A 129,074-nucleotide genomic window follows, 5' to 3' on the forward strand; every position below is an offset into this window, starting at 1 on the left:
GAGGAAAAGATGGAGTTATGAGAGAATGAGGGAAGGGAATAACGAATGTAAGGGGGGGGGGAAGAGTTGGTCAGCTGATTTATCTTAAAGATTGGTGAGATTTCTAACCTGTAGAGCCTTTTCTGTTTTATCAGCACAAGGAAGACACAATTGTAATAAAATTGATTTTATTAACAAAAGATAAACAGAACAATTAACACAACTACTAAATGAATACAATGAATGATAAAGGAATAAAGTGTGTAAAATGCATAAAATACATGTGAGTAAGTTAAGTGTGGCTATACAAGAGTTACGTTATCTTATGGAAAGATAAACTGTTATTTCTCTGAAATTAAGGTGAAGAACCTTATTATGTATCGAACAAATAAACGAAATATTATTTGTCATTAACTAGCATCAGTTATATTACTTGTAATGTAAATTATAAAATCATATACTGATAATATACAACAATGCCAAGGTCTCCAGAAAGAGGTTTGGTTAAGTGATATTTACGTTCCACGTGGTTGAGTAAGCAGTCCGATGGTGATGACTTCTTCCACTGGTTTTGCTGGGAGACAGTGTAGTGAAGAAAGGAGCTGGAATCTGTTTCAACAGCCTTGAACACGAAGAGCACCAAAGGGTCCTAAGGGGCACCAAAGGGTCCTAAAATCTGGAACATGCAGATGAGGTCCTGAAGTAGGTGCAGAAGGTCCTTAATCTGGAACACGCAGATGAGGCCCTGAAGTAGGTGCAGAAGGTCCTTAATCTGGAACACGCAGACGAAGGAACCTTGAAGTGAAGATTTGCTCTCCTGAGCTTAACCTTGTTGCAAATGTCTCTGTGTGTCTTCTGCCTCTTTGGACCAGACACTCTGAAGTTGGTCAATCTGCTCTGATCTCTTTAGCATGGAGACTTGGGACGTGCTGTAGTCGTCTCGCTGGACTGAAACTCTGAACGTAGTGTTGGTTAATGTATCTTTCCTCACAGGCTGGAGGCTCAGAACGTTGTCGTATCTGTTGCTGCCTCACAAGCTGTAGATTCAGATCCTCGGATCTTGTGTTGTCTCTCTGATTAAACCAGAGGCTCAGAAATTGGTTTCTCTGTCACAGTCTAATCCTAGGAGGATATAGGAGGAGGAGAATGAATAGGAGGAGATTGCAATTTGGTGCTTCTCCATTCCAGTGTTGCTATTGGCTGCTGGCCTCAGAGAGGGCACACAGTGTAGCCCACCCTTCTTTCCCCTGTGGAACTCATTTGCATACTGTACACAGTTAGAAGTCTTTAAAGTGTCTTTAAATTTTATCAATGCATTTCTCCCTTTCCAAACCACCATCAGAATACCCTTGGCAATATACTAAACAAATAGATACCAAACATGATAGAAAAATATTGAACTGTTATGCGTTCATTCATTTGTTCATTAACAGCTGAGTTTGTCTAAGATGTTGCATTACAAATAGCTGTCACTGAGAATACTTATTTCTCTGAATAAGTATGAGATGGATATGTGTAGTTTACATCAGTCCTAAGGTTTCCAAACATAGTTATGAATGGATTTGGATGGATCAGTTTTGGTCTTTCTTTGTTTCACCCACTACTGCTGAGGTCCTGAGGAATGTTTATGGCCGTCACAAACCAGGACATTAGGGATCAGTCTCTAGGTGGGTGAAGGGCAGAAACTGCACATGGACCAATGAGAAGTCCTGTCCTTCCTGGGCTTGGCACTAGAGGTCTTCTTCTTGCCCTCAAAGAGGTGTCTGGCTGTTTATCTGATGGCGTTGGACATCTTGTTTGTGCTAGTCCAACAAGATTCAATCAAAATTTAGCAAACCTTTGTCCACTGTTACGGGCAAAGAGGGCCCCAGCCATAAACTGGGACCTGGAATGTGCTGTCCACTACATACTGAATAAATTGATAACCAGTTAGCTTAACCTTTTTCAAGGTTAGAGTTTTGTATTAAACAACTGAAGAGAAGATTGGCAATGTAATTGTGAATATAACGTGATTACACTTATATTTAATTGTAGTAATTTGTGAGTTTGTCATAAATTAAATATGAGTCAGTATTCCTTTGATAGAGACAGGGAGGATAAGGGAGAGAGAGATCGAAAGATTCACAAAATGTTAAAGTTAAGATGTGAAAGGGTTAAATTGCTCCAACACTGCTTTAAACACGCTGCATTTAGCTTCACGTTGTGACAAAAGCTATTGCTATCTGCTAACCTATGAGACTAAAGGCTTTACCATAGACTTTCTCTGCTAGCTTAGCTACACCCGAGTTGTTTACCATATGGTTCACATGCGCACTTCAAGGTTAACTCAGAAATCCTTTATGACTTCCGTTTCCACGGCGGTTACTGTGGCGAAACGCAACAAAACACAGTTCAACCTACATGCGGGTTGTCGCATTCAGATGAGGTTTTATACACATTGCCTGAAATGGCGGCGCATTTCAAACTTTTACAAACAATAGGCGCTCCTGGATGGTTTTGCAACGTGCCACTTACAACCTCAGCTCGTTGTGAGCGAGGGGAACATTGAACGGCAGATTCACTGCAGTAAAAAAAAAAACATTTTTGCGATCTCTGCGGATCTAATTTGTGTCAGTTTTGCTGGGCATAACATTGCACCATTGACTGCACACATTTATTTGATCAAGGATTACTCCCTTTAAAATCTACTTGGACACTCACAGTGTCACACAAGGAATAGTATCTGATTTCACCAAGTGATTAGATACGAGTGGGCGCATTAGTTAGCTATCATAATATCGGCCTAGGGAGACTTAGTTTAGTCGATAACATTGGAACACACAATATTAAATCACACTAGCTAAAACGTCGACCTTGGGAAGCTTGTGGTCTTAACCTTGGAACACGCAATAGTTAGACACTTTAGCTATATCATCGATGCAAGCAGCTGTTGTCTTAAAAATTGGAACAGGCACTATTTAATCAATCTAGCTGTACTGAGGCCAATAGGAGGAAGCAAGGAACACGCTTACTTCTATCCTGTGCGCTGTAAGACAACTTTTTGTCATAACAGGCAATGGAGATGACAGGCATAACAGGCAAAGGAGATGACACTGCTGCGGCAGTGAAAGATTGGGGTGGGCTCCTGCAGGAGTGATTTAGGAGATGCTGCTGCGGTAGTGAATATATGATTAATTCCCGTAGTGGATTGGTGATGTTGAATTGAAGCAGATTCGGTGATCCTGTAGGTTTGGGTGTATGGAAAAAATATTAGCTTATGAGGGTCTGTTGGGCTTTTGTTTTTTTTTTGCATGTGGGAGCGATTGAAAAGGGCTCTTGAAAGCCTCTGACGACCAGCCAGCAAGTGTCTGCCTTTCTGGGCAGCTATGTTTGCTGCACCTATGCGAAATGAATGGCTAGAAAAGTTGTCTGCTGGGATGTTGGATTGAATCAATATGGACTTGAGGTGTTCTTGGAACCAGAAGCGTGTGACAAGGCGGTTGGAATCGTCTGTGAAGAGTGGGTCAGAAGGGAGTTTAATCCACAAGCTTCTGAAATGAAGGGATTGGTACTGCTGGATTGTGATGGGAGGTAGAAAATGTAAATTAAATGGCCTTTTTTCAGTTGATCCATTTTACTTTGTTTGTTGACGTAAGAGATTGTTTGTCATCTAGCCCTGATAGGTCTGAAAGTGTAGGATGAAGCTTTGGGTTGGAGGTGGACATGATGGTGAGTTTTGAGCTTCTGAGGAAGCCGAAGAAAGCCAATATGAACATTGCATCCAGACTGTGGGCATTATTGGTGGAGTGGTAGCCTCACGAAGGGTGGAGATACATTTGGTGAGTATGTCTAGAGTAATTGGTTGTCTGGCATCTGGGTGGGTGGATTGGAGGGTTATGGGGGAAACGGCTTGAAGAAGGAATCTAGAGAGGTGTCAAGGAGGGGTTTCAATGGGTGGTTTATGGGTATATTTGCTCTGAATAGTAAGGTTCTGGGGTTGGGAATGGGTCCACCTCTGGCACCAACAGCGTGAATTTCTATCTGTGTTCTGATGTTGCTGGTGACAGGGAGTGGTTCCAAGGATGTAGCATTCGGCGGGATGGTCATCGGTGTTGCAGAAAACAGAGGAGGAACGGGAAAGAAGGAAAGTTGGGGAGGACAAAAAGGCAGCTGGGCCTGCGCCGCTAGTGGAGACAGCCTTGCGCTTGAGTTTGATGGTGAAGCTGTAGACCAAGGGAAAAGGTTAGAGAAAGTGGCAGGAAAAGCTGTGATAGCTGGGCCAGTACTGCAAGCGGAGGCATACTCACACTAAAACAGGCGGCCTGTGTCAATGGAAGCTGACATTATGATGTGGGGCTCAGCGCTGGAGAAAGCTGTGGCCTGTAGAGAAGAGATGGGCCTGGTGGCGGTGGCAGCAGTGGAATCTAGGGCGTGGCTCAGAATTGCTGAAAGCCTGCTACTGTGGCCTGATGCTCGCTGAAGGACCGTTCCGTGATGTTGAGGAGCCATTGGTTTGAAATAATGCTGATGGAAGCGGCCGAAAGGGCTTTAGGTAGCTTAAGAATTTGTAAGGAAAGTTTTTAGCATTGTAGCATAGTTTCATGCAGCGTGTGGAGTAGGGCTGGGACAACGCATCGACGTCATCGATGACGTCGATGCAAAAGATACGTTGACGCAAAATATGCGCGTTGATTCGTCAAACCCAAAACAAAGATGGCGGCGCCGGAGAGTAGTAGCAACTATAGACATACATAATAAAGTATATTATTTAATTAATATATAAGTATATTATTTATTATGTATATCTATGGTAGCAACACGAGTGGCTCCTCAGACTTTCAGAAGTGCAAGGCTTGCGGATTGGCGCCTGGCGCGACTAGTGCTCTTAACACAGGCACGCATGCACACGTTTCGTTGTCACGGCTACATAAACAAATTTCTGCACACAGGAAGACAGATGTTTTGGTAATATTTTATGTATTTATAATCACAAAAACAAACGTTTGCATCAAGTGAAAGCATCGGACACATTGGCTACCTACATAATAAGCTGTTTTAAATTAAAAATGTTCAATGTCTTATCATGCTGATGTGACCGAGGGTATCCATCCTCTAAGTGAGCACAGTTTCATCCCAGGACTATTCCGGTTTTAAGCTGAATATTGGCGCCCGTAATGCACTCTACATGTAAGGCCAGAGACACACTGCAAGTGTGGTGTTAGCGTGGCGTTTTCTCGTTCTTTGCACACCAGAAGCGTGTCTGACACGGCGCTTCTGCTGCTATTGATGAAGAAAACGTCGGCAGTAGCCTATTGACCATACAAATCTATGCGGGGACACACTGCAAGCGTGCTGTGAGCGTCTCGGCTGCATGGCGTGTCCGTTTTTATTTCGGCTCCCATGTTAACCGGTTAGACCTTGCACACTGCCTGCATGATACGCGCGGCTCGAAAACACGTGCATGCTTCAAATAGAAGAGACGCCTATTTTTCACGCGACACGCAAGCGTGTTGGAAGTGTTTCCTGGCAAAATAGAATAGGAAAAGATGTTTATATGTCATTTTGACACGGATACATATTAATAAATGACATTTTCATGTTTGAACGTCTGTAGGTTAACATAAATGCAGCTATAGGCCTAATTTTAATAATAAGAAACAACATAATTATCGATTTTGAAATATTAAACCTGTCAATATAGAACAAAATATTCTGTAGCCTATTTTGCCATCAATACCATAGATCTGTATGGTCAATAGGCTACTGCCGATGTTTTCTTTGCTGTATCAATAGGCAATATATTTATATTTAACATGAAGTATTTATTTGTGTGTGTGTGTGTGTGTGTGTGTGTGTGTGTGTGTGTGTGTGTGTGTACTTTGTTGTCAAGATTTTATTTAATGCATTGCTCTTGTATAGTATTTTACTTTGGAATTTTAAGAGCAATAAACATATTGCAATGTTAAGGAATTTTTTTCATTTAGATAATTAAATCAACATGTATAAATTGCTATTAGGCAATTAATAAATAACAAAATCAAATCAGACAGGAAAAGTTGTAGTGTGGAGCCATGCTGACATCGTGAGTAGACAGGGCGACCTGCCAGAATGCTGCAAACTTTGTCAAGGAACATTGGTGAGTTGACTGGGTATTTATGTGATCCTCCACTTGAGCTGATTGGTAGACATGTTGATTACTGATTGTTGACAGCTGGTTGGAATGACATCATGATTGGGTCGATCATTTGAACGTGCTCCTCCCGAACTTAGTTTTTAAAGAAAATAATTTGTTAAATTTTTTACTCTCCACTTCAACATAGATTTCCTGATCATTTTCAAAATACATGATTTAAATTTCCCACTTTAGAACTTTAGTTAAGGCAACATTGGCTGTGTCCGAAAACCTAGGCAGCTGACTTGTTGCCTCACTACCTTATTAGACAAAGGCAGCATTTTTATGGTGTAAGATCACTTTCAAAAAGATGTATGAACAACTTTAAAGGTGCCCTGGAATGATTTGAAACAATATTTTAAATTTATCTCTGATGTCTAAATAGAAGGTATGTGGCTTATTTAAGGTCAAACATTGTCCAGATACGGTTTTACAGGTCCATTTAAAACCCGATTTTAAAAATACGATTTTACTATATTAATAGCACTTTATAATAATATTAATTTCTGCAACTCCTAGACATTATTGCTTTTGCTTGTAAACTAACGGCATTTACTCACTGTTAACTACTAGACGACGTTAGCGTTGATGAAGTGCTTTTTGTGAAAGTAACGTTATAGTAAGTGATGTTAGAACTAAACTGCTCTGTTTTCATATGTTTAGTAATGTCGATCAAATCAGTAATGCTAAAGGTGCACTATGTAATTTTTGAAGTAAAATATCCAAAAACTACTAGGCCAGTGTTATATATTTTATTTAAAGTTCCTCACAGACTTTTCTCAGAGATACACTACTCAGTTTGATGTACATTATGAGATGTTGCAACTGTAATTCTTTACCATCAGTATTAACAAGAGTATGACCATCAACAAACTCATATATTTTTATAATTTACTGAGGTGCACATGCGAGAACTGCATCATTACATGTATCAATAACAGTGAATACGTTAGCCGAGCATTAATGTAAATGACTGATGAAACCTTAAAGTTTGTAAAACAAATCTTGCTCAATCCTTTATCTTTATTCAAAGTCAAAAGAACAACAATCTGCATTAATGGACACAATTTTAGGTAAAAGTGACCCACAGTGTTCAACTATTTGAGTAAGTAATGACAGTAATAACATGTATTAGTTGGTTAGCCAACTTACACAATATAAAAACACAAAACTATGTATTTTGAACACTCAGTAATATATATATATATATATATATATATATATATATATATATATATATATATATATATATATATATATATATATATATATATATATATATATATATATGTATATATATATACATATATATATATATATATATATATAATTAGTAATTAATAATACTTAAAGGTTATGATTCTGAGGAGCAAATTGGTCCAAATAAAGTGGTTCCTGACCCACCTTTAAAGGGGGGGTGAAATGCTGTTTCATGCATACTGATCTTTTTACACTGTTAAAGACATGGAATCCCATACTAAACATGGACAAAGTTTCAAAAGTTAAGGTGGACGTTTGATGGGAGTATTTCTTTGTCAAAAATACTACTTCCGGTTAGTCATAAGTTTCGGCAAGTTTTTTGCGATCATGCGTCCCCATTGACGTTAGTGGGGGCGGAATTTCCTTGTATGGGCCTTACGGACAATTCTACCGGAAGCGTGTGAGAGAGAGAGAGGGAGAGAGAGAGAGGGAGAGAGCGAAAGCAACAGGCTATGCCCATCAAAGCGCTCGTAGGCTGCGCTGCACAGGTAATGTGCACAATTAACAATGACATCAAAAAGTGCGTTTTTGGTTGCCAGACCAAGACAGTCCTGCACAGATTCCCCCAAAACCCCGCGGTAAGGCAACAGTGGATGTAATTTGCTTTTCCGGATCAGCAACTGAGTTGCGCGAATGTTTATATCTGTTCGCTGCATTTCGGTGCCGACTGTTTCATAAACAAGGCCCAGCATGATGCCGGATTTTCCAATAGTCTAATGCTGAAGGATGGAGCAGTCCCAACGTTAGAACCGCGGGCGGTGAGTTAGACTGCTTCAAATGTCTGTGTCTATGCTCATCAAGTAGCCCAAACATGATCACGTATAGTTACTATATATATTACTATATATAGAAATTGATCAATGGAGCATGCGATGTGTAGTGCGTGTACATTTGTTTAGCTGGCCACTATATGTGTAACTTTATGTTTGTGTATTGTAAAAGCACTCAACAATACACAAAGAGGGGGGAAATATGTTGAACTAAATAAGCACGCTTCTTCATTCAAATGCGCTACTATTCCGTGTCTATCTATGTAAACACTAACTTAACCTGTCTACACAAACCACGCATAAACACACAAACACACGTGCACAACTGCACTTCCCACATGTACACCTTCAAAGACAAAAATACGACGATATAATTCAAGTATAAATATGTAAATAACACAAGCCGCTAAGCATATTATATAGTTAGTGTATAACTTGTACCACATAGAGACGTCCTGCTCTAGTCGTTTTTGCTGCTGCTCCTGTTCAACTTCAGCCTCTGGGTCTGATTCCGGATCATAGATGTATGGCTGTATCTGATTAAAAGCCATATTTTTATTTTGAATAAAGTTTTTTCCCCGCTGTTAGGGATGACAGCTTTACGACGCACTCGACGCACTCAACACAATAGCAGCAGCGAGCACACGTCATTATTTAGCTCCGCTCACACGATACGCCCCCACCCGCTCGGCTTTTTTCGGAAAGACTCGGAACAGCGCATCTTTCTTATATAATTATAAAAAAAATAAAGACTTTTCGGAGATATGCAGGATGCAATGCTACTCTATAGGTACTCAAGATTGACATGACACTGACTGAAACTGAGTGTTTCACCCCCCCTTTAATGGATAAGCATTTTATTCCATTTACACTTCACAGAGTTTTTGAAAAGCAACCGTCAAAACGTTGTACTGCTGTTGTGTCGCTGTGGTAATTTTCATCATGGACTCTTCACATCCACACCCTTTGGAAGCGATTACAAAAATAAAATGCTTTTGCAGAGCAGAAAACAACATGTGTTCACAACATGAACCAGCTACAGTGTTTGAGGGCAGATCGAAGTAGACATTGTCCGCGGGCAGCCAATGAAGACCACAGGTGGGCATTATGCGTGTTACGTCTGCGACGTATTTTGGTGGTTTTCCTTCTCTTTCTCTCCCCCCCTTTTATTGTTCTCAGCTGTCATTTATTCTTAGGTTCGTGATTGGTTGGTTTGCCCATCAATCATCATTTGTCCAAGAGAGATCTCTCCCAAGGAACCAATCAGAACTCATCTCACCTGTATAAAGACCTGGAAACAACTGGAGGAAGAGAGAGTTTTCTTTCGTTTGTTTTGACAATTTGTATCTACTTTCCCCGATTGATAGTTTGGTTTTGAAACTTTGTTTTGAAAGACATTGTTTTGGTTACAACTTTACGTTTTAACCTTTAACTTGTTTGTGGCTTGTTTACACTGCTCATTTCGGACCCTGAGCGATGGGATAGTTTCAGTATGTCACGTGACCTACATAATACAACTAGTGATGGCCAAATGAAGCGTTTCAAAGCATTATTGCTTTCTGAGACAATTGTGTCGAAAATGGTTCGTTACTCGAAGCTTCATTCAGATAGAAATTGCAGCACCATCTCCTGGTGAAGTAAATGTAATGCAACAAAGCTGACAACCATAAAATGCAAGTAGGCTTATGTTCACGCCCCGTTTATTACGGGTTTACCGAGGCGATCGAAGCTGAAACAGTTTTAGTGCTGTGAAGCTCATTTATGTAGGTACATTTTACAGGCTACTGAGGAATTTCATGTGTTCACCTTGATAATAAAACATTAATGATGTGTGCGTGTGTAATTATTTCTTTAGACAAGGACAGAAGATCAGACCAGCTTTTAAAAGCTGGAAACCATCACAGAAATTCTATTGGTTTCTATTAAAATACCAATAGGAACCGTTGGCTTTTACAATTTAAACCACTACAGATATTTTTTTTTCTTTGTGTGTGGGACATATTCCATTAGGATCTGATGCCCCCACCAATAGAACCCAACACCTATCAGAAGAGAGCCACAGAGACCACTATAATTCCCATTACAACCAATAAAATTCCCATGAAAACCATTAAATGCAATAGAATTTCAGTAAAAGTGTTTTTTATTTATTTATTTTTTGTTTTATTTATTTATATATTTTTTTAGCATGGCAGTATCATGTGTGAAAGCACATAAGAAATACAGCCGGCAGGTTTCAAACTTGTCAACACTGATTGGGCTGTCAAAGCAGTCAGGTGGTTCACTACAGGAGTGAAGCAGTTTGTTTGCTTCAGAAGGCATTTTCACGTGACTAGTGACGTAATGATACAAGCTCCGAAGCAGTGGTTCATTTCAAGGACCGTTCGAGTTTGAAGCAAGCTTCGGAGCATCGGTGTCAGACGTAACATCACTAAATACAACACGTAGTATTTGAAATTGTTTATACACACCAGGTAAGGAGCGGTTGCCACCTTCTGTATTTATGTGTGTTAGTCAGTGTAGCTTAGTTGGTTTAGGTGTTTATTTATGTCTTTATTTTTAAGATAGTTAAGTAGCCTACTTCAATTGGCTGGTTTTTGTTTTGTTGATTTCTTTGCTTTAGCACCGCTCATAGTCCCACGCTTTTTGTTCTATCTTTTTGTTTTACTATTTTGTGTATATATATATATATATATATATATATATATATATATATATATATATATATATATATATATATATATATATATATATTCTCTAAATATTATTTTCTATGATCACTATATTACTTTGTAAATCAATCGGGTGTTTGTTGGTTTATTTATGATTTTTGAAATTACTAAAAGAGCCAAAAGTTTAAATCTGCCTCTGCCTGATTCATATTGTCATACATTTATCAGTAACTGAACCCATTCTATTCTTTCATTTTATTTTACTTTAATACATGTTACCAACCCTATTACTCCTAGACATATCTTTTTTTTAGGGAGACGTAACATAATTGGGGGCTCGTCATTTGTTACTGTAAATAAAACTGTGTGATTATTTGATTAATGGCAGAGACTCAATATAGTTGGCTGAGGTTAACTCTTATTGCATTTGTCCACTAGAGCATAACGCGATTTGTGGTAATATTAAGCTTCCTGATGGCATTTAATTTGAAGTGTTTCATTGATAATCCCACATTAGAGTTGCTTGAAACTTGTAGAAAGGATGAGTTGTTAACAATAGCTGACCACTTTCAGATTTCTATTTCGAAACAATCACTAAAACGGCAAATTAAAGCTGAAGTGATAGATCGGCTGTACGAATTGGAAATTTTGACTAGGCCTGAATTGGATGGAAAGACCGATCCTTTTGGCGAGGGGCAAGATGTGCATGAAGTAGGTAAAGAGGAGGTAGAGACAGTTGCGATGGAGGCGGAGGCCACTGTCGGGGCTGCTGGTTTACCACCCTTTGAGCCTTTTTCACCAGGTACCCCCAGTACAAGAGGGGATTTACAGACGAAGGTGCGAATAGCACGTATCGAGGTGGAAGCACGAGCACAAGCCCGACAAGCAGAGCTGGATCTGCGTCTACAAATCCGCAGGCTTGAAATTGAAGCCGACAAAGAGGTAAAGCTTCGTAAATTGGAGATTGAAGCGGCTCAGGTTACTCCAGTCTCCTCTGTGCGGCAGAACTTCTCGTCGGTGAGTGAAAATTCGGCTTATTCTGGTTCTACCACATTTGATGTGGGCAGGCATATTGCTTTAGTTCCGAATTTTTTAGAGAATCTGAAGTGAATAGTTATTTTAACGCTTTTGAGAGAATCGCAACTTCCTTGGGTTGGCCGAAGGATGTTTGGTCATTACTTTTACAATGCAAGTTAGTTGGTAAAGCATTGGAGGTATACTCTACCCTGTCATTGGAAGATGGTCTTAAGTATGATGTAGTTAAATCGACCATACTTAGATCATATGAATTAGTACCAGAGGCTTACAGGCAACATTTTCGAAATCGCAAGAAAACCGCTACTCAAACTTTTGTTGAATTTGCACGAGAGAAAGGAATTCTCTTTGATAAATGGTGCATTTCTAGTAAGGCTGATGATTTTAATTCACTTAGAGAACTTTTGTTACTGGAGGAGTTTAAGCAATGTCTTCCTGAGCGGATGGTGCTGTATCTTAATGAACAGAAGGCGACGACTCTTTCGCAGGCTGCTGTGTTGGCAGATGAGTTTGTGCTCACGCATAAAAACGTTTTTCATGTAGCAAACACTGAAAGGGGTTATCTGACGAAGTCTTCAGTCAATAGTCAAATGCCTAAGCAGACTAGTGAGAAGTCTAAAGAGACTCGTGACTGTTTTTACTGTCATATGACAGGCCATGTGATCGCCGACTGTTTATCGCTGAAGCGTAAACAGAACTTTCCAAAGAAAGAGGTTGCTTTCGTAAACTCTGTTAATTCTTGCTTGCTTTCTGAACAGGGAGCTGAAATGCCAGATCCTACATATTTACCTTTCCTTATAAAAGGGTTTGTTTCGTTAACAGGTAAAAAGGAGGACCAAGTGGAGGTTCAGATGCTGCGTGACACGGGAGCTGCGCAGTCTTTTGTATGTGCTGACGTGTTACCTTTTTCAGGTCTGTCGTCAGTAGGTTCTAGCAGACTAGTGCAGAGTTTCAGTATGGAGATTATGAAGGTACCTGTACATCGTATCCATCTCCAGTCTGACTTGGTAACTGATTTTGTGGAGGTAGGAGTACGTCCAGCATTGCCTGTGAAGGGGGTGTCTTTCATTTTAGGCAACGATTTAGCTGGAGGGAGGGTGATACCTTCACTGGAGGTGATGGATGATCCATTGGTTCAGATTAAGACAGATGAGCTATCGCAGAAATATCCGAGTGCTTTTCCTGCATGCGTTGTCACACGTGCCCAATCTAAGAAGGACAATGATCTAGGTTTATCTGACTCTTTCTTCTGTGCAGATTTGGACACTAAGGAGGTTGTGGAAACCGAGTTTCGTGGCAGTGACCAGGTGACGGATGTTGTAGTGAGTGATTCTTTGTCATCTACTCGTGAAGAGCTCATCGAGGCTCAGAAAAATGATTCCTCATTAGAGAAGTGCTTCAGATTGACAGACAATGAGAACTTGGTAAAAGATGGTTTACTTATGCGAAAGTGGCGTAAAAGTAATACCTTAGAAGACGAGTGGAATGTAGTCTATCAGGTAGTAGTTCCCACTGTTTTTCGTCAACAAGTTTTGTCGTTGGCACATGATCATTTGTTGTCAGGTCATTTAGGTGTTACCAAGACCTATAACCGTGTCCTGCAACATTTTTTTTGGTATGGGCTTAAACGTGATGTGATTCAGTATTGTAAGACCTGTCATGTGTGTCAGTACGCAGGAAAACCTAACCAGGTGATACCACCAGCTCCGTTAATTCCAATCCCTGTGTTGGGGGAACCTTTTGAACACGTGATAGTGGACTGTGTAGGGCCATTACCAAAGTCAAAATCCGGTAATCAATTTCTGCTTACAATCATGTGTACTGCTACTAGGTATCCAGAGGCTATTCCTCTAAGTAAGATTACAGCCAAGGTAGTTGTTAAAGCTTTAACTACGTTTTTCTCAACTTTCGGGTTGCCAAGGATTGTACAAACTGACCAAGGCACTAATTTTTTATCCAAGTTGTGCTCACAAGTTTTTAAGTCACTAGGCATCACACACCGTACATCTAGTGCATATCATCCCCAAAGCCAGGGAATGTTGGAACGGTTTCACCAGACCCTAAAAGCGACGTTAAGGAAGTATTGCTTAGAGACAAGAAATGAGTGGGATGAAGGAGTTCCATTGCTTTTATTTTCAATTCGAGAAACTGTACAGGAATCTCTCAAGTTCAGTCCATCAGAATTGGTTTTCGGTCATACGGTGAGGGGACCTTTGAAGGCTCTGAAAGAGAGACTGTTAGGTATTGAGAATAATGAGAAAACAAATGTGCTAGATTACGTAAGCAAGTTCCGTGAGCGATTACAGAAAGCGAGTACTCTAGCTCGAGAATCCTTGTCTAAAGTTCAGGAGGAAATGAAAGTTCGTTATGACAAACATGCTGTGTCTAGATCTTTTTTAGTGGGAGATAAGGTGTTGGTCTTGCTTCCCATCCCTGGATCTGCATTGTCGGCACGATTTTCTGGACCTTACGAAATCCTAGAAAAAAAGGGTGAAACTGATTATGTGGTGAGAACTCCTGACCGGAAACGTCAGAAACGAATATGTCATGTTAATATGCTAAAAGCCTATTATACTAGAGGTGACTCTGATATAAAATGTCTTACCACACAGGATGGAAGTCCTGTTGTCTCTCCAGTAGGTGTTGCGTGCGAGGCGAATCCAGTGGTTGAGCGTTCTGATGTTGATCTGGATGGAGTATTAGAGGCTGGTACACCGTTATTATCAGCTAGGCTACCAAACTCTGAAACTCTTGCAGCTTTACCGAAATTTTTAGCACATGAAAGGCACATGAAAGGCAGGATGTAATTGAGCTCCTTGACAAATTTAACTCTATTTTGGGTGACGTGCCTACACTTACACATGTGCTGCAACACGACATTCAGTTAAGTAAGACACAACCAATTAAACAACACCCTTATAGGGTTAATGCTGCTAAAAGGGCTATTATGAAACAGGAGACCCAGTACTTGTTAGAGAAAGGATTGGCCAGGCCTAGCATTAGTCCCTGGAGTTCTCCCTGTCTCTTGGTACAGAAGTCTGATGGAACTAAGCGTTTTTGTACCGATTATCGTCGGGTGAATGATATAACTATTCCAGACTGTTTTCCATTGCCCAGGATGGAGGATTGCGTGGATAGCATAGGATCGGCAAGGTTTGTGAGCAAACTTGATTTACTTAAAGGATATTGGCAGGTTCCATTGACACCAAGAGCTTCAGAGATCTCCGCTTTCGTAACACCAGATTGCTTTCTGCAATACAACGTTATGGCATTTGGGTTGCGAAACGCCGCTGCTACATTTCAAAGGTTGGTAAATATAGTACTTGCCGATGTTCCTAACTGTCACGCATATCTCGATGATGTGATCGTCTTTTCACAAAGCTGGTCTGAGCACATAATGCTGTTAGAAACTGTGTTTAAGCGTTTAGAGAAGACATCTTTAACACTTAATCTAGCCAAGTGTGAGATCGGAAAGGCTACAGTGACCTACTTAGGTAAACAGGTAGGGGAGGGCGAAGTGCGTCCTTTGTCAGCTAAAGTTTCGGCTATTAGTGAATTTCCTGTGCCAAATACCAGACGTGAGTTGCGTCGGTTTTTAGGTATGGCCGGATATTATCGGTGTTTTTGCCGGAATTTTTCTTCAGTGGCTACTCCCTTAACTGCTCTACTTAGTCCTTCTACAGCATTTGTGTGGTCACCGGAGTGTCAGAACGCTTTTAACAACATCAAAGCTTTGTTATGTAGTGAACCCGTGTTGTCTGCCCCAGATTTTTCCACACCGTTCAAGCTGGAAGTGGATGCCAGCGAGGTGGGAGCAGGTGCAGTGTTGTTGCAGGAGGGTATCGATGGAATCAATCATCCTGTTTGCTACTTCTCGAAGAAGTTTAATAAACATCAACGTAACTATTCTACTATTGAGAAAGAGGCTCTAGCATTATTGTTAGCACTTCAACACTTTGACGTGTACGTTGGTTCTACTGTTCTTCCTGTAACCGTGTATACTGACCATAACCCGCTGACTTTTCTTCTACGCATGTACAACCAGAACCAGAGGTTAATGAGGTGGTCTCATTGTTCAAAATTATAACCTGGAAATAAAGTATAAGAGAGGTGTGGATAATGTGGTGGCAGATGCTTTATCCCGAGTTTAAACGAGTGTTAGCTCTTTTGTAAGCGTTTGTTCTTTTGTCAAATTCTATTCGTATAGAAGTTTGTTCTTAAGGTGGTGGGTGTTACGTCTGCGACGTATTTTGGTGGTTTTCCTTCTCTTTCTCTCCCCCCCTTTTATTGTTCTCAGCTGTCATTTATTCTTAGGTTCGTGATTGGTTGGTTTGCCCATCAATCATCATTTGTCCAAGAGCGATCTCTCCCAAGGAACCAATCAGAACTCATCTCACCTGTATAAAGACCTGGAAACAACTGGAGGAAGAGAGAGGCGTGTTTTCTTTCGTTTGTTTTGACAATTTGTATCTACTTTCCCCGATTGATAGTTTGGTTTTGAAACTTTGTTTTGAAAGACATTGTTTTGGTTACAACTTTACGTTTTAACCTTTAACTTGTTTGTGGCTTGTTCACACTGCTCATTTCGGACCCTGAGCGATGGGATAGTTTCAGTATGTCACGTGACCTACATAATACAACACGTAGTATTTGAAATTGTTTATACACACCAGGTAAGGAGCGGTTGCCACCTTCTGTATTTATGTTTGTTAGTCAGTGTAGCTTAGTTGGTTTAGGTGTTTATTTATGTCTTTATTTTTAAGATAGTTAAGTAGCCTACTTCAATTGATAAGTTAGCTGGTTTTTGTTTTGTTGATTTCTTTGCTTTAGCACCGCTCATAGTCCCACGCTTTTTGTTCTATCTTTTTGTTTTACTATTTTGTGTATATATATATATATATATATATATATATATATATATATATATATATATATATATATATATATATATATATATATATATATATTCTGTAAATATTCTTTTCTATGATCACTATATTACTTTGTAAATCAATCGGGTGTTTGTTGGTTTATTTATGATTTTTGAAATTACTAAAAGAGTCAAAAGTTTAAATCTGCCTCTGCCTGATTCATATTGTCATACATTTATCAGTAACTGAACCCATTCTATTCTTTCATTTTATTTTACTTTAATACATGTTACCAACCCTATTACTCCTAGACATATCTTTTTTTTAGGGAGACGTAACAATGCGAATGTGTTACCATGTTACAGAAGTTAGACTGGAATTCCGAGTGACTTATTTAGGTGGTTCAGAGTCGATTCTTTCTTTTGGGAGACAGCTTTATTCTTTGTGCACTTTTGACTTTACAACTTTGCAGACCGTTGCAGAACATTCACAGACTGATATTACACACGGCACACTACAGTGATAGACATCACAATAAACATTAACGTTTTAAAGTTGTTTTATTTATAGCAAGTATAGTAAGAAAAGACTGACAAAAGTATTTATTATTATAAAAAGTTTAACATTTTAATAATGTATTTTAATTGTCTGTATAATATTTGTTATGTATTAATCTTTTAATGTAACTACAAATCTCTTTTGTAAATTTTTACGATCATTCCTGCACTCAGTAAATAATGTTAGAGGATCATTACAACACATGTAAATCAAACACACATGAGTTTCTGACATTGGCAATCTTATAGAAAGAATCAGATAAAGAAAGAAGACAATGGAAAAGAGTATCTTTGGAAAAACATGCCATGTCCATATTCTATAAAGCATGACATGTCAAGTATCTCTCGGGCCTTATCGGATCAGGTGCAAGAAGATACTGAGAAGGCAAATTGCAGCTGTAAGTCATAAGAAAGGAGAGAGTTACTTGAACTGTATGCATTGAGAAAAGAACAAATATTATTGTTGAATAAATTGTGATTTATTTCTTTGGAAAACTTTTGAGAAATGTATTTACCATGACTCAATAGGCTGGTGAGTGGGATGCTTGCATTTGACTTAGCTGTGGTCCTAGCTGTGGTGCTAGCTGTGGTGCCAGCTGTGGCGTTAACTGTGGCGCTAGCTGTGGCGTTAGCTGTGGCGCTAGCTGTGGTGCTAGCTGTGGGGCTAGCTGTGGCGTTAGCTGTGGCGCTAGCTGTGGCATTTGCTGTGGCATTTGCTGTGGCGTTTGCTGTGGCGCTAGCTGTGGCGCTAGCTGTGGTGCCAGCTTTGGTGCTAGCTGTGGTGCTAGCTGTGGTGCTAGCTGTGGAGCTAGCTGTGGAGCTAGCTGTGGTGCTTACAACATTAGTAGAATTGACATCAGCTAGATTGACCTGAGCAGAGGACTCTAGTACACTTGTTGGTGGTCCCAGTTCAGTTCCTTTAAAACAAATTGCAAAATGGCAGTGTTTAGTTTATGCATTGGGACTAAAGGCTGATTTATACTTCTGTGTCGACCCTAAGCCGTACCCTCTACACCGTAAGTCATGCGTCGATTTTCATTTATACTTCTGTGTTGTTGTCCACGTGAGTGTGGAATTATTTGGTAGTGTCCACAGGAACACATATGGATAAGTTTCGCTAAAAACGTGTGATTCTTATATGTTCCAACCGAATACTGTAAGGATCATATATGCTGCAAAAACCACATATACAAATTGCACAATATTAATGTATTTTCAATCGTAAATGTCCTACAACTAACATATATATATATATATATATATATATATATATATATATATATATATATATATATATATATAGATATATATATATAGATAGATATATGCTGGATTCTGTTAAATACAACCCCTGCAAATCAGTTATTTTACTTTAGTAAATTAGTTAGCAAGTAAAACAAATAAAAATGGGTAACCCTAACACAAAGAAAATATATTTCCTTATCTAAATGATAAATATATTAAATTATTTAACAGTATATTAAAAATATACATGATAAATATATTACAATAGTTCCTAATACATGAGGAATTGCTGCTTTTCATATATTGAAAAATATGTTACAATATATTTACTTATATATATATATATATATATATATATATATATATATATATATATATATATATATATATATATATATATATATATATATATATATATATATATTGTGTTTGTCATGTCATTCCAATGCAAATGTGACCAGTCACGGAAAGTAGGGACACAAGTCGGTTCTGGGGCATTTTCACAGATCCAGAATCACAGATTCTGAAAGTGTAGTCTCCAAAGCTTTCCAACGATGTGTAACACATGGAAATCTGATAATATCTGGAGAAGTTGTGGCCATCTGAATGTAGACATTTAGAAAAGTTTAAACGAGAGAAAACAGCCTCTAAAGTTTTGCAGTTCTCACCTGTTCTCACCTGCTGAGAGTGACAATAGGGCTCATTTACATCTCATTTAGATAAGCCACACCCCCTGTAAAGCTGCATGGTTGCTAGTAACGACAGACGCAACGGGAAAAATCGGACCGCATACTATTAATAATAAAGGGTAGCAAATGCTAACATTACCATCTAAAAGCCCATTATAGTAATGGGGGGTTTTGGCAAGTGATGCGATGCTAACGATTACAATTAAAACAACAGTTAAGACCAATAGGTAGGTATGGGAAGGTCTAAACATGAGATAATGTGTACGTGTTCTTAGAATGAACATAAAACGACAAACTTTGGTGTTTATGGAAACACACCCCATACAGAAAAGTATTATTGCAAATCTCATTGCCTCCAATGAAATAAGTCGTTCAGGCACACTTTCTGTTTGCCAGGGTCTTCTTAATGGATGTACTGTGAGTCTGTTCGAAGGGGATAAAGACAGAGAAATGGGTAAAGTTCATAACCATGGCTTATAGTGTAGGGGTAAGGTGCATGTCATGAAGTTTTGACGCAAAACGATCAGAGGTTCGAATCCGCCTTTTGCCACACTCTCTAACCGAGAAACACTTATTAATAAACACATGTTAATACACACTTTATTTCCACTTTTCTAATATTTAATTCTTTTTGAAAATAAATGCCTTTCCGATCTGATATGTGATGGGAAAGGGGAGTAGAGAGAGTGTGGCAAAAGGCAGATTCGAACCTCTGATCATTTTGCGTCAAAACTTGATGACATCCGCCTTACCCCTACACTCTAGCCACGGTTACTGATTTGACCCATTTCTCTGTCTTTATCCCGTCAAATGTTACTATCGATATAGCCTCTGATTTCTTACGGTCCAACTTGTCTGACGCGAGTCTGATACATTCTTCCTCTTCTTCATCTTCGCTCAGTTGTAGATAAGGGTATTATTCAGTCTTATTATGCCGCTTTCATCATCGCTCAGATCATCTCTACAGCCGGCCAGAGCGCTGCATAAATAATTAGCCACGCGTCCCTTGGAGGGCGGGGGAATAACAAAAGCCAGTATGGAAATACACACAGACAAAACGATTTCAACCTCAAAATGTACACTTTTAAATATACCATTAATGCCATCTCAAACACGGAGAGGCTTCTTCGTGATTTCAACTAACAAATTCTGGAAAAAAGCGAAAATCACAAGATTTGAAAAAAACACTTCTTTCTCATTTTGTTTGAAAGTAGAGCTGCCGACTTGTGTCCCTGGTTTCCGTGACGGGTCACAAATGTTAGGTAACATTTAACTATCAGCACTAGGTAACTTTGCTCTTGGGGTCCCCCTACAGTTGGGAAAAATATTGTCCTCTACTACTGTCGTAAACTCTGTCATCCTACAACAGGGGATGTGCGCGTGCATTTGTTGACATGACAATCATGATAGCCCTGAACTAGTGATAAGCAGGTCGTCTCATAACCCACGTACCCCGTATGTCTATTTAATGGGGCGGGTTGTAAAAATATATACAGTGGTGCGGGGTGGGCCAAATAATTTCATAAAAGCGGGACCCGCGGGTTGGAAAAAAAGCCGACCCGTGCATCACTAACAGTTTTACCCTGAACACTGCATGAGGAGTTCACATGCAGTTGTTCTGCTTGCGTCGCGTGTGAAATGTCTTCATCCCAGGTACAGTGGCATATGTTTCAGCATGCCATATGCATGTTTTATTTTTTTCAAATGACAAATGATCGCTATGCTCATGTTTACAAGCCAGCGTCATTATAGTAGCCTATAGTCTATTGGTTACCGTTTTACAGAATCTATGATACTTCAATTCAATGTTTGAGTGCTAGGTAATAACCATAGCAAGCATGACAGCCAAGTCTGCATCGGTCGGGCACACCTCCTCCTCCTTCATCTCATGCCAACGAGCAAACGCTGGCCCAATGTTGATCCTCGTCCTGCCTTTAATCTGATCACTTTTTCGTTTCCTCTTATTGCTTTCCTCCAACAAAACCTTTACTTTCTCATTTTTCTGTGCTGCTTCGGACATGACTATAACATCTGGCAAACAAACGATAGTTGGGCTCCCACGTCCGAATGTAAGGAAGTGGTGGTGGAAGTGACATATTTGCCATAAAGCAGTCACATTTTGTAGTTCTTTTTGTTCTCTGGTTACTACCCGAAACCCGAAGTATAAAAGTACGATTAAAAACAACACAGACCCCATCAGGCTAGGGCAGACGACGTGTCATTCAACCTAATGTATCATGTATTTCGATGTATCATCACAAGAGTCTTGAAAATATATTATGAAAGTTGAAAAGTTACCTAGTGCTGTTTTAAACAACTAACGTTACAATTATTTCATGTGCAAAAACATTGTTAACAACAAGCGAACAGCGAATATATTTGTATAAGTTATTAAACTATATGATTGCTCTCCTCATTTGTTAATCCCTTTGAACAAAAGAGTCTGCTTAATTATCAAATGTTAAAAAAAAAACATGACTATTCTTGTTGTTTAACTATGTAATTTGGTATTAAGTAAACCCTATATACAATTTGCTGTGTGACACTGACAAAAAGCAAAATTAGAGTAAATGTAATGTTATTTGTTTACCGGTATTTTGTGCCAATTCACTTTTAATGAGTTAATGTTTTTGTGAACTTGAGTTTGCAGATTGCTCAAGTGTAGTTAATTCCTAAAATATATGTTGAACTTTAAAGGTGCCCTAGAATGAAAAATTGTATTAACCTTGCCATAGTGAAATAATAAGAGTTCAGTACATGGACATCACAAATTGTGAGTCTCAAACACCATTGCCTCCTACTTCTTACGTAAATTTCGTAAATCAAAAACAGGGTTAGACATGCGAAACACTATTGGATAATTCTTATAACTGACATTTCTCTGGGCCAATCGGAATCTTAGCTCACTCGCGTCAGAATCTTGAAGCGCACAGCGTCAACTGAGCTCGCCATTGAATGAGATGTCTGGCTACCGAGATACCACGCGAGTCTGACGGATGGAAGTAAGCAAGCTTAGTGTTCAATTCAAGCATGGGCGTAGATTACGAGACGTGTCCCCTGCACTTTTAATAAAGTATACTTATTAAAGTATACTTATAAAGTATACCAGGCATTACCTGCGTAAGGGCGGGCAAGTTAACAGGGACGCTAAAGAGAGCTTTCTCTACCTCGATTGCGCGCTTCTTGAGGTCACGGGCAAGTGTATTTATACATAGAAACCAGTGTGAATACATCAAGATTTAAATTCAGAGACAAAAAATTATCTATGCATGACCTGTCATTATTTCGTATCTAAATATGAGGAGGGCGCTCTCACAGTAAGTCCAAAAGCAGATTCGGAAATATACTGTCAGGCTGAGCTGCAGCTGAAGGAAAACAATAATTATGAGCTGAAACGTGACGACGGCAATCAGACGAGTTCGACAATATATGCTTTATGTGTGTATTTTCAACCCATCTCAATGTAGGCTATTTATTGACTATAAAGTAGGCCTATATCATATGAATAATGCAGTGCTAACTGACAGCTTTTTAAATGTTTATCTTCTGCGCACCAAAGCTGCATTTATTTAATCAAAAATACAGTTAAAACAGTAATATTGTGAAATGCCATTACAAATGAAAGCAGCCTTTTTCTATGTGAATATAGTAAAGTGTGATTTATTCCTGTGATCAAAGCTGAATTTATCGTCATTACTCCAGTCTTCAGATGAAACAAAAATGAAGCAGCATCATGAACAACAAAACTTTTTTCAACACTGATAATAATCATAAATGTTTGTTGAGCATCAAATCCTAATATGAGAATGATTAGTGACACTGAAGACTGGAGAAATGATGATAAAATCAGCTTTGATCACAGAAATAAATGACACTTTACTATATATTCATTTAGCGAACAGATGATGTACATCAGAATATTATTTCATTGTATTACGTTTTTTACTGCATTATTAATTAAATAAATGCAATATATATATATATATATATATATATATATATATATATATATATATATATATATATATATATATATATATATATATATATATATATATATATATATATATATATACAGTCCCTGACATAAGTCTTGTTGCTTATGTACAAATTGACCTAAAGTGCCGCTGAAATATATTTCTAATCAAGATTTTTGTACAAGAAATGGCTCATTTTAATCCCACCAGCTTTTGTGATAATGTTTCAGTGAAAAATTAAACTTTCAAAAAGTATTCTAATATTCACAGCTTGGTAAAGCCCATTGAGTCAATTTTTGCAAAGACAAAAGTGTTGTCACCTTATCATATGAGCTTCACCTGTGACTAATAATGGATCAATTAGGTCTCAAGTGTGTATAAAAAGAACCCCAGTACACTAGACCTTCACATCAACTGCAACTAGACCTCTGCAAACATGCCTAAGATTCACCCTGAGACTAAAGTTTTGATTATCATGAGGCTGAAGACCAGATCCACTGCTGATGTGGCAGACACCTTCAATGTGTCTCAGCGTCAAGTACAGAGGATTAAAAAAAAAGATTTGAAGAGACTGGAGACGTTTTTGACAAGCCCAGGTCAGGCACACCCCGCAAGACAACTGCTCGAGAGGACCGTTTGTTGGCTCGAAAATCCAAGGCCAGCCCATTTTCCACTGCAGCAGAGCTCCACGAGACCTGGTCACCTGAAGTCCCTCTGTCAACCAGAACAGTTTGTCGGATTCTGTCTCGAAATGGCCTCCGTGGTCGAATCAGTGGCCAGAAGCCACCACTAAACAAAAGAAAATTGAAAAACCGTGTGGCATTTGCCAAGGCCCACAGCCAGCTAAAAGGATGGATGCAGGAAAAGTGGCAGAAGGTGGATTTTTCAGATGAATCTTCTGTTGAATTACACCACAGTTGCCGCAAATATTGCAGGAAACCTACTGGTGCCCGAATGGATCCGAGATTCACCCAGAAAACAGTGAAGTTTGGTGGCGGAAAAATCATGGTCTGGGGTTACATCCAGTATGGGGGTGTGCGAGAGATCTGCAGGGTGGAAGGCAACATCAATAGTCTAAGATACCAAGAAATCTTAGCTACCTCTTATATTCCCAACCATAAAAGAGGCCAAATTCTGCAGCAGGACGGTGCTCCATCGCATACTTCCATCTCCACATCAAAGTACCTCAAGGCGAAGAAGATCAAGATGCTCCAGGATTGGCCAGTCCAGTCACCAGACATGAACATCATTGAGCATATGTGGGGTAGGATGAAAGAGGACGCATGGAAGACGAAACCAAAGAATATTGATGAACTCTGGGAGGCATGCAAGACTGCTTTCTTAGCTATTCCTGATGACTTCATCAATAAATTGTATGAATCCTTGCAAAACCGCATGGATGCAGTCCTTCAAGCTCATGGAAGTCATACAAGATATTAAATTTGGATCTCACAGCACCACAACTTAATTTGCTGACATATTTTTGTATTTGCAGTAAATTTGTTCAATTTCTGGATAGGCGACAAAACTGACCTTGACCTTTCTGTCTTGATTAAATGATAAATATTTTTTTCTGTGAAAATTATTTATTTCAGTGCATTAAACATCATTTGGGAGTGTTTTAGCTTTTCATATGAGCTATTTCTAACACCAATGAATTAATTAAAAATCAGGTTAATATCAGGTATTTCTAGAAAATAGATAAGCGACAAGACTTTTGTCAGGGACTGTATATATATATATATATATATTAGGGGGTAGCACCTTTTCTGGTGCTACCCCCGGGCACTGTCACCTTTTTTACTCTGAGGAGTTTGCAGGTCTGTGGTAAGCAAGACACTCGAAGATAGCAAAAACGGCTCGCATGACACATGGTTGAGGTTTATTATATTCGGATACCACAACAAATTGTTTGTTTGTTCGGCCCATTTCAAGCAAGCTTCGCTCAGCATCTTAAACTGAGGAAAGGGGCAATTACAACTAAATTCCTGTAAGCAGAAAGTAATTTATCCACTTATTGACTAGGTGTTTAAACAATTTCTGATTAAACTGAAAGTTTCTTAGAGACAGCATTGTCTAGATGACACAAGATGCAAGTACAGTAACAATAGAAAACTCCAAGTACCATAAAAAACTAAATAGGGTGTCTAATGACAAAGGTTAATATTATTTTGTATTACAAAATACAACCGTAGATACCGTTCACTTGATCCTTCTAGCAAACGTCACCTTTTCCACCATATAAGTTAAAACAATAGTCAATGGAGATTGCTGAAATGCAGCTTTACTTGTGTATTGGTGTTTTTAGATCATCCGTGCTCGAGAAAGAGCTTGCATATGGTTGCCAGATTGGACAAGTTTAGGTAAAACACTGGATAGTATACAGATGTTTTTTTTTCAAAGAAAAGCTCTGTTTGGGGGATTTATTTACTGAAATCTGGCAACCGCATGAACGCAAGCTCTTTCTTGCGTGCGGATGATCTGAAAACACCACTAAACAGTAAGCTGCAATTTATCAATCTCCATTTGAGATGTTTTTGCTTAAAGTTTCATTCAGTTGGTCTGTGTTCTGTCAGGACGGTCAGGACTCACGAGCTGAACAGCTGAACTGCTATGAGCTGTGAGCTGCTGAAATAAGCCAATCAGAGCAGAGCTCAACATTAATAATAATAATAATAAGTTTTATTTATATAGCGCCTTTCCAGAGCTCAAGGACACTTTACAATAAACAAACAACAATAAAGCCAAGTGACAAACAGAGTAGACAGAACAACAGTAGGCAATTGATAGTGCAAGTATAATAATACAGAAATCGGAGTGAGAAAAAAAAAAAAAAAAAAAAAAAAAAAAACAAATTCATCTTTAAGACCTATAACATTCAGAAAAGAGGTGTGTTTTGAGCATGGATTTGAATTCAGAGATAGTGGCAACAAAACGGAGTGGTCGGGGTAGAGAGTTCCATAATTTGGGTGCTATTACACTGAATGATCTGCCCCCCATTGAAGCAAGGCGATGGCGAGGGACAACGAGAAAGTTGGAATCAGCAGATCGTAGAGAGCGAGTAGGGTTGAAGGGGAGAAGCAAGTTACAGAGGTAAGGCGGGAGCAAGGCCGTGCAGAGACTTAAAAGTGAGAAGAAGAATTTTGAATTTAATACGGTAAGACACAGGAAGCCAGTGAAGATCATGCAGAATTGGGGAAATATGAGCAGAACGTTTGGTGTGTGTGAGTAGTCTGGCAGCAGAGTTTTGAATATATTGTAATTTTGAAATGGAGCTAGCTGGTAGGCCAATGAAAAGTGCATTGCAGTAATCAAGACGTGATGTGACAAATGCATGGATGAGTGTTTCAGCATCAGAGATACTGATAAAGGGACAGAGTTGAGCGATGCGACGTAGATGAAAGAATGCTAATTTGGTGACGGAATTAATGTGAGAGTGGAAAGATAAAGAGGAGTCAAAAATTACACCAAGATTTTTAACAGTAGTAGATGGTTTGATAAGAGTGCCAGCAGTCTCACAGGTGAAGTTGGTGGGAATTTTATTAGTGAGTGATGAAGGTCCAGTGAAAATAATCTCAGTTTTGTCCATGTTGAGTTTTAGAAAATTTGAATGAAGCCAATGTTTTATTTCATGTACACAAGCAGAGATTTTGTCGGTTGTGAATGATAAAGTGGATGTACAGGTAGTGTATAATTGAATGTCGTCAGCGTAAAAATGATATTTAAAACCATGACGGCGTAGGATCTCACCAAGAGGTATGATATAGATTATAAATAATAGTGGCCCAAGAACGGATCCCTGAGGGACACCTTGCTTCAGGGGGACAGTGGGTGAGCGGAAATTCTGAAGAGAAACGTAGAACAGTCTGTCAGAGAGATAGGAGGAGAACCAGGAAAGAGCAGCACCAGAAATACCCACATCCGAAAGGCGAAGAATGAGTAGTTGATGGGAGATGGTATCGAAGGCTGAGCTGAGGTCAAGCAGCAAAAGAATGGATAGAGAACCAGAATCACCAGAGAGAAGCAAATCATTAAGTACCTTAACTAGAGCAGTTTCAGTACTATGCAAAGGGCGGAAACCAGATTGAAAAGGATCTAAAAGATTGTTTTCAACTAGAAAAGACTGAAGCTGGGTGGCAACAGTACTTTCCAGTAATTTGGCTATGAAGGGGAGATTTGAAATGGGACGATAATTAGATAAAACTGTGGGATCAAGGTTGGGTTTCTTGAGAACGGGGGTAACAGCTGCAGTTTTGAGTGATAGAGGTAATGAAGGTAAGAGATGCGTTGATGAAATGAGAGATAGGTGCAGAAATGACTGAATGGCAACGTTTTAGCAGAGTAGTGGGAGCAGGGTCGAGATGACAAGATGTAGGGTTAGATTTCAAAATTAACTCGGAGACAGAAGAGGGAGTAGACAGAGAAAAAAGCAGCAGGGATTGACCAGGTTGATTCGGCAGATAACTAGTGTTAGTGGCATCATTAAAGAGACACTGGTTTACGGCATCTGTCTTTTCAAGCATGTGAGCTAAAAATGAAGTACAGAGTTCATCAGAAGCCAGAGCAGCATGAGACGGAGGTTTGATAAGTTTATTTATTGAGTTGAATAATGCTTTTGGCCTGTTGCTTGATTTATTAATTGTAGCCGATACAAAACTGGAACGAGCCAGATTCAGTGCAGATTTATAATTTTTCATATGATCTTTGAATGCCGAATGGTGAACAGTCAGGCCAGTTTTCCTGTAGTAACGCTCAAGCCGTCTACCAGTGGCCTTTAAGATACGGAGCTCAGAAGTGTACCAAGGAGATGAATGTGTGGAAGGGACACTTCTGGTCTTGAATGGAGCATGCTCATCTAAGATATCCGAAATTATGGAGTTATAGTTGGATAGTATCAGTGAGGGTGGGGAGATATCAGAGACATCAGAGAGATTCGAAGAGGAAATAGAGGTACAAAATAATGAAATATCAACAGCTTTGAGATTGCGGTAAGATATGACAGTTGTAGAACAGTTTTTAGGGATAGGCAGGCTGAAACTAAAATCAAGAAATGTATGATCAGAAATACCAGTGTCAGTTGACGTGATAGAAGAAATATCAGCCCTTGATGTACAAATCAAATCTAGAGTATGACCACGAGTATGAGTTGGAAAATTAACATGCTGAGTTAGATTAAAACATTCAAGAATAGAAAGTAACTGGTTAGTGTTAGAGCAAACAGTATCAACATGAATATTAAAGTCACCAAGCAGTAGAATGGGAAATGACAATGAGCAGGCAATGGTCAACAGTTCACTGAGTTCAGAAAAGAAGTTAGACAGGATCTTAGGAGGTCGATAGAGCAGAATTATTATGAGAGAGTCAGCCTTCAAAACCATGTATTCAAATGTATTGGTGTCATGAAAGTCGAGTTGCTTGATACGGAGGTTGTCGCGATGAATGATGGCGAGACCACCCCCTTTACCATGGGGTCTTGGTCGGGACAGATATTTATATCCATCTGGCGTAAGCAGATTTAACTGCAAAAAATCTCCAGGAACTTGCCAGGTTTCAGTGAGAACATTAATATTCATGACTCTTCCAAATAGGACAAAAACAGGGCTGCATTTCCCGAAACCTTCTTAACTCTACGTCATTCTTAAGTTACACCTTAAGGTATCCCTTAACGTTAATATGTGTTTCCCGAAACTAACTTAGTTAAGAATACCTTCTTTAAGTCATACTTTTGTAAGGTTGGTCTAGACCACTCTTAGCTATACCTTATCACTATTAAAAAATCATTCCACTAGTGGCCACCACTGTGAAAAAAGCTTCTTTATAAGTCAGTCTATCCGAATAAAATTCTGAAGTTGTAATATACACCCAGTGTTCAATTAGGCTAGTTGAATTGTTTTTTTGTTTTTAATGCAAGGATTAAAATTGTCACAAAAAATTTAATTACAAACACTAATGGTTGTTAGCTTTTTAATGATATTATCCAAAGGTACATCAGCTGGCAAACCATTAGACAGGAAAGGCTTAAGAGTCTATTTAAAGGGAATGATTGTGGAGGGGAGTTTAGTCAAACTTTGACAGCGATGCAGCGAATAGAATTGTGCTAAATCAAAGACGGCGCCATCTGCGGAGCCATTTAGTCGTGAAAACTTTAGTCCCCTGGCTACCATGTCAGAATGTGTTTTGCGTGTTGTGTTTTTATTGACTAGGTCATCTAATAATATAAATGAGTCATTTACACAATAATGTGAAGCAGCTGCTGCATGGGCAATCATCCCTGGTTTTGGAATAAATCAAGACACTCTATGGAAAATATATTGTCATAATTTAAATGACGCGTGATGCTCATGATGCGGTTGAGCATGAGATTGCTGGTTCATGCACTCATTACAGAATTATGTAAAATGTAGGTGCAATTTTGAATGATAAATGAAAGTTCAACTATTTCTGAAGTGCTTCTTTTATAAAGAACATACTTTTTTTCACATAACGCAGTGAAACAGCCCCTGCATAGAGTAAATAATCGATTATTGAGCCATCAATATAAGCCAATTCAGCACCGCGGCCACGGACAGCACCCACTAACGTCGCACTTAAAGGGGGGGGTGAAATGCTGTTTCATGCATACTGATCTTTTTACACTGTTAAAGACTTGGAATCCCATACTAAACATGGACAAAGTTTCAAAAGTTAAGGTGGACGTTTGATGGGGGTATTTCTTTGTCAAAAATACTACTTCCGGTTAGTCATAAGTTTCGGCAAGTTTTTTGAGATCATGCGTCCCCATTGACGTTAGTGGGGGCGGAATTTCCTTGTATGGGCCTTACGGACAATTCTACCGGAAGAGCGTGAGAGAGAGAGAGGGAGAGAGCGAAAGTAACAGGCTACACAACTCTTTCCTTCCAAGATTTGGAGACAGTTATCCATGCATTTATTACATCACGGCTGGACTATTGTAACTCTTTATACCATGGTCTTCCTCAATCTTCATTGGCACGTTTACAAAGGGTTCAGAATGCAGCAGCCAGACTGTTAACTTGTACAAAAAAACGTGAGCATATCACTCCAATCTTGGCCTCTCTTCACTGGCTTCCTGTTTATTTTAGAATTCAATTCAAAATTTTGCTGATTGTTTTTAAAGCTCTTAATGGACAAGCCCCGTCTTACATCTCTGATCTTGTTCATTTAAATTTAACGCCTAAGTCCCTCAGATCTGCCAATAGAAGTCTCTTATATGTCCCACGGTCACGGCTAAAAATGAAAGGAGACAGAGCCTTTGCAGTTGCTGTTCCAAGATTGTGGAATCAGTTGCCACCTAACATTAAGTGTGCTCCTTCTGTCTCCGTTTTTAAATCTAGACTAAAGACACATCTTTACGTTTTAGCATTTCCTGCTTATTGATTTTTGGATTAGTAACTGTTTTCTAATTCTATTTTTTAATTATTATTTTGTTCTTTTTATTTTCATTTTAATGTATTTTTATTATTGTTTTGTACAGCACTTTGGTCAGTGCAAGCTGAATTTAAATGTGCTTTATAAATAAAATTTACTTACTTACTTACTTACTTACTTACTTACACCCATCAAAGCGCTGGCTTGTAGGATGCGCTGCACAGGTGATGTGCACAATTAACAATGTCACCAAAAAAGTGTGTTTTTGGTTGCCAGACCAAGACAGTCCTGCACAGATTCCCCAAAAACCCTGCGGTAAGGCAACAGTGGATGGAATTTGCTTTTCCAGATCAGCAACTGAGTTGCGCGAATGTTTATATCTGTTCGCTGCATTTCGGTGCCGACTGTTTTATAAACAAGGCCCAGTTCGACGCCGGATTTTCCAATCGCCTATTGCTAAAGGATGGAGCAGTCCCAACGATAAAGGTCCCAACGTTAGAACCGCAGGCGGTGAGTAAGACTGCTTCAAATGTCTGTGTTTTTGCCTATGCTCATCAAGTAGCCCAAACATGATCACGTATAGTTAATTGATCAATGGAGCATGCGATGTGTAGTGCGTGTACATTTGTTTAGCTGGCCACTATATGTGTAACTTTATGTTTGTGTATTGTAAAAGCACTCCAAACAACAATACACAAAGGGGGGAAATATGTTGAACTAAATAAGCGCGTTTCTTCATTCAAATGCGCTACTATTCCGTGTCTTTCTATGTAAACACTAACTTAGCCTGCCGTGCAAAACCAGTCCGCTTACTAACGTTACAATTGTCTACACAAACCACGCGTAAACACACACAAACACACGTGCACAACTGCACTTCCCACATGTACACCTTCAAAGACAAAAATACGACGATATAATTCAAGTATAAATATCTAAATAACACAAGTCGCTAAGCATATTATATAGTTAGTGTATAACTTGTACCACATAGAGACGTCCTGCTCTAGTCGTTTTTGCTGCTGCTCCTGTTCAACTGCAGCCTCTGGGTCTGATTCCGGATCATAGATGTATGGCTGTATCTGATTAAAAGCCATATTTTTATTTTGAATAAAGTTTTTCCCGCTGTTAGGGATGACACAGCTTTTGACGCACTCAACACAATAGCAGCGGCGCGCACACGTCATTTTTTAGCTCCGCTCACACGATACGCCCCCACCCGCTCGGCTTTTTTCGGAAAGACTCGGAACAGCGCATCTTTCTTATATAATTATTTAAAAAAATAAAGACTTTTCGGAGATATGCAGGATGCAATGCTACTCTATAGGTACTCAAGATTGACATGACACTGACTGAAACTGAGTGTTTCACCCCCCCTTTAAGAAGGTATACCTTAAGCGACCTACTAAGGTATAGTTCGGGGAACACACCTAGAAATGGTATACCGTCAGTTAAGTTATACCTTTAGAGTCTTCGTAGCACGCTAAGAGACAACGTTATCGGGAAATGCAGCCCAGAGCATTACATCCTAGGGACAATTTATAGGGTTGTAAATGGACCTGTAAAACTGTATTTGGACAATTTTTGCCCTTAAATAAGCCACATACCCTATATGTAGATATCAGAGAACAATTTAACATATTGTTTCAAATCATTCTAGGGCACCTTTAAGGAGAATCTAAACTTCTATAGTTCATGAAGATCCTTTACTGTAATTTCTTTCTATAATTGTATGTTGCATTCATGTAAATGCCACATCTGAATCTAAATGATGTACAATATTAATATTTAGTAATAGAAAGTATGGTAATGCTTTAGATTACGGCCCGGAAAGTACTGCATAATTAATGTAAATTTATAGCATAACTTTCGGTAATTATAATGTAACTATAAAGTAAGTATGTGTAGGTATATGGGAAAAATATGTAATATTGGGGGAATAAAGGGGTAACTATCAGGACAATTAACAATTTATTTATACTGTATGTATTTTTTAATTAAGCGGTAATTATCCGTGTAGTTACGGGGTAAGTATGAATGTGCGGGCTGTAAATTAAAGCGGCTCTTGTTCCCCTCTTGTTTCATGTAATTACAGGGTAAGTACAATAAAAACACAAATACAATATAATATCACTTATTTATTTAAAAAATGAAAAAAAAAAAAAAAAACGCATTTAGAACACATTTATTTCTCTTGCTTGGCTTCATTCTCCTCTTGTTCCTCCTCTTTTTCTTCCTTGCCACGGATGAATCTTAAGGAATCCCACATTTCTCTAGCTAGTAGCCTTTTCTACAACTGTTACACTGAAAATACAGTACATGCTGAAATGTCCACACCGTTTACTCGTCTTTTACCTTCCTCATACCATCTGAGATGTATACGACTTTATTTCCTCAGATGAACACAGATAAATAAACTATCTCGGCTAATTAAAACTCATTTGGGTTTCTAAGAGTTAAGGCATCAAACAGCACATACAGCAATAACTACAGTAACCCATACAATCCCAATGGATGAATCAATGTCTTCAGAAGTTAAACGAGTGTTTGTAAGAAAAATAACAAAATATCGCATCCGACCAGCCGTCATCTGCGTTTGCATGCAAGGGTTGATTTCACGCTTCTTGACGTAACTTGAAGCGTGACGTGCGCGTGCCGAAAAACTCTGGTCATGTGGATGACTGATGCAGTTTTTTTTTTTTTTTTTAATGCTCACAACAGTGTACAAACAATAACATAATATATGATAATAGCACTTAATATATACAGGAATAAAATACAAGAGACGGCTGTTCTCGCGTGTTTTTCAGATGAAACATGCATGTCATGAAAGCTTGAAGCGTCTCATGCACGCGCTGGTAACAGCTGATCGGATATGAAACGATTACTAAATTATGACAGCATTTCTTGGTGTACTACTTTTTCTTTTAATAAATAATAATAAAAAATGTAAAAATCATGGGATTCCTCCTAACATCCATCAATGAAAATAACGAAAATGAAGAAGAGGAACAATAAAAGAAAAGAAAGAGAAAGGTACAAAACGTGTCTCTTTCTGTCAGGACGTTATCATTTGAAATGAAAACTTTATTTAAAAATAAAAATAAAATAAGTGTTATTAATCTGTTTTGAATTCAGTTGTTTTTCAAATAAATATTTATGAGTGATATCAGATTGTGTATGTGTTTTTATTGTACTTACCCTATAACTACATGAAACAAGAGCGGAACAAGAGCCACTTTAATTTACAGCCCGCATTAAAATTCATGAAAGTCAGTGTTTTGTTTTCCTATTCTCTGCGTATCCGCGTTCATCAATACATCATGCGTCGGGTCTGTCTGGTCACTCTTTTGGCTAGATATTTTAGTCTATCAAAAATGGTCAAAAATATGTATATTTTTCTTTCAAAAACTGCATAGCTTCTCTTCAAAAGGCCTTTATAAGATTAGTTCCCCCAAAATTAAAATTTCCTGATCATTTACTCACCCCCATGTCATCCAAGATGTTCCTCTTCTTTCTTCAGTCAAAAAGAAATTAAGTTTTTTAAAGAAAACATTTCAGGATTTTTCATCATATAATGCTTTTCAGTTGCAACCACAATACTGAAGGTCCAAATCAATGCAGTTCCGCCTCTGTGTTTACAAAGCGCTCATGTGAAGACTAATACAAATGCCCTTTAGCACAAAAAAAGGTAAAACAACGTTATTGGATGATTTTGAAGTTGAAAATTGAGTGTTTTTGCTAAAGGGCGTTTGTATTAGTCTACACGACTGCTTTGTAAACACGAGGGCGGGACTTCTGCCTACATCTATGTGACCATTTACACGTGATTATGTCATCCTTGGCACCTCGCAGAGCTGAGCAAGTTGAACAATTAAGGTTGAAAAGTATATTCATTTTTTTTAAATGACTGATCGTTTGACTGGATAAGACCCTATTCCTTATGTGGGATCACGCAGAGGCTTTGAAGTCCTTTGAAACGGTGTTGATTTGGACTTTCAACATTTTGATTGCAACTGAAAAGCATTATATGATGAGCAATCCTGGAATGTTTTCTTCAAGAAACTTCATTTCTTTTCCACTGAAGAAATAAAGACATGAACATCTTGGATGAGATGGGGGTGAGTAAATTATCAGTCAATTTTCATTTTGGGGTGAACTAATCTGTTAATTATCTTTGATTGAAGGCCATGATGACACTGTGTACAATGTATTTTGTTGTTGTTTTCTGTTTTTTTTTTTTTTTTTTTTTCTGAGCAAAGTTCAGTTTGCTATCAAGTTGGAATTATAAATTACTCATGTGGAGTATAATTTGAGTGTTTAATTTTGTGTTGAAATAAAAGTGTTTCCATTACAAATTTGTGTATGTCATTGACTGAAATCATATATGGTTAGTATATGCAGAGATGCTGTAATATTGACTGAAATCATGTATGATAAATATATGTAGTTTATATGTATATTATATAAACTTGAAGAGCTAACACACAATTTCTCTATTAAAAAAAATAAATCTGTATGAAATGCATATAAACATAATGATACAAAATGTAAATAAATCCTATATGACTTTAATTTGACTAGCATATGATTCAGTAGAAGAATTTTATGATTTGAATATAAATTTCAGGAGTTTCCTACTAATACCAAACACCATTGCATTCTGTTTACATGTAAAACTCATATAAGATTTTTACAGTATTCATACATGACCCAAAAATCCCTGCAAGTTTTATGTGTGCTTATTAGTATGAAATGGGCCATAAACGGTCTGATTTTGTGTATTACATATATTAGACTTACATGAAACACATAAGATAATTCTGGCTGTATATATATATATATATATATATATATATATATATATATATATATATATATATATATATATATATATATATATATATATATATATTATATTACACAATACACTGCGAATGTGTACAAGGGTTATTTAGGTAAAGTTTTAAGTTTAAGTATGGGTTTTCAAGTCTTTTAAGTAAAATAAAGAAAGAGTATTGCAATAAAAACATTCTCCTTAAACTTTTTCTGTTCTTGTCGCCTAAGAATAGAATAGCAAAAAAAACGAAATAAAATGAAAAACTGTGGTTAAAAACCGAGGTAGGCCCTATGTATCGAACCGTGGACTAACTGTATTGTTGCATCCCTAATATATATAATTCCAGATGCATTACACCAGACTAAATATGTATTTAAGCACAATACGTTTTTATTTACAGATAAGGAAAAAATAAACAAAGTTTAGAAGGCTGGTGGATGCTTTTTCCAAGCCCCTGTCTGAAGTCTACCTCCTGTTCTTTCAAGCATCTATGTTCACTTACTGTTTGTCCGTCTAGTTTTGAGTAAAAGTTCTGATTGCCAGGAGCATTTCTAGGATTTCCGTTTTAGAGGGGCTTAGCCCCCATTGAGGGTAGCTTATGGAAGAAAAGAAAAAAAATCACACTTTAGTTTGGGGTCCAAATTGCGCTACAACTAGTTGCTTACTATACTATAGTTATATACTATACTACAGTTATTATACTATAGTATAATAACTAGTAGCTTATTATACTAATTATTACGTATAAAGCTAATATCAATACCTTATTGCATGGCCATATTATAGCCTACATGCATTAATCATACCCAATAATGTTGGAAGGTTTATAATCACCAAGATCCCAAATGTTAGGGGGGTTCGGGGGCATTTTCCCCCAAGAAAATTTTGAAAATTAATATAATCATGTTATTTGTCACAAAATTGCAGATGGCAGGTTTTAATACAGTTTACAGTTTAAATTATGACACTATTAAATCACATGTTTAATTAAAAGTCAGAGTACTTCTTATTTATTTTAAGGAACCTGTTTGATTTAGTTTACCCATACATGTTAATTAATGCATTAATTACCAAACATGTACTAACATGTTGCTGTATTCATGCATGAATTATCATGACTCATGTCTTAGTTCATATCTTAACTGATCATGAGTTCATGTTGAATTAACTATTAATAAATGCATTAATACATGATTATTCATGTCCTGTTATTTTAAAGTGTTACCAATATTTCTCCAAATATACACACTTTTGAACTAAGAACCCTAGCAAATGCTGTTCGGTGCAGCTGTGTGGACGCAACTGAACCGCAGGAGACGAGAGATTCATATCCGTGTATTCATTTCAGAATATCGTTCATTATAGATTGATTATTTTGCACTCTTGACATATTAAGAAATTAATGTCACTGCAACCCTGCTTTATCATAAACAGTGGTTAAATATTAAAGCTGGAGGCTTTCATCTTATTAATTATACCAAGTTATCCATATAAAATAAGTGGATGATGTTTTAACATGCAGTGAATGTTGAAAAACTGTAATCTGGGGCCGTTGGCGATCCTTGACAGTAAAGGGGTTAAACAATGTGGCCCAGAACGTGAAAATAAAATTTTAGAAATTTTACTTTATAAAGTTTTAAATATGGATATTTTCCTTACACAAATACATCCCTTCACTTCAGAAGGACTTTATTAACCCCCGGTGCCACGTGGAGCAGTTATATGATGGAAATAGATGCACTTTTATGGACAAAGCTAAATTCACTGCGATTATAAAGCTTGGATGAGCCAGAACATGTTTAATATAACTCTGATTTTATTTCTCCGAAAGTAGAATGTTATATACAGCTAGAATGGCTTGAGGGTGAGTAAATAATGGACTAATACATTTTTTTGGATGAACTATCCCTTTAAGCTGACATATTTAGCAAAACCAAATGATGTATCCAAAAACAACACTAACAAAAAATACTGTTTGCAAAAGTCAGAGATATTTTAAGATTGGTAATGGTTCTCAACTGGTAGAATCTATTTTTAAGGATAAAACAGATTTGATAATCAAGCCAGAGATCTGAATCAAATATAACACACAGATTTTTTGCATTTGCCATAGCATATTGCCTAACTTTCTAGCGAGACAGCTAGCATTTTCAGTGTCTTAGACCCCAATTTATTGGTCACAGATCTTATTTATGAAATCTTTCATCCTTAGTTACATATCCTATAACAACCTGTGATGTGTTTGAAATATGAACAAACTCACCAATGGTTGAACCCTTCAAGATGTCAAGGAATACAGGAATATGGGAATTAACTGTGTTGCTGCTGTTGAAATGTGTGCCGCTGACATTGCTTAGGAACCATTTGACAGTTTCATCAATGGCGAAACTGAAAATACACTGAATCAAGCTTCGTTGAATCAAACCCTGGATGCTGGTTGAATTAATCTGAAAAAAAGGATATTGATTCATGTATCTACATCTTAGTATTATATAATTTTTTGATAAAGTCAATATTTCAAACAATCTGCTAACAAACATTATACTTACTTTATTTGTGATCCCCAGTGTAGTATTATAGAGTGTTGTAGTTCTGTAGAAAAATGCGTCATTATTATTGCCACAGACAAAGACTAAATTATCCTGCAAAAAAAAAAAAAGAGAGAGGGAGGGGGGTTACTATGAGAAGGAGACCATGGACGAAGCACCAAACAAACTGCCTCAGTAATGTGAAAGTAGGATTAGGTGATTGGTTTCCAGCTTGTCAGAACTCTTCCCCTTATAGAACACGTTGTTATATGTATTCAGTCTAGTTATATGTACTAGTCAGTTCTAGAGTTAGCACCTCCATTATTGTTAGCTTTGAATTTGTTTAATTTCAGTTTTTTTTTTTTAGATTTTTTTTTTGTCTAGTCAAGTCTTTTTTTTTTGCTCTAGTTATCTCCAGGCTTTATTTCTAGTCTTGCCAGTTTTTATTTGTTTTGTTTTCTTTCGTTGCCTAGAGTGTTGTCTCGTGTAAATTCCTGCCTCCTCCCTGGGATTCCCTGCCTGCTGGTTTCTTCAGCCTGGTAGCTAGACTGGTTCTTAGTCTGTGAGCAGCAAGTAACTTCATTGTGTTGTGCCCTGTACCTCGACCATCTACCTGGCATAGTCAGTCCTCTGTGGTTCTTTGACCTGCTGTTTCCTGGAGCTGGTTCCAGCAGTCACCCATATCTGTGCTGTTGTTGCTCCCCGTTGGCCCTGCTGTTTGGACTACCCTCCACCACCCTCTTGTGCCTTGCTGAACTGTCCTGTCAATAAATTGTCTTTGTTCACTCTACATTTCCGTATACCTGACACCGATCAAATTATGTCCACCTTCCTAATATTGTTTTGGTCCTCTTTTTGCTGCCAAAACAACCCTGACCTGATTCAGTTTGAGCTATCTCTGTCTGAGCATAAACTTTACTAAACATAACCAGTAGGCTACTTTTAATAGCTGTGCACTTTTTCTATATTTCTTTCAATATATCTGTGTGAAAGTAGGTTTTATCTTTTATTTTATTTTAAAAGGCAGACATAGGGAATTAGATGGAACCAAGATAATCTTGTTTCTGTTTGAAATCTTGCTTCATTTTTCTGTCCCAAACAGAAACAAGATCATTTTTCTTACCCCATTGGCGGATAATTTAGCATGTTTAGTAATATATATAAAACAGAAAAGGAACCGGCCAACAGGTGTGCCCACAACATCAAATCTGGTCCCCTATTTGTTGAAAAGTTTTTTCTGCATAATGTCTTTGTGGAAACCAGTAAATCTAGGATACGTAAGTTCCCTTGATAATAATGAATGTGTCTTGAGCACCAAATCGGCGATCAATTTTATGACTTTTGGTCAAAAGAAGTTATCATTTTTGTTTTACAGTAGTATGGTCCACAGAGGCATTGAAGTTTGTGTGTTGTTAAATGTGCTTTGTATACCTGAGACACATTAGATGTCAATCCAGCTGCTAAAGCGATGTAACCAGAAGAGTTTCCGCTGAGCTCAACCGCGATGCTGATGTTGGATAAGGCAACTGAGGTGAAGTAACACTGAGAGCTTCCTGAAGGATCACATCCTTTAGGCAAGTCCACACATAGTTTGGTTTTTCCACAATCATTGCGGGTGATTTTGGACTATGAATAAGGAGGGAGGGTTAGTTTCCTTTGTCAACAATAACAGCCTAAACTGCTTTCATAAAAATAACATTTAGATTCACAAATGTCCATGATTGTTTAAAAGGAAAATAGTTATTTGAACCAAATATTTGTTAAAAGGAGTAAATTCTTACAGTCAAATTTGTAGGTGTTGATTCAGCCTTAATGCAAGACACTGCACAGCATATCACGCAAACCACCAAAAATATCAGCTTACTCTCCATATCTGAGGAATTATACAGTATATATATTTAAAAAAATAAAAAAATGTATTAATCTAAATGTTGTCTATAAAAAATACTACTATGCAAACAATGTAGGTGGCCTTAAGTTCAATGTAGTAACATTTGAATTAATAATTTGATACAATGCACTTATGTACATACATGTTTTTACATTGTACTTACATTTAAAACATACCTGCATGTAATTACATCTGTAATTAATTTCTGTAGTTACATTTATAATTACAAATTTGACACTTCCCTTACCCCTAACCCTACCCTTAAACTGACCCACACCGCCACAACTGTCCCTAACTCTACTCGTATCCACATCAATATCAGCAAAAGTGTTTTGCAATACAATTTGAACACAGTGTGTACATTGTACTTATTTTTTGATGTAAGTATATAGTACTTAAGGCAACCTAATATAAAGTGGGGCCATTTAATTAACTTTTTTTCAGAACCCTTAATACTTTAATGTAAAATAGTTCTGTCAAACGATTAATCGCATCCAAAAATAAAAGTTTGTGTTTATATAATACGTGTGCGTGCGTATTGAGTATAATTTTTATGCATATTTAGATACACACATATGCATGTATATATTGAAAAAAAAAAATATATATATATATATATATATATATATATTCAAATACATATACCTAATTATACACAGCTCACATACACTCACCTAAATGATTATTAGGAACACCTGTTCAATTTCTCATTTATGCAATTATCTAATCAACCAATCACATGGTAGTTGCTTCAATGGATTTAGGGAAAGAATGGGAAAGAAAGGGGATTTAAGCAATTTTAAGTGTGGCATGGTTGTTGGTGCCAGACAGGCCGGTCTGAGTATTTCACTATCTGCTCAGTTACTGGGAGTTTCATGCACAACCATTTCTAGGGTTTATAAAGAATGGTGTGAAAAGGGAAAAACATCCAGTATGCAGAAGTCCTGTGGTCGAAAATACCTTGTTGATGCTAGAGGTCAGAGGAGAATGGGCCTACTGATTCAAGCTGATAGAAGAGCGACTTTGACTGATATATCCACTCGGTACAACCGAGGTATGCAGCAAAAGCATTTGTGAAGCCACTACATATAGGAGAAAGAGGCTAAAATTTGCACAAGCTCACCAAAATTGGCTAGTTGAAGACTAGAAAAATGTTGCCTGGTCTGATGAGTCTCGATTTCTGTTGAGACATTCGGATGGTAGAGTCAGAATTTGGCATAAACAGAATGAGAACATGGATCCATCATGCCAGAGATGCTCTATTGGGTTGAGTATCTCTGGGATGTGGTGGAACGGGAGCTTCATGCCCTGGATGGGCATCCCACAAATCTCCATCAACTGCAAGATGCTATCCTATCAATATGGGCCAACATTTCTAAAAAATGCTTTCAGCACCGTGTTGAATCAATGCCACGTAGAATTAAGGCAGTTTTGAAGGCGAAAGGGGGTCAAACACAGTATTAGTATGGTGTTCCTAATAATCCTTTAGGTAAATGGTAAATGGACTGCATTTATATAGCGCTTTTAACAGACCCTATAGCCATCCAAAGCGCTTTAAATCTTGCCTCACATTCACCCATCTGCGACACATGGCAGTGTCTGCCATGTAAGGTGCCATCCAGCTCGTCGGGAGTAGTTAGGTGACTGTATATTATCTAAACACAAACTTTTATTTTGGATGCAATGAATTGTTTGACAGCCTTAAAAAAATAAACAAATAACAAAATGTTAAAGGTTGTGCACTCGTTCTTGGTAACTAATCTCTTCCTTCAACTGACGTACAATATCTTGCACAAACCTGTTGTATTCATGCCAAAATCTCTGTAGTTGTAATCTTGTACACTTTCAGTTCACTACCTCTAATATTTTTTCTGACGATTAAATTTGTTATGAAAAATAACAATCATATATAATCATATACTTCTCAGACAGGGCCCTGACATTTTAAGATATATCAGTGCAAGTTATTTTCAGTTAAATAGCTCAAAAAGGCTTTTGACGAAATAAAAAAGCTCATGCAAAAAAAAAAAAAGAAACAGGGAAAAGAAACGGTTTCCCGATAACGCTCACTCTTAGCCCGCTAAGAAGACTCGAAAAGATATATCTTACCACAGTTGTTTATGTTCCTAAGTATGTTCCCCGAAGTGTCTCTTAGGAAGCTTTTTAACACGCCACTAAGAATGACTTAACAAAGACGCTGTCCCAAGTGAAGGTGCTGAATCGATTGCTCAGAGATCGATTTTCCACTTCACGCAAAGGTGCATTACGGCTTTAAGAAAGACAACACGTTCTATGCAAATGAAACATTCCTCAAATTATTACAGTAACATTTATTTCAACATAGTTTAAGTTATCCGTAAAATATAGAATATTAAAGCTATAAAATTGTCAGTAATATGTTCACACGATATGTTGTGAAGGGTAGACGGGTATCCCTTGCTAATCATCCACCCTCCTTTTCCCGTTGTTCTTGACATGGGTTTAAAGACTTCTAAAAATGATGTAATACACTTTTTTAGTAATGGTACACTCTAAAAAATGATGAGTTAATTTTAACACGCATGTGTCATTTTAACACATTGTGTGTTATTTTGCGTTGATTTTGAGTTCAAATAAATGAAATGGACAACACACTTGGGAGGCATTTTTTTTATATATATATATAGCCATGTCAGGCAAAATGTCAAAAGGGCTTAAGTTTTGTTGAATAAAGACAATGACATGGACTAAATGTCTCCGTGGCCGGCATCGTCTTTGATTTAATAGAAGGATACGTTGTATCACTGCCATAGTTGGTTGCTTACTGGACACCACCATGCTTACCCATTTATAGTTCTTAGCCATTTAGAGCCAAATTGTTTGCCAGATATTGATTATCTAAAGTGATTGCCAATTTAAACACTTTAATGACAATACAAAATAGCCTAATTACCACCATATTAGTTCTGATACCAAATAAAGTCAACTTCACAAATAGGCCTGTATCCATTGCAAACATATTTTATTATTAGTCTTAAAATGTCCATAACAGAAAATCATTGTTTTTATTTTGTACTGTACTGCGCTGATTTCTAAGGACTGCTGCAGAGTGGCAGCGACTAGCGTCTTGAGCTTAAACAACGCTAAGAGAGCGCTACGAATGGTCCAGACCAACCTCACAAAAGTGTGACTTACATAAGATATACTTAGCGTACGAACGTTTCAGGAATCGTGCCATAGGGTTAAGAGAGAGGTTAAGGAGTAGGTTAAGAACTACTTAGCGATAAGAACGTTTTGGGGAACCGGGCCCTGACTTAAATCTATTAACTTAAATAATTAGCATGTATTAAATGAATGGATTAAATCAACATCAAAATACAGACAAAATGAAATCAATTACAAATCCGTATTTAAAATCAAAATCTTTGCATAAGATATAATTCTTCCTATACCAGCAGATGTCTTCACTTCTTAGAAAATGAGTAAAGAATTCCTTCATGTTTATACTTTAAACAGAAGTCAAAGCCACAGAACCGGATTGGAAATGAACACCCCTCATTAAATGCAAAAGGAAATAAAGTTATGGTCAGATTGTTTATATAATAAATGGTTGCAGACTTTTGAATCTATTAACTTAAATAATTAGCATGGATTAAATAAATGGATTAAATCAACACCAAAATGCAGACAAAATGAAATAAATTACAAATCCATATTTAAAATCATAATCTTTGCATAAGATATAATTCTTCATATACCTGTAGATGTATTCACTTCTTAGAAAATGAGTAAAGAATTCCTTAATGTTTATACGTTAAACAGAAGTCAAAGCCACAGAACCGGATTGAAAATGAACACCCCCCTTAAATGCAAAAGGAAATAAAGTTATGGTCAGATTGTTTATATAATCATACTAATTTTGTTATGTAGCATGTTATAGTGTTGGTCAGTGTTTTTCCTTATGTACTTTAGAACGCTTATTGCAAAAAAAGAAAAAAAAAAGAAAAGAAGGGTTCTCTGACTTTTAACTAACTTCTATTAACTTGTATAATTAGCATGTCTTAATTAATGGATTAAATAAACATTAAAACACACAAAACATTAAATCATTCAAAATTTAATCAAAATCATATATTTTACATAATGCCACATTGTTAAACGAACTCCCCTCAGTGTAAATGTGGCCACACTATAAGAGTGTTAACATGTTTAAAAAAAGTTGATGAGATATAAGTGATCAATCAAGTGAGGATTGATCAATAATAGTGACACCTGATGCTAATAAGCAGAATCATTGAAGGAAAGAAAAACAAGAAGAACAAAAACTGCAACTGACTTCCAGTTACTACACATTATTGCAATGTTATTATTATTCTATTTTATTTCTGTCATCAAAAAGTTTCTAAACTTAAGATAAAATCTTTCATCTTTATTTCTATCTACAAAAGTTCTTATTGAGAATTAACAGACGTTTAGATGTTAATGAAATTTAATGAAAGTTTCACTTGAAGTCACCATTATGGCGATCAGTATTTGCTTCAGTTGGACTATTGAGCCTTGATTATTTTAACATTGTTTTTGTTTTGTTTTTTTCTTACTGGTAAAACGTTAATAATTGCACAATGTGAATCATTAGTTAAGCATTAGTAAATAGTTAATGCATAATTGATAAAGCATTAATAGACATAAGTTTATAAATACAGCTATAAATGCTTTATTATTGATTTATAAGCATATCTATAATGTGTTTAATAATTTTATTTTAATACTTTTTTTCATGATCAATTTATAATTTCTAAATCATGTATTACATTATTTACAAACCGGTTAATTAGAAATTGTCTGTGGTTCAAGCTAATTAAAAAAAGTGTAAGTAAAGGATTAATAAATGATTTAAATGTACATTTATACATATTATTTAGACATAGAAATAGTTACTCTGCGTGTTAATAAATGCTTTCTTATCATGTAGTTCTACTGTAATTTATGATTCATTTATAAAATATTTAGTAGTTGTCAGTTAACTGTTTTTGTGAGCTCATCTAAAGTAAGGACTGTATGCCTCGTAGTATCTTTACGAAGGCTCAGATTTCTTCTGCATGTCTGTTCGCTAATGTTTTAAAGTCCGTACTAAGATAGTTTTGACACTGCAAAATGTTTTATTATATTATTAGGCAAGGCAAGTTTATTTATACAGCACGTTATACTCGAAGGTAATCCAAAGTGCTTTACAGAAAAGGTATTATAATAATGATAAAATAATCACAAAATATGAATAAGAAATAAAAGTCCTGAATCATCTAATTTGGGGAATTGATCAATTGTTTTATACAAATTGTATTTGTTGTATTTTGGCACTTCTGTAATCCAGTGTTGGCACTGGTACATTTTTATTCAGCGATGTTAACACTTTACAGAAATGTACTTTTATATCAGATGGCATAGGCTTAGTATAATTTTACTGCACAGTTATGTTTTCTGGAGGTGTACAATATTTTTTTATTTCTTTTTATGACAATGAAGAGGATTATTATTTTTTAAAATCTTATATCAAGTTACCAGTTGTACAGTTCCATTTAATTTTGAAATAAATATTTCTATGTTCTTTATCGTGTCGTGTTGTGTTTTTCCTTTTTCTGTTTTTGAAGGCATATAGTCCTCACTTTAGATGAGCTTACAAAAAAAATACTTAACTGACAACTACTAAATGTTTTATAACAACCTGAATTAAATGAATGGATTAAATAAGCATCAAAATACAGACACACTTTAAAGAAATAACAAATCCATAATCAAAATCATAATTTTTGCCCAAGATATGATTGTTCTTATACCTGTAGATGTCTTCACCAGTAGATATGTTGATCGTCTCCCCTTTAGAAAATGAGTAAAGAATTCCTTCATGTTTATACTTTAAATAGAAGTCAAAGCTCACAGAACTGGATTGAAAATGAACACTCCCCCACTGAATGCATAAGGAAATACATTTTGATTATATTACCTATAATTAGCATGGTTTACTTAATGGACTAAATAAACATTCAAATGCAGACAAAAAAGTAAATAATTAAAACCAAATCAAAATCATAATCTTTACATAATGTCCATTGTTAAATTAACTCCCCTCAGTGTACATATGTGGCCACACTATAAGGTTGTTAAAATGTTTATAAAAGTGAATAAGTTAATGAAGTGATTAATCAATTGAGGATAGACAATTAGTAGTAACTTGAAGTCACCATTATGGTGATCAGTATTTGCTTCAGTTGGACTTTTGCGCCCACTTTATATTAGGTGGCCTTAACTACTATGTACTAACATTTAAATTAATAATTTGATACAATGCACTTATTGTGTACATATATGTTTTTACAATGTACTTACACTTAGCATGTAATTACATCTGTAATTAATTTCTGTAGTTACATTTATAATTACACTGTTGACACTTCCCTTACACCTAATGGGTCCTGCACACTGTGCGATTTTTCAAAATCCTTTGCGAATGTCCCTTGTCAGACTGTACGAACATGATCCCCGTGTCACACTGTAAGATCTCAGTTGACATTAATGTCAGACTGCACGATAGTGAAGGCGCGCTAAAAACGGACGCGCGCAAGAAATCTCACCCGGAGTTTTATATCATCAATGAATGACGCGTTCAGTGACAGTGAGCTGCATTACACGCGGGACTGAAATGCTGGCTACAAATACATTTCTAGCTCTCGTTTTGGTCAAAGTTTGTCTTGAAAAACCGAGATATTTGACTGTCGTCGTAGGAGAAGTCACACTGCAGGATTCTGTGCCAAATCTTCTGACACTGCCAGAATTTCGTCTGAGGTAAAATTTGATCGCTGCGCTCATTAATCGGCGGCCGGTGAACATGTCAAACTAACGACCAAAGACGTCAGATTTTAGCCTAGGATCTGAGGAATCTTTTAGGATTTCCTAAATTTGTCTCAGACGGCCAAATCGTGGCCAAAATCGCACAGTGTGCCCCCGGCTTAACCCTACCCTTAAACTGACCCACACCACCACAACTGTCCCTAGCTCTACCCGTATCCCATCTCAATATCAGCAAAAGTGTGTGTAATACAATATAAATACAATACGTACATTGTACTTACTATTTTATGTAAGTACATAGTAGTTAATGTCACCTAATATAAAGTGTGGCCAGACTTTTTAACATCAGGTTTTATTAGGCTGCAGCAACTTTGTATATAAATCATGTTTGTTATATGCAAGAGAAAATATGACCTGGGGGTATTCCAGAAGGCAGTTTATGGGACACATCCGGGTATGTTTAAGGGTAACTAAGCAGATGACTTCAGCTTTAACTGACTTTAACTTTAATTCAGTTAAGGTAACTGAGGAACATAACCTGTTCCGGAGCAGGTTCTTTTCCAGAGTTAGTACACTTTAGAGGTTTAATATATATATATATATATATATATATATATATATATATATATATATATATATATATATATATATATATATATATATATATATATATATATATATTGTGACAAGTCTCCCGAGCACTCATCAGCGTCACCCTGGCAACAAACTCAAAACACCTGCAAGCACTCAGCATGGCCCGGACCGTCAAAGCTGCAGGCCATCAACATAGACAGCAGCCTGTGACGCTCCGGCCACACCGCCACACAGACGTCACCGCTAGTACCAGGGAACCCGGAAGAAGGACACACAGCGCACCTGCACCACTATAATTCAATGTTTATTCACTGTTTCACCAATAAATCCACCCTCTGGGGGTTTTACACCAATTTCATTGTTGCATGATTCTTCACCCTGCCACAATATACTATGGAACGGTGGCAGAATCAACAATAAAGTTTAAAGGTACACTGAAATCAAAATTTAAGTTTTGTAGCTTTTAGTATGACTGTGTTAGTGTAATGACTCAGAACTCAACATCGGATCCATGAGCAGGCTTTAATGAATTAACTCTTGGTCATAACACATTCCCTCTGTCGTCGTACAGCCTGTTGTAGATGAACATGGGCCTGATTCCATGTCTCCTCACTCCTATTCATCCAGTCGTTAACTGCCGGTACGTCAGTCGGTTCTCCTGACCACGGAAACAGGGGTGGTTGGAAGCCCAGTATACACTTGAAAGGGGTTAGCCCAGTCGATGGCTTGATTAGGGAATTTTGAGCATATTCAGCCCACAGAAGGTAACGGGCCCAGTCATCCTGGCTCTGGTTGCAATATGACCGAAGGAAACGGTTGAGCTCCTGATTAAGCCTTTCCACTTGTCCATTGGCCTGTGGGTGATAGCCAGAGGTAAGGCTGATGTTAATATTGAGGGCTTGACAGAAAGCTGACCATAGTCGGGAAGTGAATTGGGGACCCCGGTCTAAGACGATGTCCTCAGGTAATCCGTATAGCCGGAAAACCCAGTTACACAGGTGTTCGGCTGTCTGCATGGCAGTAGGAAGCTTAGGTAGAGGAATCAGACGGCAGGCTTTAGAGAACCGGTCGATAATGGTGATTATGACGGTGTTATTCTGTGATGCTGGGAGATCTGTGATGAAATCAATGGCAATGTGGGGCCAGGGGCGTTGTGGAATTGGTAGTGGTTGCAAGAGTCCAGCTGGAAGCTGCTTAGATGTCTTGTGCATGTTACAGATCTGACATTTCTGAACGTAGGAGGTAGCATCTCTTGATAATGATTCCCACCAGAAGCGGTTCAGTAATAAATGGATCGTGGCAGTGATACCCGGATGGCCTGTAGAAGGATGACAATGAACTTGACTCATTACTTGATGTCTTAGATCGACAGGAACGAAGACCTTATCAGGCGGACATGCAACTGGAATCTCATTCTGGGTGTTGTGCTGCTGAATAAGTGACATGAGATCCCACTGAATTGGAGCTACCACAATTTGAAATGGGAGGATGGTTTCTGGTGCGGTGAGTGTAGTTCCTCCTCAAACTGACGGGACAGGGCGTCGGCCTTGGTGTTCTTCGACCCGGGCCGGTAGGTAACTGAGAAGTCGAATCGTGTGAAGAACAATGACCATCTGGCTTGGCGTGGATTCAGGCGTTTGGCGGTGCGGAGATACTCGAGATTCTTGTGGTCTGTGAGTACAGTGAAAGGATGATTGGAGCCCTCAAGCCAGTGTCTCCATTCCTCTAACACCACTTTCATGGCGAGAAGCTCACGGTCACCCACGTCAAAGTTACGTTCAGCAGGATTGAGCTTGCGGGAGTAGAATGCACATGGATGTAACTTCAGCGAAGGACCCTTGCGTTGGGACAGTATGGCTCTTATTCCAGTATTGGAGGCGTCTACTTCAACCGTGAATGGTTGTGAAGGATCCGGATGCCGAAGGATGGGAGCCGTGACAAACCGGTGCTTGAGGTTAAGGAATGCCTGACGAGCCAGATCGGACCAGTTAAGGTGATGAGCTCCCTTCTTGATCATGGAGGTCAAGGGGGCCACGACAGTGCTGAAGTTGCGAATGAACCTCCTATAGAAGTTTGCAAATCCTAGGAAATGCTGCAGTTCCTTTAATGTCCTGGGTTCGGGCCATTTAAGAACAGCAGTCACCTTCCCCTCATCCATGGCGACCCCGTCAGGGCTGATGACATACCCCAGGAATGTAGTGGAGGTGGTGTGAAACTCGCACTTCTCGGCCTTGGCGTAGAGCTGATGATCAATCAGGCGTTGGAGAACAGCCCTGACCTGTTGCACATGATCCTCAAGGGTGTTAGAATAGATAAGAATATCGTCTATGTATACGATCACTGACCTGTTGAGCATGTCTCTGAACACGTTGTTAATGAATGACTGGAACACTGAAGGACTATTGACCAGTCCAAAAGGCATGACCCGATATTCGTAGTGACCGGTGGTTGTGGTGAAAGCCATCTTCCATTCGTCCCCTTCCCTGATATGAATCAGGTTGTAGGCACACCTCAAGTCCAGCTTGGTGTAGTATTTGGCTGTGCGTAGCTGTTCTAGGGCAGAAGGGACGAGTGGCAGTGGATACCGGAACTTTACTGGGATCTCATTGAGGCGCCGATAGTCGATGCAAGGCCGTAATCCTCCATCTTTCTTGCGCACGAAAAAGAAGCCAGAGGAGGCCGGTGAAGTAGAGGGGCGGATGAATCCCTTCTCAAGTTCCTCCGTGATGTACTCCTTCATGGCTTCGGATTCAGGTTGTGACAAGGGAAAGATGCGACCTCTAGGGGGTGTGTGACCTGGAATGAGATCAATGGCGCAGTCATAATTACGGTGAGGTGGTAAAGTGTTGGCTTGTTGCTTACTGAATGCCTCGGCCAGGTCGGCATATTCATTAGGCAGGTTGGGTATGGTGGAAACGGTGGTACTGATGGAAACGGCGCAGACATGCATGGGTGTGACTTTAGACAGACAGGTGTGTTGACAATGGTTACTCCATTTGAGAATTTGACCCTCTCTCCAGGAAATCTGAGGATCATGCAGACGTAACCATGGTAACCCTAGATTGACCGGAGTGTGAGACAGGCAGAATGTAGAATTGGATGCTTTCTTTATGAAGGAGGCCAGCAAACGTTGATAGTTCTGTAGATAGATGGGTTATCAGACCCGAGCCCAGGGGCCGCCCATCTATCGTCTCAACTGAGAGAGAAGTGGAACAAGGGATTCATTTAACACGATGGGTCTTAGCAAAATCCTCTGATATAAAATTACCCGCTGCACCTGAGTCCAGCAGAGCATCAGTAAAGACACGATTACCATTAATCCATAATATGACAGGAATCGTTACACATTGAATAGTGCTAATAGACATCAAAGAGGCACTCACCGGTCGTTGGGACTCAGAGGAAGGGCGTGCAGGACATGAGTTACGCTGGTGACCTGGTAATCCACAATACAAACATAGACGATTAGAGAGACAATGGTCTCTCTTCTCCACGGACAGGCGGTAGGCGTTGACTTGCATGGGTTCGGTGAATTCATGTGCAGGAACAGACATAGGTGGCATGACGCGCCGTGAACTTGAGTGTCGAGCCCGTTGGAGGTTGTCGATATTAATGGCCAATTCAATAAGGCTGTTGAGGTCCCTGCCCTCGTCTCGACATGCTAGTTCCGTCTGTAGCTCGTGATTTAACCCTCTGCGGAACAGAACCTTTAAAGTATCGCTCACCCAGGTGGTCTGCGCTGCCAGGGTCTGAAAGCTCAAAGCGTATGCGGCTGCAGTCCGTCTCCCCTGTGCTATCTCGAGGAGGCGATCACCCGCTCCTTTCCCCTCCATGGGGTGATCAAAAACTTCCCGAAATTGCCTCAGAAAATCTTGAAACGAGGTAAATGCTGTCCCATCGGGACGCCATATAGCAGTAATCCACTCCAAAGCTTTACCAGTCAATAGTGAACAAACAAAGGTGATCTTAACAGTGTCGTTGGTGTAAAGGGTTGGTTGTTGATCAACGAAGAGCGAGCATTGCAACAGAAAGGCCTTACATCTGGTAGAATCGCCGTCAAACTTCTCAGGCAGCGCCAGACGAGGGTTAATATGAGACGGCGTTTCCATCGTGCGGGGAATGGCGGCTGCCGCCGGAGTAGGTGTAGCAGCTGCCGTAGCTGCTGTGTCATGGAGACTGCGAACTGCCTTAACAAGCTCCTCAGTGACCGTCATTAACCAATTCAGCTGGTGCTGGTTTGCTGCAATCTGACTAGCTTGGGCCGCCATGTTAGCACACAGATGTTCATAGGCCGCTGGATCCTGTGGTGGCGAAGTCTTCTGTAATGACTCAGAACTCAACATCGGATCCATGAGCAGGCAAAGAATCACAGTCCAGTGGGCAGGCAAAAGGGTCAGTAGACAGGCAGCAAAGGTTCGTAGACGATAAACAAAGCACAACAGCAACAGGGAATCAGACAGGAAAATAACGCTCAGAAATGATGGCCGTGGCAGAATCAAGACTTCGCGTCTGCCTAGAGAACACAGTCTGTTAAATACATGGTCCTGATAAGCTGCAGCTGGGCGGTGATCAAAGTCCAAGGACGGGGTTTATGGAAAATGTAGTGCAAGTCAGTGTAGATGGGTGAATGGGTGCGTGTATGTTAGTATTCGGGAAATGGGGCCCTCTGCTGGCCAGCAGAGGGAATCACGGGGTTCGTCTCCGTGACAGTTAGCCTTAAAGTTATGAATAAGCTGGTATGTTCCAAAACTATGACAAAATTTGCATTTAGGAGTTATATAAGCATTCAAAATTCAGTCTCTCACTTCCGTTAAAACGAATCTCAGATTTTGGTGACATCATCGCAGACTTCACTTTCTTGTCAAATCTTCTGTCCAATCAAATGCTCTCTAGAATCTAAAGCCTGCCCCCTACACTGCCGAAGCTAAGGCTGAAATCGGTCAGTTGTTAACACACATTTACTAGTTTCTACATGGTGAAAGGCACATAGCACACTACATATGGAATATGTATGATAGGAAACCATTCAGTGTAAATATGCTTTCATTTGAGGCAAATAAAGTCTGTTTTCACGTTAGTTTCACACACTGCAGCAGCGCGCACACCCCAACGGCTCTGGTTTAAATTTAGACTACAGACACGAGAGCGCAGCGCAGATCATATATGCGCAAGTCTGCGCAGACAACAAAACATATCGACCCATTTGAATTCTGCCCAGAATGCTCCACTTCAAAGCGATATGGAGGAGATTATGATGGTAAACAGTGTTAGAGGAAACTGGCTTTACCAAACAGAGAGAGAGAAGGTCCGCTCTTGCACTCTAGTCAAACTGTATATTAAATTAACGCTATTGGCTGTTTCAAAAAAGGGGAGGAGCTGCTAACAGCTGAAGCCGTTTCAGGGGATATTACGTCAACACATTGAATAATGTGGCGCGTTTCAAGGCACTTCAGTGGACCTTTAAAAGTTATGACAAGTGGACCAACGACGAGATTCGGGCTTTATTAAGCTTATATGCAGAGGATAAAATCTAGAAAGTCGTGAGCAGTTGTACATGACCGGACTTCACAGCCCAATCTTCACAGACTGCAATGGAAACACAGACAGCAACAGGTCCAGGGGGAAAAAAGTTCCTGAGAAACAAGTTCCTGGAACAAATTGTTCTGGCTAATTTCCGATGAAAACACTCTGAAAGACATCAGTATATCAGGTCATTACATGATGATAATATCAACATCAAAATATAACCATTATGACCAGGTTGTGTTTTTTCTTGCCATAATAAATGTGCTTTATAAACACAGGAACAGCCAGAGAAAAGCTAATATTAAAAATATTAGCGGAGACACACTCGCACAGTAATGCAAGATTAGATCTAGATTAATGACAGATCACATTAGCCAAGCATTCACATCATGAATATCATAACCTTATATAAAAAGTCAAGGGTCAAGAGTCCAACTAAAGCAAACACTGATCACAATCATTGTGACATGAAACAAAACTTTTAATAAAACATCAACATTTAAACCTCTGTTAATTTGAGCTTTAGATGTATGACTGACAAAAAGTCAAACTGGTTAATAATAAATGCAATAATGTGTAATGGCTAGGAGTCAGTTGTAGTTGTTGTCTCTCTTTTATCTGTTCTTTTTATTTCCATTTCCTTCAATGATTCTTTTTATTAGCATCAGGTGTTTATTATCTCACACTGCTTAATTGTTATTTAAACACTAGTGTGAACACATACAAATATGATTCCAAAAAAAGTTGGGACACTACAAATTGTGAATAAAAATAATAATACAATAATTTACAAATCTCATACACTTATATTTTATTCATAATAGAATATAGGTAACATATCACAGCAAAAATATGTTGGGACATTTATCACCATGGGTGTTAAAATCGTCACTTTCCGGGTGAACATACAGGTCCATCTTAAAACAACACTGATGAAAGTGTTTATTATACAAACACTGTGTTAGTGTTTCATTTAATCACTCAAGTTGTTGCAAAACAAACACTGTGTTAGTGTTTCATTTTAATCACTCAAGGTGTTGAAAAATGTATTACTTGTAAGTATACATGTTTAAAACTTATTAGTGTATTTCATGTTGATTTAATGTAAATACTGTAAATATTTATTTTAAAATAGCAATGCAGATAGAATTTAAAACAAACATATGATTTTATTTGAACATATATTGAAATTGTATTATATCAAACGTACAATTGAATAAAACAGCTTTGTTAGCACTGTTTTCATTAAAGGGGGGCGTGAAACACTCAGTTTCAGTCAATCTCATATCAATCTTGAGTACCTATAGAGTAGCATTGCATCCTTCATATCTCCGAAAAGTCTTTAGCTTTATTATACTTATAGAAGAAATATAGGCTATACCGAGTCTTTCCGGAAAAAAATGATTGTGTGGGCGGAGCTAAAGAATGAAGAGCGCGCAGCTACTGCACGAGAGCTTCTGAAAGCTGACATCGTCATGCGTGGAAAAGAAAACGTTACCCTAATAAACCATGGCTATCAATCAGATTCAACTAATACATATATGATCCAGAATAGGATCCAGAGGCTAAAATATATTGAACAGGAGAAGCAGCAACATCAGGACGTCCGCCTCTGTGGTATGTACTGTATTTAGTGGCTTGTCAAGATTTGCGTTTGTTTACTTGTGGATTATGAGGACATGATTTGGTTATGGACTATTGTATGTGACTAAACCTTAGCAGTAGCAAGCAAAATGGTTTTGCACGTCAGATAATGAACAATGGAGACAATGAAAAAAACAATAGAGTAGCGCATTTGAATGAAGAAGCACGCTTTGTGTGAACGTCCCCTAGGTTTATGTTTGGGTGGTTTTACAATAAACAAACAGACACATATTGTGGTCAGCTAAACAAATGTATTTAAAGGGGGGGTGAAATGCTGTTTCATGCATACTGATCTTTTTACACTGTTAAAGACTTGGAATCCCATACTAAACACAGACAAAGTTTCAAAAGTTAAGGTGGACGTTTGATGGGAGTATTTCTTTGTCAAAAATACTACTTCCGGTTAGTCATAAGTTTCGGCAAGTTTTTTGAGATCATGCGTCCCCATTGACGTTAGTGGGGGCGGAATTTCCTTGTATGGGCCTTACGGACAATTCTACCGGAAGCGCGTGAGAGAGAGCGAGGGAGAGAGCGAAAGCAACAGCCTACGCCCATCAAAGCGCTGGTTTGTAGATTGCTGGACAGGTGACAATTACACATAATGTCACCAAAAAAGTGCGTTTTTGGTTGCCAGACCAAGACAGTCTTGCACAGATTCTCCAAAACCCCGCGTTAAGGCAACAGTGGATGTAATTTGCTTTTCCGGATCAGCAACTGAGTTGCGCGAATGTTTATATCTGTTCGCTGCATTTCGGTGCCGACTGTTTCATAAACAAGGCCCAGCTCGACGCCGCATTTTCCCAATCGCCTAATGCTGAAGGATGGAGCAGTCCCAACGTTAGAAGGGTGAGTGAGACTGCTTCAAATGTCTCTACACAAACCACGCGTAAACACACAAACACACGTGCACAACTGCACTTCCCACATGTACACCTTCAAAGACAAAAATACGACGATATAATTCAAGTATAAATATGTAAATAACACAAGCCGCTAAGCATATTATATAGTTAGTGTATAACTTGTAACTTACCACATACAGACGTCCTGCTCTAGTCGTTTTTGCTGCTGCTCCTGTTCAACTGCAGCCTCTGGGTCTGATTCCGGATCATAGATGTATGGCTGTATCTGATTAAAAGCCATATTTTTATTTTGAATAAAGTTTTTTTCCCGCTGTTAGGGATGACGGACTCGACTCAACACTACAGCGCTGCTGTACACGTCATTATTTAGCTCCGCTCACACGACACGCCCCCACCCGCTCGGCTTTTTTCGGAAAGACTCGGAACAGCGCATCTTTCTTATATAATTATTAAAAAAATAAAGACTTTTCGGAGATATGCAGGATGCAATGCTACTCTATAGGTACTCAAGATTGACATGACACTGACTGAAACTGAGTGTTTCACCCCCCCTTTAAACACACACCATACATCGCATGCTCCATTGATAAAGTAACTATACACGATCTTGTTGTTTACTGATGTTTACTTACGCGACGATAGCAAACAACACAGACATATGAAGCAGTTTTACTCACCACCTGCTTCCAAAGCACGACCGTGAACATTTATCGTTGGGACCGCTCTGTCAAAAACACACTTCTTCGGTAACATTATTGATTTCGTGAAGTCCTGTGACAGCAGTGACTGTGGAGATCCACTTTTGCGATATGATTGAAGCGTGATGTTGTGACGCTTCTCGTCATTTCTGCGTTCAAATCGGTTCAAATGCAGCGCTGCCTTCCCGGAATGCTATGCGGGTTGTTAAAGTTGTTTGATGTCACCCATAGGAAATAAAGTGGAGTGCGGCATGACAGAAGTGTTGCACTGACAAGTGAATCTGCGTGCGCGCACCCTTCCGGGAGAAGAGCCCGTACGGCCCATACAAGGACATTCCGACCCGATGACGTCAAGCGGACTCATACTCGAAAAAAACTCTCTGAAACTTGTGAGAAACCGGAAGGAGTATTTTTGACACAGAAATACTACATCAAATGCCCAACATAGTTTTTGAAACTTTGTCTATGTTTAGGATAAGAACCCCCCCCCCCCCCCATCACCTCCTCCAACTGGGCCAACCACTCTCCTATCCATATTTTGCAGTCTTAAAGGATAGGTTGTGTCGGGTGACCCAAGATGCCCAGACAAAAAAAAAAGAGGATACAACCCAGTTGTTACAACCCAGGAAATTCCATTCCAGGCGGCTCATTCTAATCCAAGGAAATGATCGCAGTGACTTCAAATCTACCGGTTTCTTCCAGTCAAGAACTGCTTTCACCTTTTCAGGGTATGTTGCAATACCCGCTACAGAAATGATATGGCCCAGATATTTCACTTGGGGCTGGGAAAATTGACACTTATCAAGTGAAAGTTTGAGGCCACATTCCTCTAGCCTATCCAGAACTCTCAGCAGGCGTTCTTCATGCTCCTCAAGGGTTCTCCCGAACACTATCAGGTCATCCAGATAGACCAGTAGCTCCTGTGATCCCCTGCGGCATCCTATCAAACTGGTAGAACCCTAAAGGACAAATGAACGCTGTTTTCTCCTTATCTTCATCCGCAATTGCAATCTGGTAATACCAGCTCCGCAAATCCAGGACAGAAAACCATTTGCTGCCAGTCAAACATTCAAGAACATCATCAATACGGGGCATTGTGTATTGATCCGGCACTGTATGGGAGTTCAATGTGCGATAGTCAATGCACATGCGTATTCGTCCATTCTTCTTTCTTGCAATTACTATAGGGGAAGCATAGGGACAGCTGGGGCTATCCGCCTGGATCTCTCTCGGAATGGCTTGAAATCACTGAGTCTTATCGGGTGTTTCACCCCCTTGGCTAGTCCTCCATCCCATTTATCTACTGAAAATACTCCAGATTTCTGTGACAATGCATTGACCAGACGTGTTTTCCAGACTTCCGGAATTGGCGACTCGCCAAAGTCAAACAAGTTGGGTTCTAGGACTTTTTGTGTGAAAAGTGATTTCTTTGGCACTGTGACAGTGTCTACAATACATACTTGAGCCACTAGAGTACCAATCGGAAATGCAGTTCCCTTGTGAGATTCGTTTTGAAGGGGTACAAGGAAATTGTCGACATCCACAGAAGAAGGAGTCATCACCAGAGAAGACACTAGGACACCAGCAGAGAGTTGATTTTCTTCCGACATCTCTACAAGAAGAATGTGATTGACTAAAGGTTGTTGTGGCATGACCTTGCACACAGCATAACTAGTACTGTGAGGGGGGGATGGTTAAGGGTCCTGGCCCGCCCATTTTACGAGTCCCACAACATCAGCAGGAACATTGCTGTTGGATGTCAAAGACTGTTTGGCAACATTCAACTCATTAGGAAGTATTCTCAGTGTTTTGATGTTACTGCTATGGACCAACTCTTTGCAGTGAGCCGACAGTGTATTCAGCTTGGAAGTATTTGTGCCAAGAATGACTGAAACCAGATCTGGACTCTTGGGGTCTGGACACACAAGTGCCAAGATTGAAATCTTCTCTTTAGAGAGGGTTTTGACATCAGGAAACGCCAATTCAACAGCTATATAACCCCGGTAAGGGTAAGTAGAATCGCTGAGACCCCATATAGCAAGGTCTGAAAGAGGCATAAGAGGAACATGCGAAAGGTGCTGCTGGTACATACTTTCAAACACTATGGTGACACGAGAACCACTGTCCAGTAGGGCTTTGCATGGCTGCCCTTCAAGCGGGACATCAACCAGAGGAGATGGGCCCACTAACCCCTCGGGTAAGCGACTTGGCTTTCAGAGACTCTACTTTTCCCTTTCGAAAAGAAAAGTTATCCACCGTTGCAGATGCTGGTTCCTTTCCACCTCTATTCTTCCGAAGAGCACAGATCAGCTTTTGAATGACTTTTGCAGTGTTCTCAGATGAATTGCAATGGGTGGCAATATGGTCGTCTTCACCGCATCTGTAACAGAAAAAATCTGAAGTTTCAGGAGGTAACGGAGGTTTTCGGGTTACTATTAGGCTTGCTTCGGCCATCTCTCCTGGGGAACTCTCTAGACGCGGATATACCTTGTGACACCATCATTACACTAAGCTGTTCTCATATTCTTCTTCCTCTTCAATCTCATTCAACAACTGCAAAAAGGTAGGAGGATTTTCTTTGCTCTCCCTTAGCCATATATGTACTACTATCATGTCAGACTGTGTGGAACCTCTAATAAGCTGTTCTAGCCTAACCTGGTCTGTGCGTGGAGGAGATATTCCCCCTCGGTGCAAAACTCTTCTAAGAGATCTCTCCAACCTTTGCAAGAAATGAGACAGCTTTTTACCGGACTTCTGGTGCATAGATCTGAAAGCAAAATACAAGTCCTCGCCTGACTCAGGAGTACCAAAAGCATTCTCCAATGCTTTTAAATAGTCAGAAGGGGTTGCATCTGGCTCATTTAGCCTCACTGATTGGATAATATCTAATGCAGGACCCTTTAAGCTTTCAACAATCCTTTTTGTTTTTCTCAGTTGGAACAGCCACACTCCTCAATCTCTGGTGCTCCTCGTTTACGGGTTACATTGGTTGTCTTCCCGGTCATAAGTGACCGGACACCTAAAAATTAAACTTCCTCCACCCCAGTAAAACCAATGCGATTTATTTTTCTTCAATAATATTTTTTCTTTTTAATTTTGTATTTTGAGATGATTTGATGGTATTTTTTAATATTTATGCAATAATTATTGTCTATTTTTGCCATTTAAAATTATAAAATATATATTTTTTAAAAACATTTTATTTAAAAAAAAAATTTATTTGCAGTATTTTAGGTTAAAATAGAGACTAGGCCTTCAAAAAAAATAATAACTGAAGGCAGATTAGCGCCCTCTTTTGGAATTATTTAAGAAATTATGCAACCATGGGTGTAATCCACTAGAGGTCTCTATGGAGGGGCTTGTGAATTCCCAAGTTCACTTTTCAACACATTTAATAATTTTTTTTAGCTGGATTTGAATAAATATATAAAAATAATCAAATACTATTTTTATATTATTACTTTTTTTTAGAAATGGTGATTTTTTTTCTGTAAATTTGTGTTTTTGCAGATTTCCCATTCATTTCCTATGGCAAGTGGGAGTATTTTTTTTACAACCACTTAGCATGCTCGAATCATGTCCTCATTTTTTTTTTTTTGTGTGTGTTTACATACCTAATGTTAGAAAAGTCACCAAGTTTCATGTCATTCTGACGAAGATGTGATTTTTAATAATTCAAAATGTGGTTCATAGGTTCAGTTTTTCATGGGTGTGTGTGTGTATAAGTGTGCATGTGTGCGTGTGTGTGTGAGTGGATGTGTCAGTATCACACTCCTGATGTTTTAAAGTGTCATCCCTATACTGCTGTGTACTTTTTTTCAGCATTGTGGCCGATTTGTAGATTGTACACACAAATATCCTCCAAATATTTGTGTTTTTGCAGATTTCCCATTCATTTCCTATGGGGGTCATTTTTGACCGAAGAGCACAAGTGGAAGTAATTTTTTCATGACCACTTAGCATGCCCGAATAATGCCCTAATTTTTTTGTGTGTGTTTACATACCTAATGCTAGAAAAGTAACCAAGTTTTATAATTTTCAGATGAAGCTGTGATTTTTAAAAATTCTAAATGTGGTTCATAGATTACATTTTTCATAGGTGTGTGTGTGTATAAGTGTGCGTGTGTGTGCGTGTGTGTGAGTGGATGTGTCAGTATCACACTCTTGATGTTTTAGAGTGTCACCCCTTTACTGCTGTGTACTTTTTTTCAGCATTGTGGCCGATTTGTAGATTGTACACAAAAATATTCATAGAATTTTTGTATTTTTGCCGATTTCCCATTAATTTCCTATGGTCGGTCATTTATGACCGAAGACAATGAACGTTACTTTTTTTTTAATGACCAATTAGCATGCTCGAATCATGACCCCAATTTTTTTGTGTGTTTACATACCTAATGCTAAAAAAGTCACCAAGTTTCATATCATTCTGATGAAGCTGGGATTTTTAAAATTTTAAAACAGAACATTTTTCGGTCAGAAATGACCGAAGAGCACCAGAGGGTTAAATGTGCCTGTGCAAGCCAATGGTCTAGATTTTCTTCACCTGGAGGAGTGGGAATGGTTCCATAAAAGGTTATCAAGCGTCGGAAAGCATTAGTATCACTACTAGGTCTGATGGTTTTCTCAAGCAGCTCTCCAACTGCTCGGATGATACTATCAGGTGAACTTTCATGGAGGGGTTGCTTGGAGAAAAGAGCCCTGAGAGCGCTCTGGGTTCGATATGGATTACTGAAGATCGTTCTCAGGAAAACTGAATAAAACACAGAATGTCACCCTTCACAGAAAAAAATAATAATAAAGACGCTTGAACAAACAAAATCACGTGTGTCTCGTTTACTTAACGTGCACTAAATAGATGCAAAATAAATCACAGAGGATGGTTTTACACAAATTGCATGTGACTATGCAAACCTTTTACATCACTTTAAATGCAGTTCAGTCAGAAATTAAACTTCACTGGGCCCAGACACTTGTAAAGGTATCAAACACAACAATAATAAACAAATAAAATACGGTGCAGGCCTGGACGACGCTCACGTGCATTGGGGCAGAAAAAAATACCATTGCTGCTTCAAACAGTAAACAGTAATGGAAAGGATTACTCACACTCACAGTCCAACCAATGACGAATCCACGGAGAGTTGGTTGAGAGGAAAGAGAAAGATCGTGATGCACCATATTCAGATGTCAACATTTGTTGTGCGGACCCGATCGGGGAATCCCGCGATGCCAGGGGAACTTTCAGGAATCCCTGGGTACCTGAAGCGCTACCTGGGTATCAACTCCAACACTGTTGAAGGAGCTCAGTCTCCGGTTAATACACACAACATTCCCGAAATGAAAGTGTGTCACATATAGTCTCATGGATTTAATGCAATCACCTAACGCTACGTGAATACTGCTGAACTAATGTAGAGTTTAATATATTTTAACTTCTGGACGAAATTACATAAACTCTTTTCTCTTAGTTAACGATATATCACTGCATTTGTTTTACTGCGTCACACTCTGTGTCCTCGTTCATTCTCTCCGCTATTTTTTTCTTCTTTGTTCTCTCCTTTTGCGCTCTCTCCTCCCGCCCCCTCTGACAAATCAGATCGCTCTCCAAAACAAACTGACATGCAACATACCCAATTAGGCCTGGATAAGCTTTATGTAAGGGATAATGTACACCCAGCCGGTTGTTATCGCAGAATAAACCCTGACAGAGTCAGACAGAGTCGCGCATCACTCTGAAGGGGTTTATTCTGCAACCGGCTGGGTGTACATTATCCCACTTATTACACGGCTACTAGTCTCAAATAAACTCTTACGCAAAGCTTCCACAAAGAAAAAGTTCCCACCTGCTTTAAGCCTTTCTCTATTGCTTATTTGCCATATGCCCTTGCTAAATGTTGAAAATGAATGCTGAAAGGGTTAGTTCACCTAAAAATGAAACCAAGCCTATGATTTTCTCACCCTCAAGTTATCATAGGTCATAGGTGTATATGACATTCTTCTTTCAGACAAATACAATCAGAGTTATATTTAAAAAGTCCAGGCTAACGTTAATCCAAACAGTAGTTGTAGTTGTGTTAGAAGTACATAAAAAATAACGTCAAATAACGTGCTCCATGCGGCTCCGATGGGTTAATAGAGCCTTTTGATTCAAATCGATGCGTTTGTGTAAGAAAAATATTTATATTAAAAACTTTATAAAGGAAACCTGCCTTGAAGTCTTCCATTGTAACCTACGGCTGTTTAAGCCATAAGATGGCGCCAGCGTTAAGCATAGAAGTAGTACTGGTCAAGATAACTCGTAGTACCCGAATGAGCGGTTGTTATTTGGGAATAACATACCGCTGGAATGCGCGATTGACCAATCAGAATGAAGTATTTCACAGAGCCCGGTAATAAACACTTTTAACAATATAAAGCATGTTTTCAAAACATGTGAATAGTAAACGTAAACTATATATAAAGTATAAAACCACAAAAACAATATAAAGGCAAATCTTGATGAAAAATAAAATAATATATAGATATATTTTATCAACGGGCTACATGTAGTTAAACTAGTAACGTCGCTAATTGTAGCTCGCTACTGCCCAACACTGTAAACATGTCACAGCAGTGCCGAGCGAACGCACAGAGTAACGTCATAACATCCTTTTAAACACACTTAAATGTATCAAATATGATAAACAGAGCTGCTTTACCTTATATTCATGACCGTAAATACTGCAGGGGCCCGGCGACTGTATCCCGTCCCGTCACAATAAAAGTCCCGGTGTTCACGAGCCGTGTGTTTGTTTAACAATTGCTCCAGCAGCCGTGTTTAGCGCCACAACACTCGGTCCTGCTCTGCTTTACACTGCAGTAACGTTAATAACCGCATACATGAACATGATTTCTGCCCGAGTCCTATTTTCCACCAGCTGTGAGATGAAGACCACATGTCTCAAGATACTGCACTCACACTTGGCGTCATCAAACTATGCCTTTGTTTAGAATAGGCGCCCTCCAGTGGACGGAAAATTGCATAGTGCACCTTTAAGTGTGAATTAAATGCAATGTTTTCAACACACTTAATACACATTAAATATAATTGATTTCAAATGTATCACATATTAATCTTAAATAAAATACAATAAGTTGCAATTAAGAGTGATTTTTTTTTTAAACCACTTAAGTGGGACTTTAATACAACTTTTTATGCACTTTCATAATCGCTTCAAGTGTCTTAAAAATGTAATTAAAGTGCTCTGCTCAATGTACTGACAAGCAATTAATGCAAACTAAAACATACTTTAATGTCATCTAAATATACACTTAAGTGTGAATTAAATGCAATGTTTTCAATGCACTTAATACAAATTAAATGTAATTGATCTCAAATGTATCACATATTAATTTGAAATAAAATGCTATAAGTTGCCATCAAGAGTGGTTTTTTGAAACAATTTTAATACAACTTTATATATACTTTCACAATCCATTCTAGTGTCTTAAAAATGTAATTAAAGTGCAATTAATGTGACCTAAAACATACTTTAATGTCAGCTAAATATACACTTAAGTGTGAATTAAATGCAATGTTTTTGACACTTAATACACTGTAATAAAGTAGAAATGGGAAGGAAGGAGGCGGGAACCGGCAAACATTCAACAACTTTAATCAAAATAAACCAAACGAAAGTAAACCTTCTCACGGACGACCGCCCGCACACACATAATAAAACGTGGGCAGCCCCTCACGGATGACTGCCGACACAGACACACAACAAAACGTAAACAAAACATAACATAAAACCCAGGCCTGGTCCTCTCTCGTCTTTCACTGTCTTTGTTCCTCCTTTTATACTCCCGTCACTCCGCCATGGTGAGACGAGACCGGTGTATCACCCAGCTAGCGCTCATTATCACTCGCCACCGGTCCGCTTTCACGGTCCCTTGCCTCGCTGCTACCACATACACATTAAATGTAATTGATGTAATTGATTTATATATATCACATATTAATTAGATAAATATATCACATACTAATTTGAAATAAAATACAATAAGTTGCAATTAAGAGTGATTTTTTGGAACAACTTAAGTGGGACTTTAATACAACTTTATGTTTAGTTTCATAATCGCTTCTAGTGTCTTCTAAATATAGTTAAAGTGCACTGCTCAATGTAATGACAAGCAATTAATGTTAACTAAAATATACTTTAACGTAATTTACATGTACACTATAATAAAATTAAATGCATTCATAATTACATTTAAAATAATACAGCTGCAATTTCGTATAATTAACACATCCAAATTTAAACTCTCTTCATTTATTGACAAAACAATCTGTAAAACAAATATACAAAAAAAACTTTTTGTTGATGCACAAGAAAAACCCCAAAAACTATTTACACAAACACAAATTAATTTAGAAAGAGTCTAGAGGACAATGAGGATTATATGCACAATCTCCCTCATACAAAGGTACCTACATCTACCCATCACAGAAAATACCTCACCTCGCACCTGCCGCTGCGGGGATCCCGGACACTTTATCGATCAGTGTCCGATGATGGAGGTGGGGACGCTGGTCCGGGTCCCCGACGCGCTGCACGCCGCCCCCGATCAGGCTGGCCTGTACCAAATACCCGTGAGTATCAAGGGGGGTACTTATCAAGCTTTGGTGGATTCAGGTTGTAACCAGACCTCTATACACAAGCCCGGGGGATGGGATAAGCGCTGCATGGTTATGGTGAGGTGTGTGCACGGGGAGGTGAGAGAATACCCGTTAGTGCCGATGGATTTTCTATTCAGAGGGCAAAAACATAGAATTGAGGTGGCCGTTAACCAGCACCTCCGGCATCCACTGATTTTGGGGACAAATTGGCCAGGATTTAATAAATTATTGGGATATTTATGTGTGGATGCCTCTTGGGAGAAAAAAGAGAAAGGGAAGGTGGCGGTTGCACAGGCGGGGGAGGTGGAACCGAGACCACTGGGCACTGATCCGGGGGAACCGAGCGCTCCGGAAACACCAGTGTTTTCGGAGCGCGATGACTTCCCCCTGGAACAGTCCCAGGATGAGACGCTAAAAAATGTGTTTAATCAGGTCTGTGCCATCGACGGCCATCCCCTTCGTCCTGATCAACCGCTCACCTTTCCTTATTTTACTATGTTAAAGGACAGGTTGTATCGGGTGACCCAAGATGCCCAGACAAAACAGACTACAACCCAGTTGTTGATTCCAAAAAGCCAAAAATGCTTTTCCAGGCAGCTCATCACAATCCACCTGCGTAACATTTTGGCGAAAAGTGTTGTGAGTGCACTGTTCTCCCTAATCTCCCGGGTGGGAATCCCAAAAGAGATTCTCACCAATCAAGGCACGGCGTTCATGCCACGGACAATCCACGAACTTTATGAATTATTGGGCATTAAATCTATTCGAACCAGCGTCTATCACCCACAAACAGACAGGCTGGTAGAAAGATTTAATCGCACATTGAAAACAATGATTCGTAAATTCGTTCACGAAGACGCCAAAAATTGGGATAAATGGCTAGAACCTCTCTTGTTTGCTGTTTGCGAGGTCCCCCAAGCCTCCACTGGGGGTTTCCCCCTTCAAGCTTCTCTATGGCCGCCAGCCCCGAGGGGTTTTGGATGTCATTAGGGAAGCTTGGGAGGATGGACCATCCACGAGTAAAAATGAAATTCAGTTTGTGTTGGACCTGAGAACAAAACTCCACACGCTGCGGCAGCTTTCAATGGAGAATTTGTTACAGGCCCAAGACAAACAAAGACAGTTGTACAACAAAGGGGCTAGATTAAGACAATTTACACCGGGAGAGAAAGTACTTCTATTATTCCCCAACTCGAGTTCCAAATTACTCGCCAAGTGGCAAGGACCATTTGAGGTCACACGATGAGTAGGGGATCTGAACTATGAGGTAATTCGGTCAGACAGGGAGGAGGCACGTCAGATATATCACCTCAATTTATTAAAAAATGGGTTGAGGCAGAGGCTGTGATGCTGGCGACGGTAGTGAGTGGAGAGGATGATCTCGGACCAGAGGCAGTTCAAAAGACACAATCTCACGCTCTGGTCCCGGGGGGAGATCACCTCTCACCCTCCCAGCTCATAAACCTCAAACAATTACAGGCGGATTTCGCCGACGTGTTTTTGCCCCTGCCGGGTCGGACAGACCTCATCCAACACCACGTTGAGACGGAGCCGGGTGTGGTTGTACGCAGCCGACCATATAGGCCAGAGGAGAACTGGCACCCCGACTGAGTCTGGTTTCTCCCAAGGTTTATTTTTCTCCATCACACCCTGATGGAGTTTTGGTTCCTTGCCACTGTCGCCTTTGGCTTGGCTTGCTCAGTTGGGGACACTATAAATATGATTAAAGTTATTCAACTTATTATACAAATAAAATGTATGAATTAGGTCTTATTTAATTCTATAAACTATAATACTGATCTGCCAACATTGTTGCTATATGATAAATTAAAATAAGCTGATAACATCACTGTTTTCTCCAGTACGACTGTACAGCCAAATCTAATTTTGTCGCAATATTATCCTGTTTGACACTGTGAAGGTGCTTTGACACAATCGTGATTGTAAAAGCGCTATATAAATAAAGTTGATTGATTGATTGATATAGATTGCCTGAACACAAGAAAAAAGTGGTTCAGGCCGAATTAGACGCGATGCTAGAGATGGGGGTTATAGAAGAATCCAACAGCGACTGGGCGAGCCCGATCATTTTGGTTCCAAAACCTGACGGCTCGGTCCGGTTCAGCGTGGATTACAGGAAAGTCAACGCGGTGTTGAAATTTGATGCTTATCCCATGCCACGGATTGACGAATTGCTTGATCGGCTGGGTACTGTTAGTTTTTATTGGACACTGGACTTGACAAAGGGTTACTGGCAGATCCCCTTGTCTCCAGTAACCAAAGAAAATAACGCTTTTACCACGCCATTTGGATTGCACCAATTCATTACGCTTCCTTTCGGGCTGTTCGGGGCACCCGAGACTTTTCAGCGTCTGATGGAACGAATTCTTTGGCCGCATGCTGCATATGCCGCTGCCTATCTCGATGATATCATCATTTATATTGGTGACTGGCAGCGTCATATGCAGCATTTGCAAGCAGTCCTTAGGTCGCTGAGAAGGGCGGGGCTCACGGCCAACCCGAAGAAGGGTGCAATTGGGCGGTTTGAAGTAAGATATCTAGGCTTCCACTTGGGTCATGGGCAGGTGCGTCCCCAAATTAATAAGACAGCAGCAGTTGCGGCCTGCCCAAGACCCAAGGCCAAAAAGGAGGTTAGACAGTTCCTGGGGCTGGCGCAGTGGTGTAGTCTACGTGATACGCAGGTATACGCCGTATACCCACTAGGAAAGGACAAGGATTTCCGTATACCCACTTAAAAAAGCGTGAGGATACGTAACAATATCGTTTTGTGACAGAACTTTCATTCATAATTCACCACGTCTGTGTTGCGTACACAGACTGTGGTTGCGATTGCGAATCACTAACGTTTTTGGACCACTGGGGCTTCCGTGGCCTGTGACCTTGATCTGACGTCACCTACCAAGGAAAATCAGTTGCTTGGCGGTCTTTTTTGGCGCAAGTTTGAAATTAACTAATGTAAAAGAAGATATGAAACGAAAGTAGACTCTTTGAGTGTTTTCGGAAGCCTGCCCTTAGAGCTACAGCAGCTTTGCGTGACACTTCAGCTGTAGCAGATGACACGGACGTTACAGAAAATCCAGTGCGACTCGCAATTTTGACCAATCACCGCAACTTTTCTGCACTTTGATCAACTATTCGCTGCGTCCTGATGTTTACACGAGCACATCTCTGCAGTCTGAGCGCGATGCACTGAAGCTCACTCTCGCTCATATCTGAGGTAAATCATTAACACCATTACCGCTTACATTACATGTTTTATTGAACTAAATGCATTGCAATCGGCTAAAATGAATACGCAATTTACTTTTCTAAACAAAAGCGCTCCAAGTCCGTGTTTTTCACACTGTTCGTGTGAATCGCTGGACATTCTGCACACACACACAAAATACCGGCAGTTCAATGGGGGACGCGCATCTCTTAAAGGGGCCGCGCTATATTCCTCCTCCAGGTATGGTGTGGTTCTGGTGCGCTCCCAGGTCCGCATGACAGCTTTCACATTACCAATTGTTCATAAAAACTGTGCCCTATTCTGAACTAAACTGCCTGTGTAGAAACTCCGAAACTCAGAAGACAACAATCTTCAAGATACAGTAAAGCTCCCATCTATAACGGATTGGCACCTCAAAATAATATGTGTGTGTGTGTGTGATGGGTAGGTTCAGGGGTAGGGGTATTTGTGTGTCTGTGTGTGATGGGTAGGTTCAAGGGTAGGGGTATTTGTGTGTCTGTGTGTGATGGGTAGGTTCAGGGGTAGGGGTATTAGTGTGTCTGTGTGTGATGGGTAGGTTTAGGGGTAGGGGTATTAGTGTGTCTGTGTGTGATGGGTAGGTTTAGGGGTAGGGGTATTTGTGTGTGTGTGTGTGTGTGTGTGTGTGTGTGTGTGTGTGTGTGTGTGTGTGTGTGTGTGTGTGTGTGTGTGTGTGTGTGTGTGTGTGTGATGGGTAGGTTTAGGGGTAGGGGTATTAGTGTATCTGTGTGTGATGGGTAGGTTTAGGGGTAGGGGTATTAGTGTATCTGTGTGTGATGGGTAGGTTTAGGGGTAGGGGTATTTGTGTGTCTGTGTGTGATGGGTAGGTTTAGGGGTAGGGGTATTTGTGTGTCTGTGTGTGATGGGTAGGTTTAGGGGTAGGGGTATTTGTGTGTGTGTGTGTGTGTGTGTGTGTGTGTGTGTGTGTGTGTGTGTGTGTGTGTGTGTGTGTGTGTGTGTGTGTGTGTGTGTGTGTGTGTGTGTGTGTGTGTGTGTGTGTGTGTGTGTGTGTGTGTGTGTGTGTGTGATGGATAGGTTTAGGGGTAGGGGTATTTAAAAGCAAGTAAGCAAGTATCCTTGGTTAGAGTGGAGGCAGGAGGGACAGTACGTTAGGTAGATAACAGCTGATAAAACCTGTGTTTCAGGTACCATTTTCATATAACATTTAAGGCTAAATGTAGCTCTTAAAGGTAGGCTATAGATCACCCAAAAATGTAAATTGTGTTATAATTTCCTCACCCTCAATTTGTTCCAAAACTGTGTGAGTTTCTTTCTTCTGTTTAATGCAAAAGATGATATTTTGAGAAATGTTGGTAATCAGACAGTTGGCAGCATGCATTGACTTTCATACTCTATATTTTTTCCTACTGTGGAAGTCACTGGGTGCTGCCAACTGTCTGATTACCAATATTTATCCTTAAATGTTATATGAATATGTCACCTGGACCACAGGTTTTTGCTTAAAATGAGCAAAATAATCTGCCAAAGGGGGGAGAGAAATAGTCTTAATTCAAACAGAAAACAACATAATTTTTCTTACCCCAATGGCAGATTAGTATCTTATTTTATGCAAAAACTCTTAATTTTGTGTATTTTTTTCCAAAAACAAGACAATAATTTTTACTTGTCTAGTAAATGTTTCTTAATGTACGAATTTTATATATATTTTGACTAGAAACAAGACGAAAAATACTAAGAAAAGCATTTTTTGCATTAGTGAGTGTGATGGTGCCTGTTGTGTGTCGCTCTGGGATGGGTGCGTATGCGGGCGGGGGGAAATCACAGTATACTCACTACAAAAATCTAGACTACACCACTGGGCTGGCGGAATATTATAGGAGGTTTGTACCTAATTATTCGGACCTCGCCAGCCCACTGACTGATCTAACTAAAGTATAGTATAGTATAGAAGCTTTATTGTCATTGCAATGCAACAAAATTATAATGCCCATCTGATCACTGAAAACACACACACAAATAGCAAAAGACAAAGAAAACCATAAACATTTTAGGTTAAATAAATAAAATTAAATGAATAATCATCTATAAAAATAATCACATAACATGTTAAAAAATATATATTAAAAAATATATTGGTGTTATGCACCTTAAAATGTATTGCATGTTAAGAATAAGAACAGTCAACATTATGTCTTGTCCCCGTTTAGAGTCCTTATGGCCCATGGATAGAAACAGTTTTTTAGTCTATTTGTCCTACTTTTTAGACTCCTGTATCTCCTTCCAGAAGGCAGGAGGCTAAACAGTCCATGTCCAGGGTGGGTGTCATCCTTTATTATATTGCGGGCTCCAAGGAGACACCTGCTGTTTGCAATTTCCTCAAAAAAAGGCAACAGGCAACCAATGATTTTTTCCGCAGTCCTAATAACTCTTTGCATTGCCTTCCTATTTGCTGCTGAACATCCAGAGTACCACTCTGTGAGGCAGTATACAAGGACACTCTCAATGGTGGAGCGATAAAAAGTCACTAGCAGATTTCTCCGCAGATTGGTTTTTTGGAGTATCCTGAGAAAGTGCAACCTCTGCTGGGACTTCTTCACAATGGCCGTTGTTTTGTCGATCCAGGAGAGGTCGTCGGAGATGGTTGTCCCTAGGAATTTAAAAGTGGAGACCTGCTCCACCTCCTCCCCGTTAATTTGTAGTGGGACAAGAACATTCCTTTTTCTCCTAAAATCAATGACCATTTCTTTAGTTTTCTTAGTATTAAGCACCAGGTTGTTGTTGCTACACCACTTATACAGTGCCTGGACCTCCTCCCTGTACATGGACTCATCTCCTCCTGTTATTAAACCGACCACCGTTGTGTCGTCTGCAAATTTAATAATGGTGCTGGAGGGGTGGATGGGAATACAGTCATGAGTGTACAGGGAATAAAGGAGTGGACTCAGCACACATCCCTGTGGGGAGCCGATGCTAGTAGTGATGGTAGAGGAGGTGTGGGAACCAATTTTCACAGTCTGTGGCCGGTTAGTGAGAAAGTCCAAAATCCAGGTGCAGATGGAACGGGAAAAACCTAGGTGCAGCAGTTTTTCCACAAGAGTGCCAGGTATGATGCTATTAAATGCTGAACTATAATCGATAAACAGCATTCTGACATAAGTTCCTGGCTGCTCTAGGTGACTCAGTGCGATATGAAGGGTTGTATTGATTGCATCTGCTGTTGACCTTTTTTCTCTATATGCAAACTGATGGGGATCAAAGCTGTGAGGGAGGCTGGCCTTGATGTTCTCATAAGTTTTTCAAAACTTTTCATGACCACTGAGGTGAGGGCTACAGGCCTGTAGTCATTTAAACTACTGACTGCAGGTTTTTTGGGAACAGGGACAATTATGGCAGATTTTAGGCACAAAAGGATGGATGCTTGTGTAAGGGAGGTGTTAAAAAGGAAGAACCAGATACAGTTCGGTGGACGGAGCAGTGCCAGCAGGCTTTCACCCAGTTAAAGGTGGCTCTGTGTGGTGGGCCGCTCCTACAAGCTCCTAACCAACTCGGACAGGGGGCTGGGCACGGTCCTGTCTCAGGAGGTGGAGGGGGAGAAACAGCCGGTGCTGTACATCAGTCGAAAGCTCTCTTATGCTGCGTTCACACCGCACGCGAATGACGCGAATAAATCGCGCTATTCGCGCGAAGTTGGACGTGTGAACATTTTGAATCCATTCGCTTCATTCGCGCGTCAAATTCGCTTCATTCGCGTGTGACATTCACTACACAACAGACGCGAATTCGCGTCATGGGAGGGGTTTCTGCTAGTCATTTTGACTGGGTCACTTGACTTCTTTTCTGTAAAAAATACTACTGTTAATGTATGACAAAACGTAGTTTGAAGACTTGTTCAGGTGATAACATTGTTGTTTAATGCTCAAATCTGTGTTTTTTTTTATACAAAAAGTGCTTATTTGAACATTTTAGTTTTCGTTTTCGGAGTTGTGAGATCCATGCGATCAGCGGCGCCAAGCGCTCATTACCCCCGGCAAGAGCAGCCTTTCCTCGGCCCGTCCTTCACACATTTGCCGCTCTTTCTGGTGTCTCTGTGGTGTCTCGATTTTCTCGTGAAATGGCTGACATCGATTTTGTTGAGAGGGTAGCTGCGCTTTATTTACTTTGGAAGGCTGAAAAGCGGCGTACACTAGTTCGGCGCCGTGTCTGGGTCCATCAGATCCTTCAGAGACGCACTCAGCTCGGTGAATTCCATCAACTTCTCCAAGAGCTGCGCCTGGATGATGGCCGCTTTCAGCGGTACTTTCGACTGAGCCGATCCCAGTTTGATGACCTGTTGTCCCGAGTCGGTGGGAGGATTTCCCTCCAGGATACCAACTACATTTCATCCTACATATTCCACCTGCAGAGCGCCTGTCCATCTGTCTGCGGTCAGTAAATCATTTAATATTCTGTGTGATTACAAGTAACACAGTTATCAAAATGGGTGTTTAACTATTATGTTTATTATTCATGTGTTTAATCAAAATGGGAAATTGAATTATATTTTAATATGTTGAAACAACAGTCAAAGTGGGTTTTAAATTATGCTATATTATAATATAGAATGAATTGATATATATATATATATATATATATATATATATATATATATATATATATATATATATATATATATATATATATATAAAATATTGAATAATAGTTGTGTCTGCAATGTAGCAATCAGATTATTAAATTATTAAATTATTAAACTATGAGTGCTTACTGTAGATATATGCATCTAAACATGGTCATTATTGCCTGTACACACCTATGGGTACAGCAGCAGATGTTGAAGGGCCAGCAGGGGAAGAAGCAGCAGCAGGTTCTGGCAGAGGGGACCCAGCCTCACTGCCGTCAAAAGAGCCAGTCGGCTCTGTCATGACAATATTACATATATTTACAACATTACACACATTGCACGTTACACGAGTTAGGAAAAAAAGATTTTCGACTTTTCATCATAAAAATACAACAAAATATGCCCTACTGTGTTGCTTTACTTGTCAACAAACCTGTCTCTGAGTACCCTACTGCTGCTGTCTCGCCCTGGCTCTCGGGGTGGTCGTACCCTGCGGCCTGATTCTCCTCATCCCCCCTCTCCATATTTCCACTTGTCTCCCGTGGGGAGACGAAGGGGTCGAGGAAAGACAGGACCGCAGAGTACTTCCACTTTTTCCCTGACCCTGCTGCTGACCCACTCCTCTTTTCAGTGTCCTTTCTCCTCTCCTTCAAATATGTGTCCCTCAGACCCTTCCACTTTTTTCTGCACACTTCATCTAAATAAAGCAAATCAACTCAGCGGGAAAGTATTTGCAAATTTGACAGCTTTATCTAGCTAGTAGTCTTGATATATATCACTAGAACTACACTGAGTAAAGGACGTTTTTTTTACAACTTACCAGATTGTCCGACCTCCTCACTCACTTTCTTCCAAGCAAGATCCTTTTTATTCCTGTTTCTATAATGAAATGACGATGTGTCATACAACTCCGGGTATCCACAAACAGCCACGATGATCTTGTCCTCCATTGTTGTTCAGATTTCTGCCGCCGCTTGTAAACACGTCACTACTGGAGCAAGTTCCTGATTGGTTAACGTGGCGCGAATATCCGCCAAAGTTCAGATTTTTCAACTTGAGCGATTCGCGTGATTCGCGCGAATCACACGTTCAAAACGCTCAATTCGCGTGATTCGCGCCGCCTCATTCGTGCGAATCGCGCCGCAGAATGCCTATTCGCGTCTCTGCATTGACTTAACATGTAAATCACTCGCGCGAATCGCGTCATTCGCGTGCGGTGTGAACGCAGCATAAGAGAGAGACGATGTACAGCACCATAGAGAAGGAGTGTTTGGCCATCAGGTGGGCCGTCCTCACTCTCCGATACTACCTCCTGGGGCGGGAGTTCACCCTCTGTTCGGATCACGCCCCCTTGCAGTGGCTCCACCGCATGAAGGATAACAACGCGCGGATCACCCGTTGGTATCTAGCTTTACAGCCTTTAAAGTTCAAGGTGATCCACAGACCGGGTGTTCAGATGGCTGCGGCTGACTTCCTCTCCTGTGGGGCGGGGGAGGCTGCAGGCCGGATAGCTCCCCGACCTGAGTCGGGTGGTGGGGGTATGTGGCAAGGGGGGCGTGGTTCTGCGAGGTCTGCAGCGGGAGAGAGAGCACGGAGCGGAGCGGCAGGTAAGTAGGTCAAGCACAGATGACGAACACCTGTTGTGACGTTACTTCATGCGTTTACTTGTTCACACTGCTAAGAGTAAAGCGCTTCTGCAAAATAAAACCATAACCGAGGCACAGATATGACGCAATTGACAGGCGACTCCCTCAAACGCTATGCTGAGATGCCACGGGTCTTTAGTTAAAATAGCATTTTTCTCACAATTTACAAATAGTTGGAAACATGGAATATTGTAAGAACTCATATGAACAAAATATATAACACTGGCCTAGTGTTTTTTGTATATTTTACTGTAAAAATACAAGTGCACCTTTAATATTGTTCATACAGTGTCACTTACTTTTGGATGTCAAAGCCTTCTAAAACAAATTAAATAAAACATTCACATTTTTCACATTCATCGATTGATGTCATCGATTAACAGCACACACATTTAACTAACATTAAATTAATAAGCCAACTTCTAATGACCAATTCAATTTCCAGCAAAACCTTTACAAAACTGTCAAGTTCAACACCTCTAACGATTTTGGGTTTTTGCAAGGATAAAAAAGGATGAAACTGTCAGATTAGTAGGGTTAAAATGTATTTATTATACTACAATGAAAAAATAAATGGGCAGCTGTTTCTTGAACAAGACCACAAAATGAGCACGTTTAAACCAATATTAATATATAGAAGATAGATGAATTAAACCTGTCACACAAGTTGTTGCACTTGTGATATCATCATGGGTCACATGATAACGTATAAAGTGCATAAAGTGCGGATCGCATTCATACTTAACGAGATCTGGATATATAGTACCTACTCTTTTAGCGCTCGTTAAGTAAGTACTTATTGAAATTGAGTACCTACTCAAGGAGTATGCGGTTCCGAACGCAGCCATGGTGTTGCTGTTCAGAAAGTGCACAGTAACAGTAAGTCAGTAGGTCAGTCAGGACAGTACAGAAGAAGCTGCTGTTGGACAGGGAGCGCAGTCAGTGCCGACAGTGAGGCCTCAGCACAATGACTTGACAGTCTGTGAAACAAGAAATGGCTCGGTAGGATACATGGGTTGTTTGTCTGCATTCATTTCATGGTTCCATACGTTTTGTGCATGAAGGCACCTTGTGAAACTGATTTCGGACAGAATTATAAGGCAGTGTAACAGTTCAATGATTTACAGCAAGAGAGAGCTTTGGTGAGAACCAAACAAATATTGAACTACTACATTAGTAATTTCTCACTAGAAATGAATCCAGAAGTGGAAAATATTGGTAAAAAAAACATACATTTACACACAAACTGACCAGCAAACGCAACTTTCGGATGCCGTCTTGTTTTCTTGCTCAACTGTCACAGAATGGAACGCACAGGATTGTGGGATATCAAATGGGGGGTCTCATGAAAAATACAGTGGACACAGCTAATAACTGCATATTACTGCTACTAAACAACAAACACAACACCACATAGCAACACAACTACTTTGTGTTAAATTTGCAGTTTGCAAATGTAGTGAAGTGCCACTATCTGGTGACATCCGTCCTCTCTGGGATTGATTACTCTTCCCTACGTTCAGGTAATCAGCATCTCATTCCCAACAGTATATAAGTGTGGCTGTAGTGCTGCCAAGGGTGGTGCCATTGTGCAACCGTCTTTACGGTGCCCTGGTTTCCTCTGTTGTAGGTGAGTGCTGTTTCCGGATGTGCTTTTATGTTAGGGATCACATGATTTTAACCTGTTACTGTTGCATGCTGTGCAGAGCTACCCGCGTTGTGCTGATAAAGTGCACAACGTGCAGAAGGTTTGCTTTCGCTGTTGCGAGTCTCCGTCTAACAATCAGTGCCCATTGTAGTGCTCTGAACGATGCTGATGAATTGCTGCTTGACTTCATGGTAGGATTATTTCTGCTTTGGGGCTGTATTTATTTTATTAGTATGTGTGTGGTTATGGGGAGTTTTGTATTCCTGTATTCCAGCTCGTCTGTGATCTCATTATCGGTGGCTGCCGGATGAATGACGTGGTCTTTGCATGCATGGTTTGTGAGACCATAATGATGGATTGGTGTCCATGTTTGATATTTTAGCTCCCATTTAGTTTCTTGTAGGTGAATTAATTTGCCTGTTTAAGGGCATTCGAGGACTGCTGCCTGGCTTAGGACATTTATTGCTGCTGTCTTGTTCCTATTTTAATTTAATGTTTTGTTTCTAATTACTTTAATATTGTTTCACTGGGTTTCTGTCTATGTAGTCATTGTATGTTTTTATGTGTATTGGAATTGCATTTCTCATTTCTTTATTTCACACTGACAACTTCTTGACCTCCCTGGGGGTTATGTCGCCATGAGTGATCCTCTGTTTATTTGAGGTATGTGGCATCACTCTAATAATTACTGAACCCCAGGTTGGAGTAGGTTTCTCATTTTGTTTATTTTAGTGTTTTTGTTTTCTTTAATTTCACCACTGTAACCCTCTTTGCTGTGTCACTGCGCAGGTAGTCGTGTGGTAATTTTACCCGGCCTGTGGCAGTGCTCCATATATTCTCTCTCTCAACCAAATGATTGAGTGGTTTTTCTTTTGTTACGTTGGATTAATTTTGTTGTCTGTATATTTATTTTTTTACGGTCTATGGTTCTGACCTGGACCGATTCGACTGAATTTGGGCATAACAGCTCAGACGGTAAGCAAAGTTTTTGAAGTCACATTTTATAACTAGAAAATTCCTAAATAAATGTTGAGTGTGCCTGACTCTGGTCCATATACGTATTGTGTTAATTAATTATGTGTTTATATGGGCAGACTAACCGCGAACCGGAGTTAATGCTAGCTAACTGTCAAACGCCGTTCTGTGTGTGTGTAGACGTATGGGCAGACTAGTTTAACCGTGAACTGCCGTTAGTCCGTCGTTCCACCGGCGTGTATGTGTGTACGCTCCATGAAGCTAACGTTATACATATTATTAGATCAGTTTGAATGTTTTTGTCTTGTACTACCGTTACCCAATCAGGGAGAGGCATAAGAATATCTATACATCTTTAGCACGTCACATTCTTCTTTCTTCTTTTTTCCAGAGATTTGGACCTGAAAGTCTCCTTTAACGTTAAGTTGTCCCCATACCTAACCCAACCATCTATTTGAATCTGAAAGTAACTAACCCTTAACTTTTTTTTGTTACATTTTTGTAAAATTTAAATACAGGTTTATGTGGAAGACTTTTTATAAAATGTATATAATAATTTCTGATCAAATTATTGCATTTATGTTTGAATGATTCGTTTTTGACTTGAAACAGTTGCATATTAAACTTAAATTTAGCTTATCCTTCCTATTTTGTTGGTTTTGGGGGGCGTGTTAGAGTGGGATTCTGTAGGTGGTCCTCAGAAAAAAATTGGAAGATAAAGTAGTCCTTGGGCTGAAAAAGTTTGAGAAACACTGTTAAATTGATAGTAAAGGAGATTTATATTATTTGAAAATATGTTTTTATTTTGAATAAATGCAGTTCTTTTAAACCTTTTATTCATCAAATATATTAAGCAGCAGAACTGTTTCCAACACTCATAATAAATCAGAATATTAGAATGATTGCTGAAGGATCATGTGACGGTGAAGGAATGATACTGAAAATTCAGCTTTTCACAGAAATAAATTGTAATTTAACATATAATAAATTGAAAACCAAATATTTAAATTGTAATAAGATCACAATATTAAAAAAATTTCTGTATTTTTGATCAAATAAATGCAGGCTTGATGAGCAGAAGAAACTTCTTTCAAAAACATTACACATAGTAATGTGTCCAAACTTTTATTTATATATATATATATATATATATATATATATATATATATATATATATATATATATATATATAAATAAAATACTCCATTCTGGGCTCTAGACTTACTTCTCTACCTGCAGCAAGGGTTACTACCAACTGCCTTTTGTTGCTCGCTCAAGCACATGATTATCAATGACTTTGCATGTTGATCAATACTAATTTATATACTTTGATCATTGGCAATGCCACAAAAGTTGATATTTGCTAAATATTTTAATTTGAGAGAGTAGTGTTTGCTAATACTGATCTGTTTTTTTTTGTTTTTCTCATCAGATGCGGTCTTGAGCTTAAAGCCAATGAAAGTAGACGAATACATGGCCAAAGACTTGAAATATGCACCTGAGAGGACTGGTGGCGGTAGCAGAAAGAAGTAACAAGAAAGGAAGACTTAACCAGCTGTGTTTAATGTTGCCCAATGTTTGGGCCGTTTTTTTTTTAAAGGTTATAAAAAGCTAGTTCACCCAAAAATGAAAATTCTGTCATTTACTCCTCACCCTAATGTCGTTCCAGACCCGTAAGACCTCCATCTTCAGAACACAGTTTAAGATATTTTATATTTACTCCGAGCTTTCTGTCCCTCCATTGAAAATGTATGTACGGTATACTGTCCATGTCCAGAAGGACCAGAAAGATAATAACATCATCAAAGTAGTCCATATGTGACATCAGTGGGTTGGATAGAATTTTTGCAATGAAAGCAATGAAAATACATTTTGGTCCAAAAATAACAACAACATAAAAAGTGACAGTATACCGTACATACATTTTCAATGAAGGGACAGAAAGCTCTTGGACTAAATATGAAATACCTTAAACTGTGTTCCGAAGATGAACGAAGGTCTTACGGGTGTGGAGCGACAAGGCGAGTCATTTAAAGGGTTAGTTCACTCAAAAATGAAATTGATGTCATTAACTCCTCCCCCTAATGTTGTTCCACACCCGTAAGACCTCCGTTCATCTTCACACACAGTTTAAGATATTTTAGTCCCAGAGCATAATGCAGTATGCACACTATACTGTCCATGTCTAGAAAGGGAATAAAAACATCATCAAAGTAGTCCATATGTGACATCAGTGGGTTAATCAGAGTCTCTTGAAGCATCCAAAATACATTTTGGTCCAAAAATAACAAAAACTACGATTTTATTCAGCATTGGCTTCTCTTCTGCGTTTGTTTTCAAACCTCAAATAAAGATTCAAACAGCCGTGAATCAATGATTCGGATCGCCACAATGCTCTGGGACTAAAATATAAAATATCTTAAACTGTGTTCTGAAGAGGAATGGAGGTCTTACGGGTCTGGAATGACATTGGGGTGAGTCATTAATGACCTCAATTTCACTTTTGGGTGAACTAACCCTTTAATGACAGAATTTTTGGGTAAAGTAAAAGTTTGACATGTGTACAATTGATGTGAAAGGTTGGCACAATTGCAGCTATGTAATAAAGCATGTTTCCTACGTCAGTGAAATGTCTTTATTAATCTTCTTCCTGGTCTTCCTTTGACCAATTGGCTTCTTCCAAGCTGACTGTGCGTGTTTGCAAACTTAGTGTTTATGTATCCATTTCAAGGTGTTTGGTGTTACTGTTGAACACATCAATACTTCAGTGAAAACAGTTTAACAAAAACTATGTTGAAAAGCAGGACTTTATAGTGACGTTGAAATTTCAACGTTGATTGGATTTGCAAAATCTAAACTTAAATCAATGTTGGCAAATTCACCTATGTTGAGAAACATGACGTCGGAATGACGTTGCCATTTCAACGTTGATTAGATTTGCAAAATCTAAACTAAAATCAATATTGTTTCAATGTTGGCAAATTCACCTATGTTGACAAACGTGACATTGGAAAGACGTTGCCATTTCAACGTTGATTAGATTTGCAAAATCTAAACAAAATTCAACGGTTATCCAACACTGGCACCTGACGTTGATTCAACAGTGGCTCAATGTTAAAATGCCAGCTGGGAGGGCTAGTTGCTCTTTTGGTGGTGGGTCCTTCTGAGACACAGAGCATGGTTTACAACCTATAGTGATTGACCCTTGGTTGTAGTGAGTGCGTGTGTGAAGTGCTGTGCACGTGTGGGTGTTCCCTGACCATCGTTGACTCTAGTGACGCGTGGCACGAGCTCGTCCTGCTTCTGGTAACCACGAGCCCTCTGAGTTATCGTCAGTGTCACTCTTGTGGTGTGTCTGTGCCAGCAGTGATTCGCCCTTTTTGGGTGTTCAAAATACAAGTTATTCACTCTAACATTTTTATCTTGGTTTAATAAAGATTTTGTGTTTTTGTAACTCCACGTCTCTATGTCAACGGGGAAATCAAACCTGTGTCCTTATTAGGATAGTTCCCTGGTCTAGTGACCAGGGTGGCGTAGTCAGCTCTTTTCTTTTCTCTTTACTCTCTCTACTCTCTCCTTTTCCGTACCAGAATGTCGCTCAAACTTTAATTCCCATAGCCACACCCATGTCAGAGAACACTAACTTTTTAGCTTGAAGCTATAGCTTTAGCCTATCAGCTCTTGCGACTTCGTTGCAGCGCCATGAACGCAATGACACAATGTGCAGCGAGTTTCATAGTGCGACAGTAAATCTTATGTATATATAATTTTTTTTTTTTTTTATGGCTGTAAATCGATTAAATATTTTATCACAATTTAATAGCACATTCTTATCAGTTCTAAATGTACCTGAAATATGTTTCAAGTTTTTAATACTCTAATCAACATGGGTATGGACAAATATGCATGTTTTATGCAAATGTACGTTTATTATTAACCATACTCAGAGCATGAAGACAGACATGTACCAAAGGTCATAGATGATTTTCAAAGAACTTAAACCTAAGCTTAATTCAGAATAAGCAGTGATTTCTCTCATTTTAAGAATATAAATAAAGTGAGTTTTTACACTGGCAGTTTAGAATGAGGTTCAAACAAACAATCTTTATTAAAGAGTATTTTCTATAGATTCTTAAGATAGTGCTTGCTGAAGACGGCTTTACAGTTGGTGAATCGGGCTGTACTGGGTCTGTGCTAGTACTGGCTAAGGCTGGATGTGGATCATCAGGGTCTGTGCTAGTACTGGCTAAGGCTGGATGTGGATCATCAGGGTCTGTGCTAGTACTGGCTAAGGCTGGATGTGGATCATCAGGGTCTGTGCTAGTACTGGCTAAGGCTGGATGTGGATCATCAGGGTCTGTGCTAGTACTGGCTAAGGCTGGATGTGGATCATCAGGGTCTGTGCTAGTACTGGCTAAGGCTGGATGTGGATCATCAGGGTCTGTGCTAATACTGGCTGAGGCTGGATGTGGATCATCAGGGTCTGTGCTAGTACTGGCTAAGGCTGGATGTGGATCATCAGGGCATGTGCTAGTACTGGCTAAGGCTGGATGTGGATCACCAGGGTCTGTGCTAATACTGACTGAGGCTGGATGTGGATCATCAGGGTCTGTGCTAATACTGGCTAAGGCTGGATGTGGATCATCAGGGTCTGTGCTAATACTGGCTGAGGCTGGATGTGGATCATCAGGGTCTGTGCTAATACTGGCTGAGGCTGGATGTGGATCATCAGGGTCTGTGCTAGTACTGGCTAAGGCTGGATGTGGATCATCAGGGTCTGTGCTAGTACTGGCTAAGGCTGGATGTGGATCATCAGGGTATGTGCTAGTACTGGCTAAGGCTGGATGTGGATCACCAGGGTCTGTGCTAATACTGACTGAGGCTGGATGTGGATCATCTGGGTCTGTGCTAGTACTGGCTGAGGCTGGATGTGGATCATCTGGGTCTGTGCTTGTACTGGCAGATGATCCAGCATCTCCTCTACGTACAAACTTAAGCATAGCACCTGCAAATTATAGGTAAAACAATTTATAAGCGGCATCAGACCCATTCAAACTGGCTCCCCCAGATTTCCTTTTATACATTTTCAAATATACAGTCTTGTTCAAAATAATAGCAGTACAATGTGACTAACCAGAATAATCAAGGTTTTTCGTATATTTTTTTATTGCTACGTGGCAAACAAGTTACCAGTAGGTTCAGTAGATTGTCAGAAAACAAATGAGACCCAGCATTCATGATATGCACGCTCTTAAGGCTGTGCAATTGGGCAATTAGTTGAATTAGTTGAAAGGGCTGTGTTCAAAAAAATAGCAGTGTGGCATTCAGTCACTGAGGTCATCAATTTTGTGAAGAAACAGGTGTGAATCAGGTGGCCCCTATTTAAGGATGAAGCCAACACTTGTTGAACATGCATTTGAAAGCTGAGGAAAATGGGTCGTTCAAGACATTGTTCAGAAGAACAGCGTACTTTGATTAAAAATTTGATTAGAGAGGGGAAAACCTATAAAGAGGTGCAAAAAATGATAGGCTGTTCAGCTAAAATGATCTCCAATGCCTTAAAATGGAGAGCAAAACCAGAGAGACGTGGAAGAAAACGGAAGACAACCATCAAAATGGATAGAAGAATAACCAGAATGGCAAAAGTTCAGCCAATGATCACCTCCAGGATGATCAAAGACAGTCTGGAGTTACCTGTAAGTACTGTGACAGTTAGAAGACGTCTGTGTGAAGCTAATCTATTTTCAAGAATCCCCCGCAAAGCCCCCAAGCTTAAATGTGGATAAAAAGATACTTAAACTATGTCAACTATAAATAGATATGTGTTCATCCTTGCAGAAACCTAATATGTAGTTACCATATAGTATATCTGACACAACAGGAGACTTAATTTATCACACAAAAAAAAGGCTAGACAAAAAAAAAAAAGATAGACAGGACAGGTTAAACAACAGTTTTGGCCCTCACCCCACAAAAAGAAGAGCAATCATATACACCCCCTGATGGTAAAGTACAATTGTGCATGTTTGACATTAACTAAGATAAAGTGCAGACTGCCATTTAAAATGCTGCCTTGTTCACACTTACTTGGGAAGTACTTTTACCACCAATGTTTCGCTCATTATGTATTCATCTTAATTATCACTCTAAGGTGTGTGGGATACATTTTTCTGATGGACAACCTACAAGAGAAAACCCCTGTCCTGTGTTGTTTATGGGTTATGGAATGTAAGTAGGTCTCTTGGATAGCCATATTATTGCATCACATTTCATTAATTTAAATATGCTTGATTGTCATGTTTAACTAATGCACCTCTCTTCTTTTTTTCTCTTTAGGTAACACCAGCTAGACCTCCTCCCAAAAGATGTCTTCAGCCATTACACCAGAACTCAACTAATGAACCTGAAGCTATGGAAGCAGTTGTGGATGTCGGGAATTTGGAGAATATGCCTCTGCAGATGTGTGATGTTGGAACCCAGTGGCCAGATCACAAAGAGCACAACTACAGTTTAAACTGTGGTAACAAGCCGATGAAGGACTGTGGGACTCAAACAGATCCAACACCGTCAGTATCAGTAAATAACAAAGACTTTATATTTTATACAGGTTTATGTGCTGACAGTTTCTGGCAACTTTTGCAAGTCTTGTTGACTTTTTTCTCACAACCACTTAAAACCAAATTGGCCCTCCATGAACAATTTTTGCTTGTTTTAATTTGGGGCTATTGTTTACTGACTTGGGTAAACGATTTGGGGTGAGTAGAAGTACGGCATTTGAAATATTTACATTTTGGAGACCAATCCTTGAGAGATTCATGAGGGAAAAGGTAATTGCTTGGTTGCCCAGGGATACACTGAACAGAATCAGGCCCAAAACATTTCACAAAAATTATCCTAAAGCCACATGCATCAATGACTGTACAGAGGTCTTTGTACAAAGGCCAAAGATCTTAAGAAAAAGATCACAAACTTACAGCAATTACAAACATCATAACACATACAAACTGCTATACTGTATAGCCTCCAATGGCTATGTCATGTTTGTATCAAAGCTTTTTGGTGGAAGGGCCAGTGATCATTTCATCACAAAAAACAGTGGTTTTATTCATCACCTGATCCCTGATGATGAGTTTTAGCAGATCGCGGATTCACCATCACATATATATTGCCTCAGGGAGTGAGTCTAGCTCTTCCTGCATTCACACGTGGGCGTAAGGAGCTGTCTGAACATGAGGTGACATCCACACGTCGCCTAGATAATGTCAGAATTCACATTGAGGGAGCAATTCGAAGGCTGAAGGGTTTTAAGATTTTGTGTAATGTTATGTCTAGTAGGTTGTAAAGTGTTGATGAGATTGTAAGTATTTGTGCAGGGTTATGTAATTTGCAACCTCAGTTAATCCGTAACAGTACTGAATGAATAAGAATCACCTGAAGTGTGTGTGTGTGTGTGTGTGTGTGTGTGTGTGTGTGTATGTATGTCTGTTTGTGTGTCAGTGTGTCATGGGAGGTGTGAGTGTGATACGGTTAATATTGTATCGATACTGTCCTTAGGCTAAAGAAGGTCACAGTATACCAAATATTAATTTGTATTTCAACAGAAAATCTAACAAGGCAATCAACAGTTTCAGACAGCAATTGTAAATATTTAAAATTTACAGGTTTAAACTGTAAACAAATGTCAAACTCTTGATATGTGTATTAAGTTGCCATAACAATGCAATGCAGATACAGTAGTTAAAATGTGAAGTTGTAAACCGCGAACAAATGTTGAACTCTTGATCTGTGTATTATCGTTAAGTTGTCATGGAAAACCACATTAAAGTGTAATAGCTACTTGAGTCTACAAATTGTCATGACCCGATGTGCAATTCTTGTTGCTACTGCTGGTAGTAGATGCTGAAAGTACACCCTCTTCAGGTGGCAGATTTTGTTCATTGTCCACTCTTCGTTGTAAGGTACATCAATTATCACGTTTGTTTGTTTATTTATTTATAAAGCACATTTAAAACAACCAAGGCTGGCCAAAGTGCTTTACAAGGCAATACATAAAAACAAGAGAAATGTTAAAAATAAATAAATAAAGAAAAGATACAAGACAAAAACACTCAAGTGTTAAACGCTATAGTAAATAAGTGTTCTTTAAGTACTGATTTAAAATTAGAGAGAGATGGAACCGTTCTGATCGAAATCGGTAGGCTATTCCAAAGTTTTGGGCCTGCTATTCCAAATGCTCTGTCCCCTCTATGTTTCAATTTAGACCTGCGAACCGTGAGAAGTCCAAGATCCCAGGACCTAAGTGACCTTGATGGAATATGCATGTTTAGCATTTCAGAAAGATATCCCGGTGCTAGGCCGTTTAAAGATTTAAAAACAAGAACTAAAATCTTAAAATGTATTCTCAAATTAACTGGTAGCCAATGCAAGGAAGAAAGAATTGGAGTAATATGATCAATTTTCGACTACCTGTCAACAGCCTGGCCGCAGCATTCTTAACCATTTGAAGTCGCTCAATGGAAGAATGGTTAACTCCATAATAGTTCAAACATGTTCATTTGGGGTCCACACCATAAATTTACAATTCATTTTTTTTGCACGGTGCATTGCCACCTGGACCTGATAGTAGTACCCTAACTCAGAAGCAGTTTCCCTCAGAACATACTTTCCATCAATCAATCTAACATCTTATTTGTTCGCATCTATCATTTTATGCAGACTGCCACCATGTGCTTCAAGCTTTTTTGGCGTGGGACACTTATTCTCACCAATAGTATCTGTGTCAATAATTCCATCGAGATGGCACCAAGCCAATTTTCTTGATCATGCACAACCAGGCCTGTAGTCTCAACGGTAAGCCCTGTTGTCTGCTCGAAACATTGTCTAGCCAAAGGCTCAGCTTGTTGACCGTACCTACTAGCCTCATTTCCAGAAAACCTTGTGTTAAGTTTTCTTCCTACCCAGTTTGTTGGGTCTGTCTTTTTTGGTACCTCAGATGCCTCACTACTGGTTATTCTAATTTTTCTCTGGTCCAGCCATAGCTGACTATTCTGGCCCTTGGTCTCAGTTTCTAATCTCTGCCTGTCCTGTTCCCCACATTGTATGTAATTTTTAAATGTTGTGTTGCAAAATATGCATTTTTGTTCTGCACACATTGTCTGCTCTTTGGGTGGACCTGTTTCAGTGTGTGCAGTGTGTGGTTGAGCAGTCAACACATGATGCAAGATAGTTCCAGGAACCATTGATAAGCCAACCATGTCTGGTGCTGAAAAATGTGCAATAACATTCTCATCTGTCAGAAATGCAGTAGATTACACTTATGGATTTTCTGGAGCCACTGTGCTTCGTTTGCATATTTTCTACTGTCTCTGGCACTACATTGTCACAAGTGGAGCTGTTCAAAGGCACATGCTGTGTCTGTGCAGGCCAAGCCTGTGAACCCTCCTGTTGTCGCATCTTTAATTTTGTATAGTAGCCCTGCTGTATGGCTACAACACTTCCCTCGGCCGGCCATGCAGTCACACACTACTTCGAGAACTTTGCAGTTTTCTCTCTGTATTGTTACTGACACATTATGGTATGAGTTCACTGCCTGTGAAAACCTCACTACACCTTTTAATGTGATGAGCTCATCTGTGATGGTATGCAGTATCTGGCCAATCCATCCAGAGCTCATGTAATTCTGACCTTCAATCAATGCCCTGTATTTTAGGTGACCAATCAATGCCCTCAAGTTCAAGTTCAAGAGTTTTATTTGTCACATACGCAGTTATACAGAATACAACCGGCAGTGAAATGTAAACAGGTCTGCTCCATGGACAGCAAATAACAATTAACAAAAAAAAGCACAATAAATTATAAAATAGGAATAGGATAAGGTGCTATATATATACATATGTAGAATTATGAATAAATCAAGTAAAACAAATAAGAGATGTGGAATAAAATAAGTGAGATAAAGTAAACTGGAGACTATAAAAATGTGCAAACAGCATTATAATGAGTAGTTACATGGAACCAGTGGCGGCTACTGGTCTGTCAGAGAGGGGAAGCTCATTTTTGGCCAATTGTCTTATTTATTTAAAAGTAAATTCTGCCCTACGTTCCTTTTCAAGAAAATGGTCTTTTACCCTGTGAATGAATGAACGATCTAAAAAAATATTAAACTCTGTAAAACTGAAACAAGGAATGTGGTGTATAATTGTGTGAAATGTATGATGAAAATCAAGCAATTTTGCCAAGCAAATATCAAAGAAATAGGTTGCAGCAGTTTTTATTTCGACTGAACTTGAGAAATCCGCGATGGGACTGAGCGCGAATAGCTTCAGTGATTCCTTATAGTACAGAATCGCTGTCAGTCAAAAGGAGATGCAGACCCTCCAATTATTACGCAGAAGCTCGGAGTCCGGGCCAGCCCACTCCCCATTCACTCCCAGAGACGCTGAGCGTCCGTGGGCGGGACATAATCGCAGCGTTTATCCAATGACCGTCTAGTTTCGAAGCGCTGAAAAAAACTGTTCAAAGCAGCCCCATTGAAGTCAATGGATGCTGGGCTTCAATAGGGAAATGCACTGTGACGCTGCGGGAATGTATGAGAAGGAAATCGAGTCAGCCGACCTGCTATATGTAACTGATTCTGAACAAACTCGTCTTTGAGATAAACGTTTTCTAACGCATTTTTAGTCAATACAATGTTAATATAATAGTACATATTTGACCATTAATTTTGTGACATTATAAGGGAAGCCGAGCTTCCCTTGCAGTCTTAAAGAAATCGCCACTGCATGGAACACAAGAATAAAGTGCAGTGCAATATCAGTATGTGAGTTTGTTAATACTGAAGTGAGGTGAAGTCACATGTTGTTAAGTGACAGCGTTCAGGAGTCTGATGGCCTGTGGGAAGAAACTCCTTCTGAGCCTCTCAGTTTTGGCCATCAGGCTACGGAAGCGCTTACCAGAAGGCAGCCGGGTGAAGTGGGAGTTGGCCGGGTGATTAATGTCCTTGATGATTTTTGTAGCTTTACCTCTGCATCGTTTGATGTAGATGTCCTGCAGAGACGGGAGAGCTGACCCTGAGATGCGCTCGGACAAGCGCATTACTCTTTGCAGGGCTTTGCAGTCGTGACTGGTGCTGTTACCATACCACGCTGTGATGCACTGAGTCAGTAAACTTTCTATTGCCCCTGAATAGAAAGTTTTCAGGATAGCTCGTGAGACCCGGAATTTCCTCAGCTGGCGCAGAAATGCAGTGGCCTCACATGCCAGCTGATTAATAAAATAATCTTGAATACCTGTAAGAACATGTGTTATTCAGTGGGGTAACTGTTTTAAAAAGTGGGTGGGACAGGTCTCAATTTTATATTTTCTCAAAAATATAAATATATGACTTATATTTTTACAAAATGAATAGTCTTGTCAAATGACTGTCGTTTTAACTTATATGGTGGAAAAGGTGACGTTTGCAAGAAAGATCCAGTGAACGATCTAAGCAACGTATCTATGGTTGTATTTTTTTATACAAAATAATATTAACCTTTGTCATTAGACACACTATTTAGTTTTGTATGGTACTTGGAGTTTCCTATTGTTACTGTACTAGCATCTTGCATCATCTAGACAATACCGTCTCTCTAAAAAACGTTCAATTCAATCAGAAATTGTTTAAACAGCTAGTCAATAAGTGGATAAATCACTACTTACTGCTTGCAGGAAAACAGTTGTAATTGCCACTTTCTTCAGTTTAAGATGCTGAGCGAAGCTTGCTTAAAATGAAAAAAACGAACAAACTGCCAAGTTATTGTCTTCCATGTAGGTCCCTGACGTGAACTCACCTGCAATTCACGCTATAGCGGCTCTCCTCCTCTTCCAGGTCATGTATTGAACGGTGGAGCTGTGTCATATTCTCTCCCATGCATCGAGTTCACGTCCAGACTGATCTCAAGAAATGGCGTATGTATGACACGCCAATTCGTATGCCATTTTGGCGTGCTATAAAGACGCATAATCGCTTTTTAGCATGTTTATCAATGCCGTTTCATTCTATTCCCCTACACTGCCCCTACCCCTAACCTACCCCCCCCCCCACACACACACACACACACACACACACACACAGCCCCTAAACCTACCCATCACAAGAAACATTCTGCATTTTTACATTTTCAAAAAAACATAATTTAGTATGTTTATAAATCCATTTACCTTGTGGACACACACAAATTCAGACACATTTTGAACGAGTAACTCAAACTCTTCCCCAAACCTACCCATTTGTGTATTATAAAAAACAGGAGATAACAGGCAGATACGACTGCAGGCACAATTTATTCAGAAAGTACAAATACTCCAAGTGTTCCGAGTCCAAACCATTGATTTGTGTGAAGAAAATCCCCAAAAGCGATCAGAACGTCAAGTCCATCCACCAAAGATTAATATAAATTTTAAATATTGCCGCCGGTAGAAACGTCACGTCAGCTTTGACAGCATTGGCTGTCGTGTGTCTCGTGACCAATTGCGTCATTACGTCAGCTTTGATTGTAAAATGCCTTTGGTTCTTGTGTGTCTCGTGAGCGATCGCGGCATTCTGATCATTGTCGTCTTGTGTATCATTTGAATCAGAAATATTAACGAGTGCGTGTGTGTTCTGTTCACAAAGGGGCGCAATCATCATTTCAACGACTAAAACATTAATATCAACTCTGTTCTTAACATGAAGATATCGTATGACTTCAGAAGACTTGGAATGCAACATGAGTTAATACTTTTATACTGTTTTTTGGTCCGTTTTTGAAATAAATACATGTGACTGTACATTTTTTTGCCTGTTATGTGTTTTATATTGTTGAGAGTGGGTAGGTTTAGGGTAGGAGTGGAGTTAGTTGCTCCAAAATATAAAATTAGGCTATAAATATTAATTCTGTCAGATCAGGTTGGCGGAATCACACGGTGTAGACATACACGCGGAGATGATGGTTCGTTTAGGCGTAGACATACACGCGGAGATGATGGTTCGTTTAGGCGTAGACATACACGCGAAAATGATGGTTCGTTTAGGCGTAGACATACACGACGAATCACTCGGCGTAGACATACACACGGAGATGATGGTTCGTTTAGGCGTAGACATACACGGAGATGATGGTTCGTTTAGGCGTAGACATACACGACGAATCACACGGCGTAGACATACACACGGAGATGATGGTATGTTTAGGCGTAGACATACACGGAGATGATGGTTCGTTTAGGCGTAGACATACACGACGAATCACACGGCGTAGACATACACATGGAGATGATGGTTCGTTTAGGCGTAGACATACACGCGGAGATGATGGTTCGTTTAGGCGTAGACATACACGCGGAGATGATGGTTCGTTTAGGCGTAGACATACACGCGGAGATGATGGTTCGTTTAGGCGTAGACATACACGCGGAGATGATGGTTCGTTTAGGCGTAGACATACACGCGGAGATGATGGTTCGTTTAGGCGTAGACATACACGCGGAGATGATGGTTCGTTTAGGCGTAGACATACACGCGGAGATGATGGTTCGTTTAGGCGTAGACATACACGCGGAGATGATGGTTCGTTTAGGCGTAGACATACACGCGGAGATGATGGTTAGTTTAGGCGTAGACATACACGCCGAATCACTTTTCACACCTTTCTGAAGCCTTTCTCAGCCATCAGCTTTAAACAAAAATATCTTAATTTGTGTTCCGAAGATGAATGAAGGTGTTTTACGGGTGTCCAATGACATGAGGGTGAGTAATTAATGAAATAATTTTCATTTTTGGGTGCACTAACCCTTTAACTTACACGTCTCACGGTGATAGGCATAATAATTCATTTTCACAGAGCTGTAATTAATTAGATATTTATTATAAAACATTGAATTGTTATATAATGTTAAATGTTATATAGCAGATGTTAATATTATTTAAGGAGTTTTAAACAAGTCGGTCTTGTTTACATACAGTGACTAGCCTATATGCTGGAGCAACATCTCGGTGAGAGAACGGCTGAACGTGACTGACTACATCACTATACTGCCGTGCAAAGGCAAAAGGCCGTAACTTCGTTTTTGGTCGAAAATGAGTTATTGACATTTTTGGGACTTTCAAGACCTCCTTTATCATGTGGATAAATATCGTTAGTCAATTATGTTGTTTTTTCGAGAAAATTATGGATTGTCTGAACAGTAACTTCCAAAAGCCCAGGAGAAACCAAGGCAGAACACCGTAACAGCAGTTACCGCTCTTTGCCTTGGTTTTAGAACGCTCAAACTGAGTTACGGTACTCTGCCTTTGTTTAGCCATGCGTCTAAATTAAGTTACGGTACCGACATGCAGTTATGGTGTCCCGCCTTTGTATTAATGTCTATTAAAGTTTGCCGCGTTTGAGTTACGGTGTAGCCTGTGTACTGTCATACATGTTTTCATAATGCAGAATATTCTCTCAGCGCGCTGTCAGGCAGTCTGGGGCTGCCCACTGCACGAGTGTGTGTAGGCTACTCGAATGCAGTGACAGCGTGCGACCACGCATACAATCAGTAGGCTAGTAACAGTTCACAATTATATCCATATATCCTACCTTTTCTTGTAAACCCGATAAAATCCATGCCAATGAACGTCATCGGAGATGTTTAATCCACAAGCATTCTGAGAATTATTCCTGTCGTTCACATCAATCTAAAAGTTGTCCTTTTAGGCTTGGCGATTTTCATTCAAAGATGTAAAAGTATAAGCTATGTAGCCTATTGTATCTTTTTTTACTAGATAAAAACATTAAAAACATGTTGCAATAAATAATTACTCTGTTTAGCCTATGAATGGGCAATCCGATCCAGTCAGCGCTGTCATTAACCAAATATAATAGCGTGATAGCCAAACTTAACCCTTGATTAACCAGCGGCACTGTTTGCTATTTGTCTTATTTATCACATGCATTTTTACAAGATTTTTTATTTGTTCTATTTTTTTATATCTTTGCATTATATATGCAAATGTTTACTCATTAGAAATAATCTTATCTTGTTCATATAATTCAGTGTCACCTATCAACCTGTAAGTTTTGCTGCACACCAATGAAGATTCTCTTTACTAGAGGTATTGTGTTCTTAATAATAATAAGATGGCTATAATTAATTGTAAATCATCCCAAATAAATGCCATGATCATTAGATTTTATAAAGGTGTTACTATATTGATTTTGCAAATGGTGATCAGCAACCAAATATTGATAATATGGAAGTTACTGCCTTTTGCCTTGGCATGACTCCACATTTTTTGCAGACAATACAAAGGCAGAGTGCCGTAACTTCAAAATAGGGGTCAAAAGTCAAGTTTGAGTAAAAAAAAAGTGTATGTAGATAATTGTCATTACTAAAACATCTAAATTGCTAGGCAACGTGGGGGAGAGGACGCTGGCGTTGTCTGTTCGCCGCTTCTCCACCCACAACAAATCATGTTACTGTACTATTAGATTTAGATTTTATTTTATTTCCTTATGTTTGTGACTAGTCTAACAGTCAGAGCTACAATTGGGACTGTTGCTGATTGCTGGCAGCCACTGAGAAGTCGTTGTTCGTCGTTTCGCCGTTTTCCACCGCTTCTCTAATGTTTACGTTTGAATTGCTGCGGTTGGTTTCTGGTTTGGAGGACATTTGATGTTTCTCGCCGCGGGTGCTCACTGGTGGTCTCCCTTGGGCTTAAGCTGCATGGTGGCTGAAGTTTGCACCGGGCTAGCGTCATCCGGGCTCTCGTCGTCGGCGTCCGGCATGATGTTGGGATGTTCTGCTTCTCGGCTGCGCCGCTGTTCCGTCCTGCATTGCGACCGTGGAACGACATCTGCGCCGGCCCCGGTGTGTCCACAGAAGTGCCCGGAGGAATGTTCTGCCTCCTGCATGGTGGTGCAGCGATCCCCATCGTTTGAATCATCATGAAGAAGACCCATCATCTGGTCTTCAGCTGTCGTGCCTCGGCGATGTCATCGGGACACTGCCGCTGGGAGAAATCTGAAACATGGAGTGGACCACAGTGTGCTGCGGAGCTAACAGAGACTTCCACCATCAGCTGTTTTCTGTCCACCATCAGCTCTGTTTCTGTTCACCATCAGCTCTGTTTCTGTTCACCATCAGCTCTGTTTCTGTTCACCATCAGCTCTGTTTCTGTTCTGTTTTCTGTGTTGGTTGATTGTTTGTAGTATTCTATATTTTTACTTGTTATTCATTTTTTGTTATTCCCCCCCCCCCCCCCCCTTTTGTTGCACTTTGAGATTCTTCGGAATGAAAAGTGCATAATAAATAAAATCTATTATTATTATTATTATTATTAAATGCCAGATTTCCAGTGTCCTACCTATAACTAATTTGGCTGGACAACAAAAAATCTTTAAAGTCATTTTTCTCAGTTCCACACTCCAGTGAGTTAAGGTCTTTTGCCTTTGTAGGGCAGTATACATATCATCATATCATCATCTTATTTGAGGTTATCTCAATTTTGCATTACTGTTCTGTTGAACGAAGTTGATTAATTAAGGGATGCAAGTTATTTTACCTTTGAACATCGCTGTTGAATCGTCTCCCTTCAGACAGAGTCCTTTAATGGCACACTTGTATGCAATTCTCAAAATGTCCACAAGACGGCACCGTTCATCGGAAAATCCGATATTACAAAGCCGATATCCGATTATGGGAAAATGCTTAAATATCGGGGAAAATATCGGGAATCTGATATATCGGTCGATCACTAATTTTGAACACCCAGTAAAAATATAAATACATCAGTAATTAATAATACTTAAAGGTTATGATACTGAGGATCAAATTGGTCCAAATAGAGTTAGTCCTGACCCACCTTTAATGGATAAGCATTTTAATCCATTTACACCTCACAGAGTTTTTGAAAAGCAACTGTCAAAAGGTTGTACTACTGTTGTGTCGCTGTGGTAATTTTCATCATGGACTCTTCACATACTCACCCTTTGGAAGCCATTACAAAAATAAAATGCTTTTGTGGAGCAGAAAAGAACGTGTACACAACATGAACCAGCTACAGTGTTTGAGGGCATGTTCGAAGTAGACATTGTTTGCGGGCAGCCGATGAAGACCCCAGACAGCTATTATGCGAATGTTTTACCATGTTACATATGCAGGTCGAAGTTAGAATGGAATTCCTAATGAACTCCAGTGTTCCAACCCAGTGTTTAGGTGGTTCAGTGTCGATTCTTTCTTTTGGTTTGACTTTACAACTTTGCAGACCCTTGCAGAACATTTACAGACTGATATTACACACTGCACACTACAGTGACAGACATCACAATAAACATTAAAGTTTTAAAGTTGTTTTATTTATAGCAAGTATAGTAATCAAAGATAGATACAATTATGTATTATTATAAAAAGTTTTACATTTTAATAACTTATTTTAATTGTACAATATTTGTTTATTTTTTATTTTTGTGACTACAAATCTCTTGTGTAAATTTTCATGATCATTCCTGCTGTCAGTAAATAATGTTAGAGGATCATTACAACACATGTCTACATCAAACACACATGGGTCTCTCACATGGACAATCTTATAGAAAAAAATCAGATAAAGAAAGAAGCAAATGGAAAAGAGAATTTTTGGTAAAACATGCCATATCCATATTTTATAAAGCATTACATGTCAAGTATCTCTCGGGCCTCATCAGATCAGGTGCAAGAAGATACTGAGAAGGCAAATTGCAGCTGTAAGTCATAAGAAAAGAGAGAGTTACTTGAACTGTATGCATTCAGAAAAGAACATGCATGTTATTGTTGAATAAATTGTGATTTATTTCATTGGAACACTTTAGAGAAATGTATTTACCATGACTCAATAGGCTGTTGAGTGGGATGCTTGCATTTGACTTAGCTGTGGTGCTAGCTGTGGTGCCAAGAGTGGTGCTAGCTGGGGTGCTTACAACATTAGTAGAATTGGCATCAGCTAGATTGATCAGAGCAGAGGACTCAAGTACACGTGTTGGTGGTCCCAGCTGAGTTCCTTTAAAACAAATAGCAAAATGGCAGTGTTCAGTTTATGCATTGGGACCTTAAGCCGTATCCTCTACACCACAAGTCATGCGTCGATTTTCATTTATACTTCTGTGTTGTTGTCCATGTCAATCTGCAATTATTTGGCAGTGTCCACAGGCATGTTGATGGTGTAACCCACAGTATCAACCCAAAGAAGAAGCAGCCTTTTTGTGTACATTGTCGGAGTAGCAGCATCAGTGATTGCGGCAAATAGATAGTGACTTTTCTTGCAGCTTGAGTTGTTGTATCTAATACAAATTAAGCATCTCTAGTTGATTAGTAGAGGTAAATAAGAGGCCATCTGGTGCTGGAATGCGTTTTTGAAATCATGCAGACTGCTCGTGGCCACTGTTTTCGGTATCGGTGGCTTGCTCACAGACAAATAGCAAAATGCAGTTTTTTTGCTATTGATGTTATATATATATATATATATATATATATATATATATATATATATATATATATATATATATATATATATATATATATATATATCTCTCTCTATATATATAGTGATGCATATACAATGTATATGTAGCCTATGGGTAAAACAGCATGCTTACATAGAGGAATACCTTCATCAACTTCAACTTATTGTGCATATTTTGCTGAATCTATGTGTGCTTACTGTTTATATGTCTAGTTATGATTAAAAGTTCTGATTGCCAAATTAAATTCTTGTGTGTCTACCTGATGCATTTAGAGAATAAATAGTTATTCGCTTATCGATGGAACTCACTCTGCGTCGGAACGCTGCGGGAACACCTCTGCGGGATTGCTCCATGAAGCACTCATGAAATCTGTCCAATAGCGTGGCGATGCGTCATAGGCGGGCGACGTCATTGGCCAGGAAGCTATAAAGCATCCCCGGACCAAACAGTGTTAGCTTCTGTGTCTTCACAAGCGCTCTATGTGAAATATTTGCCTATTTGATGTGTGTTTGTCTCTCAAGAGAAAAAGAAAAAGATATGGCGAGTAAACAATTCAGACAGTGTGTCACTCCCTGCCCATGTTACATCACGGGTAGGGATACAAATTATCTGTGTGTTATGTGTTTGGGATCAGAGCATGCCCAGGCAGCCCTCGAGGGGCTCTGATCTGGTGGCGGGGCTAGAGACAGGTGCTCCCCTATCTCTGCCTTTACCCACTGGATCTGATGCTTCAGTACACGAGTTAGAAGCACGCCCTGCGGTTTCTTCTGCTCGTGCTGAGGCGCAAGCTCATCAGCATTCCAGTTCTGAGGAGCTGGATGTTGTGAGCCTGGATGATGAACACATTTCGCCAGCACACACACGTTCAAGAGGAGGTTTTGGAGGTTGTTACTCGTGCTTTAGCCTTGACTGGCCAGCCGAGAAGCAGGAAGCCTGTCAGCAAGCAAGTTAGACGAGCGCTTCCTGCCGTCGAGATCACAACCTCCAAAGCCAAGGGTCCTCCAACCTCCAAGCCCCGCGGCTTATTGTTTTTCCCAGACCTTCACACTAAGGTGTCGAGGTCCTGGGCAAAACCGGCATCATTTAGAGTCTTCAACCCCGCTACTTCTGACCATTTCAACATCATGGGGTTGAAGAGACATGGTTATGCGGCGATGCCTCAGGTGGAAGAGACGCTTGTGAGCTATCTCTCCCCCGAGTCAGCATCATCGCTACGAGCCCCGCAGCTGCCCGCTAAGCCAGTGAGAACAATGTCAGCATTAGTGGGTTAGGCGTACTCGGCGGCAGGTCAGGCAGCCGCATGTTTGCATACTGTGGCTGTACTACATGCATATCAAGCTGACCTGCTGAGGGATATAGACGATGAGTGTGAGAAAGCGGGGAGAGAAACAATAGCGGAGATTAGGAGAGCTGCAGATTTGTCTCTCCAGGCCACCAAGGAAACAGCCAAATCCATCGGCCGATCTATGTCCAGTCTCCATGCCCCAAGATCCTACCACCTTTAACGTTGAGGAGTTTTGAGGGAGCATGTCCTCAATCAAGAGCAAGGTAAAACAACATTCTCAAAATAAACAAACTAACCATTCTCTCTCTCTCTCTCTCTCTCTCTCTCTCTCTCTCTCTCTCTCTCTCTCTCTCTCTCTCTCTCTCTCTCTCTCTCTCTCTCTCTCTCTCTCTCTCTCTCTCTCTCTCCTCTCTCTCTCTCTCTCTCTCTCTCTCTCTCTCTCTCTCTCTCTCTCTCTCTCTCTCTCTCTGCAGCGGGAGTGTGTGAGTGCTTGTGAGGGTGAACACGGTGAGAGCGCGTCTAATGGTTTATTTTTTCCTTTTCTTTTCTCTTTACTTTGAAGTTATAACGGATTAGGTTATTGATTAATTTAGGAAAGGTAAGTTATAGTTTTGGTGTAGGGTGTGGCGGCGTCGGGATGGCGTCCCTCCATGAAAGTGGAGCGGCGTCTCTCTCGCTCCGTCATGGCGTCAGGTGTATGGTTGAACCTGGCGTCACTGGGTGAGGAATAAGAAGGAAAGGCAGTACACATGGGTTAAAGTGACTGATAATGTGATTTGTGGGGCTCGATTGGACCGTTTTTATCTTACAAAAACATGGAATAAAAGAGTAGCAAATGTTTTTCATTCGCCCAAATGGCCGATCGGGTGATTTTCAGACCATCATATGGTTAGTGATGGGACATCTGAAGCGAGGCTCCGGAGCTTGTGTCGAGCAAAAAGGGGCGTTCCAGATGAAGCCCCGATTCGAGGCTTGTATCGTTTCCGTGAAAATCACGTGACGATGACAAACGAGGCCTCGTTTTCTGTTGATTACGTCATTGCTTCATTCTGAGGATCGCTTTCGGATAAAAGTGGTTCGAAACCTCGCGGCTCTTGTGGGGTTTGCAGTAGGCATTTGCATTGGTGTTGAGGTGTTGGTTGTATGTAGTAGCGATATCATTATATATCATAGCTTGTATTATATATTATATTACATTATATTTAGTTTAGTAGATTATTAGAGTAAATTTGCCTAGTTGTAATACCTATACTACGTAATTATAATATATATATATATATATATATATATATATATATATATATATATAGCCTATATTGAATGTGTGTGAGAGCAGACTATATATATATATATATATATATATATATATATATATATATATATATATATATATATATATATATATATATATATATATATTATAATGAGTATATATATAAATATATATTTATAAAATTAAAAAAAATATATATATATATGTGTGTGTATGTGAAATGAGAATGCATGTGTGTGAGAGTACCAGAATTAATTATGGCTTGTACGGCGCCTCATATTTTAGTAGTAGGCCTAGTGTTATTATTATATATATTATTGCTATTATTATTATTATTATTATTATTATTATTATTATTATTATTATTATTATTATTATTATTATTATTATTATTAATATTATAGGACTAGACTGTATTAGGGAAAGATTAATCTCATCACTAACCCAAAGAACTACTGAATAGTTGAACACAAAGTTGTGTGTTTGTGTGAGTTGTGTGTGCATAGGTTAATACAGGCAGAGTAAAATACTTTATTAATACACAGGCAATAGAAAAAGGGTGTGCCCACACTATGACAATTTGGTTGCTTAGGATGAATAGATTTGTGTGCGATGCATTGCTTTGCACAGCAGGTGTCACTAGGGAGCACACTGTTTCATGAGGCTTCAGGTAAATGAACCTTTTGGTGAAGCAATGGGCTGGAAAGCCTCAGTGGTTCAGGAAGCCTCATTTGGCCATCACTACATATGGTTAGTCTAGTTTTAAATCTGAAAGAACTGTGGAGTTTTATAAACAGTTTTGGACTATTATAGGAGAGGATTTACATGAAGTATTTTTAAGTTGTTTTAAAGAAAAGTCACTACCTGTAAGCTGTCGCCTTGCAGTTTTATCTTTATGCTGCCTGAAGAACTGGAGACCGGTGTCTCTTTTATGCTTGGACTATAAGATTTTATCCAAAAGTCTTTCTAACAGAATCAAACATTGTTTACAGTTTTTAATTGAGAAAGAGCAAACGTGCTGTGTCCCAGATAGGTCAATTTTAGATAATATTTATTTGTTAAGGGATTTAGTTGATTTTAGCCATCTTAATAATATTAATCTGGGTATTTTATCATTAGATCAGGAAAAGGCATTTGATAGGGTCGATCATGGGTATCTTTTCAATGTTTTTAAAAAACTTTGGGTTTGGTGAAATTATGTTATCATATGTGAAGTTGTTATATTCTGATGTATGTATTATGGTTGAGGCTGGTGGGGGTCTAAGCGCTCCCGTTCCTATTGGTCGAGGGATTCGACAGGGCTGTCCGTTATCTGGTCAGTTATACAGTCTGATGATTGAACCGTTGTTACACAGACTGAAAAGAGACCTAAAAGGTGTAGAGATTCAAAATGGGGGTGAAAGTGCGAATTTGGCATTATCAGCTTATGCAGATGACATCACTGTTTTTATTACAAGGCAGGAAGACATTAGAAGATTAAACAAAAACATTAATCTATATGAAAAGGCATCTACAGCCAAAGTGAACTGGGAGAAAAGTGAGGGGTATATTATAGGCAGGTGGGAAGAGACGGGATGTCCAACACTTCCAGGTGGGGAAGAGAGGGTTAAAGGTTTTAGGGGTTTTTATTGGTAGTGCGCAGTATCAGGTGAAGAATTGGGAGGGTTTGCTGGAGAAGGTGTCTGGCCGGTTGTCTAAGTGGGAACGGCTATTACCACAGTTGTCCTACAGAGGTCGAGTTCTGGTTGCCAACAACCTGACAGCTTCTGTCCTGTGGCACAGGTGTCCAGTCCTGGATCCATCGAAAGAAGTCATATGTGAAATACAAAGAAAGCTGGTGAACTTCTTCTGGAGTGGTGAGCACTGGATCCGGGCATCGGGGATCTACTTGCCAGTCTGTGAAGGAAGACATGGACTGGTGGACGTCAAGAGCAGGATCAATGCTTTTAGACTGCAAGCAGCAAAGAGACTCTTGTATCACAAAGAGTTGTTGTGGACCCACACTGCGTGTGCCATTTTACAGAGGGCAGGGGGTCTCGGACTGGACAAACACCTGTTTTTAATGAGATTGGAAGAAATGAATCTTTCTGGAATTACACCTTTTTATCAGATGTTTTATGTGTGGAGGAGTGTTTTTAAAATGGACAGAGATCGGAGCAGTTCTTCTCAATGGGCTCTGGAGGAACCTTTATTTTTTAACAATATGATCCAGACAAGACTTTTATCATCAGTGACTGTCAAAACATGTCTCATTGGGAAGGGGATTGTGAAGCTGGGTCAACTCATGGATAACGATGGATGGAAAGCGGTGGGAGTTATTCAAGGAATTACGGGCCTACAGTCACAGAGACTTGCATCTAAGCTGATAGAAGAAATTTCCATGGTGGTAAAAAACATGTATGGAGAGAACATGGCAAGAGGACAAATGGCTAACCATAGTGGCAAACCAGAATTTCCAAGGATTGGCATTTCACTGCTAATGAGTGACGAGGACGAGGGTGAAGTCGCCAACTCAATCCTGAACTCTCGGACTCCTCAACTGGAGTATTTGGACAATGTTTCAAAGAAGGCGCTCTATCACTCTATGGTTAAAGTGATGTATCAGCGGTCACTAAAGCGACAGAAAGCCTCCAGATGGCCAGGTTTGTTGGGACCAGAATTCCTTGTGCGAGACAGGTGGAGGACCCTGTATAAACCCCCTGTAGAGAAGTGTACTGCTGATCTGCAGTGGAGGATTATCCACGGGGCCATAGCTACAGACAGACACGTGGCACACCTGAATCCAGCGGTGGGGGGGTATGGGGGGGTTGGGCCGGGGGTGGGGGGGCAGTGCAGGTTTTGTGGTGAGGGAGAAGATTTAGAACATCTGTTTTTAAAATTTGGTAGATTAAATCATCTTTTTCAGTTACTAAACATTTGGTTTAATGGTTTTACAGGGGATTTTAATGATCAGGTTTTTATTGGAGGTTTGAAGTATAGTTTTGTTTTAAGGAAGAGAGTAGTTTTATTGAATTATTTAATAGGGACAGCAAAAATGGCTATATGGAAGACCAGGAAGTGGATGGTGGCAGCAAGATTGAGAACTGAGTTTGCATATTACAGTCTTACCAATAATGTTCCTGCTTTTTGTGTCCAGGTTTTATGTGTTGTACATGATGATCAGTTGGTATTAGGGTTTTAGAAAGAGGGGAAAAAAAGCCATTTTTTTATGTTTTGTTTTTAAGACATCATATTTGTAACAAGTAAAAAGTAAAAATAAAGTATTTCTAAACCTCTCTCTCTCTCTCTCTCTCTCTCTCTCTCTCTCTCTCTCTCTCTCTCTCTCTCTCTCTCTCTCTCACTAAAACGTTAGATTTTGACATCTTAATTTCAAAAGACTATATCTTAAAAGTGATAGTTCAAGTTCAAGTTCAAGTTCAATTTTATTTATATAGCACATTTCCCACAGCCCCCAGGCTGACCAAAGTGCTTTACAGAAGGTCAAGAATAGCATACATACATAGAAATAAAACCAGAACAGATTAAAAAATAAAAAGCACAACTTTTAAAAGTTAAACACATCAGGGTAATCAGTACACTAAAGAAAATAGAAAAGTTTTTAACAGTGACTTAAAAATAGACAGGGTAGGGGCCAGCCTGATCTCTAAAGGCAGGGTATTCCAGAGTCGTGGCCCTGCTACCGCAAATGCACGCTCACCTCTACGCTTCAGTCTAGCGCGTGGAACGACCAGCAAAGCATGATCACAAGAACGGAGTCTTCTGGAAGGAGTATAGGAGTGAAGGAGTTCTGATAGATAGACAAGCACTTTGTTATGAAGGGATTTATATACGAAGAGGAGAATTTTAAAATCTATTCTCTGACAAATCGGTAGCCAATGAAGTGATCTAAGAATAGGAGTGACAGTAATTGAATTGTAGTAATCTAGACGCGATGTAACAAACGCATGAACAGTCATTTTGAGAGTTTTCGGGGAGAGAAATTTTTTTATTTAAAAAAAAAAAAAGTTTTTAATTTTAGACAGAAGACGAAGCTGATAAAAACTAGATCCAATGACAGAGGAGATATGTCTGTCAAATTTTAAATGCTGGTCAAAAATAATACCTAGGTTCTGTACCCTCGTAGATCTAAAAGCGGATAAACTTTCTAGCTCAGGGCTTATATGCTGAGTGTTGTCATTGGGACTGAATACAATGACCTCAGTTTTGTCCTCATTTAAGAAGAGGAAATGATAAATGATATAAACTTTCTGCAAATTAGAGAAATATTAAGGATGACCCAAAGTTCCCATCTAATTTGCATATTATGATGTCATATGGTAGTGGCAATCTTGGATTATAGAATTTTCATGAAAATCCACGTTTAAATGATAAATTGCAGCACTTCTTCCCACACAAAATGTGCCTCACCTTCAGTATGCTATTTTGCACAATACTGAATGTTCAGGTAAATATTAAATAGTAAACAAACTGTGTAAATCATTACTAATAAATGGTAGAAACAAACCTAATGCATGTAGCGGTTGGCCTTTTGCTATAGAGATTTTCCATTTACTACATACAGTAGGCACTCTGATTCCATATATGGGGCACAATGCGGCTACTGGTCTGTCAGAGAGGGGAAGCTCATTTTCGGCCAATTGTCTTATTTATTTAAAAGTAAATTCTGACCTACGTTCCTTTTCAAGAAAATGGTCTTTTACCCTGTGAATGAATGAACGATCTAAAAAAATATTAAACTCTGTAAAACTGAAACAAGGAATGTGGTGTATAATTGTGTGAAATGTATGATGAAAATCAAGCAATTTCGCCAAGCAAATATCAAAGAAATAGGTTGCAGCAGTTTTTATTTCGACTGAACTTGAGAAATCCGCGATGGGACTGAGCGCGAATAGCTTCAGTGATTCCTTATAGTACAGAATCGCTGTCAGTCAAAAGTAGATGCAGACCCTCCAATCACCACGCAGAAGCTTGGAGTCCGGGCCAGCCCACTCCCCATTCACTCCCAGAGACGCTGGGCGTCCGTGGGCGGGACATAATCGCAGCGTTTATCCAATGACCGTCTAGTTTCGAAGCGCTGAAAAAAAACGTTCAAAGCTGCCCCATTGAAGTCAATACGAAGTGAACGCTGGGCTTCAATAGGGAAATGCACTGTGACGCTGCGGGAATGTATGAGAAGGAAATCGAGTCAGCCGACCTGCTATATGTAACTGATTCTGAACGAACTCGTCTTTGAGATGAACGTTTTCTAATGCATTTTTAGTCAATACAATGTTAATATAATAGTACATATTTCACCATTAATTTTGTGACATTATAAGGGAAGCCGAGCTCCCTTGCAGTCTTAAAGAAATCGCCACTGGGGCACATATATATTATATATTATGCATAATAGCCCCTGCCCCCTGTCACACCGCATCTGCTTCTGTAACGAGCAGCGCAACCAGATCTGCCTTGTGCGCGCCGAGTGTACACAGCCTGGACCACTTTTATTTTCATTTTGACTTCTCACCCTGCCTCTATGTTGCCCCCGAACTGTCCTATGAATACTTCAACCTCGTCTAACATACCCAGTGGCATTAGATAAACTCTCCATACTGTCGCCGTGATCGCGGAGAGGCGCACGGTCAGAAGAGGAGAGAGCTCTGATCACTCTTTCAGCACTCAGATTTAATAATTAGGTAAATATAAAGTGTTCTGTATGATGAAATATTCATTTTAGTCATCTGAAAGTAGAATGTCATATACACCTAGGATGGCTTGAGGGTGAGTAAATAATGGACTAATTAAAATTTTTGGATGAACTATCCCTTTTAGCTGACATATTAAGCAAAACCAAATGATCTATCCAAAAACAACAAAAACCTACTGTTTGCAAAAGTCAGAGATTTTTTAAGACTTTTTTGCATTTGCCATAGCATATTGCCTAACTTGCTAGCGAGACAGCTAGCATTTTCAGTGTCTTAGACCCCACTTTATTTGTCACAGATCTTTTTATGAAATATATTTCTTTCATCCTTAGTTACATATCCTATAACAACCTGTGATGTGTGTGAAATATGAACAAACTCACCATTGGTTGAACCCTTAAAGATGTCAAGGAATACGGGAATTTGGGAATTAACTGTGTTGCTGCTGTTGAAATGTGTGCCGCTGACATTGCTTAGGAACCTTTTGACTGTTTCATCAAAGGCGATACTGAAAACACACTGAATCAAACTTGGTTGAATCAAACCCTGGATGCTGCTTGAATTAATCTGAAAAAAAAGGATATTAATTCATATATCAAAACCTGATAAAAAGTAAATATATCAAACAATCTGCTAACAAACATTATCCTTACTATATTTGTGATCCTTAGTGTAGCATTTTGGAGCTCTGCAGTGTTGTAGAAAAATTTGGTATTATTATTGCCACAGACGAAGACTAAATTAGAACCCTGCAAAAAAAAAAAAAAAAAAAAAACATTGGGGGAGGTACTATGAGAAGGAGAAAATGCATACAGCACCAAACAAACTGCTTCAGTAATGTGAAAGTAGGATTCGGTGATTGGTTTCCAGTAGGGCTGTCAAAATTGCTCAAAAATGACGTTCGAATATTCCCTCTAAATCAAACACGAATATTCAAACTATTCGAACATTTGGGTGCGCATTTTGTCAATGACGCGCATTACGTCAATAACAGGACAAATTAATTCAAAGAGACATAACTACATGTATAGGTAATCTATTTAAGTTTATACATATTTGACAACGTATTACTTACACAAAAACAAGTAAATAAAATAATGGCCAAGACCGCAGGGCGCAGACCTCTCTTTTGTTTTTAAGACATCATGTTTGTAACAAGTAAAAAGTAAAAATAAAGTATTTCTAAACCTCTCTCTTTCTCTCTCTCTCTCTCTCTCTCTCTCTCTCTCTCTCTCTCTCTCTCTCTCTCTCTCTCTCTCTCTCTCTCTCTCTCTCCCGCTCTCTCGCCCTCTCTGCGGATAGCGGTTTAAATGAACAAACTTTGAGTGCTGATCAAGAGTTTTGTGCAAACAATTTAAGGTCGCGAGACTCGCGACTCTTGCCCCAAATATAGCAGGCTTCATTCAGTGATTGAACCAAATATTATTAATATTAATTGAAGTTTTACAGCCTATTGAACGCTCCGAGCTGTGCTGTGCTAAACATGGAATTTTTCCTTGACATGAAACGGTAAATAATCACATCAGTGAAGCAGTGCATTTATCCTTTATTCATGCAATATTTATTCAGTCAGTACAGTATCCTACACTTTAGTGTTTCTGTTTAATGTTAAATAAAATTAGGCATGGTATGCTAACTGTATCTTACATCGCTTGCATATAACTTTATCTCGCGGCTCAACAATTTTACCTCCTTCCAATCAAAATCCAACGTACTTCCAGAACTGGCTTTAAATTAGAGGGTTAAAATCTCTTTCTCTGCCGCGGTCGAGTTGGGCTCTGCACTTTCTGCCATCTTCACTGCAAGACGCGTCAACTTTCAGCAGCGACTCCTGTGACCTGTCCCTGAACCCCCATGCGTGCGCGCGCTCACTCGAAAAGCAGACAGCCATGCCTCTACTGCGGCGGAGGGGTTTTCCTTTCTTTTTTTTGTTCTTTTGTTGTTGTTTTTTTTTCTAATATTAATTTTCACCTTCGAAATTCGTTTTTTTTAAACTATTCGAATATATATCTCTTCTCCATATAGAACAAGTTGTTATATGTACGTATTCAGTCTAGTTTTATGTATTAGTCAGTTCTAGAGTTAGTGTCTCCATTATTTCTAGCTTTGAATTTATTTAATATAAGTTTTTTCTTTGTTTCTGAATTTTTTATCTAGTCAAGTCTTTGTTTTGCTCTAGTTTTCTCCAGTCTTTATTTCTAGTCTTGCCAGTTTTTATTTGTTTTGTTTTCTTTCGTTGCCTAGAGTGTTGTCTCATGTAAATTCCTGCCTCCTCCCTGGGATTCCCTGCCTGCTGGTTCCTTCTGCCTGGTAGCTAGACTAGTTATGAGCAGCCAGTAATGGATCTCTGCTTTATTGTGTCCTGCCCTGTCTTCACCTCTGCCATCTACCTGACCTAGTCAGTCCTCTGTGGGAAATTGGAGGCCAATTCCACACCTCAAACTCGTTGTTGTGCTCCTCAAACCATTCCTGAACCCTTTTTGCTTTTTTGGCAGGATGTATTTGTCATGTATGTTGATTGGTTAAAAAGTGTTGTACATGCGCAGAAGAAGAGACAGAAGGTGTTGAGTAAAAGAGACGTGCAAGACATGAAACGTGTGTGAATTGCATTATTACATGACATGGTGTCAGAAGTTGGTCAACTGAGTGCAGAGTGATCCCTGCCGACAAAATGGCAAAGTTTAATCCTCCGGAGCAGTTTTCTTTCGAAAATCGAAAAGTTATTTTCGTCTGCGTCGATTTGAGGAAGCTAAATTGACTTGAGGGGGTGGCAATTTATATGGATGATGTTCTGGTTTTTGGGAAAACAGAAAAAGAACATGATGAGCGACTGGGAAAAGTTCTCAAAGGCATGGAATCAGCTGGACTAAAATTAAACAAACAAAAATGCAGGTTCAGACAGAATCAAATTTGTTTCTTGGGTCACATAATTGATGCACAAGGATTGAGGCCGGACCCTGGAAAAGTCGACAGCATTGCTAACTTTCCAGTACCCCAAAATGTACACGAACTCAAGCGGTTCCTAGGAATGGTGAACTACTTAGGGAAATACATCCCTAATTTGGCCACTGTCGGACAACCTATGTATGACCTCCTGAAAACCAAAGTGGTGTGGAACTGGGGTCCAAATCATGAGACAGCCTTTCAGAAAGCGAAAAATGCCTTGATGTGCGCATCTGTTCTCACTTTCTTTGATGCTAGCAGACCCACAGCGGTTTCTGCAGATGCAAGCAGCTACGGGGTGGGAGGCGTCCTGCTTCAAAAAGATGACGGTGAGTGGAGGCCTGTTGCTAGTATTCAAGGTGCCTAAGTGATGCTGAAATGAGGTATGCACAGATAGAGAAGGAGCGTGTGGCGGGGGTCTGGGCCTGTGAATGCTTTGAGAAATACCTGTATGGGCTGGACAGCTTCAGGTTAATCACAGACCACAAACCCCTCGTCCCACTCATAAACAGTAAAGACCTTGATAATGTTCCTCTCAGGTGCCAGAGGCTCTTAATGAGATTAATGCGGTACAGTTGCATTGCAGAATATGCTCCTGGGAAGACACTGGCCGTAGCTGACGCACTATCAAGGGGCCCAGACCACACAGTGGAGAGCACGGACAGCCATAACGAGATAGCTGCATATATTGCTTCTGTTGTCAATAATCTCCCTGCAACTTCACAAAAAATGGAGCGGATCAGGATGAACACAGAATCGGACAGCCAGTTGCAGTCAGTCCTTTGGTTCATTAGAAATGGCTGGCCAGAGTATACAACAAGCACACCTGAGGCCATCCAAGAGTATTTCCAGGTGAGAGGGGAGCTCTCTGAGTTTCAAGGCTTAGTTGTGAGAGGCAAACGTATAGTTATCCCTACCTGCATGAGGAAAGAAATCCTGGATAGAATCCATGATGGTCATCAAGGCCTACACAGGTGCCGTGAAAGGGCTTACCAGACAGTATGGTGGCCTAACATCTCACAGGACATTAAACAGTATGTGCAGGAGTGCTCATACTGCGTCGAGACCAGGGCAGCACAACGAAAGGAACCGTTGATTCCAAGTGAATTACCCGGTAGGCCCTGGGAGAAAATAGCTGTGGACCTGTGTGAGCACAATAAGGGCCATTACCTGGTAGTATCAGATTATTACTCCAGATACATTGAGGTCCCTCTACCAGTCAAGTGATTGGAAAACTCAAAGCTACATTTGCCCGTTTTGGGATCGCACGTGAGGTGAGAAGTGACAATGGCCCACAGTTTTCTAGTAAAGAATTCAGAGAATTTAGTTGTGAATACGACTTTGTTCATGTTACTTCAAGCCCACACTTCCCACAGAGCAATGGCCATGCGGAAAGGGCCGTACAGGCGGCCAAGAATATTTTGAGGCAGAAAGACCCTCTGCTGGCGCTTATGTCTTATAGGGCTACCCCATCAGCGTCCACGGGGTTCAGTCCAGCAGAACTACTAATGGGGAGAAGGATTCGAACCACACTCCCAACACTGGAAGAGAACCTGAAACCTTCTTGGCCAGAAGATGAGAAAGTGAGAAGTGCTGATGCACTGGCAAAAGGTAAACAAACTTTCTTCTACAATCGCAGAAATGGAGTAAGGAACTTACCAGTACTAAGTCAAGGAGATGCTGTCCGTGTCAGAGTGGACGGACAAAAAGACTGGACCAACCAAGGGACCATTCAAGGTTCTTTTTCCACGCCAAGGTCTTATGTAGTGGAAACACCAGAAGGGAAACTGGTCAGGAGAAACCGTCGTCACCTTCAGAAGGAGCACATTCCTTCTGCAACACCAGAATGCACAGGGGATCCTGAATGCATGGACCATATGAATTCCAAGGGAATAAATGCACCTACACAGACACATGCTGATCTTACAGATACAACCTCATCAGGGCAGGTACAGCAGTCACAGTCAGCCACAGTAACCCGCTCAGGGTGTGTGTAAACCTGTGCAGAGACTGAATTTATAATCTGATTATTGCTCTTCATAGCATAAATGGGACTGAAAAAACAAAACAAAAAAAAAAACAGGTTCAAAGGAAAGTTCAAGTATCAGTACATTATTATGAATGCTCTGAAGAGAAATGCATATTTATGCAAGAAATGTTTTTGCATTACCTTAAAGTGTTCTACTGAGAAAGTTATGTTATAGTTGTGTTTGCAATTACTATTATTTCACTTAAAGGATAAAGTGATTAGTGAAACACAGGACAACTTCAGTAAAGGTCCTGTATTGAAAAAAAAGGGGAGATGTCATGTATGTTGATTGGTTAAAAAGTGTTGTACATGCGCAGAAGAAGAGACAGAAGGTGTTGAGTAAAAGAGACGTGCAAGACATGAAACGTGTGTGTGTGTGTGTGTGTGTGAATTGCATTATTACATGACAGTATTATCCTGTTAAAAGAGGCCACAGTCACAATGGAATAATATTTCCATAATATGGTGTAAATGGTCTGCAACAGTGCTAAGTTTGGGGGCATATGTCAAAGTAAAATTCACATGGATGGCAGGACCCAAGGTTTTCCATGCACATCTCACTTTTTAATTTCTTAATATAAATTAATGAATATAAATGAATATAAAAAATCTTAATTGACATAATTTTTTGTTGTTTTTTTTAATAAAAAAACAAATAGAGGTTCAGAGGGCTATTAGCGGTTACAGAAGCTCAGGAGACCATGTCGCACAGGCAGTTCAGGAACGCCTTCCTTGGCCATGTTAGGAATGGCTGAAGCCATCTCTGGACTCTGGACCGAGACAGGGGACGCTTTTGTCACAAAGTCAATGAGCTAGTTTTCTCCTACTAGACTCTGAATGGGAACTTGAGATGTCACAGGACTCTGGATGGAGACGTGGATAGGTTCTGGAAATGGAGACTCAGGCGTAGCAGTTATGATGGCTGAAGTGGATAAGGGCAGCTATAGCTGAGTGGTGGTGGCATCTTCTTCAACCTCACCAACAGTGAGGGAAAAACCACTCAACCACAGCACATTTTCAATATACTGAGCCAGAGAACACAAGGTCCCGGTCGCTGGAACTAACAGGTGTAGAGATTTGTCTAACCCCCACCAAAATCTCACTCTTAAGGGTGTCCTCATTCCAGGTAACATACGTTTCCAGCCCCGTTTTGTGCGTTTGCATGCTTACATTTACATTCACATTTATGCATTTAGCAAATGCTTTTATCCAAAGTGACTTACAACTGAGGAGTGCCGAAAGCGATCTGTCCTGAAGAGGCAAAGAAATGCAAAAGCTGCCCTAAAGACAAATATTTGGATATTACTCAGAGTAGCAAAAACCAGAAAAGTTTTTTTTTTTTTTTTTTTAAATGATAAGATTAAGTGCTCAGGGAAGAGATTAGTTTTTATAAATGAGACCCCTGATGTTTTGAAACTCTGCTCTGAACTGTGATTCAACCATGTCACGTGACTGTGGCTAAATGAAGCTTCGACTTCTTTCACAAGTGTTTCATCAGGTGCTGCCTGTCGAAACTGTGTTTGATTGAAAGGGACGGGAACAAACCATACAGTCACACATCTGTATGAACCTAATTCCCCACAAAGTTGAAAAGTGAAATTAATGCATCTTCACCTCATGGGTTTTTATGAGAGGAGAGAGATTTTGTGATATAAGTGAGATTTATAGTGCGCTTTGGTTAGTTATATTTAGGCTAGATTTAAATTAGAGATATTTACTGACAGATATAGACAGTGACAGATAGTTAGGAAAGATATAGTGACACATTCATATAGGCTAAGTTAGATAGTGAAAGATAGCAAAGCATAAGTTAGAAATATTTAAATATAAAGATATAGATTCATAGGTGATATATAGATATACAGTATTAATAGAAAAATGGAGGCTTCACCTAAGAGATGCCATACATCTGTTGTGTGATGATCTGTGATACTGACACTGCTGGGCCATCTTAGTAAGGTATGCATTGTTTGATACATAATTCAGATCACAAAGTTGGGAAAATTTGTTTAGAAAATCCATAGTTTTAAAAGCTTAGGCCTGTGTTAACCTCTCCTAAAAACTTACGTCCCAATCACAACCTCCAATCATGTTATACAGCTTCACTGTAAATATTTAAATATAACAGTTCACAAAGTTAGCCATTACATGAAAAACATTTATAGGCCTACGTATGATTAACCCATCCACAACAAGTGAAGACATCAGTTTGGTTTTCCTAATTGTTGCAGTTCTATATTCAGCTTGAGCTATCGCTATCGAGCATAAACTTTACTAAACATAACTTGTTTGTTTAGAAAGTTTTGCAAATAATGAACCAGTAGGCTACTTTTAATAGATGTGTACTATTTCTACATTTCTTTCAATATATCTGTCTGAAAGTAGGTTTCATCTTTTATCTTCTTTTAAAAGGCAGACAGAGGGAATTGGATGAGGCTCTTTTTAATACGGTGTGGTAATGAAGAATTTGCAACCCTTCGTGGAGAATGAGGGTTTCATGGCCTTTGAGAATAAGCTTGATCCAAGCTATGTTCTCCCATCCTGGAAGGTGCTTAAAACGATGGTCATCGAAAGGTACAACAACACCAAGGAGAAGACAATAGAGGGGATAGATGTGAATAAATAAAAGCAAATAAAGGCGTTTGCATAAGAAAAATATCCATAATTAAATCTTTATAAAGTAAAGTTCCAGCCGATCGCCTTCCATGGTCTTCCATTTTAAGTCATGGTAACGGTAACGGTAAATCCAGTTCTGACCCCAGAGCAGTATCCGCTTAGCCTGGATGCCAGCCGAATTTTGCCCCGCCCACAAAATGTTTAGGTCAGCAGTTCAGTCTGGCCTTGCTCCATAGAGGAGTGATTATCTCCGAACAGAAACTGTTCGGACCAATGAAATCATCAGGACGGGCTTTAGACGATGACGGACAGATGATCAACAGTAACGTAATCATCAAGTCATCAAAGGGGCTTGGATTATATTTCTTCTAATCCTAAACGCTTGTTTGTTTAATCCTAGAGCTTGTTTGTATATGCATTCACCTTCACAATTTATCAGAAATGATGGTCATGTTGGGTAAGTACTCTGTGTATCATTAAATTATTTTATTTTTTTACAACACCGGCAAAGATCGTGTATTCCAGCCTGATTTCAGCGCGCGTGCAGATAGGGTTGCCAAGTTTTTACAACAAAACCTGCCAACTACTAGCCCAAAACAACAGCTTCTCGAGGGGTTCTCCGGGGGTAAAATGTGTGTTATTTTTGCAAGGTTGCCTGCTAAAATTCGCACTCATGGGTCTATATATCACATAATAGTCGATTCAACCAGCGGACATAGAAAACAACCCGCGGGGGGAAAAACGCGGACTTGGCAACACAGTGCAGTTGAGCTCTGTTGACATTTGACAATGCGTCGCTTCGTTGCTCTGATTGGTTATAGGTCTGTCCAATGGATGTCTTTCCTGGTTCGGTTGAAACACGCCTCATAATCACAGCCCAATGGAGCAGTTCAGACTCATATTCTGACTAGAATTGAGTATGACCACGTCAGGCTAGTATCCGCTGCCACTTATCAAGGATCTCTTTTCTGGTTTTGCTGGGGGCCATCGGTTCAGTAAAATAGATTTGTGCCAGGCTTAAATACTTAAAGATGCACATGGACCCAAGCACACAAAATCTTCTTACCATTTTGACGCATGGTAAGGGAATGTATCAATACCAGAGACTTCATTTGGGATTACCTCGGCGCCAGCATTGTTTCTAATAGCAATGGACCAGATTTTCAGTGGGCTGAAAGGGGTGCATTGCTACCTTGATGATTTGCTGATTACTGGAAAGGATGTGAGAGAACATTTGAGTAATTTGGACTGCAGGTCAGAAGGTGCAAAGTTTCAGACTGAAGGTCAGGAAGGACAAGTGTGAGTTTTTCCGTTGAGTATTTGGGCCACGTAATTGATGGTTCGGGGCTTCATAAGACACCCTCTGTCTGTAGACCTCCGAGACAGGCTTGTATTGAGGCACAGATCTGGGGAACGGTACAGAAACATTTATGGAGCATTGAAGAGCCCAATGAGCACAGTGGTTTCCATCATCCATAAATGGAAGAATTTTGGAACAACCAGGACTGGAACCAAACTGAGAGATCAGGGAAGAAGGGCCTTAGTCAGCGAGGTGACCGTAAATCTACGTAAATCCAGGTAAATCCACGTTTACATGCTGAGTGTCTCGATCACACGACCACTAAACAACCATTGAGAAGCATTTGAGTTTGGCACAGAGGTCTCGAATGCAAGCTGCACATCGCTCTGTAATTTAATTAAGTTTAAAGTCAGTTGAAACAGCGCTGACTTAATCAACATAACATGCAAATCAAGAGAGACATTTAGCCAAAACCACAATGATCCAGTTAGAATACTTTTCAACCAACAATTCACCAACATTTATCATGGATTTACTAGCCTGACGTGGTCATACTCAATTCTAGTCAGAATATGAGTCTGATACTGCTCCATTGGGATGTGATTATGGGGCGTGTTTCAACCGAACCAGGAAAGACCTCAATTGGATAGACCTACAATCAATCAGAGCAATGGAGCGAAACATAACGTTAGTTGACAAATGTCAACAAATGTTTTTTTCCGCGGGTTGTTTTCCATGTCCTCGGGTTGAAGTTAAGCAATCTCAATTTTGTGATATATAGACCCAGGAATGCGAATTTTAGCAGGCTACCTTGCCAAAATAACACACATTTTACCCCCCAAAGGCCATTTTTTCCGGAGAACCGGAAACCGGAAATCACCATCACCATTTCCGGTGCATGTGTTTTATTACACTATACATTACAATCGGCTTAAACAAATACGCAGGTTACTTTTCTGAACAAGAACGCTCCAAGTTCGTGTTTCTCACAATGTTCAAGTGAATCGCGGCACAGTTCGAGTGCGACCAAACTCAAAACACATCCTCCAGGATCTGGACTTAGGTTCGGTACCCTGGTGCGCTCCCTGGTCTGCATGACAGATTAAAAAATGACTTGCATGAAGTTTTCATGCAAACCGTGCCCCATTTTGAACTAAACTGCCAGTGTAAAAACTCCCTTTATATATTCTTAAAATGAGAGAAATCACTGCTTATTCTGAATTTTTAAGCTAAGGCTTAAGAGACATGAACAAGTTCTTTGAAAAACATCTATGACCTTTGATACATGTCTAGTCTTCATGCTCTGAGTATGGTTTCACTAATAATAAATGCACATTTGCAGAAAGCATGCATATGTTTCCATATACCAATGTTTATTAGAGTATTAAAAACGTGAAAATTTTAAAGGTACATTTAGAACTGATAAAAATGTGCAATTAAGTTGTGATTAATCACGAGTTAACTCATGACAATCGTGAGATTAATCGTGATTAAATATTTGAATCAATTGACGTCCCTAGTATTTATATTAAATGTGTTTTAGACTGTGGCAAGCAGCGGGGCGAGGTACCCTCTCTCTCTCTTTTCCTCTTTCCCCTCACTCGTTCTGTAACTCCTTGTGCTCCTGGCTCGAAATGAAAACCCCCATTAAATGCAAAAGTTAGTTTCCTCCTTTTCTCTCCTTTGGGGGAGGAGGGGTAGAGTGCAGTACCTCCCGGCCTGCGAGGGGCGATGGGGGTATGTGGCAAGCAGCAAGGCGGGGGACCGTGAAAGCGAGCCGGTGGCGAGTGTTAATGAGCGCCAGCTACGCGCCACATCGGTCTCATCTCACGGCGACTCGTCTCATACATCGAATCTGGTCCCCTTGTTAAAAAGTTTAGAAACCCCTGATATAGCGTCAACTCCATGATGCCATGCTGAAGCTCCCATTCAAAAGGGACCTTACATATCCTAGACTTACCGGTTTCCACAAAAGCATTAAGCAACAAAAACTTTTTTCATCAATGTTGAAAAGATTTTTCTGCTTAATGTCTTTGTGAAAACCGGTAAGTCTAGGATACGTAAGTTCCCTTTAATAATAATGAATGTTTCTTGAGCACCAAATCTGCTTTCAATTTTATGACTTTTGGTCAAGACAAGTTATCATTTTTGTTTTACAGTAGTATGGTCCACAGAGGCATTGAAGTTTGTGTGTTGTTAAATGTGCTTTGTATACCTGAGACACATTAGATGTCACTCCAGCTGCTAAAGCGATGTAACCAGAAGAGTTTCCGCTGAGCTCAACAGTGAGGCTGATGTTGGATAAGGCAACTGAGGTGAAGTAACACTGAGAGCTTCCTGAAGGATCACATCCTTTAGGCAAGTCCACACATAGTTTGGTTTTTCCACAATCATTGCGGGTGATATTGGACTATGAATAAGGAGGGGTAGGGGTTAGTTTCCTTTGTCAACAATAACAGCCTAAACTGCTTTCATGACAATAACATTTAGATTCCACAAATGTCCATGATTGTTTAAAAGGAAAATAGTTATTTTTTCCTATTAGTTATAACCAAATAATTGTGAAAAGGAGTAAATTCTTACAGTCAAATTTGTAGGTGTTGATTGAGCCTTAATGCAAGACACTGCACAGCATATCAGGCAAACCACCAAAAATATCAGCTTACTCTCCATATCTGAGGAATTATACAGTATATATATATATATATATATATATATATATATATATATATATATATATATATATATATATATATATATATATATTAACATTAGACACATTATAAACACATCTAAATGTTGTCTATAATATTATGCAAACAACGCTTTATTCATCAATTAGTTGTTCAAATAATAAGTAGGTGTTGATTTAAAATACAATGTTTCTTTAACTAACTTTTTTCAGAACCCTTAATACTTTAATGTAAAATAGTTCTGTCAAACGATTAATCGCATCCAAAATAAAAGTTTGTGTTTATATAATACGTGTGGATGTGTATTGTGTATAATTATTATGTATATTTAAATACACACATATGCATGTATATATTGAAGAAAAAAATATATATTTATATATACATTATACATGCAAATATAATATAATATAATATAATATATATATATATATATATATATATATATATATATATATATATATATATATATATATATATATATATATATATATATATATATATATATATATATATATATATATATATATATATATATATATATATATAATACATGCAAATATTTCTAAATATATATGTATGTATTCAAATAGCTATACATAATTATACACAGCACACGCACATATATTATGTAAACACAAACTTTTATTTTGGATGCAATGAATTGTTTGACAGCCTTAAAAAAAACATTAACAAAATGTTAAAAGTTGTGCACTCGTTCTTGGTAACTAATCTCTTCCTTCCACTGAACAAGATCTTGCACAAACCTGTGGTATTCATGCCAAATTCTCTATTACAGTAATAATCTTGTACACTTTCAGTTTTTTACAAACATTTGTTATGTAAAATATATTTATTAAAAATATATATTTTACATAATCATCTCATCTCAGACAGGGCCCTGACATTTTATATTGATATTATTTAAGTGCAAATTGTTTGTGAAAGTTTGTAAAGTTCAAGATGTTTTCAGTTAAATAGCTCAAAAAATTATTTTTACAAAATAAAAAAGCCCATGCGTTTGACTGGGTGGTTGCAGACTTTTGAATCTATTAACTTAAATAATTATCATGGATTAAATTAATGGATTAAATAAACATCAAAATACAGACAAAATGAAATCAATTACAAATATTTAAAATCATAATCTTTGCATATGATATAATTCTTCTTATACCTGTCTTCACTTCTTAGAAAATGAGTAAAGAATTCCTTCATGTTTATACTTTAAGCAGAAGTCAAAGCCACAGAACCGGATTGGAAATGAACACCCTCATTAAATGCAAAAGGAAATAAAATTACGGTCATATAAAAAAAAAGAAGGGGTCTCTGATTTTAACTAACTTCTATTAACTTGTATCCATTACATTATTTGCAAATCAGTTAATTAGAAATTGTCTGTGGTTCAAGATAATTTAAAAAAGTGTAAGTAAAGGATTAATAAATTATTTAAATGTACATTTATACATATTATTTAGACATAGAAATAGTTACTCTGCGTGTTAATAAATGCTTTATTATCATGTATAGTTCTACTGTAATTCATGATTAATTTATAAAATAGTTGTCAGTTAACTGTTTTTGTGAGCTCATCTAAAGTAAGGACTGTATGCCTCGTAGTATCTTTACGAAGGCTCAGATTTCTTCTGCATGTCTGTTCGCTAATGTTTTAAAGTCAGTACTAAGATAGTTTTGACACTGCAAAATGTTTTATTATATTATTAGGCAAGGCAAGTTTATTTATACAGCACATGTCATACTCGATGGTAATCCAAAGTGCTTTACAGAAAAGGTATTATAATAATGATAAAATAATCACAAAATATGATTAAGAAATAAAAGTCCTGAATCATCTAATTTGGGGAATTGATCAATTGTTTTATACAAATTGTATTTGTTGTATTTTGGCACTTCTGTAATCCAGTGTTGGCACTGGTACATTTTTATTCAGTGATGTTTACACTTTACAGAAATGTATGTTTATATCAGATTGCATAGGCTTAATATAATTTTATTGCACAGTTGTGTTTTCTGGAGGTGTACAAGATTTTTTTTAAAATTTATGACTTTGAAGATGCGTATTTTTTTAATCTTATATCATGTTACCAGTTGTACAGTTCCATTTTCTGTTTTTTTTTTTTTTTTTTTTTTTTAAGAGCCTTTAAATCTCTTTTGTAAAAGCTTTACGAGGCAAATAGTCCTCACTTTAGATAAGCTTACAAAAAAATGTTAACTGACAACTACTAAATGTTTTATAACAACCTGAATTAAATGAATGGATTAAATAAGCATCAAAATACAGACACACTTTAAAGAAATAACAAATCCATAATCAAAATCATAATTTTTGCATAAGATATGATTGTTCTTATACCTGTAGATGTCTTCACCAGTAGATATGTTGATCGTCTCACCTTTGGAAAATGAGTAAAGAATTCCTTCATGTTTATATAGAAGTCAAAGCTCACAGAACTGGAATGAAAATGAACACTCCCTTATTGAATGAGGAAATAAAATTTTGGTCAGAAATATTATGTAGTAGATTTTATATAATATACTCATTTTGTTATGTAGCATGTTATAGTGTTGGTCAGTGTTTTTTCCTTATGTGCTTTAGAAGGTTTATTGCAACAACTAAAAAACTAAAATAAAAAAAAATTGATCTTATATAATTAGCATGGTTTATTTTATGGACTAAATAAACATTCAAATACAGACAAAAAAGTAAATAATGCAAACCAAATCAAAATCATAATCTTTACATAATGGCCATTGTTAAATTAACTCCCCTCAGTGTACATATGTGGCCACACTATAAGGTTGTTAAAATGTTTATAAAAGTGAATAAGTTAATGAAGTGATTAATAAAGTGAGGATTAACAATTAGTAACTTGAAGTCACCATTATGGGGATCAGTATTTGCCTTAGTTGGACTTTTGCGCCCACTTTATATTAGGTGGCCTTAACTACTATGTACTAACATTTAAATTCATAATTTGATACAATGCACTTATTGTGTACATATATGTTTTTACATTATACTTACGCTTTTAATTAATTTCTGTAGTTACATTTATAAATACACAGTTGGCACTTCCCTTACACCTAACCCTACCCTATCCTTAAACTGACCCACACCACCACACCTGTCCCTAACTTTACCCGTATCCCATCTCAATATCAGCAAAAGTGTGTGTAATACAATATGAACAAAATATGTACATTTTACTTAATTTTTTATGTAAGTACATAGTAGTTAATGCCGTATAAAGTGTGGCCAGACTTTTTAACATCAGGTTTTATTAGACTGCAGCAACTTTGTTTATAAATCATTTTTATATGTTATATGCAAGAGAAAATAGGACCTGGGGGGTATTCCAGAAGGCAGTTTATGTGACACATCTGGGTATGTTTAAGAGTAAGTATGCGGATGACTTCAGCTTTAACTGACTTTAATTCCGTTAAGGTAACTGAGGAACATAACCTGTTCCGGAGCATTCATTTATGATCTTACCTTTCAAAAATGGGTTAATCAACTGAGAGTTCAGTGTATGTAAGATGGTAAAATAACCTTGCTTTCTGGATTACCTAGGTCATAATGGTTATATTTTGATGATGACATTATCATCACATAGTGGCCCGATTCACCTGTCTCATTCAGCATTATTAATTGGTTAGCCATTAATGTTTTATTAATGTTTTATAACAGTAAATCTGTGATGTTACAGCTTGAGATCCAACAGTGGTGTTTTAATCTGAAGTATTAAAAAAAAAAACACACACACACACACAGGCATCAAGAATCAACATACAAATATCAACAATGGTGACAATCAAAATGCCTCATGTTGCAATGGATGATGGGAGCCACCAATCAAAACTCATCCATGGCTCCCATTGCAGCATGAATAAACTGCAGCTGAATTGCCCTATTATTTTTGTTAATTGTTCCTGCTAGCTTTTATTTTCAATTGTTTATTTGCAAATTCATCTTGTTTTGTGATGTTCAATGTTGATCTGTTTGTCTATTGTCACAGTTGTTGAGATTCATAGGCTGATTCTTGATGTATGTGAACCCAGTAGCTCCTGTGCACAATATATTTTTGAAATTGTTAATATTGCTGTTGGATCTCAAGCTGTAAAATCACAGGGCTACAATCACCAAAATTAAAGTTACACATCAAGCATATAGTCAGAGATTTAAACCATGTTTCCACCACAGGAACTTTCCCAAGGAACTATGGGCTTTGGGGTGATACTCTGTATGTTTCGACCACAGGGACCAGGTTCTAAATGACATTCCAGGTTAAAAAAAATCCCCCCTTAGAAAGTCCCTGCTCACGAGGTAGTACATTTTCAAAAGTTCAGGATCTTCTGGGGGTGGGACTTGGGTGCTAAACATTCTTATTGATGGAGTACACGTAGCATTTTGATTGGTTAACTTTTTTTTAACCACCCTTTTTATTAAATGACCATTTCTAATGCAGTTCGTGCAGTAAGAGTTGTTTGCTGTTCGAATGAACAAAATTATAATCTTTGCAGAAGACTTTATTCTGCTTATACCTGCAGATGTCTTCACTTCTTAGAAAATGAGTAAAGAATTCCTTCATGTTTATACATTAAATAGAAGTCAAAGCCCAAAGAAGTTGATTTTGATTCGTTAACTTTTATTTCAACCACCATTTTTATTAAAGCTGCTGTCCATAAATTGTTTTGTGTTCAGGATTTACAAATATTATACAATGACAATGTAGAACATTAATCCATTTTCTAAACCATGTTTTTGTCTTACGTTGAAGCATTATGGTACACTTATAATAAGTGTTTATATTGGGACTATTTCAGGCCAGAATGGTAGATACCACTGCGGAGGAGCACAGCCCTTGTGTGACTCGCCATAGACATAAACAGAGAGAAGTAGCTCCGGCTGCAATGTTCTTCCGCAAGACACGTGCAGTTCTGTTTATTAACCGCTAGAGTGCAAAAAGTTACGGACTGCAGATTTAAATTAGCATTTTTGTTGCAGTGCGTGCAGTAAGAGTTTGAATCAACAATGGAGTTTAAAAAATACGGCACAAGTGGACCAACGACGAGATTCGGGCTTTATTAAGCTTATATGCAGAGGATGAAATCTAGAAAGTCGTGAGCAGTCCTACATGACCGGACTTCACAGCCCAATCTTCACAGACTGCAATGGAAACACAGACAGCAACACTGCCCTACAAAGCAAAAAGGCAGTAACTACATAGAGTGCAGAACTGAGAAAAATGACTTTAAAGTTATCCTGTCATCCAGCCCAAGTAGTTGTAGGTAGATTACTGAACATGTGGCTGTTTTGTTACTTTATATTAGCTTATTCTTTGTACATATCAATCCTTATTTTTATTTGATATTTTACGTCTATTGTGCAGTTACTGTATTCTTGCTTAGTATTACTTACCCAAAACGTGGCACCATACCAAGGAAAAATGCAGTAACTACAGATTCTCCAAAAGCTATTTTGCCACAACTTGGGCTCTGGGAGTGTTAGATACACTGTATTTGAAATAATTGGAACCATTTGTTTTCCTGAACATGGATATACCAAACCCAAACTAATTTGACCATTTTAGGTCAATATTTTTCACCCTGATCAATATATGTATATTGATGTCTATATATCACAATGTTTCATTGGAATAACTTCAATTAGGTCCATGACAAAATAATGCATGAATTAGGCATTAATAAATGCCTAAGTAATGACTAACACAATAATAAATTAATAATTTTGCACCCTTAATGAAAATGAAGAAGGAAAAGCCAACACACAAAAACACAGCCTGGCTTCATAAGTTACATTAGGCCTACAATAATAGGATAAAACAGAAGCTTGCAGTCATGCAGAGGGACAACATTTTCATACGTTAATATAATTAAGGGGAATCCAAATAAAATTGCTCTGCAGCAGTTTGTTTTTGTTGAAAGAATGGATGCTTACAGTAAAGAGAAAGATGTCAGTTTTGCTCACAACTCGCTACCTTCTCTAAACAGCGGACATAGTCTTCAAACAGCGGCCGCGAAGAGACTGTTTTAAGTTGAACAGACAAAGAATAACTCTTGCACCGATAGCTGTGTTTATGGACAGTTATATTCTATTCTATTCTATTCTATATATTATGTGTGTTCACCATGGAAACAGTAACTTCACTGCGCAGCAACACGGTTATTTTTTGTTAGGTAAAACATAACAAGAATACAGTATTGGATGTTACTGTACTCATGCTTTGTTTTACTAGGGCTTTTTGCAGTTACTGTACAAATGACTACCATTTTTCTCCAAAATGACACACATTTGAGATAAGATGTTTTGTCACATAACAAAGGATGCCTTGAATGTCATGAAAATGATAATAACTAATTTTTAACCAAAAATGCAATTACTGCCTTTTTGTTTTGTAGGGCAGAACAGGTCCAGGAGGAGAGAACATTTTCTGAGAAACAAGTTCCTGGAACAAATTGTTCTGGATAATTTCCAATGAAAATACTCTGAATGACATCAGTCAATCAGGTCATTACATGATGATAATATCAACATCAAAATATAACCATTATGACCAGGTTGTGTTTTCTCTTGCCATAATAAATGTGCTTTATAAACACAGGAACAGCCAGAGAAAAGCTAATATTAAAAACATTAGCTCAGACACACTTGCACAGTAATGCAGGATTAGATCTAGATTAATGACAGATCACATTAGCCAAGCATTCACATCATGAATATCATAACCTTATATAAAAAGTCAAGGGTCAAGAGTCCAACTAAAGCAAACACTGATCACAATCATGGTGACTTGAAACAAAACTTTTTTTTAAAAAAAATCAACATTTTAACCTCTGTTAATTTTCAATAAGAGCTTTTGTAGATGTATGACAGAAAAAAGTCAAACTGGTTAATAATAAATGCAATAATGTGTAATGGCTAGGAGTCAGTTGTAGTTGTTGTCTCTCTTTTATCTGTTCTTTTTATTTTTATTTCCTTCCTCGAAAGGTCCGCTCTAGTCAAACTGTGATAATATTAACGAAGCGCTATTGGCTGTTTCAAAAAAGGGGAGGAGCTGCTAACAGCTGGAGCTGTTTCAGGGGAAATCACGTCAACACATTGAATAATGCTGAAAATTGAATAATGCAGAAAATATTATTTCAAGAGCAATTAATTTGATTAACGTCTGTTTTCTCGTTTACATGACATTTCAAAACACCAGAATTAACTCGTAGTTACGAGATGGAAGATATAAACGGTCTTATAAAGGTTGGGAACCCCATTAAAGATACTTAATGTTACGCCTAATGACAAATAAGCTAAATTTACCTATGACTATTCAAATCATTGTCAGTTCAATAATTACGCATAATGTCAATATCACACAGAAAATGACAAAACAAAAAATGACATAATACGTCAATGTTTGGGTAAAATGAGGCAAATAATAAAGTTATTTTTCACACAAACATTATAATACAAAATAAATAAAATTTGCTTAAGTGATTACACAAGCTCATTAATAAACGACAAGATAATACGCTAATAATACTATACCTTGTAGAGCTGCAACTAACGATTATTTTTTTCTGTCGACTAATCTAACGATTATTTTTCCGATTAGTCGGCAAATCTAACGATTGTTTTTCCGATTAGTCGACTAGTCTAGCGATTATTTTTATTACAATAAATAATTAATCTAATGTTCTTTTTTGTAAATAGCTAATGAATCCTTTGGATTCATCCCCTAACTTTACAACAACAAAAAAATAAGTACAACTTCTAATATAATATTTTCAACCTTTATTAATTTTTAACCAATGTGGTTGAAGTTTTTACAGTATAAAATAATAAAGAGGCAAAGAAAATTATTTTACTATGGTAAATATGAGTTTATGATAGCGTTTATAATTAAACCACAGTAGCCATAAATTTACAGTTGTCTGAGATGTCATGAAATGTTCTTTAGCATCACAAACCATAAAATGTAGTCAGGGTTCTGCTATGTTTTAGCATGGTTTCCAGAGATCTGGAGCTGATTCAGGGTAGCTCGGTGGTTAGTGACTGTTGTCTTGCGGCGCGCTGTCTTTTAAGGGGCCGTTCGTTCATGTCATGTTGCGTGCTCAAGTTCATTATTTCCAATGTAGGCGCACGATAAGCGCGCTCGTAATGGAAGCGACGTGCTCGTTTTTTTCCAGGCACGTCCGCACCGCAACGAGTTAAAAACATCTCAACTTTTCAGAATGCCGCAAGCACAAGAATATCCGACCTGAACCAGGAAGTTGGTCACCAGATCGCACGGAAACCAGTTAAACCGTAACACCGGAGAGCGCCGAGATGTTTTCCTTTGAGGTGCTCGCTAGTGATGGCCAAATGAGGTTTCCTGAACCACTGAGGCTTTCCAGTCCATTGGTTCACCAAAAGGTTAATTTACCTGAAGCCTCATGAAACAGTGTGCTCCCTAGTGACACCTGCTGTGCAAAGCAATGCATCGCACACAAATCTATTCATCATGAGCAACCAAATTGTCATGTGGGAACACCCTTTTTCTATTGCCTGTGTATTAATAAAGTATTTTACTCTGCTTGTATTAACCTATGTACACACAACTCACACAAACACACAACTTTGTGTTCAACTATTCAGTATTTCTTTGGGTTAGTGATGACAGTGAATGCCCAGAATGATTGTAAATAAATTATTGTGAGTGCAGTGCTTATGGGACTGGAATTGTGGAACAGCAAACTGCAGGGATGGGAAAAGCTTTCCCTAATAGTCTAGTCTTATAATAATATTATTAATAATAATAATAGCAATAATATATATATAATAATAACACTAGCCTACTACTAATATAGGATATATATATATATATATATATATATATATATATATATATATATATATATATATATATATATATATATATATATATATAATTACGTAGTATAGGTAGGCTATTTCAACTAGATATAGGTTGATTTACTCTAATAATCTACTGAACTATGTATAATTTACTCTAATAATCTACTAAACTAAGTATAATGTAATATAATATATAATACAAGCTATGATATATAATGATATCGCTACTACATACAACCAACACCTCAACACCAATGCAAATGCCTACTGCAAACCCCACAAGAGGCGCAAGGTTTCGAACCACTTTTATCCGAAAGCGATACTCAGAATGAAGCAATGACGTATTCAACAGAAAACGAGGCCTCGTTTGTCATCGTCACGTGATTTTCACGGAAACGATACAAGCCTCGAATCGGGGCTTCATCTGGAACGCCCCTTTTTGCTCGACACAAGCTCCGGAGCCTCGCTTCAGATGTCCCATCACTAGTGCTCGCTCATCGCAGTTGTGCTGCTGTGGTACACCATATCGGTTTTGCAAAGGGAACAAATGGCCATTTTATTTGTCCTCTGTTTAAAGTATTCCCATACTTTTGATAACAGTGGTATCTGTTTTTGTGATAGAATGCAACTTTCTCCATTCCCTGTATGCCATTACGCGAGATGTAAACAAACAGTCTGACGCGTTGACGTATTTCACGCACTTCGATGTATTTTTGTAGTCGACGCGTCGTTGCAGCACTAATACCTTGGTACCGTTATGTGTGCAGACAAATCCGGAAACGATGCAGACGAGACTGTAGGATGAGTGGGAAGTTTGAAACGGCTCTGCACATGCGCAAATGTTGATTTTATGTGAACACCCAAAGGAAACACTTCGCTTTATTACTAAACAAGTGTTAAAGCATATACTATTTGTAAATTAACACCAGATTTTATCACTAGCTCTCCAACACAAGGTTTTTATCCCCCAGTAATTCACTTTTTTCTATTTCAATTTATTTATATCAATAAATATTTTATCAAATAAAAATGTTTTTAACTGTGATTTAAAAATGGATAACGTGGGAGCAGTTCTAGTTTGCATAGGCAGGGTGTTCCACAGTCTAGGAGCGGCTACAGAGAATGCCCGGTCGCCCCTAGACTTTAATCTAGTTTTAGGGACTCTTAAGAGCCTCTGATTTGCAGACCTAAGGGCTCTCCCTGGGTGGTGTTCAATCAGCAGGCCTCTAAGGTATTGTAGTGCTAATCCATCCCTAGTGAAAAAAAAGTATGCTAAGTATAATTGCGGCCAGACTAATTATCAGTATACTTGAAGTGTTGATGACTAGTTAACTTGAAGTGTGCTATTTTGACACAACTAATTTTGTACTAAGTATATTTAAGTTGTAATTAAATTGTGTTAAAGCACAACTTTAAGTGTATTTAGTGTACTTTTGTGTGCTAAATTGGAACAACTTTAAGTATACTTAGTACACTTTAAGTACAGTGACTAATTACATGCTTAGTGATATTAAATGTGCTTTATTTGTATTATAAGTATATTTTATTTGTATTATAAGTATACTTTATTCGTGTTATGGTACACTTTATTTGTATTATAAGTACACTTTGTGGAATAGTATACTTTATTTGTATTATAGGTATACTTTATTTGTTATAATATACTTTATTTGTGTTTTAGTTAAATTACAAATTAATTACCAGTATATTCAGAACACACAAGCAATATACTATGAATATAATATATATTTTATTTACCTTGACTCATTCAAATGACTAAAAATATACACTTTGTAGTCAATAACAGCAACCAATGGAGGGAGCGTAGGATGGGGGTAATATGTTCACATTTGCGAGCTCCCGCTAAAACTCTAGCAGCCGCATTTTGAACCATTTGAAGGCGGTTCAAGGAAGCCTGTTCAATCCCCAGATATAGAGAATTGCAATAGTCTAGCCTAGTGGTAATAAAAGCATGGATAACTCTTTCAAAGTTATTAAAAGAGAGAAATGACTTTGTTTTAACCAGAACACGCAATTGATAAAAACTTTTACCTGAAATTATTGATTTTTTTTTTTTTTTTTTTTTTTTTATGTACCTGCCTATCAAGCTTTAAGGCGCTGTCAAGAATAACACCCACATTTTTCACGTATGGTTTAACAAAGGGCGCCAGCACACTCAGATTTAAATTTGAAATGTTTTTGTCAACAGAGGAGGCAAACACCACAACCTCAGTTTTGCTCTCATTAAGACTTAAAAAATTTAAAGACATCCATGCTTTAATGTCATCAAGGCAAGCAGTCACAGTGTCTAAATTATGTGCATGTTTTATAGGGAGATAAATCGGGGAGACATGTTTTATAGGTGGATTTTTATATATGTGTGTCGTCTGCATAACAATGGTTACTAATACCATACCTTTGAAAGATAGATCCAAGTGGAAGCATATAAATAGAAAACAAAACGGGAGCCAGAATAAAGCCCTGGGGGACACTACAGGCCAGCGGGACGGAACCAGAGTGAAATTGCACAATGTTAACAGAAAAACAAAAAAAGATATGAAAGATATGAACGAAAACAGCATAGGACAGTTCCCTTTATACCCACCACGTGTAATTTGCTGTGAAATGTTTGAAAGTGAGAAATTTTAAAATGTCATGCCAAATATTGGCTCGTTTTGGATTTCATGAGAGCGATATGTTTCAAAAAAGGTGGGACAGGTAGCAATAAGAGTTTCATCATCATACTCTGTAAATGGGGTGAGGCTGTGTGGAGTGGCTTTTTAAATATGGTTATCAATGGCTGATGATCAGTTTCTACAGTGACAGGTAAAATCATGGCTACAATCAAATCTCCAATTGGAGCGTAATGAGACTCAATGGGTGTGAGGGCCCATGATGCAAATGCCACAGGGCATCCTTGTTGTAGGCATACTGCGCCAAGGCCATGTTGGGAGGCATCCTCCGGGAGAACCACTTGTACAGACGTATCAAAATACAGAAAAACTGGGTGATCAGAGCTGGTTCCAGTCTTGCAAATGTCTCGTCATGAATCTGAATCATGAAGTATTTGCCTTAAAGGACCAGTGATGTCACTGTGCTGGGAAATTAATTTGGATAAGTAATTTGTCACACCAAAGAACTGCTGCAGAGCTTGTTTTTCTTAATGTGTTGGTATGTCACATGGACAGGTTTGACATCATCAGCAGTTAGCAGGTGACGCACATACTATTTGACTCTGAACCTGCATTTGTCCGGGCTAAGTTTCATGTTGATTGCACACATGTTGTTTACAATCTGTTGCAATCGATCATTGTGTTCCTCCTGTGTCCGGACCCAGATAAGAGTATTGTCAGCTACAATTTCATAAGTCTGTCCAGCAAATAATTGCTCCATTAATCTCTGAACGACTTTACTGCCTGTTGAGATTCCATATGACATCCTCAAGAACCTGTAACGACCAGTTGGGGACATAAATGTGGTTAATTTGGATGAAGCTTTATCAAGGGGAATTTGCCAGAACCCACATTTAGCATCCAGAATGTCACTTTGGCACCAGGTATATCTGCAATGATCTGTTCAATGGGTTTTAGCAGATGGTCTGTGGAGAGCTTTGTTAAGATGAATTGGATCTATGCAAATCCTTACTGACACCAATATTATTATTATTTTTTTGATGCAACCATGGCTGATACCCACTACATTGCCTCAGTTATGGGTGTTATCACACCCAGCTCAGTCATGTGATTCAGTTCAGCTTTTAATTTTCTTTGACTTCTCTATTGGTATATTTTGCGTGGTGCACAGACTACAGGGGTCACTGTGTTGTCCAGTCTCATGATATGCAGGAGCTGGTCATATAATTAGAATATCATCAAAAAGTTGATTTATTTCACTAATTCCATTCAAAAAGTGAAAATTTTATATTGTACAGTATTTATTCATTACACACAGACTGGTATATTCCAAATGTTTATTTCTTTTAATTTTGCTGATTATAACTGACAACTAAGGAAAATCCCAAATTCAATATCTCAGAAAATTAGAATATTGTGAAAAGGTTCAATGTTGAAGATACCTGGTGCAATACCCTAATCAGCTAATTAACTAAGAACACCTGCAAAGGCCTTTAAACGGTCTCTCAGTCTAGTTCTGTAGGCTACACAATCATGGGGAAGACTACTGATTTGACAGTTGTCCAAAAGACTACCAATGATACCTTGCACAAGCAGGGCAAGACACAAAAGGTCATTGCATAAGAGGCTGGCAGTTCACAGAGCTCGGTGTCAAAGCACATTAATAGAGAGGCAAAGGGAAGAAAAAGACGTGGTAGAAAAAAGTGTACAAGCAATAGGGATAACCGCACCCTGGAGAGGATTGTGAAACAAAATCCATTCAAAAATACGGGGGAGATTTACAAAAAGTGGACTGCAGCTGGATTCAGTGCTTCGTGAACCACTACACACAGACGTAAGCAAGACATGGGTTTCAGCTAGAGGTCGACCGATTCATCGGATTTGAAGATTAATCGGTACCGATAGCTGATTTGTGGAACAATCGGTTATAGGCAAAAATCAATACCGATAGTTTTTCCGGTTTGCATCCATTGCGGGAGCCGCTGAGAAGGGTGCTGTCTTTACACAGTAGCCTACGAGAGCTCTGAGAAGGGTCTGCTGAAAACTGAGAAAACTGTCACGTGTTCTAAAAAAAAGCAAACTGTTTGGATTTATATGAAATGACACTTAATATAATACAGGAATCCATTATAATACATTATATGCAATATTCCATTTGTAACATAAAGTAAGGTTAATAAATGCTGTAGAAGTATTATTCATTGTTAGTTTTATTTGTTAACCTTTTTATGCACAATGAACTAACATGAATGATTAAGATACAATTGTATTGCTCAACTATTATTACACGGTGTAAAATGTATATTGCATATCATTCATGTAAGCTAGCTAAATAAGCTAATAAATCATTGTTAACTAATGGGACTTGCAGTCTGTTACCTGACATTCACATACATGTTTCTAGGTTATAGCTAAAGAAACATCTATTTGTAATATTTTAATGTTTTAGTTATTT

At 38.9% G+C, this 129,074-nt stretch overlaps 1 protein-coding gene and 2 long non-coding RNA genes across 5 annotated transcripts; 2 read left to right on the forward strand and 1 right to left on the reverse strand.

The window, feature by feature from the left end:
- Positions 1 to 16,866: 16,866 nt before the first annotated feature.
- Positions 16,867 to 117,526, reverse strand: LOC137083844 (placenta-expressed transcript 1 protein-like). 3 transcript variants are annotated; one of them, XM_067449791.1, is made up of 8 exons: positions 45,665 to 45,705; positions 43,589 to 43,692; positions 39,742 to 39,833; positions 39,392 to 39,586; positions 37,982 to 38,074; positions 37,696 to 37,879; positions 17,811 to 18,212; positions 16,869 to 17,691 (listed from the first exon to the last, which is right to left on the reverse strand). In XM_067449791.1, exons 3-8 carry the CDS (start codon positions 39,829 to 39,831, stop codon positions 17,648 to 17,650), a joined length of 1,008 nt encoding a protein of 335 aa, XP_067305892.1. In that variant the 5' UTR covers positions 39,832 to 39,833; positions 43,589 to 43,692; positions 45,665 to 45,705; the 3' UTR covers positions 16,869 to 17,647. The 3 variants fall into 3 exon arrangements, with proteins under 3 accessions (XP_067305891.1, XP_067305892.1, XP_067305890.1); XM_067449790.1 differs by lacking the exons at positions 37,696 to 37,879; positions 37,982 to 38,074; positions 39,392 to 39,586; ... (1 more) ...; positions 43,589 to 43,692; positions 45,665 to 45,705 and adding exons at positions 103,902 to 104,085; positions 104,172 to 104,267; positions 114,622 to 114,816; positions 114,990 to 115,081; positions 117,474 to 117,526 and having other exon boundaries at positions 16,867 to 17,691; XM_067449789.1 differs by lacking the exon at positions 43,589 to 43,692 and having other exon boundaries at positions 45,665 to 45,791.
- On the forward strand, positions 75,744 to 76,640 carry LOC137083842 (uncharacterized). The gene is made up of 4 exons (XR_010906621.1): positions 75,744 to 75,786; positions 75,863 to 75,995; positions 76,079 to 76,138; positions 76,208 to 76,640. It is a non-coding gene; the product is annotated as an uncharacterized lncRNA (long non-coding RNA).
- LOC137083843 (uncharacterized) lies at positions 76,731 to 78,771 on the forward strand. Its single transcript, XR_010906622.1, has 3 exons — positions 76,731 to 76,779; positions 77,171 to 77,245; positions 78,212 to 78,771. It is a non-coding gene; the product is annotated as an uncharacterized lncRNA (long non-coding RNA).
- Positions 117,527 to 129,074: the final 11,548 nt, after the last annotated feature.

The sequence above is a fragment of the Pseudorasbora parva genome, chromosome 7, assembly GCF_024679245.1.
Source record: "Pseudorasbora parva isolate DD20220531a chromosome 7, ASM2467924v1, whole genome shotgun sequence".
Taxonomy (NCBI): domain Eukaryota; kingdom Metazoa; phylum Chordata; class Actinopteri; order Cypriniformes; family Gobionidae; genus Pseudorasbora; species Pseudorasbora parva.

Coding starts and splice junctions, on each gene's coding strand:
- LOC137083844 (XM_067449789.1), bottom strand. CDS start 45,734: ATGAAGGAATTCTTTACTCATTTTCTAAAGGGGAGACGATCAACATAT. Junction 18,213..37,695: donor CTTGAAGGGTTCAACCATTG/GTGAGTTTGTTC, acceptor TTTGTTTTAAAG/GAACTGAACTGGGACCACCA. Junction 17,692..17,810: donor CACCAGCCTATTGAGTCATG/GTAAATACATTT, acceptor TATGACTTACAG/CTGCAATTTGCCTTCTCAGT.